This window comes from Aotus nancymaae, unplaced genomic scaffold, assembly GCF_030222135.1.
Source record: "Aotus nancymaae isolate 86718 unplaced genomic scaffold, 86718_ANA_hifiasm-v0.15.2.pri h1tg000046l, whole genome shotgun sequence".
NCBI classification, from domain to species: Eukaryota; Metazoa; Chordata; class Mammalia; order Primates; family Aotidae; genus Aotus; species Aotus nancymaae.
Window position 1 is genome coordinate 5,659,098 of NW_026988460.1, and position 144,179 is coordinate 5,803,276.

The 144,179-nt window shown below is 41.3% G+C and overlaps 3 protein-coding genes across 10 annotated transcripts; 1 reads left to right on the plus strand and 2 right to left on the minus strand.

The window, feature by feature from the left end:
• Window positions 1-6,106: 6,106 nt before the first annotated feature.
• Window positions 6,107-82,257, minus strand: EIF4E3 (eukaryotic translation initiation factor 4E family member 3). 6 transcript variants are annotated; one of them, XM_064361909.1, is made up of 8 exons: window positions 81,974-82,257; window positions 57,097-57,244; window positions 39,740-39,812; window positions 26,326-26,420; window positions 23,478-23,538; window positions 20,893-20,959; window positions 17,078-17,233; window positions 6,107-11,509 (listed from the first exon to the last, which is right to left on the minus strand). In XM_064361909.1, exons 4-8 carry the CDS (start codon window positions 26,349-26,351, stop codon window positions 11,463-11,465), a joined length of 357 nt encoding a protein of 118 aa, XP_064217979.1. In that variant the 5' UTR covers window positions 26,352-26,420; window positions 39,740-39,812; window positions 57,097-57,244; window positions 81,974-82,257; the 3' UTR covers window positions 6,107-11,462. The 6 variants fall into 6 exon arrangements, with proteins under 6 accessions (XP_064217979.1, XP_064217978.1, XP_064217976.1 ...); XM_064361908.1 differs by lacking the exon at window positions 81,974-82,257 and adding an exon at window positions 81,206-81,334; XM_064361906.1 differs by lacking the exon at window positions 81,974-82,257 and adding an exon at window positions 80,668-80,772.
• Window positions 81,607-84,254, plus strand: GPR27 (G protein-coupled receptor 27). Its single transcript, XM_021666768.2, has one exon. The coding sequence runs from the start codon at window positions 81,803-81,805 to the stop codon at window positions 82,937-82,939; it is 1,137 nt and encodes a 378-aa protein (XP_021522443.1). The 5' UTR covers window positions 81,607-81,802; the 3' UTR covers window positions 82,940-84,254.
• A 6,436-nt stretch (window positions 84,255-90,690) lies between these two features.
• On the minus strand, window positions 90,691-106,978 carry PROK2 (prokineticin 2). Of its 3 annotated transcripts, none has more exons than XM_021666771.2 (4): window positions 106,786-106,978; window positions 103,309-103,434; window positions 98,419-98,481; window positions 90,691-96,792 (listed from the first exon to the last, which is right to left on the minus strand). In XM_021666771.2, the coding sequence occupies exons 1-4, from the start codon at window positions 106,879-106,881 to the stop codon at window positions 96,688-96,690; spliced, it is 390 nt and encodes a 129-aa protein (XP_021522446.1). In that variant the 5' UTR covers window positions 106,882-106,978; the 3' UTR covers window positions 90,691-96,687. The 3 variants fall into 3 exon arrangements, with proteins under 3 accessions (XP_021522446.1, XP_064217981.1, XP_021522447.1); XM_064361911.1 differs by lacking the exon at window positions 106,786-106,978 and adding an exon at window positions 106,090-106,595; XM_021666772.2 differs by lacking the exon at window positions 98,419-98,481.
• Window positions 106,979-144,179: the final 37,201 nt, after the last annotated feature.

The following is a 144,179-nucleotide window of genomic DNA, read 5'->3' on the forward strand; positions in this document are numbered from 1 at the left end:
CTCTAGGTATATACATAAAGACACAGTGAATTATTGACCAGAAGTCAGGGGCTTGTTTGGGTTTCAAAGATGTTTAAAAAGTACCAACAAATTATAATCAGCCTCTGTGGTTACTGAATTCAGTGTCTAAGCTGTTATTATTATTAGAGAATTTGAAAACAATAATGGGATTTGTAAAAACACTCAGCTTTAGAAATCTAAGGGTTTTTTTTTTACTTTTAAAAAAAACACTGCTTATAACAACATTCAAACATTCCTTCATTCAAACATGCATTGTATTCAGACTTACATGCCACGTATATGCAACTCAAAAATGTCTAAGATACACTTCCTGCATTTCTTATGGTCTAGTAGTTCAGTTTTTTGTTTGTTTTGTTTTGTTTTAGACGGGTCTCACTGTCGCCCAGGCTGGAGTGCAGTGGAGCATTCTTGACTCACTGCAATCTCTGTCGCCCAGGTTCAAGTGATTCTCCTGCCTCAGCCTCCCGAGTAGCTGGGATTACAGGCACGTGCCACCACACCCAGCTATAGTACTTCAGTTTTAATGATATTTACCAATCCACTAAATTGTCAGCTCCATGAAACAGGAATGATTTCATGTCTTGTTTTTGTATCCCCAGTACCTAACACAGCATAGTTGTTCAAGAAATACTTGCTGAATGAGTCAATATTGTATATGGTCTATATCTCATCTATACTGAGGCCTATTAACTTTCCTTTAAGGTAGCCAGGATTAAAATAATATTACATAATTATATATAACATAATTATCATAACATAAAATAATATGCACATCATACAGGGAACTCTTGGGAGCTTCTCACAATTGGCCCCCCAGTGACAAGTTTGAGTGTCTGCAATCCACGGTGGACAACAGGAGACTTATGTTTCAATGGGAATTTGTTCGGCCTCTAAAATATTTTCATTAACTAAACTTTCCTTTATTTTTTTTGAGATAGGGCCTCACTGTGTCATCAGGCTGGAGTGCAGTGGTATAATCCCAGTTCAGTGCAGCCTCTACCTCCTAGGTTGAGTGATTCTTATGCCTCAGCCTTCTGAGTAGCTGGGATTACAGTCATGTACCACCATGCTCAGCTAATTTTTGTATTTTTAGTACTGATGGGGTTTCACCATGTTGGCTAGGCTGGTCTCGAACTCCTGGCCTCAGGTGATTCACCCACCTCAGCCTCCCAAAGTGCTGGGATTACAGGCATGAGCCACCACGCCTGACCCTGAACCTCCTTCTTATATTATGATGGCAATAATGCTCTTAGAAAATAATTGGCAAATTCATTCAGGTTATAAGTTGGTTTGTGGCAAATCAACTCAGAAGTCAGGTGCACAGAACTCAAGTAAATGGGGAAGATTTGTTTTTTCCCAATACGGTACCACGAGGTAGAAAGATAATAAACAAGCAGTTAGGAGACCAGTGGGTTTGGCCACAGTGTTGCCACCAAAGACTTGCAGGACCCCAAACAAGTTAAGCTCTACCAATACCTGAAGAGGAAAGTGGGAAAGTTTCCTTGGAGCAGTTCATCTTCTTCACTGTATGGATGAACTGATACAGCCAATCAATGGAAGTACCACTTACTAACTCTTTACCGCATGCAAACGGCTCAGCTGAGTGCTTCAGATGTTACTGGCTTTGAAGAAGCTCTACCTTGCCCTTATAAAAAGGAGGAAACTGGGGCTCAGATAAGTTGAGGAACTTGCTCAAGGCACAAGCTAATAGAATTTCAACCTAATAAAGCAAATTGCAAACTAAGCTCTTTGCATTACGTCGGTTTGCTTTCTTTCTGATTGTTCATATTCAAGGCTAAATTGGGCATCCCAGACAAGTTCAATCCAGAGAGAGTCCTGTGGTCTCCTTGTACTCTTAAGTGGCAAAACCACCAAAGCTTTTACCAGGACATCTAACATTCTAGTCAAGAAACCAAATTCCATCTTCTCTGCTCTTCTCCTTTCCAATCCCTGGTAGAAGCATTTGCAAACACAAATAGTTAAAGGTCACCAGTAAGAAGTAGAAGAGGGATTTTGCATGATCCATCTGTGCTGGGATAATCCGGAATTGGCCGTGAATATGTTGAAGGGCCTACACGCTACACCAGTAATTCTTTTTCACCTGCCATCCACACCAGTCAAATGTGTTATTCTTGTACATTCTTTGGAGAAGAGTGTTAGGCATGTGTGTCTGCAGATTGGGCACTCAATAAGTGAGACAAAAAAGCAAGCTTCAGATATAAATTTTTTAATTCCCAGTTAAAACCTTGAGAAAATAAGTGAGTAGATGGTATGTCCCAGCTGTAAACTGGTTTCGAGACAAATCTGCTTACATGGAGTTGGTGCAAAGATGTAGGTTAGAAAACATGCATTTTTTCCACATAAGGTATGTAATGAAGTAAAGATCATTAACAGCCAGAAGATTTGGGGATATGGCCACAACTTTGCCACCAACTGCTTGTATGACCTTGAACGAATTCTTTATACTTTCTGGGTCATTTCTTCATGTGTAAAATGAAAAGTCTGAACTAGGCCAGTGATATTTCCATCTTTTTCTTAAAGCCATAAAGCCTTTTCTTTATAAATGAACTCTCATAAGGAATCTCAAAATTCTTGCGCATCACATCTTCAACTTCCATCGAGACAGCCTCATCGTAGAACAGGCTGGGGCCACAGTACCTTAGATGAATCTTGGCTCTGCAACTGACTAATGGTGTGACCTTCAGCAAGTTATTTCACCTCTCTGAACGCCACGCGTATGTTTCCACATACATAAACTGGTGACAACAATGATAGCATCTACCTCGTACGGTGCTCAGGAGAACTAGTCTCTATGCTTAGATGGCATGAAACTCCATACATGCTATTGTTATTGTGGATATTATAGCTATGGACAGAGCCACACACTATGGCAAAAGCACAACAAAGTTTGCCTAATCACTAACTTACAGGGGTTTCAATCGCTTACAGTGTGTCATTTGGCACTTATCATTTAAAAGACTTACAAATAACTTTTCTGAACCAATGCTCATAGTTAGAGAAGATTTTCTATGTAAAATGATGTTTATCACCTGAGATGAAACCAGAGAGAAATGCAAGTAAGTGCCTCCTGTAGGTCAGGATAATGGTTATTTTAATGAAAAGGGAGGGGACACATGAAGGGGCCCCTGGGGTGACTGGCAAAGTTCTATTTCTTGGCCTGCTGTTATAGTGTTCTTCTTGTAACAATTCACAAAGTTACACATTTGTGTTGTGTGGTTTTCTGTACCTTTCTTTTATGTTACAATAAAAAGATTTTTATAAAACCTTTGTTTTCTTTCATAAAACAAAATCAATGAGTACATAAATTATGCTTACTGGCTTCCAAAATGTTAAAATTTGGCCATGTAATGCGTATCAGTGTGTGTTACTGCTTTATTACACTTTTAAAAATACTTCTTAAAACGTATTTTACAATGAAAACTTTGTTTGCCATATCCAAAAGTGTTTCTGTAGAACCAGCCTCCTAGGCAACACTCCTTGAAAGCTGATGGACATCTGTTAAATTGTGGATTCCATGATGTTTGTTTTTTTAAAAAAGATACATTCTGAAAAACAATCTTGTTCTTTATAACTTGACTGTTTTCATGAAACACTAATTATTTTTTGCCTTAAAAGGGGACATAGCTTCAGTGTTTAACCTTCACTTCCATCATTCTTTCCCATTAAGAGTGAATCACAAAACCCAAATATTTCCTAAGATCTGAAACCTTTCTCTAGGTCCATACTTTATAGAATCCTATATGTAAAAAAACAAATGATTTAAGTTTCCTGAGTTAAAGAGGGAATTGGGGAGTAAGAGCTTGTCCACCTCTTTGGTGCTTAGAGGAGCACACACATTTAGCCCTGCCATCTGTAAAAATGGTACCAGAGTTCAACATGCTTATGATTATAAAGAATTTATGATTTATGCTTGCTAGTTAAATATGCTTATGATTTAAACTTATTTTCTCTGGCAAGAAATAAGCTAGTCAGCACTATAGGCTAGCCAGATGATGGGAAATAGAGACATATTTTAATGATACATATTTTAACTTGCTGAGCCTTGTAAATGCTACTGTTTTTTCTTTTCTTCACATAACAAAAGACCCATCATCCTGTAGGATTCCAGAGATTTTTTTATACATTCATTAATGAAAAGCAGTTAAAAGTTCTTTACTAGCAGTTACTGCAGTAAAAGGATCGCTGAAGAAGAAAAGGCATGCATGGTCTTGGCTTCCAAAAAACTGTACATTAGGTGACAAGGCAGAGGAACCTATGCTAATAGAACAACTGAGAACACACTCTAAAAAGTGCATCAGTAACGACTAGATGATAAAGTACACATAGAATGCATAGTGGCAGTAATCAGATGCAAATATGAGAGGGGAATATTATGAAATTTTAAAGCCTTCATAGTATTATGCCCTGCCCCGCAAAGATTTCATTACACTCACTGTGTTAAAATTAATTAGGCATCACACACAAAATCTTGAATTGCTTGTTTCTGCAGGGAGAGATAGGAAAGTCTGCAGATGAATGGAAGAAGAGTTTTCTGGTACATTTTGTTTGTTTTTAAAGGAATATATTAGACAGCAAGAAAGGAGGAGTAAGTTCACTTTACTTGGTGAAATCGGACAACTGAATCTCATGGGCAAATTGCAGCACAAAAGAGCAGCAAGAGTAACTGACTTATTCTAAAACAAAATCATTCTTAGTAGAGAGTAAAGAAAAAGAATTAACATAAGCAAAATGTGTTTTCTAAGAGACCCAGATGAGCCCTGTTACAAATGTGTTCTACAGAGAAGTGTAAAAATAAAAAGTTACTTCCCATCAGAATACCAGATAACCTGCTAAGCGTCAGACTCCATGCTAGCAACATCAAACATATTAGAGCTGCTGGACAGAAACCTTTAAGATGTGTTGGAATAAACAGGGTTATGCTAATACACACACACACACACACACACACACACACGGAATCTAATAACAAGTGATGTGTTTGATTAAACCACATGAAATTCTTAAAACTGGAGGATGAAACTGACGTTTCTGTACTATAACAACCTCAATACATAATGAGAATTAGCAGCAACAAATTACAAAATATCTCAAAATACAGTTCTATAAATGAACACTTATACAAACCCTGTGAACTACTACCTTGAAAAATGAAGAAGCATTAATTCATAGCAATATAGTCCCAAATCAGAAAATTGCAAGAACAGTCTAAACATTTGCACTAAACACATAAATCACTACCTTTTCAAATAAGAAAAGTATAGTCTTACCTTATTGCTGCAAAAGGCTGGAATAAAAATTACCAACTTATAGAAGCAACTTTCACATGTATCTGAACATCAAACACAACACACAATATAAAATCAAAAATAACTAGAACAGAAAAGTTTTCAGTCTGACCTTAAAAATACTGAGCAAATCACTAGATGAAGCCAGATCAAAAGGAAGGGCATTACACCAGCTTGTAGCCAGATGTGAAAGGGTCCCCAACTGCACAGGGCACAGATGGTATAAAATAGGGGGTGGGGGCACAAGCAGATCCAAAACATAATCAAACAAACCTGGTTCAACTTACACAGGTAAGACTATTCTAAAGAATTAATAACGTTCAATGCAACTGATAAGATTTTAAATTTGAGACAAATGATGTTAGATGTCTCAAGCCAAAGTGTGCTCACTAGTTTAAAATTTAAAATTCTTTTGTGGAATCACTGAAATAAATTTTCCATGAGAATATATTCAAAGTCATGGTGACTTGTTTTACATGAATACTGAGAAGACAGCGTTAAAACTTAAACAAAAACAATGGCTATAAGCCACATTATCTGAGAACTTTGGGAAGAATTTAATGTATACCCACAAAATTAATACCTCTATTTGAAAACAGAAACGCTGTAAGTTTATTAAAATGCTCAGAGTCCTTTAATATTCCCCATTCATCATGTAATGCAAAGTGCTAAAATTAAAATTTTCACCTTAAGCCTTCATTAAAAGTTGCTTCTTCGTATGTTAAAAGATGGGAGGTAGCATAAATTTTCTATGGAAAACTCAGAAACACTCAATTTACTTCATGTTCAGTTGTATAATGCAAAGTTGACGCTTTAATAAATCCCAAATAAACATTTGTTCCAAAATAAAAGTTCAAGAAAAATTATCTGACTTCAATATTAGAAACTGAAATTTTCATAAAGAAATCTTGTGTTTCTTTAAATGAGTTGGTAACTTTCTTCAGGCAGCAACCAAAACCAAAACATTTAACACAGATTCCTTCAATCTCATGATTTCTAAAGGACACAAAACATAGAATATCCAAAGGCTCTTGTATTGGATATTCTAATAAGGTACACTCAACACACACGTATACAATGCGACTCTAAATTTCAGTAGCAATGATGAACAAAAAAATATTGACTTCACAATGACTTTTGCTTATCACTCACATAGTTTAGGGAATACTTATTTGATTTTTTTTGACATTTCTATGTATTAAAGGATCTCTCCAGTTTAGTAACAGCTTTGCTAAGCTATGTTTTGAAAGTGACAATTAATTTTAGTGGAAATTCATTCCCAGGCTGCTTTGATAGTCATTTGAACAGTTTTGCGTTATTTTACATGCAATTTTATAGCTCTATAACGTTCATTTAATCTTGTTCAATGATGCTGAACCCCAGATGCCATAAGACATTATAGAAAGTAGTTACTGCACATATGGAGTAACTACTTTTCTGAACATTAATTTCTTTTCTCTTAACAGGCTGAAATGGTATTTAGAAAAGAGAAAAGCCACCACTCTATATTAAAGGCTTTATATTACGGACTTCCAGAGATGTGTTTCCATGACTGCTGTGGTCCCAGCCATAAAGTTCTTATTTATGAGTATCATCTACTCAAATCTCAGTATGAATGGTTTTCTCCAGCCTTCCTTCATAAAATTGTTGGTATCATACATTAGAATCAGGTCACCTGACAGGGGTTAGGGTTGGGAGACTTTCCTCATTTGTCTTCTGTGGGAGTTGGATAAAATCAGGGGTTCTCCAAGAGCGATCTGAGCACCATCAGCATTGGAATCACTAGGGCACTTGTTAAAAATGCAGATATCCTCCCAGACTTCTAGGGCTGGGGTCAAGAAATGTGCATAGTAAGTATCCGAGTAATTTTTCTGCATGCTAAGGGGTGAGAAGCTCTGGTAGATGATCTCAAAGGTCCCTTCCACTCTAAAATTCTAAGAGTCTCTGAGCTTTCTTTTAAAAATGGATTCGTGTCAGCAACATGAAAGAATTTCTAAAACATGACTGTGACTTTTGGCCTCAGTGGGTCAACCTAAATAAATATTCTTAGATTTGGATGCATAAGTAAAAATAATAGAAAATAAAATCAGAACAGTATCATCCGACATGAAAGGAATCTATCTGGGATTTCTTCTTGGGAGTAGAGGAGCAACCCACTCTAATTGCTATACATGAGCACAGATTCAAAGGGACTTTTCACTGCACCTCAGTTCCTATTTTTTTCCACGTCACCCTCTGACTCCTCCCAGCTGTTGAGATCCAGGCTTTTTACAATCCTGAGTCATCAAACTCTTGAGTAATTTTAACTGATCTCAATATTTTCTTTTCAGAAGTAAACAATTCACAGGCAGTCCTCTACTTTCATTTGTAATGAGTGAAATCTTACAGAAACATACAATATAGGGAAGATGAAGGACAGACTTACATTTTTAAAGGGAAGTTCCATATTCAGAGCTAAAAAAATCAACTCCTAATTTTCTCTCTTTGGGCATAATAGTTGATGAAATATTTCCTATATGTGAGTTTATTCTTTTTCTTCCCAACCACTTAGCCCAATGAGAGCCTAGGATTTGAGATATTTTGAGCACATCTGGAGCGATCTAGCTTTGATACATTTTTATTAGGTGCATGAAAGCTAAATGTCTTATTGCCAAGTATCATTTTTACATTTCCTCATCAAATTTTTATAAAAGCATAGGAGCAAAATGCAGTAGGATCTTAAAAGAATTCCACAAACATAGCTGGATAAATTCTGCTGCAGAGCCAGAACTGTTGGCTGGAAGGCAGCGCCACCATGTGATCGTTCCAAAGGCTGTCAGTTTTGTCTAAGGACACAAGTTGGGATCCTCTAAGAGTCAGGCAACTAATAGCAAAAGCCCACATCCTGTCATAGGAAGGTTATTTTCAAACTCCAAACCCCAGTACCACTTCTGTCTCTGAGAGGGAGAAGGATGAGCTGTTTACAAAGAAGACATCTGATTATGGAGTCACATCAGCGGCCAGATTGGATCAGATATTTAGTGCTTGATTAGGGTAGCTAGTGGGGAGGTTAAGGTGGACAGATTCTGAGTACTCTCCATTTAAGGACGCCTGCACTGAGATGCAACTTGCAGACTTCAATGCCCAGCTCTGTGGCTGGTTAGCCCTATGTCTTTAACAGGGGACAAGTTCGGTCAAGGCTCAGTTGGTGGACCATATACTATGTCTATAGGACCCAATTACATCTAAAGCTTCTTAGCTGTAAAGTGTTGTGACTGTGTGCCTGGTGTAGATGTGGGCTAAATTCAAGAAGATGGGTGAGAGACAGTCAACTTAATCTTATTTAAAGTTTATTAGAGTTGTGTTTTCCTTTTCCTGTTTTTGCTTCATAAAGTGTACCATGAATCTAATAGCAATATTATATTAAACGTACATGTTTGCAGTGAATTATTCCCTCATTTAAGAAATGTGGAAAAGTTGGGGGGAAAGAGGAAATCTTAAAACTAAGTCAGCAGTGCAGAAAGTGCTTACAAAAAACAGTCGAAATAAAGACAAGTTACTTTAAATGAGTATTTTTTGTCCTTACTTTCCCAATGTAGGCAACTGCCTGTGATACAACAATCTAGGGAATAATGGGAGAAGAAAAAGCATATTAGTTTCAATCAGGTTTCCTGGCATGTATCACAGACCCTAAGGAATTACAAAGACGAAAAAGCGAGCTCTTTGGTTTCTACATGGTTCTTTGCAGAGTCCAAGGCTGCACCTGCAAGCACTTGGCTGAAAAGACCGGGATTCTGCTGGAAGTTTGTACTTTCCCCACATCGGCCAAGATGGGTAAACTGCCTTAACACAAAAGTCACATGCCCCACAAAATATTTCCTTCTATCTCAAAAGAGTATTAGCTTCTTTAATCTAAGAAGGTAATGAGAGGTTTTTAAACTGATTAAATCAGCTTAGTTCATACAAAGTCTATTATGACTAAATATTCAATTAAAACAATTTCCAAACCAAAATCTGACAAAATCCTCTCTGAAAGTAATTTAGATGATAGGTTTTTAACATTAGGCAAATTAAATCCTTCTCACAGTTGGTATTTTTGAAAGGGTCAGAAACAGTTGCAGAAGTTCACTGGGGCAAAAATCTACTTTGTGTGCTAGTCATGTTCCAAGATCATAAACAACAGAAACTGGAAATATTAACGTGAGCCTAACATTCCTATTTCATTTTATTTTTACTTCAAAGGCTACATACATGCAAAAGTTGAACATGTCATCACAAATGCTTTAAATAAAGTTCAAAAAATAAAAATACTTCGAAATCCATTTACTTATGGAAATATATATGACAATATAGTGAGGACAATTATATCCTTTTTTTCTAATCTATCAGAAAAATACTTATATTATAAAAAAGAATTTTAATTCATGTCCAGAATAATTTTTTAAAATCCTTGACTCATAATTTTAAAACAAGTTAACTGATAGTACAATGTTTGGAGAAACAAGTCCCAGGCTTTTGCTAATTGGATCTGATATTCTTATACTTCATTTTGAAATCACTAAGGAAACTCAAATTTAGAAAAAAAGCATTTTAAAAAACTATGATGATACGTATTATGGCTGAGGTGGTTACTAACCAAGTGAAGAGCACGACTTTTATAAACAGATAATGTTGAGTCCTTTAAAATGTTTGAATGGAGAATTTTATCTACAAACACATAGTGGAGGCTTAAAGTAGCCTCGACTCTCTCTGCTGGTCAACACTGCAAGAGGAATTAAAACTCCTGGGTACAGTGAAGATCTCATCAGTGCACAGCCCTTTTGAAAAATGTGAGAATGCACTAGCTCACTTGACTCCAAAATCAAGCCAACTGGGGAAGTGTCTTCGAATGGCCCTGCCCTTTATCAAGCAAAAACAGCTAGAGGCTTGGCAAAGTCAGGAGAGGGGAATCAGCGTATTCTGAGCAAGCCTCCATGGTCCAAAGGATGACCATTTCCTTCTAATAAAACCATTATTTCTTTGGTAGCATAATACAATACATATCAACAATCCCAATGATTAATATGAGCAGAACGCGCTCAAAGTTCGACTTTGTAAATGTTCACATTCATCGTGGCAATGAGATTTAACTTCCTGCACCTACAAGAAAAAGGGCGGGGACAGCTGCCCAGGCTGGAAGACTATCAATGATGAGAAATGACACACAATGTGAGCAGGCAAAGGGATCATTTAACAAAATGTGTTAGCGTTGACTGGGAAAGCCCTAAGTGGGCAAACACACCTGAATTTTGGAAGGAGCTTAATTCAAACAATTAAAATATCACCTTCTCTTTAAATCAGAAACATCAGGTTTTCTATTGGGAGAAATCCCTTGCTACCACTCTAAGCCTTTTGCTGAAAAGCACAAATTGAAATTCGGGTTAGAAATGTTTCCACAGAGGGTCCAAAGACTTAGAGCTTGATTTATATCCTGATACTGAATTGTGATTATAGTTTTCATGTTAGGCAATCCAACTATTATTTTCCTTTTATCGCTAAAAAAAAAAAAAGTTTTTAAAAGGAAAATTAAAGATGTGTGTGCTGTCAGTGCAAAATCAGATTAAGTATGGTTTTTCTTTTCCCTGGGACAGAAAAAAACAATGCCCAGCTCACAGTACGTAGGAATATGTCACAACAAATAATCAGAAGACAGGTTTCTCCAAGCTAGTATTCCTCCTTGTACAGTGTGGTATTCAAAAGCAGTCTTGTCACGATTATGCATATTCTCATTAACTAGGTACAGCAGAGCTACTTAAAGGGAAACCGATTTCTTGTGCCTCAATGAACGGGAAGTGTAGAAAACAATAATTAGGCTGAATAAGGAATTTTAAAGGGCAAAAAAAAAAAAAAAAATGCAGGGTGAAAAGAACAGAGAATTTAGAAAGCCAAAAAAAATGCTGTTTTTTTTTTAAAGCAAGTAATGTGATGGTAGAAACCCACACAATCTCCCCCCACCCCACCTGCCACTTTGAGTCCTAATTGCCCATCTGTAAGGACAGAAACCCACTCTAAATTGACCAGCATCGGCTTCGGCAAGTCTTCTCTTCACTCTCCCTCCTGTTAAGACCGTTTCCAAAACCAATCAGCAAAGGACAAAGAATTCTTTACAGAGTGCAATTAGTGTTTTCCACGTCCACCTTCAAAAGCATGATGCTCTTCATGGGCTAAAGGACAGAAAAAAAACAAAAAAGAAAAAAAGGAAAGAAAACTTTAAGCAAAGGATGGGCCAACCCTCCTCTAGGCAACTCATTCAGCTTCCCCAAATGTTGGCAAGAACTCAAATACCGTTGTTTTTTTTGTTTGTTTTTTTTCTTTGTTTTTTTTTGCCAGTAACTGCTAGCTAAGGCGTGCATTTCCTGAGAAATGTAATGATGAAAATTAAAACAAGGAATAAACAAGCAATGGGCATGCTGCCTGTTTCTTCTTGCTGTGCCTGGGAGGATGAGTCATCTTGACAAGCCGATGAAGAGAGTATGTTGGGCTGCAAGCAAATGCCACAGGGGAAAATGTGCCCCACAAAATGCATTGCAGGGGGATGGGGGGGCGCCTGACACAACCCAAGACAGAGCCACTCACAAGCCTATCTTTAAAAATAAACTAAAAATAAAACAAAACAAAGAACCACACCAGGGTGACAGCAATTATATCTAGGTGCTCCTGCTCCCTACCTGTCAACACTCTCCGTGGGAAATGAAGTTTCATAAAATTGCTAAGTCTTGTTTTTCCAAATCATGTACCCCACCCCCCTCCAATAGATTTTCAGCCCTATCATCTGGCTTGCAAAATTATTAATTTTAATTAGGAATTACAGAATTTTTTTTTTTTTTGAGATGGAGTTTTGGTCTGTCTCCCAGGCTGGAGTGCAGTGGCACAATCTCAGTTCAATGCAACCTCCTCTGCCTCCCAGGTTCAAGCAATTCTCCTTCCTCAGCCTCCAGAGCAGCTGGGATTATGGGCGCATGCCAGAATACTCAGTTAATTTTTGTATTTTTAGTAGAGACAGTGTCTCACCATGTTAGGCGGGCTGCTCTTGAACTGCTGACCTCAAGTGATCGACCCGCCTCGGCCTCCTAAAGTACTGGGATTAAAGGTATCAGCCACCATCCCCAGGCAGAACTCTGGAATTTATTTTATTTTTTGAGACTGAGTCTTGCTCTGTCACCCAGACTGGAGTGCAATGGTGTGATCTCAGATCACTACAACCTCTGCCTCCCAGATTCAAGCAATTACCCTGCCTCAGTCTCCCAAGTAGCTGGGACTACAGGCACAGGCCACCATGCCCAGCTAATTTTTTGTATTTTAGTAGAGAAGGGGTTTCACCATGTTGGCCAGGATGGTCTTGATCTCCTGACCTTGTGATCCACCACCTCGGCCTCCCAAAGTGCTGGGATTACAGGCGTGAACCACTGCACCTGGCCAGAACTCTAGAGTTAAAAAATATTATGTTACCAAAAATATTTTCAAAGACTTAACATTGTTTAAAGTAGAAGATGGCACTGGGAGACCCTACAAAATACATAACACTTTCTCTAAGGCAAAAAAACTGAGTGTGTGAATCTACCTCCTGGATCTGGTTAACCATAACCAGGAAGCCAGGTCTGGTAAAGCTGGGGTGATTCAGGACTCTGGGGGCTTTGTTCCCCAACATGATACCCATACTAGCAATGAATGGGGTTCTAGGGAGGCAGATGGGCTGGCCCATTTCACCTTTTAAGCCCCTTCCAATTCTATGTGGTTCGTTAGTTTGTTTTTGTTTTTGAGACAGGGTCTTGTTCTGTCACTCAGGCTGGAGTGTAGCAGCATGATCTTGGTTCACTGCAGCCTCGACTTCCTGGGCTCAAGCAATCCTCCCACCTCAGCCTCCTGAGCAGCTAGTATTACAGGTGTGTGCCACCATACCTGGCCAATTTTTGTCTTTTTGGTAGAGACAGGGTTTCGCCATGTTGCCCAGGCAGGTCTAGAACTCCTGAGCTCAAGTGATCCACCCACCTTGGTCTCCCAAAGTGCTGGGATTACAGGCGTGAACCACTGCACCTGGCCTCTGTGTTTTTCATATGGAATAAATTCTTCAGACTACTGCTGGGTGGGTTGGGCGGAACAGGTCTATTTTCCCTTTGACATCATCTTGGACGTTCACCCTAACCTGCTCTGCACTTGGATAAAATATTGGGAGAGATGCACTTTATACCTCCCAGGTCACCTCAGGTTGGCCACACTCCTAAGGGGGGCCTGAAATCTGAACTGATTTAGTAGAACATTTCTCACAGCTTTAACTTTACAAATATTTCACATTATATGTGTGTGTGTGTGTGTTTTCTTTTTAAGAAAGATATTTAGGGAAGACACCAAAGAAAACATGGTTTGATCTGCAAGGAAATTATACTATACTTCAGGGCCAAGTAGAGATATCACAGAACTACAGTGACCTGGTTTCCAAATAATAAATCCAGATACACAGACTATCCAAAGTTCAGTATTACTTCTAGGTGTGAGGGGCAGTCTGGCGTGCTCACAGTTGCATACTACAATGTTGATGGGTTAAAGAGACAGTAAAACAGAACATTCAGAACTGGGAGTGCCTAGTGAACAGAATTCTGTCAGCCTTAGGTTACTTTGGGTAGAAAGGGATTACAAAATTGCTCTAAACCTAGAGTTGGCAAACTTTTTCTGGAAAGGGAAGAGAATAAATATGTGTCTTTATGAACCATATGGTCTCTGTCCCAATTATTATTATTAACAATTGTTGTGTTGTTGTTTTTGAGATGGAGTTTCTCTCTTGTCGCCCAAGCTGGAGTGCAATGGCCTGATCTTGGCTCATCGCAACCTTCACCTCCTGGATTCAAACGATTCTCCTACCTAAGCCTCCTGAGTAGCTGGGGTTACACGTGCCTACCACCATGCCCAGCTAACTTTTTGTATTTTTCAGTAGAGATAGGGTTTTTCATCATGTTGGTCAGGGTGGTCTCGAATGCCTAACCTCAGGTGATCCGCCCGCCTCGGCCTCCCAAAGTGCTGAGATTACAGGCGTGAGCCACCATGCCCGGCCTCTGTCTCAATCATTAACTCTGCCATTGTAGCACTAAAGCAGCTATAGACAATATGGAAACAAATGGGTATTGCTCTATGCTAATACAACTATTTATGGACACTAAAATTTGATATTCATATAATTTTGATGTGTCACAAAATATACTTTTTCTTTTGATTTTTCCAACCATTGAAAAATGTGAAAACCATTGTCAGCTACACCTATATAGAAACAGGAGAGGGGAGGTGAAGAGAGAGGGCAGATTTGGGTTCCAGCTTCCTGCTCTAAATATTTCTCATGCCAGAAAAGACCTTTGTCACTCAGCTGTTCTCAGAACTTAGCAGAATTGGCCAGGGTGGGGATGGTCGGGGAGTGGAGACTGTGCATTGTGAGTTTCTAAGTCAAATAATCTGTATCCAAATCAAAGGTAAGTTATCGATGGCCCAATCCCCATCCACCTGCTAGAGGCCATGACTGAACATGCTTGGGTTCTTTCTACATGGAAAATCTACAGTCACCTAGCTTCTATAAACTTGGAATACTTAAACTAGGATCCTATTAACCAAACCAGAGTAAAAGCATGAATTGGCCATTTCTAACTTATGTCACCCTGCTGTGAAAAAGATTTCAGCTCAAACCTCATTTTTCCAAATCACTTCTGCAGCAAATGGTGTATGCCCTGCTGAGTAAAGGACTGCCTGCTTTGTTTACAATAAAGAGAACTGCTTGTTTTTTCAAATTTAAATTTTTATTTGAACAATCTTTGAGTTTTTAAATGTTAACTTATGGCCTTAAAATACGAATTTCTGCTGAGACCCTTACTCAGTTCTGTATTACATACTTTGCAATGGTCTCTACCTCTGGGGTATCTATTTGATTCAAAAACGGCAGAGCTGCAGTTTTTTCTTTCCCCTCGTTTGGCTTTTTTCTTCCCCAGAGCCATCATAACAGCTAAGCAGTGAATCATCCTGCCCTTTGTCAGTCTTACGTTATTACTGCCATGGCCCTAAAAACTAGCCTAACCACTCTGTGGCCTTATGATTTGATAAAACAGGTATCTTATCTGTGTTGAGCCTGCTGCTAACCAATGTGCTACCTGGAAACTTAATCATAGAATTTTGAAGTAGAAGGAACCTTGGAGATCATCTAAGACCAACCTCCTCGATATTCAGATGAGAAAGTAAAATGATGAAAAGTTGTCACTTGTTCAAGGTCACACTGGTGAAGTGAGACAACAATCCAAAGTGCTTGGCTTAACTACTCCAAATTGGTGTTCTCCTCTTTTGAGTCAAGTGTGGAGCTGGTTCAAAGGTAGGAAAAAATGTTTTAGCCCCATACATAAATGCCAATGAAACACACTTCCTTCTGTAGAGTTTCTGCTAGTCTTGTGAAATAAAAAAAGAAAACTGCTTGATGCCCTTTCAATTAATATCTGGGGTGAAAGTACAATTAAAGTATCACTAAAGAATAAAAATGGCATCAGCAAATTTACAACTTCTACACTGCACAGCCAATAAGCAACTTCTGTCCTGCCATTTGTGTGTCTCCTTTATTTAAACTTCCATTTAAAATTCAGAATATCTGCCATGCCAGATCAGTCCCACTGCTTAACATTGGAGTCATTTGGCCTGTAATTATATGGTTCCTTACAGGGAGGCCTTAGTGTTAATATCCTCTGTCATACTAGGATACTCACAAAACAAAATTTGCTTTTTTTATCCTTTTTGGCAAAGAGTTGGACAAAGTGAAGCAATGATGAAATGTATTTCAGCAATTCTAAGATGCACTCCTCACCACCACCACACACATATTTGAAGACCTCTGGTACCGATAATGTGTTACAGTTTAATTGGGAACCTTTTATTTTTCTTTTTTAGTAATACTAAAGTAATGGAGCATCTTATCTTCAAGAGCATCGTAGAGTCAATGAAATACGGTAGTTCAAAAAATGGGTTATTGGCTCTAAGAACAGTTTTGATATAGGAAATTTACCATACACGTGTAGGGCTGTCATCCTTTTCTCTAACTCATTGTTAAATGTGTAACACCAAACATTGGTTTAATAGCACTAAGATGTTTTCATTATGAAAAAGAAGACTTTTTCAAAAGAGCACACAAAAGCAATGAACATGAATCATGATGGAAACAATGAGTCCACACACCTATTCATACTGTTAACATTTCACCACTAGGCGTGAATTCTCTCTCAGTTCTGTGTCACAGTCATTCATAATGAGGAAGTATTAGCATTTCAGTAGAACATTCAATCATGCCTGGGCTCAGAATGTATTTCTTCTGCAAATACAGATGTTATACATTATAAATTCCTGTTTATGAAGGGATGATTGAATATCTACCTGCCAGTTTGTATAATGACATTTTTATTATTGTTGTTTCCAACACAATGTAATTTTTTTTTGAGAATCACAAATTTCAGTTCAGGTACAAATTTTTGAAATAACAAATACAATATTTGTTATTTCCTTTTCTGATCCACACAGGTAGGCAAGAATAAAATCTCATTTTAATTTCTGAGACTAAGGTTTTTTTTTTTTTAAAAACTTAAATGTAGTTTACTGAATTCTTTTCTGAATTATCAAATTTCAAATGAGTCTGCCTTCACCGCATTTGCAAAACGGTTTCTATCGTTAAAAGTATGATAGAGTAAGCTAGATAGAGTAATAACTGGAAATGAAGCACTTACGTTTATAAAATACTGCTTTAAAAGTTATGTGGGGCAGAAGTTCATAGATCTTTTCTAAAACAGTCGCTTCACCCACTAAAGAGGCATTTACATTCCAGACTTGGACGACGTCTTCTCGGTCTCGAACACTGACGCTAACTCCTATTACTTCGTCATCTGAGGGGAAGACAGGAAAAAAATAAATGAGTGATACGTTCAAGTCAGTCTGACTGTTTCTAAGAACCTAGTCAGTTTATCTGAAAGTTAACGATAAGATGGAAAAACGAAGGTGGCACAAGACAACTTGTAAGAAATAACTGTTTCTATGGGGAATCATTGGAAGAAAGCAAGTTAGCGCACAAAAGCTATAGCAGTCATATCACATTTATCCAGGGACTTATATAAAGTGTTCCAGCCAAATGCGTTTTCCAGATAAGTAATTTACCCTTTTTAACATTACCAAAGCTTTGTGACTATTTCTTACTCTGTTTTGATGAGACTTTTTCTAAAATGGGTTGCATAATTCCCTGCCCTCTGAAAGCCAAGTGAACTGAAATGAACTTTTCCTTGATGCCTTGCTGTCTCTGTTAAGGATAGCAAGAATTTCTCCTGACTTCCTGCCAAGCTTTCAGGGACCCTGGAGTGGTCAGCACTATATGCCCCGACATTAACTGGACCCAGATTGTGCATTCTCAACTGCTCATCTGCTTTCTGTGGTTTAGCTGTCTGCTCCTTTCCTATGAATTCTTCCTGCTCTCTCTGATGCCTCCCTCTGGAAATCCCTTTTCTGGTGTTGGGCATTATACTGTGGGCTAGAGACCCAATGACCATCTGTTAGCACTGTGTATAGAGTGAGAATAAAGTCTTCTCTGAGTACAGCTCTGCTATTCTAGGATCGTCCTTCAATGAATGAACGCTAAGACATTTATTTATCTACATTGATTAAGGTGGGCCTTTTTTTAAAAAACAAAATTCCAGATTAGGGCTGGCTTGTACATAGTTGAGAATGGCAGATGGATAGTAAGGTGTTATCCTCCCTTGCAGTCACTTTGTTAACACTAATTTGCAGCAAAATGAAAGGAACACAAACTTTTGATTCCTGGTTTTCCTTTTTCATGACATGGTAATGAAATACAGTCAACTCTATGGACTTTCATAAACAGCATCAATAAGTAATACGTGAGAGATAAGCATTATCAATATAAGAAAATTTTGCTTTAGTTAGTATACTCTGCCTAATTTGCTGGCCTCTATAAATCTAAATATTCATGCCATCAGTTTTTCTAGTTGTCTTCTGGAAGCTAAAACATTTCAGTATTAGGATATAATTTAAATAAAAACATATCCAATTTAGTGCAGTAATTTATCCATTGTTCCCTTCTCCTTCTCCTCCTCTGTCTTCTTTGCTTTTTTAAAATGAATTTGATCCTGGCTAAATATGTATGACTTGACACTAAATAAGTCCATTTATATAAATACTCAAAATCAGGTAAAATTAGCCTCTGATGTTAGAAGTTAGACTGGAGGCTACCTTTGAAGGAAGGAAAGACAACAGAGGAGGTTGCTGGGGGGCTGGTAATGTCCTGCTTGTACATCTAGATGCTAAAGTTATATGCTTACTTTGTGATTATTTATCAAACTATACACATACAACGTGTGTATTTTTCTGTGTATCTGCTACATTTAAACAAAAGAGTCAAAGATAGTACCTTATCATGGCTATTCACAGAAACTTTTTATCCCATCAAGAAAATACTTTTAGGTACAGATTCCTTACTTTGTAATTTACACTTTAAAAATAGTCTTGCCAGAGCTCAATGTTATATTTTATATGAAAATAAAAATCATCAAATAAGAAGGGAAGCTTTGCAGTTTACCACTTTCAAGAGTGGCCATGAAGTCACGAGATCACCCTTTTGGGGAAATGTTCGTGTTTCCAGTCTTTTGGTGTTACCTATTTCTACCCTATTGGTCAAAGCGTGATATAACTGATGGATGCTGAACATGCTTAACTGTCAATATTTCAGTTTGGTTTGGCTCTTGGTAACCAGGCATAGTTACTAGCACAGCACTTTCACAAATGGCTCAGTTAAAAAAAGGCTGCAACTCTTATCCAAAGGCAGATCTATCAGCAAATATGTAATATTCATAAGTAGAATCAACCAGCAAAACCTTGATTATTTTAGGGTACTGGCAACATAAGACATTAAAGCTGGGAGGAGCCACTGCTTAAAGATGAGGGGAGTGAGGCCCAGAGAGATTAGCTGACTTGCTTAAAGTGGCAGAGCTAGTTAATGGAAGAGCTAATGGTTAATAGCTAATGGTGCTCTCATGTCCCAAGTCAACCACAAAACAACTAGTCTTCTTTACTCAACACTGGCTATTCATTACTACCTTAGACTATTTTTCCCTGGTTCTGGAAACAGGAATAATTGATGCAGAAAACCTCCTCTCCCAGGGATTTATGTGTTTATAATTACACACGGGATACATTTTTGGCTGTATATTACCAAGTTGCTAAATACTCCCTATTAAAACAGAAGGAATCTGTACTTACAATTTTATCTTAATCCAGGTCTTTTTTTTTTTTAAACCAGGGTCTCGCTTTATCACCGAGGCTGCAGTGCAGTAGTGTGATCATAGTTCACTGCAGCCTCTACTTCCTGGGCTCAAGTGATCCTCCTACTACAGCCTTCCAAGTTGCTGGGGCTATGGGTGTATACCACTATGCCCAGCTAATTTTTGCACATTTTGTAGAGACAAGTGTCTCTCTCTGTTACTTAGGGTAGTTTTGAATTTCTGGCCTTAAGTGATCCTCCCATCTTGGCCTCCCAAAGTGCTGGGATTACAGTCATGAGCTACCAAGCCCAGCCCAGGTTTTATCTTAAGTGAATAAAAAGTGGTATAAGAAGTAAGCAAAACAAAAGTGGAATGATTGGAACTCCTTGTGAGATGAATCTGAACTGTGCCCCAGGACTGGCAAGACCTACAGGGCTCTCAAACACAGCCCCATCTATGACATCCGAGGAACAACTGATCATTGTCATTAGCTAAAAAAAAAAAACTTAACTGGAAGCTGGGGAGGAAAAATAGTATTGTAAATGTTACTTCAGGAGCATTCAGAAGGAACTACCCAAAAAGAAAAAAAAACTTTAAACAAGCAATTAAATTCTGCTCTTTGAGTGGGTTCATCATAAACACAAAACACTTAGAAATACCCTGGGTATTTGAAAATGGTCTCCATTTTCAAAAAAAAGCCCTGAAGAACTTCTGTCTTATCCTCCACCTTGAAATCATGCGTAATAATGGTGAGCAGTCCCCACCTACCACTCTAGTCCTCTTTGAGCAGGGGACAGAGAGAACAAGAGGAAGGGGCTGGGATTGAGAAGGACAGAGAGGATTGTGCTTGACCACCTACAAACTTCACTAGACACCGAAAGCATTTTCCCCTTCTGGAAGAACCGGAACAGATAAAGGGAATCTACTTTGTGTTAAGAGCCCAGCTAATGTCAGATTTTTCTTTTCTGCCTATTTATTTTGGACAGATGGCTACAGATACTATTAAGTTGAGCTAGGAGGGAAAAATATACATGAATATATACATACATGTATAAATATAATATGCACATATGTAAATATACATATGGACATAGGCATACGTATCTAACACTAAACACCACAATCACATGAAAAAAAATTGAGTAACTTTGTAGTTCCAAAATAAACAACTTCAAAACATGTAAAAAGTCAAACACATGACCACAAACTTATGCAAGAAACAAGCACAAGCCAGGAGCACACGAAGCAGGGCCGGCCAGAGCCGTGGGCTGCTTTACCTGCTGCGGCACAGTCTGTGAACTGTTCCCCGATGGTTGCCAACAGCAACTCTTTCCAAACTGTGGACTGATGTGGGAAAAGAATAAAAAACAAAACAAACAAAACACATATATTTTTAGATAATTATCCTCAGGAGCTAAACAAGTTATGTTTTCTTCAACTTCATATGTACTTTCTGTGCCCATATTTGGAGTCCACAGACACCTCCAAATCCTAGGTGCAAACATTTATTATAGTGGTATATTTTTCACTGGTTTACAAATAACTTCACACAGATATAAGTAACCCAAAGTCTGGCAAAAGCTAATCGCTAGTGAAACCCCTGTTGAAATTCAGAAGAATTTCTAGGGAAAATGTATTGCAATGACTTAAAAGTTTCCAATTTCTTTACCTCTCACTGATTCAAAACATAGAAGCTGATTATATGTGGATGCTATTAGTAAAATCTTTCTCTTGAAAATCCTTTTTTTTTTTTTTTTTTTTTTTTTTACAACTTATGAGGTACTTCAAAGGTTACACAAGTAAAGAACACTTAAGGATATTTCTTGTTTATTAAATACTAGAGTCTTGGGAAATTCCATTCACTTGAGGCAGACTGTTTATGGGAGGCAATAGAACTGTATGTAAGAATGTATGTAATTTCCCTGGAAGGTTCAGTGCACGCTCTGGTCTGCCTCCTACCAATGAGAAACACTGGAGTTTCTTTCTCCTCGTGATCTGCTAGTGCCATCCAACAGACACCCACATTATTTCCACTCACATTATTTCCTTTGAAAAGTTCTTGGTCCCATTTATCCTCCCTGTGGTTCACAGGCTCCAAATTGCCCCCAAACTGGGTTTGAATCCAGAGAGGCTGCTTGCTATCTGAAAACCAGGTGGGTTAACGACCTCTCTGATCATTAGTTTCTTTAGGTGAACAGGAAAATAATAACAGGGCTGACCTTCCAGGGCTGCTCTGGGTATGAAATTAGTCAACAAGTGTGCTCAAAGGGCTTAGTACAATGACTGCAATAAAAGGCCTTAACATTTAAGATCCATGCAATAAACAGCTTCGTGTTTGCTATATTCCAAGTGCTCAATACATATTAACTATAATAATGGTGTTTATTATTATGTCCTGACAAGCTTAAAGTCTTGCTGAATGTTTAACCAAGGCCATGGCAGTTAGCAAGAGAACTGAAAGTGACCTTTCATCCTTTTCTTTTCTCTTTCCTAGCCCGCCCCTCCTGGTCTGCTAGTCTCCCACCTAGGAATCATTGCTTCCGTTTTCTATCTGTCCAGCTACAGTCCTTCAAGCTGTTAATGATGAAATTGAGAGTTGGGAGAGGCCATTAGGGGAGGGGAGACTTCACCTTTCTGCTTTGAATTCAGACAAGTTTGGCCCACAAGACTCCCACTGGTTGATGATGAAAAGTAGGCTAAACTGCCTGGCATGAGGGCATTTGCACAGATATGAAAGCATTATTATTTGCGACCCAGTGCAGCCAAGTGAGCTAACAAGGAGAGAGAGGACAAAACTGCCTCTCAGATACTTTTCAAGGAATGCTGATGTCATGATTACTTCTGCTAGAGTTCAAAGTCCAGTGTGAATAAATAAAGAACATGGAAAGGCAAAAAGTGTTCATAATGAAAATTTAAGAACACCTTATATTCTCTCATTCTCTTATATTCTCTGCTCCCTTGATATTTTTTTTAATGTAGGCCAAATAACAGTAAAATCTTGGAGCTTCACATCTTGACTAATAGTTGGCACCTTTGACAAATAAATCTGGTCATATCTTTAGGTATGTGCTTATAGGAAAATGACTCCAGCTCAAGCATATGGGTCCCTGGAGACATTACAGTTCTTTGAGGTTATCCACATGAAAGAAACCATGAAAAGGTGAAACTGGGCAGCATTTCCCCTTTGTCCATTTTCAAAGAAGCTTTTTGGTTTTCCAGGGCTTAAGGTAACTGATTTTAGTGTTCACATTCATTTCCAGTCAATATGACGAATTAGAGCTCACTCTGGGACATATGGGTTTCTGAGACTTGACCACTGCAAACCAGCATCCCACCAGGTCATCACACCCTCCAGGTTCTCATCAGCCCCAGAGGGAGATGAAGCAGAGTCTCTCATGAAACCCCAAAGGATGGTGAAATGACAAGCCTCCCCATTCTCTGTGCCATGGTCATTCTCAGAACTGCTTTTGCTCCTCCCGTAGAGGAGGGATGAGCCTTTGGAAGGAAAGATCCTCCTTCAGATTTCGTAAAACCAATTTCCCTGTGTTAGTCATGGCTGTCAAGGGAATGCCCACCATGAAGACATTCACCCAGCTTTTCTGTGAAGTTCACAGGCACTTACTCCTGCAGACTGCATCATACAGTCACATATTACACCACGTCTATGGAGAAACACAATTATATACTTTCAAGGTGACAGTGTAAGGCAGAAAGTCATGGAGGTCAGAACAGAATTTCTCACCCCCAGCCTGTTTGGGGACTACCAAGTAAACAGGCTGTCTGCAAAGCACAGAATGCTGATGACAGGCAGTCAACAACCCCAAGCCTCGCTGGTTCTAGACGAGGATCAGAAGGAACCTACCGTGCTGTCCTTGGGGACTTTCATCTTCCATACGCCGCCCTTTGCATTACTCTCCTCTTCCCTGGGCCAAAGACCAACGTTTAAAGTTAGACTCAGGACTAAGTGATTCTACATACATAAATATCTCTACATACGTTTAGTTTAACAACAGATGACCTTAAAACAAAAATAATTGGGCATTTTTCTTCTTTTTAATTTTTATTTTTTATTGTGGATATATAATAGCTGTACATATTTATGGGGTATATCCGAACTTTTTTTTAAAAGACTAGGTCTTATTCTGTCACCCAAGCTGGAGTGGAGCAGCATGATCATAGCTCCCTGTAGCCTTGAACTCCTGGGCTCAAGCAATCCTCCCACCTCAGCCTCCCAAGTAGCTGAGATTATAGGCACGTGCCATCACACCTGGCTAATTAAAAAAACTTTTTTTAGAGATGAGGTCTCTCTCACTTTGCTGCTCAGACTTGTCTTGAACGCCTGACCTCAAGCAATCCTCCCACCTTGACCTCCCAAAATGCTGGGATTACAGGCCTGAGCCACATCTGGCCTACATGGGATATTCTCATACATGCATACAATGTGTAATGACTGAATCAGGGTATTTATCTAACCATCACCTCAATCCTTTACCATTTCTGTACGTTAGGAACAGTCCAATTCCACTCTTTCAGTTATTTTGAAACCTATAACGAATTATTATTAAGTATACTTACCCTAACTATGCTCCAAGACCTTATTCATTCTAACTGTATTTTTATACCCATTAATCATCCCCTCTTTATCACACCCCAACACCTGCAACTTCCAGGCCTCTGGTAATTATCATTCTACTATCTTTCTCTATCAATTAAGGTTTTTTTTTTGTTTTTTTTTTTAGCTCCTACATCTGAATGAGAACATGAGATATTTGTCTTTTCATGTCTGGTTTCTCTCACTAAATATAATGTTCTCCAATTCCATCATGTTGTTGCAAACGGCAGAATTTCATTTTTTTGATGGCTGAATACTATTCCATTGTATACATGTACCACATAGTCTTTATTCATTCATCTGCTGATGGACACTTAGGTTGATTCCATATCTTGGCTCTTGTGAATGGTACTGCAATAGACATGGAAGTGTAGATATCTCTTCGACATACTGATTTCCTTTCTTCTGGGTACATACCCGGCAGTGGGACTGCTGGGTCATGTGACAGTTCTACTTTTAGTCTTCTGAGGAACCTTCATACTGCTCCCCATAGTTGGCTGTGCTAATTTACATTTCCACCAACAGTGTATGAGGCCTCCCCTTTCTCCACACCCTCACCAGCATTCACTATTACCAGTCTTTTGGATAAAAGCCATTTTAACTGGGGTAAGATTGGACATTTTTAAATAAACTCTCCCCCAGTCCTTTTGTTGGAAACAGAAGCAGATGAAAGAAAAGGAAGGAGCTAGGGATGGAGAGGGCAGAAAGTGGCATTCGGTGTCTACGTGGGCAGGGAGGGCAATGGGACTTGAGATCCTCATCCTCAAAGGGTTGGTGCAGAGAGGCTCCCTCGACTTTGGGATTGACAATGAATGCGGCTGCTTCATACATGGGAAGGCCCTTACACGTCAACGTCACAGTCACAACACTGTCTCATGTGATTCTCCTATCAACCATGTATCAAGGCCTCGTGGGTGTCCCTATAGGGGATATCTACTCCCTTTCTGGTAAGAGCATCCCAGTTTCCCTCTAAAGAGCCACCTGCCCCCTACTCTTCTGTGAGATCCACTCAGGCAGGGTTGATTCCACATCCTGGCTTCAAAGATGGGCTTGTGACACAGGCTAGCCCATGAGACTACTGCCTCTTCCTAGTCCTTGTGAATGGCCAGAAATGGAAAAGAGACCCAAGATGGGACACTGAGAGTCAGCCCTGGTATTTTATCCCAGCTGCTGAGAGCTGACATTGGTAAAATTGCAGGACATAAGACTGGAGCATATGAAGGCCACTTTGCCACCTCAGATGGTAGATAATTAAACCAAAAATTAAATCAATGTAGGATAAAGCAAAATAATTCTGGTGGGGAGCATCAGATTCCTGATAAAACTAGAGCTGGATCTGCCAGAAACTGGCCCTACCAGTGAACTTCCCAGTCGCAAGTTAAAAACATATTCCTTTTTTTTTTTTTTTTTTTTTGCTCAAATTAGGTTTCTGGTGGCTGGGTGTGGTGGCTCATGCCTGTAATCCCAGTACTTTGGGAGGCTGAGGCAGGCAGATCACTTGAGCCCAGGAGTTCAAGACAAACCTAGGCAACAGGGTGAAACCCCATCTTTACTAAAAATAAAAAATTAGCTGGGTGTGGTGGCACACACATATAGTCTCAGCTTCTTGGGAGGCTGAGGTGGGAGGTTCACCTCAGCCTAGGAGGTCAAGGCTGTGGTGAGCTGTGATGGTGCCACTGCACTCCAGCCTGGGTGATAGAGTGAGACCCTGCCTTGAAACAAAGAAAAAATAAAGTAAACCAATCAACCAAACAAACAAAAAAAAACAAATTAGGTTTCTGTCATTTGCTACTAATCAAGATAAGACACATTTCCATTTTATTAATGAGTAAATAATTCAGAAAGACTGAATGACATAAGGATTTATCACTAATTGGAACTCTAGACTGGGCAAACTAACTTACTGTCCATCTTCATCACTACATCAAGCTATCAAAGAAGGAGGACACTTACCCCCCAACCCTGGGCCACGATCAGTATCACATACTTTTTATGTGGTCCATGTGGTGAGACACACGTCTCAGGTGATACGATCTTTTATGAGGTTCACAAACATTTCCTTCCCACCTTGACCTTAAATTACACATTAGACACTTACCAGAGTGGTCGCCTCTCTCCTCTCATTAAATGATAACTACATCTCAAAGGCAGGCTAGTCACAGGAGGGATATTATTGTATACACTCCAGAATATCTTTAAAAGAAAAACAAATACTTTGTTTATATACCCAGTATTGATTTATTATGCTGCTAGATTATAAAATTAATGCATTAAAGAAACATTTTTATTCTCATCGTTTTATCCATTCAAAACAGATTTTTCTCAGTATCCCTTCTAATTCTCTGTTAGAAAATATATACGACATTAAAGAATGCTGGACTTGGTGGCTCAAGCCTGTAATCCCAGCACTTTGGGAGGCTGAGGCAGGCGGATCACTTGAGCCCAGGAGTTCAAGACCAGCCCGGGCAATGTGGCGAGATCCCATCTCTATAAAAAATACAAAAAATTAGCTGGGCATGGTGGCACATGCCTGTAGTCCCAGCCACCAGAAGGTTGAGGTAGGAGCATAGCTTGAGCCTGAGAAGTCGAGGCTGCAGGTGTGCCAAGATCTCACCACTGCATTCCAACCTGGATAACAAGAGTGAGACCCTGCCTCAAAAACAAACAAACACAACAACAACAAGTAAAGATGTTCCTTGCTGATGCTGTGCCAAGTTCTATGTTTCAGGAAGCTATGGTCATTAAGCAAACATTCCTATGCAACATGTCCACACATAAAACCGGAAAGGACTTTGCTAACGATTTTTGACAGCTAGATAGTATCTACTAAAACCTTTAGTACTGAATATATGTACTGAACATATTTATTTAGTACTGAATATATGTACTGAACATATTTATAACTATTTCATTATAATAGACCCTGTCTCCTCTGTAAGCCTTGAAGGAGTCAGTGATGCTGTGACTTGGGGGTTGAGGGGTAAAGGAAATGGCAGAGAGAAACCACCTTAGACACTGTTTCCCCCTTATCTCTCCACTGCTAAAAGAACAGGAAACAGCTTAGGCGTCGAAGCAACAAGCTGTGCAAGATACACAATGTGATAGACGGCATGTCTGTATCTTACCCAAATTCATATGCTGAAACCCTAATTACCAATAGGATGGGATTAGCAGGTGGGGCCTCTGGGAGGTAATCAGGTCATGAGGGTAAGCGCCACCATGACGGGCTTGGTGTTCTTATGAGAAGATGAAGAGAGCCAGCCCTCCCTCTGCCGTGTGAAGATACAAGGAGAGGGTGACTATGTACAAACCAGAAGAGGCCCTCACCTGGATGTGCCCATACTCACACCCTGATCTCAGACTTCCAGACTCCAGAACTGTGAGAAGCAAGGGTTTGCTGCATAAACTGCCCAGTCTATGGTATTTGGTTATAGTAGCCTGAACAAAGACACAGGGCAACTGGTAAACAGAAATAGATTACACAAAAATAATAAAGTAAAAGTAATAAAACAGGAAGAGTCTCAGCAAAGACAAGTGGTCTGGAGCTGTCCTCCGTACCAGGCTTTGTTCTATAAACATTTCCACGTTTATGCAACTTATCCTAATGACAGTCTTAGGAGGAGGTGTGATTGTTATCCTTGTTTTAAAGATAAGGACACCAGGCAAAGACGAACCTGCCCAAGAGTCACTGTTTGGTATGACCATTAGGATTAGGATGAGAATTGAGGCTAAGAAGAAGAAAATGCTTCCCCATTAGTTTGGAGTGGGTCATAGAATTACTATGCTATGAATGCTATGCACAGAATTACTGTGCAAACAAGAAATGCTTTTCGTGTGGTGAGGTAAGCATAGGGTGATCATCTGTGTCTCCCAGTGGGTCTGAGGAAATCAGTATGAGTAAAAGAGTAATTAGAAAAATCAATCCTGGGGCTCAGGAATTGAGTCACATGGGTGGGATGGAATTTTATCTATGCTGAACGATAATCCTGCTGGGTTGTTCAAGCCTGTTTTGCGTTAAAAAAATAATAAAGCTGAATTAACTGCAAAGGTGGCAATGATGAACTATAAGATCAAACTGAAGGCAAAAAAAAAAACTATAGGATGATAGATGTATTAATTGAGAATCCACCTTGGCGCCCTCCTACTAAAATGGTGCTAGCGTCGGGAGGAGCTGAACGCTACTGTAAAAACAGTAGCTCCTCAAACACGCATCTGCCTTTATGGAGGTACCTATCCTACAAATGCTTTGCTATCTGTGCCAATAATATTATTCCAATATTTCAGTTTCTGTCTATGGTGTGTGGGTGGGTAGGCAGGGCTGGAATCTGAACACAGGCAATTTGATTCCCAAACCCCTGTTTCTAACCACTCAGCTATTTTCTTTGAAGATATTACTATATGTTTTTGGCACATCCTTCTCCAATCTTAGCAGCCAGGAATCAGATCACGAGGCCACAGAAAGAGGGACACCTGTCGAAGAAGCTTTCCCACCAGTAAGATGCACGTAATTCCTAAGAGGCTGGTGGTTGTCAATTCCAGCCTGAGAACCCGGTTATGATGTGGCAATGACCTCTGTAGAATTTACGCACAGAAATGAAGTTAAGATGAAAACTCCTGCCAGAGGTAAAACTAAGAGGACTTCGGTGCTGGCAAACTTCAAGTCTCCTTAAAGGCATCACAAACCAAAATTCCTGCCATCATATCCCTGTCAAAGTTGTTAAATCTTGACTTTTTTTTTTTTTTTTTTTTGAGATAGATTCTCACTCTGTCGCCCGGGCTGGAGTGCAGTGGTGCGATCTCGGCTGACTGCAACCTCCACCTCTCGGGTTCAAGCGATTCTCCTGCCTCAGCCTCCTGAGTAGCTGGGATTATAGGCGTGTGCCACCACGCAGGCTAATTTTTGTATTTTTAGTAGAAACGGGGTTTCACCATGTTGGTCAGGCTGGTCTCGAATTCCTGACCTTGTGATCTGCCTGCCTCGACCTCCCAAAGTGCCGAGATTACAGGCATGAGCCACCGGGCTCAGCCAAATCTTGACTTTTTAACCTAGTATTTGAAGCGCATTGAAAAAAATATAACAAAACACTTCTTCCATTTCAAAGATCAGAAAAACACTCTAAGGATCATGCTAAGGACTGGAGCTTTAGAAACTTCTCTTGAAAACAAAAACAGACAACTGATTGATTCTGTTTGGCTTGGCAAATTTGACAGGAAGAGATTACAGCCCAAGAAGATCAGGGATAGACTTAACATATTCATTAAAGCAAATATTTGTACATTTGTGCTGAAAACAAAATAGGAGTGAAATATCCAGTCACACAATTTTTAAAAAGCCCTATTTAAAAAGCACGTGCCATTAAACTGGTCTGTTTCCCTGTTGCAAACCTCATCCAATGTGTAGAATATTTGTGAAGTATGTCTGCTGGTGAAATACCTACAGGAAGGAATCTAGCATTACTCAGCTTCTAAAAGCCTCTTCCGCCCTTGCAAAAGTGAAAGGTCTGTTACAGTGGAAGCCTGGTGATTCAAGATTATACTCTCTGGAACACATCTTGAAAATTGAAACACTTAAATTTTACTATATATAAAACCTTACAAATAGATTTCAAAAGCCATTAGGCTTATAATTAATTCTGTTAGGCCTGCAAATAGAAGATTGCAGTAAAACTAAGCACAATGTTTATTAGTGATGGTTAAATACTTCTTAAAAAAAAGCCTTAATAATCACCCTAGGACTAGAAAAGGTATAAAAGTTGAGCATCATTCATTCAGTCAACATCTGTGACCGTCAGTTGTGAACAGGGCACTGTGATGAGTCCTTGGGGAACTGAGCTGAATGCGGGAGAATCAGCTTTGGACCACAGCAATGCACTCCTTGGTGGGTATGTTCTGGAGCACCAATCTGACACCTCTCCTTGAGAAACTGAGGCAGTTTCTGCCTGTCCAGTGGAGACTAATAGCTGGATTTAAGACCTAGGTTCTCAGGATAACCTTCACAGGCCATGAAGCCCTTGAAACCCAAGTTGCCTCCTCTGTATAAGGATACAGCTATTTCAATGGAAAATGTAATGATGAAATAAATGCAAAGTGAAAGCACTTGCTAGGCCTAAGGAAGGAAGCAAAGTATGGTTAGACCCATTAATATGCTGACCACTTGACAAATTCCCAATCTATTAGTACTGATTGGAGCAATTATGCCCCACCTGACAGTCTTCTGCCAAATAGACAATCATTCATCACCAGGAAAGCTGGCAAATTTCCTACTGGAATGTTCTGAAGAAAAAGAATGCACTTGGAAATTCTTCAGAAGAAAAGATGCCATGTGCTGACAGACAACAAAGTGATATGTCTGTTTTATAAAACAAATAAAAAACAAAACCACTCAGCAAATACACCTCAAAAAAAAAAAATCCAAGATGTATTCCAAGGTTGTGGCATGTGTAGCAGGAGAGTATTTTCAAAAAATAAAACAAATATTTTTGCTCATTAGGTTACTGGTTGCCTGGGGCTTCCCACCAACTGAATCAGTGGTATTTATGTGCAGGGCCAATAGACATCTGAACTGAGTAGGCTACTGAAGAGATTAATGGACGTTTTTAACTCACAGCAGACACAAAAGCTGAAAATGAAGTCCTTCTGATTTACAAGAGCTAGATACTTGAGAGAGAAATGGGTTTTCCTTTGAATTCCAAAAAGGGCTTGACTTAAAGAGAGAGCCCAACTGTGGAGTTGTGATCATAGAGTAGACAGATGTGACAGGATGTGAGGGTAATTTCTCACCACATAGAAAGTCAGCTAGGAAAAAACCAACTCTGAGTTTGGGGGTTAAAAGCCTGGAGTGAGAGGAGAATGGGGTTAAAACCCTGAGGATGGGAGAGAGCCCCACCCAAAGTTTGGGGAGCCCCAGAGCAATGCAGTGTGGAACCTGCTTCCTGGTGCAGCCCATGAGGCTCCAAGACTCCCAGAGAAGACCCCCATTCCTACAGTGTTGGGCAATATGGCGGCCAGGTCTGAGAACAGCTGTGAAGGCAGGAGCGTTATTCTTGCCGGGTGAGTCTGCCACAACCTTATAAAGTTTCCCTCCTTCTGGTGGGGTAGGGGGAAGGCAGCCAACATTTTCTAAATTCCCAATCTGAAGCTTAAAATTGCTAGAAAGCCTATGGACAGTAGGGCCTGGGGTCTGGATATGGGTGTGCACAGTAGGGGGTCTTCATGACATGAGGTTACAAGAGGACCAAAGGTGGTGGGCATGGCCCAAGGTCTGGAGGGGCCAGTGTATTTCTGCATATGCCTGCTCATGTGGAGAAGGAAAACAGGGTGGTCATTTTCCCCAAAAGAGACTAAAATTGGAAGAGACCCAGTTTCACAGATGAAGTGACTTAATTACCTTTATTTAACAAGGTCAAATCTCGCCCCCACCCCAACACACACACTCAATGGCCCTCCACTGAGAATGTGAAGGAACACAAATAATTTAACTTCAGTTACATTTCTGTATAACTGGGTTGTAGCTATAGATGTTGATCCTACTATGCATATAATGAATAAACTAAATGATAGATAAAGAATCCTGTTATACTTGATGTGAAGTCTGTGCTAGACAGAACTATGAGGTGGACCTGGCTGCAGGTCTTTCTCTTTCTCTTGCTTTTCAGTGTTGGGTTTCTTCCTCTTTCCTCTCAGGCCCGTCCCTTCACCCAAGTGGTTCACTCCAGGTCACTCTATTACAGGACACCACCCACCATGGGCTGTCCTGTTGTGTCCTGGGCAGCAAGTACTTGGAATCAATCTTTCCATCATCCTCTAGGATCAATACTGACCTATAAAACCTCTTCTTCTGAAGGAAGAGCCCTCATTTCCCAAGGGTGTGGAAAGCAATCTGCTGCCCTAACTTAAGGATCCATAACTGCACAACCACAGTCAGGCAGCTTGACCTGCTGATATGAATTGAAGTCTTGGTATCATTGACAGTACACAGGATAAGTTTGGCATATGCAGGGGTAACATTTTCTTAATTTTAATGGGTTATATATATTCTTTGTGAAGACTTTTTGTTTATGATAAACGTTGAATTTCCACTTACAGAGGAAATATGAAGTTTGTTTTATGCAAATTTAAATAAAAAGTCAATTTATAAGAAATAATGAGTAGAATGTAGTACAAGTGAGACAAGTGTGGCAAAATCTTGAAGGTGATACATCAAATAACAGATTTGAGACAGAGTGCTGTACAGGAATGAGTTTTCAGGGGTGGAATTTTTAGTCTTGTAGCAGGTAAGATGGAAAGAAACTATGGTCAAAGGAGAGTTCTCTTGCAAATCACATCTGACAGGTAGCTCTTTAATCTTTAACAGGTAAAATCGGGCTGGTTCAAAAGCTGTGTTCTGGTTCTTTTCCCCTCCTAGAGATGTGGGTCTTGCCATGCTGCCCAGGCTGAACTCGAACTCCTGGGCTCATGTAATCCTCCCACCTCAGCTTCCCGAGTAGCTGGGATCACAGGCATGAGCCAATGCTCCCAGCTAAAAGTCATCTTCTATCCTGCACTGCAACTGCTGAGGATGCAAAACCACAAGAGAAATGTGGAAAATTTGGACAGGTTCACAAAAGAGTAAAAGAATAAATAAGTACCTGGAAAACACACCTAGAGGTAAAATATAATTTTCCAAGAAAGGCAGGAAAGTAGAAATGAATTTAACTCTAGGCAGAGAGAATTACTGTTGGGTGTGATGAAAGTATCTACATCAAATGTTCCCAGGTCCAGAGAAGGCTGAGCCTCCTCCACACCTCAATTAGGGGGAGTAAAAGAAAGAGAATTGGACTGGAAGTGGAGGGAGTTCCAGTCCTAGAGACAAGGCATGATTTAGCCACTTACCTCCAGCCTCAGTCTTCTCAGCTAATAGATGGGGTAACAATTTCTCTCCCAAACCCATCTACTTTGATTTGCAAAAGGGCCTCAAAGTATAAAAAGACATATATGTCTTTATATAAGGCAATCATTAATATCACATGATTTTTAGTTTTCATCCAAACATATATGGGAGGAAAACATAAACATGATTGGAGAAGCAGTTTTTTTTTAGAGCTAATGGAGTGAGAGTAAATGAATCCATGTACAGGCCAAAGTGGTTCATGCCTATAATCCCAGCACTTTGGGAGGTCAAGCTGGGAATACAGCCTGAGGCCAGAAATTCTAGACTAGCCTGAGCAACACAGCAAGACCCCATCTCTACAAAAAATAAAATAGTTTAGCTGGTTGTGGTGGCACATGGCTGTAGTCCTAGATACTTGGGAAGAAGCTGGGGTGCAAGGATCTCTTGAGAACAGGAGTTTGAGGCTGCAGTGAGCTATGACTGCACCACTGCACTCCTGCCTGGGTGACAGAGTGAGACCTTGTTTCTGAAGAAAAAAAAATCAATATACAATCCTAGAATAAAATAAAAAGACAGCGGGACAAAAACATATCCTCAAATTACTTGCAAGACAGTATCCTGGCCAGTTCTTAAATACTAAGGACAATTTATCAGATGTTAAGGATACTCACAGGCTGAAATCTCAAAAGTCACTGATATGTTAAATATCTTTACATACAAAGAGGTGTTAGCGGTGGTGTAATCCAGAGTACAATCACTTGACATAAATAATCCAGAAGCAGTGGTATATAGTTTTCTAATATAAAATATGGCTGAAGAAAGCATGAAAAGATGTCTCAAGAGAAGTAGACAAATGACAGCAGATGACCTTACCATTATTATTGGGTACTTACTGTGGCTCTTTACTTCATTGTACCATTTCATTCTCACAACAGCATGATAAAATCACCATCACAGTGATTCCCATCTTATATATGAGTAAACTGAGATTCAGACAGGTTAAGTAACTTGCCCATGCTAGTAAGTGTCAGCTATGGGACATGAACCAAGGCAGTGTGACGACCCTAGCCCACACCCTAGCCAGATAACTGATGGAGCTGAGGGGTAGAATTCACTAACACTTAAGTAAAAGCTGGCCACATCTGCTAAGAACTATATACCAGCTTATCTAACTTCCGCTCAACCTTAGGGAGCAGGCACTATTATGACCTCAGTTTTACAGATGAGAAACTGAGGGAGCAGAGACAGCTGAGACAGAAAGGAACTTCCTGATCCTTAGAGTAGTGTTTATCAGTCATTTTTTCACTGTTGCCCCCTTAGCCCCTAAAAGAACCCTTTTTCCTAATTACCCATGATGAAATTTTAATACCACAGAGACACCATATATATTTATGGACTGTGTGGACATCTATGCTTTGTACATAGCAAGAATGAGATTTGTTCAATGATCCATTCCCTATGCAAAAATCACCCTTTGATCCCACTGAGAATGTGCGGCCTACAGAATCCTTACAGGAGCAGTCTGTTATGACTCAGGAATGTGGTTATTTATAGAGTCTTGCTCTGTCGCCAGGCTGGAAGTGCAGTGGTGCGATATCCGCTCACTGCAATCTCCACCTCCCAGGCTCAAGCAATTCTTCTGCCTCAGCCTCCTGAGTAGCTGGGATTACAGGCATGTGCCACTGTATCCAGCTAATTTTTATATTTTTAGTAGAGACTGGGCTTCACCATGTTGGCCAGTATGGTCTTAATCTCCTGACCTCGTGATCCACATGTCTTGGCCTCCCAAAGTGCTGGGATTACAGGCATGAGCCACTGCGCCCAGCCCCAAGAGGTTCATTTATTAACTTCTCATTCATTCTTGTTTTTTTGCGAGTGCGTGTGTGTGTGTGTGTGTGTGTGTGTGTGTGTGTGTGTCAGAGTCTTGCTCTGTCACCCAGGCTGGAGTTAAGTAGCGTAATCTCAGCTCACTGTAACCTCCACTTCCTGGGTTAAAGTGATTCTCCTGCCTCAGCCTCCCTAGTAGCTGGGACTACGGGTGCGTGTCACCACTCTAATACAGCTAATTTTTGTATTTTTAGTAGAGACTGGGTTTTACCATGTTGCTCAGGCTGGTCTTGAACTCCTGACCTCAAATAATCCTCCCAAAGTGCTGGGATTACAGGCATATGCCACCATGCTCGGCCTCATTCATTCATTCAATCCTTCAATAAGTCATTGAGTGCAAGGGACCAGACACAATAATATAGTACTGTATGATTCCATTAATATAAAGTTCAGTAACAGAATGAATGTATGGTGGTAGAAATGAGAACAGTGGTTGCTTTGGGGGATGGGGGTTGAAGGGGCATGAAGAGACTTTTTGGTGTACGGAGAAGTTCTTCATCTTGATATGAGTGATGGTTGTGTGTGCATACCCTCGTCAAAAGTTATACTTAAGAAATCCGCATTTACTGCATATAAATTATATCCCAATAAAGTACAGCTTCAAAGAAAGTATTTCCTGATATTTGCCTGCCTGGGTGCTTTAAATTGCTCCCTGATGACCCTAAAATGCTGTAATTCAGAGGCTCTACCAAATGCCCTGGGTTATGGGGTCAGAAAAACCAAGCCAATCCCCTCATCTGACTAGTGTCAGCCCTGGAACCGCTTGCATAGCCCTGATGGTCCAATGTCATGTGGGTTGGGAAAAGTCTAATGTGACTCTGAGAGCCTCTACATGAGGACAGGCCTTCAAATCAAGAGCTCTGAGGGTTACAAAATGGCTGCTGGAAAGAGGTAACAGAAGTCCCTGATTCCACAAGAGGAGATACGCAGGGAGGCAACCCAGACTCTAAGCGCGTTGGTTTCTCTGGACGGTGGCCCTCGTGCTGCCTTGCGGTGCTGCCTGTACTTGGCACTACATGGTTATTCACAGTGGCACTGCTGCTCTGCTTCCCACATGCTTATGTCATTTCCCCAGCTACACCAGAAATGGCCCACAGTCAGGACTGTGTCTTCACAGCCGGCTCACTGCCCTTGGTAGCCACACACAGCACCTTACAATCAGATTCCTGGGACTTTGTAACTATGCATGCCAAAATTTTGAACCAGATACTGGGACAACAGCCTGAAAAAAAAAAATGGATCTCTGTGCTACTTCTGCATATAAGAGGCTGCCTAAGAGACACAATCTAGATGCTGATCTATTGAAATTTCTAAGACATTAAAAGATTTAGGGATACAACAGGAAAGTTATTTAAAACCCATCCCTTCTAGAAAATTCATGGACATATGGTCAATGCAACTCTGAAGCAGCCTCAAAAGCCTTATTCTATCTGCAGCAGCACGTTAAACTAGAAGACAGGAGAAAATGGATAGAATCTGCTTTTGAAGAAAAGAGAAATGAGATCAACTCAATCTATCAGGTTTTTTCTTTTTTGAGCCAGTGTCTTGCTCTGTTGTCTAGGCTGGAATGCAGTGGTGTGAATACAGCTCACTTCAGCATTGAACTCCTAGGCTCAAGTGATTGCCATGCCTCAGCCTCCCAAGTAGCTGGGACCATAACAGGTGTATGCCACCAGGCTCAGTTAATTTTTAAAGAAATTGTTTGTAGAGATGGGGGTCTATGTTGCCCAGGCTGTTCTAGAAATCCTAGGCTCAAGCAATCCTCCCACTTCAGCCTCCCAAAGTGCCAGGATTTCAGGCATAAGCCACCGGCCAGTTGTGTTTTTTCAATGTTCACCCTCAGAGTTGGATAGAGAAAGAGCTAATAAAACTAAGAGCTTGCATTCATTGAGAATCTGCTATGTATTAGGTATTCCACTAAGCATGGTATAAACATAACCTTATTCAATCCTTACAGTAACCCATGAAGGTAGGTGCTGCCATTATACTAATTGTACAGAAATGAAAGGGGTTTCATGCCTAATTTAGAATGATGGAATTGGGAGGTAAAGTAGGAAACCAAGCAGAGACTCTCCACCTTCATGCTCCACACTATCCTGCTCTCCCTATGTGACCTCTGAATCTTTAATAACCCTGCAGGGAAGGCACCATTGCCTCTCACTGAGGGGGAACAGAGGCACAGAGAGGCAGTGGCAGAGCTGGAGTTTGAACAGGGACACAGATAAAGTTCTTAAAAACCTTTGCTCAGGGGGAGAGAGATCCAAGATGGCTGATGATTAGCAGCTCGGGCACGTACCTCCCAGTGAAAGCGCAAAGAACGAGAGGACGCCACACTTTCAGACGAATATTAGTTGCTCACGGACCAGGAGATTCCCAGTGGAGGAGCTCCACGGGTCGCCAGGGCGACTCTTGTGGCCGGCGTGGCGGTTTTGCTGGTGCCTTAGCACGCCAGTTCTTGGTGCAGAGTCTGGAGATTCCCGGGCAGAAAAGCACCATCAATCTTAACACCGCTGTTTTGGCCGGCTCAGTGGATTGCTCAGATTTCGGCGCAGGGAATCAACAAGTTGGACGTCAGAGACCCAGTTAGAAAGTCGGTAATTATAAAGACGACAGACGGACAAATATATAATGAAGGGAAGAAACCAGCGTAAGAAGGTAGAGAATACTCAAAATCAGAATGCCTCTCCCTCTACAGGGGATTGCAATTCCTCATCGGTAACGGAACAAAGCTTAATAGATTACACGTGTGTTCCAATAACAGCAGCAGGTTTCAAAACGTGGGTGATAAGAAACTTCTGTGAATTAAAAGAACTTGTTCTAACCCAATGCAAAGAAACTAAGAACCTTGAAAAAAGGTTTGACGAAATGTTAACGAGAATGGACAATTTAGAGAGGAATATAAGTGAATTGATGGAGCTGAAAAACACAACACGAGAACTTCGCGAAGCATGCACAAGTTTAAACAGTCGAATTGATCAAGCAGAAGGAAGGATATCAGAAGTCGAGGACCAGCTCAGTGAAATGAAACGAGAAGACAAGAATGCAGAAAAAAGGATGAAAAGGAATGAGCAAAGTCTCCAGGAAATATGGGACTATGTGAAAAGACCTAATTTACGTTTGATAGGTGTACCTGAATGTGATGAAGAGAATGAATCCAAGTTGGAAAATACTCTTCAGGATATCATTCAGGAAAATTTTCCCAACCTGGCAAGGCAGGGTAATATTCAACTCCAGGTAATACAGAGAACACCACAAAGATATTCTTCAAGAAGACCAACCCCAAGGCACATAATCGCCAGATTTATTAGGGTTGAAATGAAGGAGAAAATACTAAGGGCAGCCAGAGAGAAAGGTCAGGTTACCCATAAAGGGAAACCTATCAGACTTACAGCAGATCTCTCAGCAGAAACCCTACAAGCCAGAAAAGAGTGGGGACCAATATTTAACATCCTTAAAGAAAAGAACTTTCAACCCAGAATTTCCTATCCAGACAAACTAAGCTTTATGAGCGAAGGAAAAATTAAATCTTTTGCGAACAAACAATTACTTAGAGAGTTCACCACCACCAGGCCTGCTTTACAAGAGCTTCTGAAAGAAGCACTATACATATAAAGGAATAACCAATATCAGCCTTTCCAAAAATATATCAAAAAGCAAAGAACTTTAACACAATAAAAAATTTACATCAACTAATGGGCAAAACAGCCAGCTAGCATCAAACGCCGGTATTAAACTTATATATATTTTAATTGGATAAAAAGCCAAAACCCATCGGTATGCTGCATCCAGACCCATCTCACATGCAACGATACACAAAGACTCAAAACAAAGAGAAGGAGGAAGATTTACCAATCAAACAGAGAGTAAAAATAAACTAATAAACAAAAAGCAGGAGATGCAATTCTCGCCTCTGATAAAGCAGACTTTAAAGCAACAAAGATCAAAAGAGGCGAGGAATGACATTACATAATGGCAAAAGGATCAATGCAACAAGAAGAGCTAACGATTCTATAGATCAACGAGATAGAAAATTAACAAGGATATTCAGAACTTGAACTCAGACCCGGAACAAGTAAACTTAAACATTTATAGAACTCTCCACTTCAAATACACAAAACATACATTACCACCTCACACCTATTCCAAAGGTGACTATATAATTGGAAGTAAATCACTCCTCAGTAATCGCATAGCATTTCATAGGTTTAAATTAAATATTGGTTGGCTGTTTGTTATCTTCTTCCCTTATTCCTTCCTGACTACATCATTAAGCATAATTATCAGTATAAAAGAGGTTTTCAATACCCATTACTAAATTGCATTCTAGCCTGGGCAAGAAAGCAATACTCCCATTCTCTCTCCCTCTTTCTTTTCCTTCTCCCTCCTCCCCATTCTCTCTCTCTCTTTCTCTTCCTTTTTCCTCCTTCTCATTCTCTCTCTTTCTTTCTCTTTAAAAAAAAAAAAAAAACCTTTGCTCAACCACACGGCAGTCTGCCTTTCGTGTGGATCTATGAAAGGTTTAGGCAGTAAATAAAGGTTCAACAGGTTGCCAAGAGAAAAGCAGAGGCCACCTGAGTGTGTGCTCAGCTGGCCCTGGGGTGGACTTGGTCAAGGGCAGTTGTGCCAACCTGGACTCGAAAGCCAACTCCAGAGCAGAACCCTGGACAGTGGCTGCCAGCACCACAGATTTCAAGGTGGGTGATTAGGTGTCCGACGTGTGCCATGTTAATCCAGTTCATCCCTCTCTTGATCTTACCTGTACTGTCTGTACTGTGTAGATTTTCTTCAGATTGGATGCGCACTCAGCTGCCGTGGCACCGGGGAGGGATCTAGGCAAGGAGGAGTGGGACAGAAACAAAACAGTCAGTGCTCACGAAACAGCCCACGGTAGAATCTTTCAGGTCTTCCTAAAAATCAGGTCTCAAAGCACAGGACTGGACATTTTGGGGATGCTCGTTAGAATTTAAAATGTGGAATTCCTACTTTGTGAAGTCATGTGTTTGTGTCTCCTAAAAATCAGCACATTTATTCTTGGAAATTTAATAGAAAAAAAAAAAACAGGAAGTATGGATTAATAAGAAAGGGAATGGACACCTTAAGATCACATTTTAAAACATACCAAAATAACCCAGTGCTAACCAAGCATTTTCTCTAGGACTTTAGATGAGAAACTGCCTATTGTACAGATGACAATAAAAATGCAGTGTCCTGACCTAGTGACATGTTTGAAAAGTTGTTGGCAATGTAGTGGTGAATATTCAAGCACTCTTGAGAAACAAAGTGACCATTTGCCTACTTTAAGAAAAGTCAACTCTGGTTTCATATGAATTTGCATGTTACCAAAATACTTGCATTTAGAAAATACTTGCAGTTCTTTTCTCCGGCTGATTTAATCAGCTCAGCTGAACTTTGTGGTCAGACTGCATTAATCTTTAGTTTGCTATATGTACCACTAGATGGCAACATACTACAGGTTTAGTCACCAGACGCACTATGCAATTCAACTGGCCTTACCAAGCACCATTGCCTGGGATGGTAAAATGACCTGGTCCCATCAAACCTTAGGAGTTCAAGACTCTCAATTCCTGCCACCTTTTCTTTCTCCCTATATTGAATTAGCAGTTCACGCTCAAAAATGTTGGGGTACAATTATATCAGCCTAAGATTACATATCACCCCCAAAATAATGCTTGAAAGCCCACATCTGGTTCTTGGTGAGAAATAAGCAGCTTGCTGAGAGGAGAAAGTACCTTAATCACAGCTGACCCACGAGGATCTGGAATCTATAAAAGCAATGCTCTTTACCAGACACTGACCCCTGAGACATTGTCCCCAAGGACCCTCAGTATGTTGTACTTCCTGGATAGTTGCTAAACCGCTGCAGACTGGAGCCCACAAAACTCACAGGAGCCCAGAGGTGGAGGCGATGCCAAAGGCCCATGCCCGGGTTGGGGAAAGCTCAGCAAGGACTACAGTCCTTGAACTATGAACCAGTGAATGCTCCCTAGGAGTCGAACCTGAATATCAAAAATGCATTTCTGGCCAGCCATGGTGGCTCATGCCTATAATCCCAGTACTTTGGGAGGTTGAGGCAGGTGGATTACTTGAGGACAGGAGTTTGAGACCAGCTTGGCCAACACAATGAAACCACACCTCTACTAAAAATATTAATACAAAAATGAGCCAGAAGCAGCGGTGCTTGCCTGTAGTCCCTGCTACTCGGGAGGCTCAACGCAAGGTTGGGCCATTGCACTCCACTCCAGCCTGGGTGACAGAGCGAGGCTCTGTCTGGAAAAAACAAAAAAATGCATTTCTGAATACAGCTTCCTTATCAGAAGGTCACTGAGGAAGCACAATCACAGACTAGTTTGAGGGAAAACAAGGGACTTCCACTGCGAAGGTGCAGCGCAATAAAGAAATCCACCGTAAAGCACTGAATTTACAACTAAATTTGCTAGACACTGTTTTTAGAAAAGCAAATCCACATTAACCACCATGTGCATTTTGTTGTTGTCAGACTTTAAGCCTAAAAAAACTATGTTGAAGAGTGTGGCAAAGAATGAAGTACTCAATCAATACCTTCCTGACAGTTCATGCCTGGGCCCCTGATGAAATACATCAGTTCATGTGGATTGACTGGGCTGTAGTTACTGAAGTATCAAATTGGATAGATATTAATTTGGCTATTTAATGTAGGTGTGTATGTCTTCTTCAACTTTATTTTTTAAATGAGGGAGACAACTTTAAAAATCTTAAACTAGGAAAGTAAACACAGGGCTTCTTCCGTGTGTGTGTGGTGGGATTCTAGGGCCCAAAAAAGGAAATATACTTTGCATTTTTCTCATTCAAAAAACTGTATATTTAAAAAATTTTTTTAACTAATCTTTACAGTTTACTTCAATTTAAAATGGCTTAGAATGAGTATAATTTGAATGTTTGCTTCATACAGTATTGTATCAATTTTAAGCAAATACAATGTGAGGATAATACCATTTAACCTAGACAAAAAAATCACTGATGAGCATTTGTTATATATGGTTCTTTTTAAATGCCTGTGTCTCCACAGTCTGGTTTTTTAATCGTATTTCAGTGCAGGAGGTAATCATACAAAGTTATGTAGGTCCCTTCAGTTTCATTATCCAGGTTTTTTGAAGAAATCACGTTTCTAGAGGCCCTAAAAAGACTCTAGAATCAAATAATAACCAGGAAGTGCTTATTAGTGTAACACAACAGTGTCAACAACTAACATGTAGTTACTGTGCCGAATTCTTGCTAGCGTGCTGAGCCTCTGACCTCTGTTGCAGTACTGAATCCCTGCAACTCTGTTTATGCAGCTGTCAATATTATTTATCATCACTTTACAGGTGAGTAGGCTGGTGCCTAGAGAGGTCTGGGAACTTGCCCATGGCCACAGATATGTGATTCGAATACAGGTGACCCATCTGTGATTTCCTGCTTTTCACGCCTCACTGCTCAGCTGCCCATCCAAACCACACGTATACTTGCATTTTTAAATGGAGTTTTACAGTTGACTCTCTCAGTATGTTCTCAGCAAGGCCACCATTTTTGCTGAATCCCATATTTTTTGGGGGGGACAAGGTCTCACTCTTGTTGCCCAGGCTGGAGTGCAGTGGCACAACCATAGCTCAATGTATTCTCGATCTCTTGGGCTCAGGCAAACCTTCTGCCTCAGCCTCCCAGCTGAGACTACAGGTGCGTGCCACCACAGCCAGCTAATTATTGTATTTTTTTTGTAGAGGCAGGGTCTCACTATGTTGCCCAGGCTGGTCTCAGACTCTTGGCCTCAAGTGATCCCACTGTCTTAGCCCCCGCAAAGTGCTGAGATTACAGGAGTGAGCCACAACCTCTGGGCCTGAACACCATTTTCAATACAAGACTGTATCTATATAATATTCTGAGAAGAAACAATATTAAAATAGTTTTTCCAATGGAGCAGGGTAGGGAAGATCTTCACAAAAACCAAAAGGATCACACTCGACAATAGCTCTATTTTAACAGACTAACACCTGATGATACTGATGTATTGGGATTTGAAAGGAGATATGGGCCGGGTGTGGTGGCTCATGACTGTTAATCCCTGTACTTTGGGAGGCCGAGGCAGGTGGATTACCTGAGGTCAGGAGTTTGAGACCAGCCTGGCCACCATGATGAAACCCCGTCTCTACTAAAAATGCAAAAAATTAGCTGGGCATGGTGGTGTGCACCTGTAATCCCAGCTACTCAGGAGACTGAGGTAGGAGAATCGCTTGAACCTGGGAGGCGGAGGTTAGAGTGAGCCAAGATCGCATCACTGCACTTCAGCCTGGGCAACAAGAGCAAAGCTCCATCTCAAAAAAAAAGACAAAAATAAAAATAAAAAAGAAAGAAAGAAAGAAAGAAAGGATGTCAGGCTCCATGGAAACTCAGTTTCCTAATTTCTTCATGGAGGAGGGTGATTCTATGCTCTTAAAGATTCCAGCTGCTGGGCACCTTTCTGAATATTCAGGGTTCAAAGTAGCAAAATAGGGTTGTCGGAAGTACTAATGGTAGTAAGTAGTTGGCTTGGCTGGCCAGCAGAAGGCATGGCGTCCTTTTGTGAGCCAAATCTGATTCCAACAGTCACTGAAAAACACCAATGTGCCTAAACCTCATACCTGAACTTCATACTTGCTTAACAAGCAAAATTGGGCCATATCCACAGAATCAATTTCAAAAGAGCAAATAACCCAAGATTTTTAAACGATCTGCCCTGTAAACAGGTTCAGTCTGTTCTGAACTTGCTGATTCAAAATTGAACCGCAGCTGTATCATCTACAGTTACTGTTTCTTAAAGTAGCAGTGCAAGCTGTTCGTGGCAATGCGGCAGCCTTTGCAGCCAGCAGCCATACCCCTCTTCTCTGTCACCCCAGTAGACACTTGTAGCAACTGAAGGTAAATGTTTGTAATGCATGTCAAGGAAGGAAACATTCACTGGTATCGCATATACAGTATATTCTCATAGCTTTAAAAATCTTTATCTTTCATTCATGTTACAAACCTTCTCTTCCCAGCAGAACCCTAGTCCCAACCCTGTCTCTGCGGACCAGAAGTGCTCATCTGACTGAAGGTGATGTTGCTCCCCAAAAGAGATTTGGCAATATCTGAAGACATTTTTGGTTGTCACAACTGAGAATGTGCTGCTGGCATGTGGTGGGTAGAAGCCAGCGGTGCTGCTGAACATCCCACAGTGCCCGGGACAGTCCTCACAACAGAGAATAATCGCCACGGCCAGGATGCCCACAGTGCCCACCCACCCTGCTGGCAACATGTGACAAAGAGTCTCAGGGGATTTAAAATGTATTCAATCAACAAAAATGTTTTATACACCTCTTATGGCTGCTGAAGATACAATGGTGATCATTCTAGAAAAAGACATTTTCCCATAGAGTTTATGTTTTAGAACCAACATCCCTCCTCTTGGAAATTCCCCAGGCTCCCAAAGGCAAAGAAACAATGTTCATATGGTCTTTTTATTCTCCTGGGACATAGAAGATGGGGAAGAAAGCTGAGAGAGGAACATACATGCTAATAATGATCATTCCTAGTAGAAGATGAAGCCAGAGCTATGGAAAATCACAGAACCCAGGAATCAGGACCCTGGTTCGGAATTTTCTGAATCATACATCGCCCTCCCACAGTATACAACTAGAGTTGAGAAGACAGCAATGAAACAATAAATGCTCCCCTTGATGGATGAGGTTAATGAATTTGTATTGTTCCACCAGGAGTTTCCTCTTTAATAATATTAATGTAATAATTGCTTCCTTTTATTAAGCATGTATTATATGAAAGGGTTTTGCTGATATTATCTCTAATTCTTACAGCAAACCCGTCAGGTTGGTTTCATTATTCCCACTTCACAGACTAGGAAACTGAGGCTCAGTGAACTTGTTTTTAAGTAGCAGGTCTGGGTTCTTCTCCTGGTCTATCTGGCATTAAGGCCCATGACCTTCCCTTTAAACTAAGCTGACTCCTAGTAATAACTGAGCAGTCATTGTCAGCATAGGTATCCCATAGCACATCTTGTGTCAAATCCCTCCTTGGGCCCACCTACTGTTCCTGCCTGCCATTCCTGCTTCCCCACCATACATCTAGCAATACTGCTGGCAAGGCACAGAAGTAGAGATGCAGGAGAAGGCTAGGTGCCACTAGAATCCGTGGCAATAAAGACATCCCAAAATGTAATACAAATAACACGATTCAGGAAGAATTGAAGTGCTTGAAAGCATTTTATCCTGTTTCTTATTCTAGAAATGCTGAGACCCCAATAATTGAAAGACCACATATCATGTTGTACATGCATACATGATCTCCTTTTATCTTCATTAAAACACTTCAGGTAAATAATAGTTGCAACCTCACCTTAAAAATAGGCAAACTAAGTCTGAAGGTGATAAGGTAACTTTCCCAAATATACACCATCAGTTAGTGGGAGATCTGGGACTTGAACCAAAGGCTACCTGACAACCATGCCCTTAGTCTTTAGCTTAAACAGCTCCTGCACGACCAATATTTGGCCTGGCACCATCATAAACACACTCTGCACCAAACGTGGCCCCAGCCGTCCTGCAGCTTACAATCTTCCATTCAGAGTTTCCAAATATGCCTTCCCCATTAAACCCCACTTTTTAAGATGTAATTGCTACAGCCTAAGCTCATTAAGAAAGTTCATGAGGACAGAGGCCTCTGTAAATACCTAAGGAAATTATCTTAACCAGTACCTGGCTATCTTTTATCAGGCCATAGCACCACTTAAGATTCATATGTATGCCTAGAGATGCTTCTTACAAAGCAAAGAAGCTGAAAAGGTTTCTTCAAATCCTGCCTGCATCTTTGACACTCAAAGTGCAACCAGGCAATGGGTAGCATCATCTGGGAGCTTGTTAGAGCGGCTGTCTCCAGGTCCCCATGAGACCCGCTAAACCCTAGGTGATTTGTATGTACATTAAAATTTGAGACATGCTGGCCTATGTCATCTAAATCAAGTCGCCATAAGAAATGCTAGCTTGGAAAGTAAACTCTAATAAACTACAGCATCACAAGACAAATGTAAAAATCACCATTGGCACAAATGCATTTGTCAACACCCAAAGACACGAAGAAGAGGTTATCCTTAAATGGGAAGGGTAGTTCTGTAAAAGCACTTAAATATGGGTCTTCAGGCAAGGGCTCTCTTTTTTCCTCTGCAAATTCTGAAGCAGGGAGTCCTTGGCTTAATCATCTCCCATGAAACTGGCTCTTGGTTTCCTTATTTGTAAAATTAAGTGGTAGACCCAGATAACCTCTTAAGTCCTGTCCGGCTCTGATATTTTAGAATATGAGATATGAGAGAATTGTGTCCCATCCATGTTCATGTTCACAGGAAAGCAGTGTGCGGTGGGGTCAGTGACACCAAGGCCTGGAGTCATACAATCCTAATTCAAATCCCGTTTCTGTTCTATATTGCTGTGTGACCTCCGGCAAGTTACTTCTCTGGGCCTTAATTTTCTCATCTGTAAAATGTTGCTGATATAGCCTAATCAAATACTGTGAGAATATTGTGGATAATTATGTGCAGTATCCAGTCCAGTGCTTAACACAAAGGAGTAAATTGCAAGTTCATATTAACAAGTTAAAGTGGGAAAAGATGTCTGAAACATTATACGGTACAGTATATCCAATTACTGGATACAAATGCACAATACACAGGCACACAATAAATGTTTCCTGAAAAAACCAACGATGACAATATTCCATCTTATGTGAGAGACGATTTTGTTTCAGACAAGAAAACCCACTTTAAAGAGGAAGACTTAAAAGGCAGGGCGACATCTCCAAAACGCCGGTGTTCCTGTTGGATTTACAACATTGGGCTCAGCTGTCAGAGGGAAAATCCGCACAGCCCAGTTACATGATTAAGTATGCCCCTTGTATGCCATTCACTCCATTAAAGATGATTTCATTTTAATCACTTTTAGATAGATCTGTGGCTTGCGGCTACAGCAGCTTCCTGCCTGATCAAGAGTCGCATACAAAAATGGTCCAGGCCCTATTACTGACAGTTAATAATGCATCTACTGAAAATATCTACACCATTTAAAGGTTTTATTTCTGCACGTTTATTTGATTTTGATTTCTTCCTGCTTTCCTATGGTCACTCCTAGTCTATCTTACAGCTCTTTGACAGTAGCAAGTGGGGCTCCTTTCATCTTGAGATATATTAATCCTTTAGTATATGTAGGATGAGTAGAGAAGTACAGCAGTGTTACAGTTGACAAGGAAATTAAGAAAGACCAAGTTTTGAACTATCCGCATGCCAGATCACTGAACAGCTGCCATGTTCCCTGGGTTTGGAAGTAAGTAAATGGTCTCTGTAATATTAAAAGCAGAAATGTTTTTGAGCAGCTAGTACCAGGTAAGGACCAGAAAAATTTCTGAGTGAGGATGTTTAAGGCCCTCATACCTTTCTGCAAGAAGCAACCAGTGACCTGAGGTGGAAGGATGGAAGTACCCTATGTCAGGGCCTTGCCCTGCCAGATGTTCTCAGAGGACCTTTACCCCTTACGAAAAATAAAATCCTGGGCCATTTAGAGTTTTTGGATTCAGGAGGGCAAGAGTGGGAAAAAAGACAAGGAAATTTCAGATGCCAGCCACTCTCTCCCAGCCAGTCATGGCCCTTCCATACAGTCTCCACCCCAATCTAGTCCCAGTAGGCACTCTATGAATAAGGATAATTTTGGGGTCCCTTTTGTCAAGCTCAGCCCTACCTTCCCATATCAGATTTGTTATTAGGGACCACACCAATGGAATGTATTTTGAAGTACTGCACCCTTTGTGTGGGTCCCTCTAGAACTCAACATCTCTCAGAATTCTTCATCGATACTACTGAAACATTCAGCATGTGTGATATCCCTCCTGCGAGGGCAAGACCCAAGGTGTAGTCATTTTTGCAATCTTATAACCTGGAAAGGTGACTAGTAAATAATATGCTCAATTGATATGATCAATACATAGAGCAGTAACTCTCAAATCTAGATATCTACAGCATGTGTTACAAATCTACCTTCTATCTCAGAGGTCTGAATGAGTAGGTATGGGAGAGGGTGGGGAGCCTGTATTGTAACAAGCACAGCCAGGTGATTCTGATGGGTGGATGAGGGAATACACTTTGGGAAACACAGGCTTGGTGGAGCTAAACCATGATTGGTTGGGGTTGGTGACAGATGTATATGATGGCTCATCTTTCTGATCAAAAACAAAAGTCTTCAAATACTTGTTCAGCACCTATTTTGTACCAGGCGCTGTAATGTGCATTCCCTGGAGTCACAGATGTGAAGCAGTTAGATCTATCCAAGGACAAGGCCAGTAGTCTGATGTGACCAGGAAGAGTGGACAGACTGAGTGGTGTTGTGGAGTTGGGGAGTGGCAGGTGATAAGGTTAAAGAAGAGGTGGGTTTTGGCTGGGCACCTCTAATCCCAGCACTTTGGGAGGCTGAGGTGGGAGAACCCCTGGAGCCCAGGTGTTCAAGACCAGCCTGGGCAACATAATGAGACACTGTTTCTACAAAAAATACAAAAATTAGCTCGCTGTGGTGGCACATGCCTGTTGTCCCAGCTACTTGGGAGGCTGAGGTGGAAAAACTGCTTGAGCCTGGGAGGAAGAAACTGGAGTGAGCCACGATTGCGCCATTGTACTCCAGCCTGAGCAACAGAGAGAGTCTTCTCAAAAAAAAAAAAAAAAAAAAAATATATATATATATACACACACACACACACACACACACACACACACACACATACACACACACACATATACATTTATATATATATTCATATCTTATATTTTAAGAGGTAGGTTCCAATTTAAAAAAGCAATACATGAATGTATACCATAATCTGTAAGTCCATAGTTATCCTTTAAAAAAAAGGTAGAGAATCTTTTATTGAAACTAAAGGGGTCCTTTTATATACATACATATATATGTATGTATTTGTAGAGACTGGGTCTCACTCTGTCAACTAGGCTGGAGTGTAGTGGTGCGATCATAGCTCACTGCATCCTCAAATTCAGGCTCAAGGAAACTCCTAGGCTCTAGGGATCCTCCAGCCTCAGCCTCCCAAGTAGCTGGGACTATAGGCTCTTGCCACCATGCCTGGCTAATTTTTTTTTTTTTAAATAGAGACAAGGTACTGCTATGTTGCCTAGGCTCAAACTCCTGACCTCAAGAGATCCTCCCTCCTTAGCCTCCTAAAGCGCTGGAATTGCAGGCATGAACCATCATACCCAGCCTAAAGGGGTCCATTTCTAAAAGCAAACCACCCTACCACCACCTCTCAAAGCTGCTCTGGTGGAAGCAGTGGTGGAGATCCAGAATCCCCACTGTCTGGATCATACAACCTTACAACAGAGACCCTCTTAGGTGGTAAGAGACACAAAGTAAAAATCCGCTGCTATGGCAAGGGAGCAGGGCGAAGGAGTTTTGGAATGACAAGATAAGCTTTACATTTGGAAGGCTAACCATGCCAGTTCAGGTCGGGGATGCCTGGAGAGGAGCAGAGCTTGGGAGCAGGCAGGAAGCTAAGAGCAGGCTACAGGATAACTGGAACTAGACATAATCAGAACCTGCAGAGAAAGGTCACAGAGAGAAGAAAATGGCTTAGACTTGGATCAAGTTTTCCTACGGCAGTTAACAGAATGAAGCACAGAACTGGATGGAGTAGGGTGCTTGAGAGAAAGAAGATTCAAGAATCAAATGGAAATTCCAATTCTGAAAAACTGGAAGTATGGTGGGATGGTTAACCAACACGTGGTCAGCAGAAAAGAAAGAGAAAGGAGAGAAATCAGCTCAGTTACTGAAGAATCAGTACTGCATTTGAAGTGCTGTGGACTTCCCCAGCTTTCAGACGTGTGTCCAGAACTCAGAGGAGAGCTAAAGGCTGGAGATGGAGATTTGCAAATGATAAGCAGAGTAATGGAGTCACCACAGGAGAAGGTAAAGTCACTGCAGGTGGAGTTCAACAACACCCTGGCATTCAGTGCAGGCTGGCTTGTGCTAGGTTCCAACCCAGGAGCGAAGGACAAGGCATCCAGGATGAGAACTCTACCATCATGAAGTTTACATCCTACTGGGAGAAGACCAGTCAGTGGTGGTAATGATATGGGGAAAATAAAACAGGGTCAGGGGCCCGGGGTGTGTGTGTCAGGATGCTTGTGCCATTTCATAAGAGTGAACACAATATGGTTTTGCTGTGTCTCCACCCAAAATCTCATCTTGAATTATAATCTCCATAATCCCATATATGTCAAGGGCAGGACCAGGTGGAGGTAACTGGATTATGGGGATGGCTTCCCCATGCCGTTCTCATGACAGTGAGTGAGTCTCATGAGCATCTGGCATTTTCCCTGCTTGCACTCACTTGGTCCTGCTGCCCTGCGAAGAAGATGCCTGCTTCTCCTTTGCCTTCTATGACGATTCTAAGTTTCCTGAGGCTTCCACAGCAATGTAGAATTGTGAATTAATTAAACTTCTTTCTTTTGTTAAGTTACCCAGTCTTGGGTATTTCTTTGTAGCAGTGTGAGAATGGACTAATACGGAAGGTCTGAGAAGCTGACATGTGAGCAGAAGCCTGAAGGCCAGGCAAGAGGAGGACAAGCACTGATAGAGGCGTGAACACTCCAGGCAGTAGGGAGCATCAGTGGCTAAGGTCCCGGCTTGGGATAATGGAGAAAGAGTAAGGGGACTGATGAGCAGAAGGGCATCGCAGGAGGAAGAGTGACAAGGAAGAATAGGGTCATGGGTGGGCAGGAAGGGCTGCAAAGCTTTATGGGTTACTGTAAGCCCTTTGGCTTTTGCTCTGGGGGCAGGGGTGGGAGGTGGTTACTCCTAGATTTTTAGGCTGGGCAACTGGAAGGATAGACTTGCTCTTCACTGCTCTTATCTGAGATACAGATGGAAGAAGGCAAGTTTGGGAAGGCAGTTGAGGAGGTGGTTCAGCACACACTGAGTCTGATTGTATATTACATTAGATATGCATGGAGACAAAGGGGAAGAAGCACTGGATATATGAATGTAAGGTTTTGGGAGTCATTAGAATTCAGGTGGACCTAAAAGCACTGTGACTGGATAAGATCCCTGGTGTAAATGGCACTGGGAAGTGAGGCCTGAGTCTTGTGCAAAAAAACTCAAAGGGAAGAGGGTCACCATGAGATCAAATGAAGCAGAGTGGCTTCCAAGAATCAAGACAGGATAGTTTTAAATGTCCAGAAAAGGGGAGAGAAACTCTTCATCCCATACCCCCAATCTAAGATTACCTTCCTCAAATGCTGAAATCCTTAGCCATACAGTCTAATTTTTTAACCAAATAAGGACTTACTGGAGTTGACTATTAAAAATACTAATAACTTTACTGAGAGTATTGCAATTCATCCAGTGTGGGGAATGAATTTAGGTTTCTGGCTTCCTAACACGGAATTCAGACAAGCTGCTCCAGAGACTGTTCCTGGGGAGTGTGGGTGTGGGGAGGGGTTGGCAGCTGGGGAACATGGTAATGACAATGTTAGTAGTTTACACTTAGGAAGCTCCTTATGACAGGTGGCACCTGTTAGGTGTTGCACATCATGGCTCTCGTTTAATCCTCAGAACAGCCCTGTGAGAGATATCCTAGGACTATCCCATTTTACAAGAAAGTGAAGCTTGGGGCAGCTAGGTGGCTCGCTCATCAGCACACAGCAGGCTGGAAGGTAGGACAGGCCAGGAGGTAGGTCACCAAAGGGGAGTTTTAAGTAGCAAGAGGTCTTTAGGTGCTATGGAACTCAAAAACTGATGTCATCTTGGCGGGGAGACATTGGCTATGCTGCAGGGAAGGCTGCCTTGGAGGGCTCTCCTGAGAACCTAATCAGTCTCTAGAATGTTTACCTGAGGGGAAAGTTACTAATGAACATCTAGAACTCAAGGTCTTCAGAACCCCAAGGGGGAAGGGGGTGTCCTATATAAAGGTAATGGATTCCCAGAGAAGTAGAAAAAGTTCAATAAAAATTATGACATGATTGATCAGGCAAAATGAATTCATATGCACAATATTGGAACTCATTATAATTTCTAAATTAATACAGCCATTTCTGTTAAAGATCTGGACACTGTGGCAATAATGTATTTCATTTGATGATTGACCTTCAGAGAACAAATATGTGCAAATCAATAGTAAGATATAGTTCGTGTTTTCACTAAAGTTACTGTAATCTTAAACTACTGGTCTTAAAAGATTGTGTTATTTGTAGTATTGACATATTAAACCAATGTAAACTAATTTTAGACCTGTTTAAAAAAAAACTCTCTTGATACTGTTTCCACCAGTCAGCAGTACTCACAATTTAGAACACAGGTCCAGGTTTAACACCTTAAAAACTGATACCAGGTAACAATAGCACAGTCACAGCCACCTATGCAAACAGACACATGATTTCATTCTGCTAAGGTCTGCCAAAACCACTCTCGTTATGACAGTATAATGCTCTTTGCATCCCATAATGAAAGTGAAAATGTTTTGAAAGGAGACTCACTCCATCTCCCCCACCACCAACATTTTTTGGTCTCTGGCAAAGAAAATGGCAGCAAATGACAATTTTTATAGACGAGTACTATAAGAATCCAAAAAGAATGAGCTTGTCTTCACCAAAAAAGATGAATACCACTTTTTAAAACAATCTTGCAGTCATTTTATGCAAGGCCTTTTAAAACCAGGTTTGTGTGTACCAAGCAAACTTTTCAGAACACTGTCACACATTTCCTCCTATCACTTAGCCAGAGGAGACACGGTTTCATCAAAATTTCCAAATGCTCTTGGGACAACCTTGAGGTGTCATCATTGGGCACCCACTGCTGGGACAGATACTAAGACGGGGCTTTGCATTCATCCATCTATTCATTTGTCAACGACTTCTGGTGTTCTTACTAGGGGCCAGGCACAGTTCTAGGTCCAAAATGTCCAAAAACAAAAAGCCACTGCTCTTTTATCCTTAACTGAGGGGAGGTGTTCAGGAGCTGGGGAGACAGATAGAAAGTAAACAAATTCATATGTAATAGAATCCGGCTGCATTAAGCATTAGGAAGAAAAAGAAGGCAGGGCAGGAGAATACAAAACGATGGAGCAAGGTTTCTATTTTAGATACGGTAGTCAGGGGGCCTTTCTAGGAACAGGACACCTGGGTTGTCCCCTGAGAAAGCCATAATTCTCCCCCTTCCTGACAAGGTGAGCTACTGCTCACTATTGAATCTCCAGCGCATAGCAGGTGTGTGGCTCCACTGTAGGTGTTCGGGAAATACCTGCCCAACGGACAAGGAAGAACTGGAAGAGGAGTCCACGGCAGCAGCGGCCGGGCATGGGGTGTGGGCACCCGCCGAGCAGTAATTATTGCACCACCGCACACCTCCCAAGGGATGGGCAACTTTTCCGAGCGCTGTCACAGCTGAGGTCGTGTCCTGAGCTCCCAGGCGCCCCGCGGGGTAAGCAGGACAGTGCTCTCCCTGCAGCGGGGACGCGGCCACCCCCGGCTCGCCCACCCTCTCCTACCGCCCGGTCGGCACGCAGCGCTCCGCTCGGAAGGGAACCAGGGGGAGAAAGTGTTGCCGAAACTTTTGGGGCTGCGCTGTCCGCTCCCGGCCCGGAGGCGAGGCCGCCGAACAGCCGCCCGGCGCGGCCCGAAGCTGGCTTCCGACCCGGCGGGGGGAGTCCCGGGGCGCGCGGGCGGACGCGCGGGGAGCCAGGGTCTGCGCCGCGGCGGAGCGGGGCCGGGGCGAGGGGCTGCGCCGAGACAAAGCGGCGGTGGCGGTGGCGGCGGCGGTGGCGGCGGGGCCGGGGCCCCCTCACCTGTCGAGCCAGAAGGTCCAGGGCGAGTGCAGCGGGACCCCGCCCGGCTCGGGCCGCAGAGCCGACAGCTGCTGCAGGCCGAGCGGCGGCTCCGGCACGGCGGCGGCGGCGGCGGCGGCGGCGCGGGACCCCGGCGGCTCCCGGGCCCCGGCGGGGGGCGCGGCGGCCGGGGGCAGCGCCATTTTCTCCGCCCCGCCTGCGAGGCCGGCGGACGCGCGGACCGCGGGGCGAGCGCGGCTGAGTCACCCCCGGCCCCCGCCCCGCCCAGCCCCGTGGGCCCCGCCCCACCCCGGGCCCGCCGCCCGCCGCCCGCCGCCCTCAGGGCCTGGGAGCCGCGCAGAGGGGCCGTGGGAGGCACTGCCGGGCCGGGGCCGCCGAACAAAGACAGGCCCACGGAGGCGGTGGGGGGCCGATCCCGCACAGGCGTGAGCCCGGTGTTGGGGACCGACGGCCCGGCCTGGAGTGGCGGCCAGGGACGGACTAGAGGGCCCACAGGGGTGAGAGGGACCGGGGAACTGTCTGCGGGCTGGCTCTGCAGCCAGGCAAAAGGGCAGCGGGCTGGAGCGGCAGGCTAGGGACAGATGGAGGGATGGATGGGCCAGGGGATGGAGCCCCTGACCCACGTGGTTCGAGGGAAGGAGGGATGGACAGACATACCAGCAGTCAGAAGGATGGAGGGAAGGCTGGCAGATGGCTGGAGGAGGGAAGGAGAGATGGAGGGCAGATGGAAGCACAGTTGGATGTGACAGATAGATGGAGAGGGGAACCGATGGCCAAATGGATAAAGAGGCTCCAGTGCCCGCGAGTACAGAACAAAGGGCGAGACAGAAGAATGAACAGGAGAACCATGACTGGGGCATGAGGTTGGAGCAGATGGGCTTTGCATTCCTCTTGTTGAGGACATACTTCCTAACTCCACTGATTTGAAGGGGCCGGAGCCCCCAGCCCATCCTCTGGAGCCACCCTGTGACCACAGTGAGGGCCTCAAACCTGGCTTAAAGTGGGGCCAACTTCAGAGGACGTTTCCCCAAATCAGCCAAAGTTCTCCAGATCTGCCCCAAAGCAGCCGCGAGTGGGGAGGAGGAAAGCCGGCAGCTGTGAACACAGAGCGCTCTGCTTCCTGTACCCCTGAGCACCCAGGAAGTCTCTTAGGCTGTGAGATTCCTGAGCCTAAAGTAGGAGGGACCCTCCTAACACAGCCCCTCCCCAGGTCTCTGTCACTTTCTTTTTCAAAAGAAAAGCAAAGGCCTCAGGCATGTGAACACACATGCATGCCACAACTGGCATGGACATCGTCTTTACTCTTGCATTTCTAGATAGTTCCTCTATGGCCTAACGTGTTCTGTTCATGACTTGAGCATTCGCTGGGATGGAAGAACTGCAAAACAAGATGAGTTCAGGGGCTTCACCGTATCATAATAGGTTGTCATGAATCCAGAGTAGATGCCCTCCCTGAAAGGTAATCAAGGTCACATAAAATGACAATAATAAACAAGCCTGCTGTTTTGTAACCCCTGGTTTAAAGTTAGCTTCTACACAACATACAATGCTGGAAGGAATGGCAGATGTTATGAAAGCCGTCCAACACTAAAATACAGGGGTGCTTTTGGTTAGATGCATTTATCTTGTTGCTTAATATCTCCTTTTATTTTTCCAAGAAACATTGTATATGGCATTGTTTAAACTGTTCTGAGCACGTTACCCTTAGTAACTCATTTAATTCTTAAACCAATGAGGAAGATACGATTAATCCATTTTACAGATGAGGAACAGAGATAAGATTAAGAAAACCGCAAGGTCACAGAGCTAGTAAGTGGGAGAGCTGGGATTTGAACATAGGTATTCAGACTCCAGACTCTAGACTTTTAACTGCCAGACTCGCCTGCCTCTCTACATGGAACACTAACAAGTCCACATGGTAAAAACAAGCTGTGAATAATAGGTCTCCCTCCCAAGACGATCAATCTTCATTCCCAGAGGAAACCACTAGCAACAGTTTTCTTCCAGAAAAATGCAAATATGCACATACAAGCATATATCTAGATTTATAAGTTATAAATCTATATCTTTTTTTATAATCGAAATAGAAGCATTTAATACCAATACTGCACCTTCTTATTCCACTTAATATTATATCCTTAAAGATTTTTCTACTTCAAAACATATAGATATACTCTATCTTAAGGGCTGCAACGTAATTCATTGTAAAGAAGTAATATAATTTAATTCACTAGCCTCCAACATTTATGTGGTTTCTAGACATTTTCTTATCTAAATAATGCTACCATAAGTATTTTTATATTTATGTCTTTCTTCATCTGCACAAGCTAATCTCAGAATAAGTTTGGAGAAGAATTGTTGGCTGCATTTAAAAATCTGATACATATTGCCAAATTGCTCTGCAAAGTGGTTACATGAGTTTATATATAGCTGATTTATAAATAATGGTTGATTCTGAAAATTCATATTTACTAAGTGACACATATCTGTATAAAATTCCAAGGCATGGGTAGAGAGGAAGTTTTGCTTTCTAATGATTAAAACTAGTCAAACTGTCAAGTTTAGCTCCTTCCTTATGTCCTTTAACAATATCTGCAGCAAAAAAGGGCTATTCAAGAATTTTTATCTGCAGTTTCTATAAAAGGGAATGTGTACCACATGAAAAAATTCCCTCCAGAATTTAGAACTAGGAACAGTTTGGCAGTTTTTCTTTATTGAATAGCAATTATATACCTTTCTCTCTTTTTGCTTTGGCTTCCAGGCCGCTCATAATTACATTTGGTGTACAATCACCACACCAATATTAGCCAATGAAGAAGCATTATTATTTTTACATTTATTCCTATTTCTATTTTAATGACCTAATAGCATATATGCACCTTACACTGTGAATCCCTTAAGTTTATTTTGGAAGTAGGCGGTATATATGAATAGATAAAATTTAAATGACCTTATGATTAATAAAAGAGATAAGACAAAATAGCTAAGGAGGGAACAATGGGCACAACTTTCATTCCCTTCCTGTTTGAAATGTGTAAGAGACTTAATTATTTTTATTCCTCTTAAAATCATTCTTAGACAATAATAAATTAGGAAAATTTCCCTCATCTGGGATCTGGATGGCAGGAATTAGAATTTCAAGGTAGAAAGGGGACTTAGGGATTATCTAAGCAAACCCATCACTTTACAAATGAGGAAACTGAGGCCCAGAGAGGTGAGGTGACTTACCCGAGGCCACAGCTCTAGGAAATGACAGAGGCGGGACTAGAACGTGGGTAGCTTGAGGTCCGGACCAACGTGCTCTCCCACTGCATAACACGCAACACAGACGACTTGGGGTGGCAGAAGACAGGAAGAGAAGGTGACCCCACAGCCCCTAGCAATGAAAACAACAAGAGGACTTGAGGCACTCATAAATAATTAAGCAATTAGCTGCAGCAGCTACTCCCCTCCCCTCCAGCATCCAGTCACCAAGGCAACTTGGGCAGGGTGCCTGCTGGTTGCCTAGTAACAGTGTGGTCTGCTCCCCTGACATGCTCCCTAGGCATCAAAGGATTTGAGAGCTGGGAAGAACCTTAGACAGGGATCACTATTCCAACACCTTCATTTTTCAAATGAGAAAAGAGAGGCTCAGAGAAGCTGGGTAACCTGCCCAAGGTCACACAGCTAATCAGAGACACAGCCAGGTTCCATTCCCAGTTGCTTTCTATTGCACCAGAGCTGCCTCAGGGGGGCTGCAGATGGAGGAGAGGGGGAAATCTCTCTGCAGTTCCAAGAATGAGAAAGTCAGAGCAAGCAAGCAGGCAAGAAAGAGACAGAGACCTGAGCGCTCATATGCAATTAGCAGGAGCTGGTAATCCCATCAGCCCAACTTTCATCATCACCATGGCAACATGGGTGAGGTGGGTGCTGGTTGCCTAGCAACAAGTGGTCCTCTCTCTTCTACTCACATCCGCTCCCTGAGAGTCACAGGAACAGTAGAATGATGACGTTGAAAGGGAAGGCAGGGGTCCTAACCCAGTCTCCTCCTTTGCCAACAAGGAACCTGAGGTTCAGGGACACTGGAAGTCACACAGCCACAGAGTTATCTAGTGGCATTCCCTTCATTGATGGCCTCTGTCTCAACACTTTGGGAAGGTAGCCTTTCACTCCATAAAGGCAGAACATGGGAGGCAAGTGGCCAGTGCTTTTCTCAAAAGAGGATACTTCTACCACTTGTCTAAATTGTGGGGATGCCACAAACTAAACTTGGCATATAGTGGATGTGCATAGGAGGCGCTATGCTCAGTGGTTACACACGATCTCTAATGTCAGAAAACCTGGGTCAAAGCCAGTTCTCCCTAAACCTGGCAAGCTTCCTATCCTCTCTGTGCCTCAGTCTCCACATCTGAGGACTGGACGGTCTAATGATCTCTACCTCTTGAGTTATCGGTAGGATTAAATGAGAAAATGTGCATGCCAAGTGCCTGGGATATAGTAAAGATACTGTAATTATCAGGCATTCATTCATTCCACATTCAATAAATATTTGTTGCATGTCTGATATGCAAATGCCACTGTTCTAAGGTTTGCAGGTTCATTAGCAATACCGACAAAAGAAATTTTTGTCTCAGGGAGCCTACATCCCGAGAGAGAGAGAGAGAGAGAGAGAGTGTGTGTATTTAAATGTTTGTTGAATGGGTGGGGGAACTCACTGGCAATATGCTGTTTATGTTGCTGGGCTCCTTCTCTAAGACTGAGAAGTTTCCTGTTTACAGGGTGTGATTCTATAAATATGCAGGCCTGTCTTTTATGTGGGAACTCCGTTTTCCTTTCTTTTAACAGGAAAAGAAAAAAGGAAGGCAATGGCCACTAGATGGCAGTCTTCAGTCCCTGTAGGTACAGGGCACAGGCTCTGACTGAAGCTTCCAGCAAAGGTAAGTGTTGGCAGCTCGTCAGTCCTAGAGCAATGGCTTGGAGAGGTAGGGGAGACTTGAAACTATTCTGGGATACTTGCGTGTCAGGGAAGGCTGCAGTGTGGTTCAAGAGTGATTGCTTCGGAGTGAGACTTATCCCCGCTCTAACCAAGATCCTGCCATGGGTAAACCCTGTGACCTTGCTGAGCTCCAGATTCCGCATATGGGATACAGAGGTGATAACAAGAGTGCCCTCAAAGGGCTGCTTTGAGCCGTATTATAAGAAAACATCGTCTAATGCACCTTGCAAGTTGCACATAGGAAAAGCTCAACCAGTGTTATTTATCTAGATTCCAAAAGACCTCTGAAGGTCTTTGAGGGGCCAGGCCAGGCCTCTCTTGTTCACAGCTGCTAATGGAAGAGAAAGGGGTAAAGGAAATGGTATGCTTTAAGCATTTGCAGTGAGAACACTGAAATCCATGTGGTCACTGAGCCTGGAAAACGTGGCCTTGAGGTTTGTTGTCCAACTCTCTACATCCATCCACCTGCAGACACTGAGTTCTTGTCCTGATCTGCCTGCACTCTGTGTGTTGGTCTTCTTTCTTTCTTTTTATTATTATCATTATTTATTTATTTAGAGACAGAGTCTTGCTCTATCACCCAGGCTGGAGTAGAGTGGCACAATTTTGGCTCACTGCAGCATCAACCTCCCAGGCTCAAGCAATCATCCCATCTCAGCCTTTCGAGTAGCTACAGGCACATGCCACCATGCCCTGCTATTTTTTTTTTTTTTTAGACGGAGTCTTGCTTTGTCGCCCATGCTGGAGTGCAGTGGTGCAATCTTGGCTCACTGCAACCTCTGCCTCCCAGGTTCAAGCAATTCCCTGCCTCAGCCTCCCAAATAGCTGGGATTACAGGTGCCTACCACCACGCCCAGTTAATTTTTGCATTCTTAGTAGAGACGGGGTTTCACCATCTTGGCCAGGCTGGTCTTGAACTCCTGATCTTATGATCCACCCACCTCAGCCTCCCAAAGTGCTGGGATTTACAGGCGTGAGCCACCACACCCAGCCAGCCCTGCTAATTTTAAAGTTTTTTTTGTAGAGGCAGGGTTTCACCATGTTGCTCAGGCTGGTCTTAAACTCCTGGCCTCAAGTGATCCTCCCACATCAGCCTCCCAAAGTGCTGGAATTACAGGCATGAGCCACCATGCGTGGCCCGTTCTTCTTTATTTTCACTGATGCCATCTGCACCCAGTCCTCACTCCTGAGTCAGCCAAGCATTGCCTGGAGGACTACAAAAGCCTCCCTGCTTCTAACACCTGACCCTCTAATCTGCTACCAGACAGCAGCCTGAACAATACTTCTCAAACACTGGTTTGCTTCCACCTGCTCTCAGAAAAAAATCCAGACTCTTACTGGTGGCCAACAGTACTTGGCACCTTCTGGATCCTTCCTGTCTTTCCAAATGCATGGCTGAACTCTCCCCTGCCTGAAAGCTTCTCTGTGGCCACAGGGCATCTGCACCTGCTGTTCTTTCTCCAGAACTGCTAGTCCCTCTGCCTGGCATGGCTGACTCCTTCTCCTGCCTTAGGCCTCCATTCCAAAGCAGGTCTTCTCCCCTTCCTCATTATTTTTTTTCAGGGCATATGTCAGCTGCATACATCTACTGCCCATCTTCCGAACCAGAATATCCAGTCCAAGCGGGGAGGGCCAGGCCTCTCTTGTCCACCTTTGTAATGCTCAGTGCCTAGTGCAGGCCTTGTCCACAGCAGGCACGCCAGCAATATTTATTAAGGAAACAAACTGGGTATACAGCAGATATTGGTTGAAAGGGAGAGTGTGTGACTTTGTCTCCAAATTTCTTGTCTTTCTCCTCTGCCAGTGTATCCTTTTTATGGATGGCATGTTGGTCTTCCTAAAAAGCACTTTTGTCCTATTACTACTTTGCTCAGAAGGCCTAAAGGGCTGCCGGTTTCTCACAGGCTGAGGTCTGAAATCTGAAATCTAGCCTCTAAAATCGTCTACACAACCCACCTTTCCAAATGCATTTGCAAGTATATTTCCAAATATATTTAGAGAGATATAATTATACACCTATATTTACACATACTTGGAATATATATGTTAAATCTATATATTTGGAGATACAGCTATATATGGAAATATATATATTCCAAACAGATTTGCCCCTATTTCTTGGTGCGTTTTCAGCTCTGCCACAACATGAGCTCCTGAAGACAGGACTGGGGCCACCTCCCCCACCACTGTCTTCCCAGTTCACAGCATGGTGTCTGGCACATGGGAGATTCGGCTTTACTGAATCAATGATGGGCTTACCCCCCACTTGGTAAACATATCTTATGTACTCATATCTCCACACTTTTGCCTGAGAACTTTCTTCTCTCCTCTGACCATCCAAATTGTCTAACCATCCTTCAAGGGTGAGGCCAAGTTCCCTCACAGGAAATCAATCACCAAACACACCCCAGATTGGGACAGGAGATTCACAGAGTCCCAGAGACACAGCTGGGCAGTGCCCAAACTACTTTCCCAGGAGGAAATCCCTTATCCTGGCAAAAGGAGCACTGGCAAGTAACGAAGCTCTTCCCTGATTTTAAAAAAAGTCCCAGTGATTTCAGATACATAGGTTTTGTGGCCAGTCTAAGAACTCTGAATAAAGGACCTTTGTTGTGGCCACACAGAATTCCACTGATTGGAGGAGTAATGATTTATATAACCAACTCCTCCTGTTGGGCACTTAGATTCTTACCAATGATTGTGGCTATCATGTGCAACCCTGTAATAAACACTCTGTCAATCACTGACTTCTTATCAAAGAGTAGTTCTGAACATTCCTGACCAGCCAATCAATCAGAGATACAGAGATGGTTCACATCAGAAACTGGACTGAAGGGGAGAGCCGGCAGGCCTCAAATTGGTCTTCAGCAATTTTTAAAAGAGAGGAAACAATGAGCAGTAGGGAGGCAATGTGATCAGAGGGAAGTCCAAAAACATGTGCTTTGGGACAAATCGGTGAACCTCTTTGAGTCTTCTTTTTTTCCCAATTAAAAAATGAGTAAGCCAATAACATCTGCTTTGCATTGCTGCCTGAAGGATCATCAAATCAGGAACATTTGGTGAGGCTTTCCATAAGCCAAAACAAAGTTACGCAAGTGTTAACTCTTGTTTCCTTATCACGGTTCTTGGAGGGGATAACCCTACATCTTCTCTGCTCTTTGAACATGAGTGTCCTCCTTTGTATGCTCTTTGGGGATCTAGAGACAGGTGGAATGAACAACTGTCCCAATTTGCCTAGGACTGTTCCAATTTGAGGACTGAAAGTCCCAAGCCCTGGAAAACCCTTTGGTCCTGGGAAAACTTGAATGGTGGATAGGCAAGGAGCAGGTCCTGGAGCACTACCTGTTCCAGGGGATTTCCAGCAACCATCCAGGAGGCCTCTAATCCCCACTATGAGCTGATAACTGCTCACCCAGTGGGATAAATCAGCGGCAAGCAAGTCACTTCTTTACATCTAAGAAGCTGCTTTGGATAAGACTTTGGGGCTTTCAGTTATGGTTCATAGATCATTTAGGGGAACATTTTGTAAGCCAGTTCTCTAAGGAAGTGTATTGCCCTTTCCAAAGCTTTACTTTTAAGCAGAAGTAATCATGCTTATGACATAAGAAATCCTGATACCAAAAATATAAGCTGACTTGGCAAATATTAGGAGGTGAAGAGTCAGGCTGCAAAAGGATCACCTGCACCATCTTTCCCTGTACCATATTTAGCCCAAGCTTCCTGAGGGGTGGGGAGCTCACCTCTGAGGTCCTCTGAGACTATTATAAAGTACAGTTCGTGTGCTGGAAACTCAATACATATCTGAATAATGAATCCTTCTGTGATTAAAAAATATTCATTGAAGTGTAGATTGAAATATTTTATAAGTCATTGACTTCTTAAGAACTGAGCATCCTAAAGTTTTGGAAGCCATTATCAATTGATGAGTAATTTAGTAAAGAAAAATAAAGCAATTTTGGAAATGAAGCTGTATTATTTGTTTTCTAAAAAAAAAAATCATAATTACATGACATTTTTAGAACTGTAACTACTGTGCAAAACGCTCCATTAGGAAACATGAGGACACTTGCAGAGTTTAGGCCAATGAGACCCCTTTAGTTACTCAGTCTCTTTTCTTTTACCATCAGCAGGAATTGTATACTAAGAATACAGAAAGATCCTGTTAATCTTTTACTCTTTTCCTGTTCATTCTTATTTGTTACATATTATTCACATAATGGCAGGTTGCACCTTATGGTATTTGCTTCAAATTTTCTTACTGTTTGTGGTAAGATAGTATCTTAGTCCCAGGCTAAAAATATGCACATATTGATCACACTAGGTCATCATTACAAAAGATGAGCTCTCATGGAGGCTATGATGAACATGGTACCCCCCAGATGGCTTTATACAAATATTTGATGTCACAAATATATATACTGCGGTTGACAATGATCTTGGAGACAGCTGAGTCACTTTTGTCCCTTCAAAACCTACCAGGTCACTCAGAAATACACTGTGAATTATCCTAAATTTGGGATGAGTCCCTATCATTCCTAAAATGCCTAAGGGTCATGTCCGCTTGCCTTATTGGACTAAAATATTTTACAACACATGAAACATAAATTTGTCAATTAAATGCAGTATTGTATTTTTCATAGTTTGCAGAAGCACAGTTAATGATGCAAATAATTTCCTATTTTTCATTCTGAGGGAAAATCATTAATAAAACCATACTCCTTATAAGAATTGAAATTCAGCAGTAAGAGGGCACAAACCACACATAAAGGCAAGCTATAAATTAGCAGTGAAAAAAACAAGCCCACTGATTATAATGTCCAGATGGAAATAAACAACTGAATCATTCTTTGTCAAATCAAATAGCATCTTAATCAGTTGTTGCATCATCTCTGTTGATTCAATTTTACTGGAAGATATCTGAAAATGAGTATGACCTGCACAAGTATCTTCATTTCCCATGCTCATTAGTATTTGGCCTATGAGTCCTCTCCTTTCACCTCTCAAACAGTTTTTAGGTTTCTAATCCTCAACATCATCCCATGTTAAAAGAAAACTGGCCCCAAGCTGGAATGAAATTATTGGAATAAAAAAACTGGGGCCTCAGTGTTGGGTCAAATCTTTTATCAAAGAAAGAATTCAAGCACTTCTTTTACCAGGCAAGCTGGTAAGTACAAGTTGTCATGGAAACAGGATGTATTCAAATTATATGAGGAATGACGTTCCTCATCTATCTAGGTGTTCATCTTGTCTAAATGGGGAGAAATTGGTGTAGCTGAAATCCATTATATTTCTTTCAAATCTGCATTAAAAACAATCATTTCCTTTATTTTATATAGGAGTACACAGGCACAGAGCCTGACTCTCATAAAACGAAGAATTAAAATTACTTGCAAAAGAATTGGGGCATAAACAAAAAGACATAAAATGAAAATGAATCCCGTGATATAAATCTATTGATGCATAGTGAAGGGTGGGAGAATGGAAATCAGATAATATAATACCTCCATCTATCATGGGACATATTTTTCTTCAATAGCATTAGTAACTAGTTTTTCTTTATATATATGTATAATTATTATAGTTTAAGTTCTGCGGTACATATGCAGATCTTGCAGGATAGAATGGCAATCATTAAAAAATCTGGAGACAACAGATGCTGGAGAGGATGTGGAGAAACAGGTTTTATGCTGTTGGTGGGAGTGTAAATTAGTTCAACTATTGTGGAAGACAGTGTGGCAATTCCTCAAGGATCTAGAAATAGAAATACCATTTGACCCAGCAATCCCATTACTGGGTATATACCCAAAGGATTATAAATCATTCTATTATAAAGACACACATACACATATGTTCATTGTGGCACTGTTTACAATAGCAAAGACCTGGAACCAACCCAAATGCCCATCAATGATAGACTGGATAAAGAAAATGTGGCACATATACACCATGGAATACTATGCAGCCATAAAAAAGGATGAGTTCATGTCCTTTGCAGGGATATGGATGAATTTGGAAACTATCATTCTCAGCAAACTGACGCAAGAACAGAAAACCAAACACTGCATGTTTTCACTTATAGGTGGGTGCTGAACAATGAGTAATTAGTTTTTCTATAGAATGATCCAGGCCAGAGCAGTTCTCTGGAAGCTGAGGAGACTTGCTAATAGGTGTAATGTCACCACCCTGATAACAGCAGAGCAACTTGTGAATCCACAGATTCCTAATGAAGAAAGGCAATACTGTGCTAAGCAGGTAATTCCCGCTCCTTAGTAAGGCAATTGTTGAAAAACACATGGCACAAACTAATATTGTGGGGAGGGTGTTATAGCATGGAGGGCCCATGAAGTCATAGCTCTACTTAAGAGGCAGCCTGAAGTTCTTCCTGGATCAAAGTAATCTAGGAGAACATCTTTTCGTTTTTTTTTCCAAGTGAAAATAATTTCTTTACCTCCCTTCAAAAAATGAGAAGAAAACATTTTCATGTTTTGCTGGTTAAAATACTGAGGCCTCCATAAAACTCTTGTCCAAGCACTTAAGATAATAACAATTCAAATAAAAATACCTATAGCTCCAAGATCTACAAAGAAATCTTTAAACTCAACAATAAGAAAATGAACACTGTATTTCAAAATTAGACAAAAGACCTGAGCAAATATCTTCCTGATGATATACAGATGGCAAATCAGTGCCATGAAAAGATGCTTAATATCATATGTCACTGGGGACTGCAAATTAAAACAACAATGAGATACCACTATACACCTATTAGAATGTCTAAATCCCAAAACGTTGGCAACACCAAATGCTGGTGAGGATGTGGAGCAACAGGAACTCTCACTCATTGCTAGTGGGAATGCAAAATGGTACAGCCACTTTGAAAGACAGTCTGGCAGTTTATTACAGAACTAAATATACTCTTACCATACGATCTAGCAATTATACTCCTTGGTATTTACCCAAATGAGTTGAAAACTTATGTCCACACAAAAACCCACACAAAGATGTTTATGGCAGCTACATTCATAAGTGTCATAACTTGAAAGGAGACAAGATACCCTATAGTAGTGAGTAGATGAGTAAACTATGGTACATTCAGACAATGGAATAATATTATTCACTGCTAAAAAGCAATGAGCTATTATGCCCTGAAAAGGGATGGGGGAAAATTTAATGCATATTATTAAATGAAAGAAGCCAATCTGAAAAGCTACATACTGTATGATTCCAACTAATACAACATTGTAGAAAAGGCAAAATCGGTAGAGACAGTTAAAGGATCAGTGGTTGTCAAGGGTTCAGGTGCAGAAGAGGAAGGAATGAATAGGCAGAGCACAGATTTTTATGAAAATAAAACTATTCTGAATGATACTATAAACAATTTAGAACCTGAAAAATATCAGAGTTCAACTACAAATTAACACCAGTGTAATTTTTACCATAAGGTTGGTTGAGTCACCTGCTTTTGGAGAGTGACTGTTTAAGAGGAATCAACCCTTGGATTCAAGAATCTCAATGAACTCCAATCACAAAAAAAATGAAAATCACACCAAGGCAGGATATAATAAAATTGCTACAGTGCAGAAAAAAAGACACATTATATACAGAAGAGCAAAATAAGAATTAGGCTGAGTTTGGTGGCTCACATCTGTAAACCCAGCACTTTGGGAAGCTAAGGCAAGGGGATTGCTTGAGGCCAGGAGTTCAAGACCAGCCTGGGTAGCAGAGCAAGAACTCCCATCTCTACAAAAACAAAAACAAACACAGTTAGAAAAGATTTTATTTTCCATAGGAAACAATACAAGCAAGAACAATCTCTTTACTGAAAGAAGAAAACCTGTCAACCTAGAATTCTATACTCAGTGAAATATCTATTCAGAAATGACAGAGAAAATTCTCTGCCAGAAAGATAGAATAGATATGCTCTCTCAATTCCTCCCAAGTACAGTGAAAAACCCTGAACATTATATAAAACAAACACAAGAAGATTCTGAAAGAGGCCAAAAGGTGGCATACCAGTTAGGGACCTCAGCAGTTAAGGAACAACACAGCAGTAAGTTCCCTGGGTTTTCTTTTTGCCTCATATATCTCAGAGTCAGAGCTGGAGAAGCTGGCAACCTGAAAATGCAAATGAGCACAGACAAGAAAAGTCTGATTTCTCTAGCCAAAGGAGCAGCCTTGCAAGACAGAAAACTCTCAGACATAAATATGCCAGCCAAATGCAAGAGAAAAAACTGGGATTCTCCCCGTACCTAAGCCAGCAAGGCCAAGTGAGAAGCCTAATTAGACTTTTATCTTCACCAGGTAGAATGGATTAAACAACAAGCAAATAAACAACAGCAAAAAACCATGATGCAATGAAATACTATCTATAAAAAACTCACTTCAAACATAACCGTGTGGGTAGGTTGAAAGCGAAAAAAATGAAAAAGACATATCTTGTAACAATACCCAACAAAGAGTAGCTATATTAGTATCAAATAAAGGAGATTTTAGAGCAAAATTAACCAGAGACAGAGGAGATTACATAATTATAAAATAAGCCACCAGAAAGACATAATGATCCTACATATGTGTGTACCAAACAACAAAGTCTCAAAATACGTGAAGCAAAACTTGATAGACCTATACATATATATGTATATATGTATGTATATATATGTACATACGTGTGTGTGTGTGTGTGTGTGTGTGTGTATATATTTAAGGAACAACACAGTGGTAAGTTCCCTGGGTTTTCTTTTTGCCTCATATATCTCAAACTCAGAACTGGAGAAGCTGGCAACCTGAAGATGCTAATGAGCACAGACAAGAAAAGTCTGGTTTTCTGTGTATGTACATATGTATGTACATATATGTACGTGTGTGTGTGTGTGTGTGTGTGTGTGTGTATATGGGTTAAAAAGGAAGTCTCAAAGAAAATTCAAAGATATATAGACCCAAACGAAAATGAAAATACAACATATTAAACATATCAGATGCAGCTAAAGCACTACTGAGAGGGAAATTTACAGCACTAAATGCTTACATTAGAAAAGAAGAAAGGTCTCAAATCAACAACCTAAATTCCTACATTAAGGAACTAGGAAAAGAAGAGCAAAGTAAGGCCAAAGCAAGCATAAGGAAGAGAAAAATAAAGAGCAGAAATTAATAAAATTGGAGCAGAAAAATAATAGAGAATATCAAAAAAAGAGAAATAGAGGTGTTTTCAGATATTCAAGAGCTAAAAGTATCCACTACAAGCAAATCAACACTACAAGAAATGTCAGAGGCTGGGCATAGTGGCTCATGCCTGTAATCCCAGTACTTTGGGAGGCCAAGGCAAGAGGATCACCTGAGGCCATGAGCCCCAGACCAGCCTGGGCAACATAGTGAAACCCTGTCTCTACCAAAAAATTTAAAACTTAGCCAGGTGTGGTGGCACATGGCTGCAGTCCCAGCTACTCAAGAGGCTGAGGTGAAAGAATCACCTGAGCCTGGGAGGTTGAGGCTGCAGTGAGCCATGATTGCACCACCACACTCTAGCCTGGGTGACAGAATGAGACCCTGTCTCAAAAAAGAAAAAAAAAAGAAAAGAAAAAAGAAATGTCATGGAAAGTCCTTCAAGAAGAAGGAATATGATACCAGAAGAGAATGCAGATTTACAGAAAGAAATAAAGGGCACTGGAAATGATAACCACATGGGTAAAATATAAGAGAATTTTATTATTTTTGAAATCCCTTTAAAAAATAATGGACTGTGTAAATGAAAATATTAACAATGTATTATGAGCTTTATAATATGAATACAAGAAAAATCTATGATGATAATAGCACAAAAGTTGGGAGAAAGAAATGAGAATATGCCATTGTAAATTGTTACACTATATGTGAAGAGGTATAATATCACTTGAACATAGACTGTGGTAAGTTAAAAATGTACACTACAAATCCTAAATAAAGAGCTAAAATAACAAAACAAAGAATTATAGCTAATAATCCAACAAAAGAGATTAAAAGAAATCATAAGTAATATTTAATTGATTTTTTTTAAAAGCATAAAAATAGGAAAAAGGAAACAGCAGGTAAGACAAATGGAAAACAAAGAGCAAGATGACAGATTTAAATCTTACCATATTAATATTCACCTTAAATGTATGGTTTAAATATTCCCAATTGAATTTCAGCCATTATTTGGTTAAATATATAAGCAAGAACCAACAATAATGCTGCCTACAAGAAATGCACTTTAAATATAAATGCAACAACAGATTAAAAGTAAAGGACAGGGTGTCTGTTTTTCTTTCTGTGTGTAGTAGACACAAACATTCCATTTAACAAATATTGGCTGGGTGTGGTGTCTCCTGCATGTAATCCCAGCATTTTGGGAGAGCGAGGCAGGCAGATTGCTTGAGCCCAGGAGTTTGCGGCCAGCCTGGGCAAGATGGCAAAACGCCATCTCCACAAAAAATACAAAAATCATCCAGGCATGGTAGTGCGCACCTGTATTCCCAGCTACTTGGGAGGCTGAGGTAGGAGGATTACCTAAGTCCAGAAGGCAGAGGTTACAATGAGCTGAGATGGTGCCACTGCACTCCAGCCTGGGCAACATAGCGAGACCCTGTCCCAAAAAACAACAAAATAATAAAAAACAGAAAAATATTTACTGAGCACCTACTATTGGCCAGGAATATATGAGAAAACCTGTTAAAGGAACAAAAGAATTGTAGGAATTCATTAAATTCATGCACACACACACACACAATCCTGGACTCCCAGGCATAGATTGTAAGCAGAATTAGAAGTTACATTGATCCTTAGCTTGATGTTATGAGCATAGTCTACAATAACATAATTTTTAAAGTAAAAAAAGACACATTGTGTTAATTCTAATCAAAAGAAAGCTGGAGAGGTTATATTAATATCACACTAAGTAAATTCCAGAGAAAAGAACATTACTTGGAAGAAAGAAGGTCAATTAGTAATATAAATGAATCAATTCATCAAGAGGACATAATAATTCTAAACATTTTTTGCTCCTAATAACAGAGGCCCAAGATACATGAAACAAAAACTATTAGAAGGGCAAGGAGAAATACAATCCAGATTTATAGTCAGAGATTTCAAAACTCATCTCTCAATTGTTGCTAGAATAAGTAGACAGAAAATTATTAAGAATATAAAAGATGTTAACAACACTATCAACCATCTTGACCCAACTGACATTTATAAAACATTCCACCCAACAACCATATAGAACACATTCTTTCAAGGGTACACAGAATGTTTACCAAAATAGACCATATTCTGGGTCACAAAAGTCTCAATAAACTTAACACAATTAAAGTCATACAAGTATGTTCTCTGATACAGTGGAATTAAATTAGAAATTAATAATAGCAAGATATTTGGGAATCCCCCCAATACTTATAAACTAAATAACACACTTATCTATATCTCATGGATCAAAAAAGAAATCAAAAGGAACATCAGGAAGTATTCTGAAATGAATGAATATTTAAAAAAACCTATAAAATTCATGGAATTCTACCAAAACAATTCTTAGGGGAAAATTTATAACATGAATGCCTGAATAAAGATCTCAAATAGATGAATTCAGTTTCTATGCTAAGAAACTATAAATAAAAGCAAATAGGACACACATAGAACAAAGGAGATAATAAATATTGGAGCAGAAACCAATGAACAGAAAAACAGTAGAGAACATCAATGAAAACAAAAATCTGGTTCTTTGAGACTGAAAAAAGTGACAAACTTCTAGCAGGACCGTTCAGGGGAAAATGTACCAATATCAGAAATGACAAAGAAGATATCAATACCAATTTTATATTATAGCTATGTAGAAGGTAACAAGGGAATGTTAGTAACAACTTATGCCAATGAATTGGTAACACAGATGAGATGAACAAATTCCTTAAGAGACATAAACTACCAAAATGTACTTGGTAAAATACATAACTTGAATAGCCATATACATATATATAAAATAAATGAAATATATAGTTAAAAACCTTTCCCCAAAGAAAACTCCATGCTCAAATAGTTTTACTAGTGAATTCTACCAAACGCTGAAGAAAAAAATTCTACATAAACTTTTAAAAAGCAATTGAAAAGGAGAGAATACATTCCAAGTCATTCTATTAGATCAGTTTCATCCTGAAGCAAAAACTAGATAAAGTCAGTACAAGAAAAAAAGAAAAGCAGCTGAAGATCAATAACCCTCATGAATATAGATGTAAAAATTAAATATATTTTCACAAGTATAATACAAGAATATACAAAAAGGATTGTAGTTCATGAATGAGTCATATTTAAAGAATGCAAGGTTGGCTTAATATGTGAAAGTCAATCAATATAATTCACCACTTAACAAACTAAAAATGTAAATCAGTGTGGTTATCGCAATAGATGCACGGAAAGCATTTGTCAAAATCCAACATTCATTGCTGATTTTAAAACAAGCAAACTAACAAACACCTCTCAACAGAGTAGGAATCGAAGGGAACTTCTAATCTATAAGTACCTGTAAAAATACACAGCTAACATCACACTTAATGGTGAAAGACTGAATGCTTTCCTTTTAATATAAGAGAAGAGACCAATAAGGTCAGCTCTTGTGACTTCTATTTAACACTGTCTTAAAGGTTCTAGCCAGTGCAACAAGGCAAGAAAAAAATAAATAAATAAAAAAGCATCCAGACTGAAAAAAGTAACATTATCTATTCCAGACAAGATACTATGTAGAAAACCTGATGGAAATTACCTCCCAAAACTGAAATAGTGAGTTTAGCAAAATTTCAAAATATGAGGTCGATATACAAAAATCAATTATATTATTTGTGGTAGAAATGAACAATTAAAAATACCATTTATAAAAGTATCAAAAATATAAAATGTTGGTAGATAATTCTGACACCAGATATACAAGAGCTATACAATGGGAAGTATAAAAGACTGCTGAGAGAAATGAAAGAAGAGCTAAAAATGAAGAGATAAACCTTGTTTGTACCTCTTGCATGTAGGAAGATGCTGTACTATTAAGATGTCACTTCTCCCCAGATTGATCTAGACATAACCCCAGTTAATATCCCAGTAGGCTTCATTGTAGAATTAGATAACTTGACTCTAAAACACATAAGTAAATGCTAATGACTGAGAACAGCAAAAACAACTAGAAAAAGAACAATCTGGAGGAATAACATTCCCTGATTTTAAGGCTTATTATAAAGCCATAATACTGAATACAATGTGGTACCAAGATAGACAAATATATAAATTCAACAGAAAAAAGAGTCCAGGAAGAGACCCATACATATATGAACAATTTGATTTTGACAAAGGTGCAATAAGTTTTTCAACAAGGGGTGCTGGAGCTGTTGAATATCTATATGTTAAAAAAGTTAATTTCAATCTATTGGAATTCAATCCACCTCACACTATTTACAATATCAACTAAATATGGAACATAAAACTAACTGAAAACCTAAAACCATAAAAATTCTAGAAGAAAACATAGGAGAAAATTTTCATGACCATGGTGTAGGCAAGGATTTCTCAGATATGACCGAAAAAGCTTTATTCATAAAATAATTCAAATTGATGAACTGGACTTCATCAAAATTGAAATCTCTGCTCTTTCAAAGATACTATTAAAAGAATAAAAAGACAAGCCACAAACCAGGGGAAAATAGGATTTCTAAATCTTATATCTGAAAAAAAAAAACTTTTTTTCCAGGATGCATAAGGAATTCCAAAAAGTCAGTAATAAGAAAATAAATGACTTATTAAAAAAATATGGGCAAAAGTTAGAACAGATTCATCAACAAAGAAGATAGGTGGATGGCAAACAAGCACATGAAAAAACACATTCAATATCATTTATCATAATTGCCAACCGAGTAGAATTCTATTCCCAGCCAAACTATCAAGTATGAAGAAGGTAAAGTAAGAACATTTTCAGATATGTAAAAAATCTTAAAATATTTACCTCCAAATCAACGTTCTCATGAAGCTATTAATGTATTACACCACCTGAAAATAAAAGAATAAAACAAGAAAGAGAAAGATGTGGTTTGCTCCCGGAAATAGGAAGTCTCACAGTGGAAGAGAAGAGCATGCTTTGGAACGCAGTGCCAGGGCCACAGCTGTGCAGGGAACTGTCCAGACCAGACAAAGTAAGAGAATGAAGGAAGAGGGGAGCAGGAGTTTTTCTGAAAAAATGCAGCTGTTTATCCAAAATGTTTGAGATATGGAAATCAGATCACTGTGAGTTCACATGGAAGTCTAAGGAGAAACAAACCCAAGTTGTACTTTTTATGTGATTTATCATAAAAATCTGTCTGCCTTATCTCTAAGGTTTATTTTTATAGATGCTCTCTTCAACAACTGTCATAATTCTGCAAATGAAAGAATCGCTACCTCATTTATATCAAAACCCAATGCAAAGCTTAGTGCTGGGGGGTGGATAACAAGAATTTACATGTCTGGGAGGTGGGAGGTGTATGTATTTAGAGGGTAGGCATTTAAAGGAGCTAAACTTTCATATTTTATTACAAGGAAGTCGTTGCATAATAGGTAAACTACCAATTCAAGAAACAGTAGGTACATCCTTAAAGATGTGTCTTACAGGCCTCTGCTGCATAGTTCAGAACATTTTATATGCATGTACCCCCAACATCTGCACCTTAGAAAGTATATTTACTGTAATTATCTAGAGTAGAAAGTATCAATAATCAATGCACGATTTAATTTTCAATGAAATAAGAGAGAAAAGAGACGAAAGCAAGGATTATAGCAATAGTAGCCTTGATATACAATATTTATACCATTACTCCATCCACATGAAAAGAATGCTTAAGGAATAGGTTTGATACTGTAATATTCGGCACTCCCAGTAGCACCCTAGACCTGGTGGCTACATTGAGTCTTTCAATGCAAAATTTAGGATCACAACATGACTTAACCACTAGAGGGAGTTTAAACAGCTAGTAAATATCATGGAAAATACAGGGGCCACATTTTTTTAAAAGACCCTTTTTCTCTCTTGGAGTGGTCGCTATAACTTGCTTAAAAAACCCTTATAGAAATATTAATAATGGTATTTTAAATAGTGATAACATGTTAGTGTAGACTCCTTGTCTGTTTCTTTTCGATATTGAAAGTGTTTATTTTCAGGTGGTTAAAATACTGCCACCTATGCCATTAGCATAATGGTTTTTCTTGATTCTGTACTAGCAGATACAACCCCAGTTTAATACTTATATCATCCTGGTAGGTTTTCCTGCAATTACATATTAGTCAACAAAGCCCTCTGTACATATTAAGAATTCAGGCTTTTGGTCCAGACAGACTGGAATTTTACCTTGCTCTTGTACTTTCTGCTGTGCAACCATAGACTATGGTTAACTGCTTTATAACTCAAGGCTCATCATCTGTAAAGCTGGGGTATGGGGTTTTGTAGGAATAAATCAGATCATGTATGCAAAATAGCTTAGTGCATTTTTGAATCTAAAAAATTATAGCTTTTCTAGTGGCTATGCTGCTAGATATATAAAGCTATTGATTGAATAAAATTTTCTCAATCTCTCTTCCCAGATTTACCTCAACATCAAAGCCCCAAAGCAGGCAAATGCTAAGGCCCACCAAAGGGGCAATCCTTGTGCACCTGATCATATGGCAAGGCATGACTTATTTCTATGGCCAGCCTCAGGGAAGAGCGCAAGAAATCACATCTTAAGAATCTGCATTTACTCAGAAAGTGGTAACCAGGAGTCCACGTTACTTGCCAGGCTCTTACCCACCTTTAAGGACATCTCCAAAGGCCACAGAAGTCACCTCACTTCCATAAGAATTTTTTTAATAATTCTGTTTTCTTAGGACATCTACAGAGTTGTGGAACTATCACTATTACCCAATTTTAGAACATTTTCATCACCCCCTGACCCCCAAAAAACGCTGGACCCATTAGCAGTCACTCTCCAATCCTTGCCCAGCTCCCAGCAACTACTAATCAACTTTCTATCACTATGGATTTGCCAGTCCTTGGCATTTCATATACATGGATTTGTGCAATACATGGTCTTTGTGTTTGGCTTCTTTCATTAAGCACGGTGTTTTCAAGGTTCATTCATGTTGGAGCATCATGTACCAATACTTGTTTTTATGAATGAATAATATTCCACTGCAGGGATATATGACATTTCATTTATCCATCCATTCATTCATGGACCCTTGTGTTGCTCTCTCCTTTTGGTTATTAGGAATGATGCTGTTAGGAACATTTGTATATGGGTTTTCATGTCTCTCAGGTAAATGTCTAGGAATGAAATGGCTAGGCCATAGTTAACTCTATATTTAACTTTTTGAGGAGCTGCCAAACGATTTTTCCAAAGGAGCTGTATCATTTTCCATCCCCACCAGCATCATTTGAGGGTTCCAACTCCTCTATGTCATCACCAACATCTGTTATCGTCTACATTTTTGATAATAGCCACCATAGTAGATGTGCAGTGGTATCTCAGATGGTTTGAAACAAATTGTCCTACTGATTAATGATGCAAAGTATCTTTCCATGTACTTATTGACAATTTACCTATCTTTTTAGAGAAATGCCTATATAAACCCTTTGCCCATTTTTAAAATTGGGTTGTCTTTTTTGAGTTATGAGTTCTTTATATATTCTGGATACAAGTCCCCCATTAGACACATTGCCTGAAAACATTTTCTCCCATTCAGTAAGTGGGCCTTTCATTTTCTTGACCGTGTCCACTGAAGCACAAATTTAAAATTTTAATGAAATCTAATCTATATATTTTTTATTTTGTCACCTTCCTTTTGGGAACATATTCAAGAAATCACTTCCTAACGTCATGAAAATTTACTCCTATATTTTCTTCAAAGAGTTGTTACAGTTTTAGCACTTACTTTTAGGTCTATCAACCATTTCTAATTTTTAAAAAGATATGGTGTTAGGTCAGGGCACAACTTCATTCTCTTGCATATGGAGAAAGAAAACTAACTGTTAAAGAGTTTTCACTAAACATATTTTGCTTAAATGAAGTGTGACAATATGTTACACATATACACATAAAGATATTCAGTTATTCATTCAAGAAATACAGACAGCAAGTACAATATTTTGAGATATGCAGTGATAATTTTTCTTCCTCTATTTTTCCCTTTCCTTCCCAACATTTAAGTGGACAGCAGACTCTGGGCTTCCTTGCCTAGGAGATGTTTATGTCAAGGTGGCTTCCTGGCTTTTATTTTTTCCAAACACCTGAATTTGGGGACCACAGCTTCCCAGGGAAATTGATTCCAGTTGACCCTTGAACAACATGGGTTTGAACAGCATGAGTTGGTTTATATGTGAATTTTTTTTCAATGAAAATAGGATGGAAAGTATAGTATTTGAGAGATGTGAAACCTGCATATATGAAGAGCTGACTTTTCATATATGTGGCTTCTACAGGGCTGACTATGAGACTTGAGTATGGTGGATTCAGGTGCACAGGGAGGCCCTGCACGAGTTCCCTGTTTATACTGAGGGATGACTGTAATTACATTGTCCAGAAGAACAAAGAAGAACTGGGTTTTCACCCTCTTCCAGAGCAGATAGGGAATCCCTGGAGATGAAGGTAGGAGGAAGAGAAGAGAAGAAGAGGGTACTGAAAGAGAGGGGAGCTGCACCCAGTTTCTCAGACATACTGCTGAGAAAAATGGCTGTTTTTAGATTAAATTAGATATTAAATGCATCTAATATCAAATGCATCCTCAGCCTAGATTCTCTCACCACAAGTCTGGCACAAGGCAGCCTTTAAGAGTCACGAAACCACAATGGCTTGAAACAAGAGGAACAATATGGCAACAACTGATGAAACATCAGAAGGGATACCCCACACACACATGCACACACTAACCGGAAGGACCATATACGAGGCAATTTAGGCACTTTGCCTGAAATTACAGTGTATCCCGAGAAAGCAAGGACCCATGATGAAACCCAAGATGCACTAAGGCTACCTTTTTTCCCTCACCAGCAAGACAAAATGGTAACACAGAGTCAGAAATGAGGTTTCTAGGAAGCAGCTGCACTTCTTGTACTCTTGATTATATGGACTGACACTCATACTTGCCACACACTATTGAGAACCTACCGTGTACAGGGCATCCTGCTAGGTTACGATGAGGTGGGAAATATAAAAGTCAATTAAACCATGGTTAGCTGAGACATTTTATATAGTCAGGTAAGAGCAAATACGCATAAGTGTAGTTACCATTTATTGCACACTACCTGTGTGCACATCTTGTGCTACACTCTTTGTAAATGAATCTCATTTAATTGAATCTTCCCCACAATGAGTTTTTGATACACGGATGTTCAGAGTAGGCAAGAGACTTGCCCAATGAGCCAAAGTCTAGGCTTTTTGCAGTTAGGTACACTCTGGTTCATGTATAACTACCATCAATGCACAGCTAGTCATTGGTGGAACATGTACACGAACCAGAGTGGACCTCACTGCAAAGCCCATTTTCATTGTCAAAGTTATGACTTTATCCCGTGGAGAGATCAACCTGAGGGCTGCCCTTTGATAGCCCAACATTCACTGGGCCTAGACTTTGGCTCATTTTTTCTAAGAGTTGGGATGGAGTTAATTCAAACCAACTTTCTCTAACTTGATGTTTAATGTACCTATTGGCAGGTGACTAGAAACCTGAGGTTAAACTGGAGACATTGGCCAGACTGGGCCTCATGATGAGGGAAACCATGACCTTGACTCTATCTGCCAAAGGGTGCCAACCAGTTCCTCTGAACAGTGAGGATTTTTAGTACCATTCACACCATCTATATGTACATCAAAGAAGTGACATAACTGATTTGGGGAGTGGGGGATGAAAAATACCCACATTTTTCTTCTATGTGCAGAAGGAAGAATTTGGTTACATAAGCATAATGAAAATTTTTCTTACAGGAAAAAATCTCACAGAGCTCTTTTGCTTTGAGATGAAGGTATGCAATTTGGTGCCTAAGAAAATATTTAAAATTGTTGCCTGCAGCTTCCTAGAAACAGTAAAATACGTTGATCCTGGCCAATGAAATGTTAATAGTTTTTCCTTAAGTATTAATCTACTGAACAAATGTTGATAATGAAAGAAGTAGGCATATCAATGCTGTGAGAGAGCCATGATTTATATATTTTCTGCTGCTGCTTCTGCTATTTGAGCCTGGGAAAATGACTAAAGCAAATCTCAAGTCCCAAAGAGCAGCATTTTCAGCCGTAGACAGAAACAGAAAACACAGAAAAATTTAAATTATAAAGAACTAATAATGTCTCTGCTTTCATGTCCTTTTCTGAAGAATAAATCTCTCTCCATTTGGGAGACATAATCACTTAACTTCCATTTCCTCATATCTAAACTCATTCAGAGCCCAGGACCCTCAGAAATCATTTGGTCCAATGTCCCATTTCATAAACGGACACATTTGAGATTCCAAGAGGTTAAATGACTTGTCCAACATCATGTGCTCATTAGAACAAAAATATGAAGACTTTAACTAAGTGGAGGTAGTAACCACGGAGTGAGTGAGAGGACCTAGATTCTCCCTCCCACTCAGCTATTCATGAGCTTCTCTGTTTGTAAAATTCAAGTGTTAGGATTAGATGGTTTTGAAAAATCCTTTCCCTCTTGGAAGGGGTTACAATTCTGTGCACAGGAGCATCAGTAGTTTGTGTACGTTAGTTTACTGCTTTTATAAACACAAAAGCTTTCTTCACAGTTATAATGAAGAGGCAGTGTTTGTGGAGATCATGAGGATGGGCTCTAAACACACTTCCTCAGCTGGGCTTGGTGGCTCATGCCTGTACTCCCAGCACTTTGGGAGGCTAAGGTGGAAGGATCGCTTGAGCCCAGGAGTTCTAGACCAGTCTGGGCAACATAAGGAGACCCCATCTCTACATATAATTTTTTAAAAATTAGCTGGGCGTGTTGGTATAAGCCTGTGGTTCCAGCTACTGAGGAGGCTAAGGTAGGAGGATTGCCTGAGCCTGGGAGGTTGAGGCTGCAGTAAGCCATGATGTCGCCACTGACTCCAGCCTAGGTGACAGAGTGAGACCCTGTCTCTAAATAAATAAAGTCAGACTTCCAGCTCTTACACTTACTTGGAAGTAAGTGTAAAGTAAGTGTAAGTGGTGAAAGCCTGAATAAATTAACCCTCTGTGCTTCCTCTGCAAAATGAAGATAGTAAGGGTACGATCCACATCTGGCCATTACAATGATTACCTTAAATAACACGTCAAGAATTTAGCACAATGTTTGGCACATAGCAAGTGCTCGGTAAAAGGTGGCTGCCATTAGTATTACCACAAAGTAACCAGAGTTGGTGAATTTGTTTGGGTTATTAAGAAGCCATTCCCTCTTCTGGGCAGAGGCAGCCCAAGTGCTAAGGTCCCCAGCAAAGCCAGATCAAATTCTCTACTGCTGTGGGTCTAACTTTAAACAAAGAAATAAAGAAACCATTTCCTACCCTTCCTTATTCAAGTGCTCACTCTCAAGTGATAGCCAATGATATGTTTAAGTGTTTGGTTATAATATAGGGTTTCTAGAAAGCTCTTCTTTGGAGGGGGCCTACTTAGGTGGTCGGAATATTTCTGCTCTTTCCCTTTTCTTCTTTCTGCCTGAAATGAAGAAGCAATGATTGGGGTGTTGGCAGCCTACTGTGATCATGAGGGAAGGGCTAAAAGGCTTTCAGAGATTCAGTCCTTGAGTCAATAAATCAATGTCAGCAACCACTGACCTCCAGACTTCTTTTTTCATGAGGAAAATAAACCCATGTACACGTTTTTGCTACTAAATCAATCTGCAATTCCTAACCCATACACCCTCCAAAATCTATTTTCTATCAACATACATTTGCAGATGTGCCTGGTCAGCCACTTGCTGCTGGCCGCTTAAGAGTCCCAAGTCGGGTGCTCAATAGCTGATTTTCTTGAAAAATCACTTAGATTAAAAAATATATACATCCAAACTGTCCCCAAGGGCCTTGCTATTCAACGTAAGGTCAGCAGACCAACAGCATTAGTCTCACCCAGGAGCTTGTTAGAAATGCAGACACTCTGGCCCCATTCCAGATTTACTGAATCAGAATCCTCATTTTAACAGGGTCGCCAGTGATTTCTGCACATAGTAAAGTTTGAGGCTCTGGACTAGGTTTCCCAGCTCTGCTCTGTCATCCCTCCTAAATACTGCTGCCAGAATAATGTTCCTGGAACCCACCTAGTCATATCACCGCCCTTCTCAAAAGCTTTCAAGGGTTCCCAACTGCCTGTAGACTAAAGTTTAGACTCCTTAGCCTGATCATCAAGGTCCTCTATGATCTTGCACTATCCCGAAAATGCCCATCAAGGTGCCTGTCTTGCATTTAATCAATCAGTAGGCAATAACTAATTATCTGCACAGAAGAAAAAAAATATGAGTGTGCGTGAGAAACAATGCATTGTTTAATTCTGACTTTACCATGCTAGGCACTGGGGATACAGTGGTACCAAAAACCAGGCATGATCCCCTGCCTTCAAAGAGCTTAGCGACTAACTAGAAGAGCAAGATTTTAAAAATGAAATGAAAATATATAATGACAAATTATAAGTGCTAAGAAGGAAATGAATAGAGGGCAGGGATGTAGAGTAAGACAGACTGGTCAGAAGGAGGCCCTGAGGAGAGGGAGCTTGTTGCGGGGCTGGTCCAGGCAGAGGGACCAGCAAGTGCAAAGTCCTGCTAGACAAACGCGGTGTGTTGAAGAATCAGAACAGGGGCTGTCCTTTCAGGCTTACCCAGAAAATAGATATCCTGGGAGGAAGGTAGCATAGGGTTCACCTTCCAAGTCGCTTAAAGATGAAATGCTGAATTTCTCTTTTCCCTGATATAGGTCCTTCACTGGGATCACTGATGAGTTAGCGAGCAGGGGATGCCGCAGAGTCGCTGTGAGTCCAGCCCTGGAAATCAGACCAAGCGAAATTCGAATCCCAGATCCGCCACTTCCCGGCTGTCAACTCCCTTGACCTCCAAGCCTCTGCTTCCTGAGGTATAAAGTGGGGCTAAGGATGGAGTCAACTTCATGATTACTGTTGAGGGAGATAATGCTTGCACCCCCAGCACACTGCTACCCACATCAGTGCGCACCTGGGTATCACCGGTTTTGGGATTATGATGACTATTACCATCGTAAATTACTCCTAGCTTTCAGGCAGAAGGCTCATTACAGATATTCCTGTCCCCTCTGAGGCCTCCCGACCCTGCCAGCCCAGGCTACCTCCCCCGCGCACGGCCACCGTGACCCCAGCGCAGGCGCCGCCGCCGGACCCCCGTTACCTGGGGCCAAACGCGACTTGCCGCCACCTTGCGTCCTGTGCCCTGCCTCCCTCCCGGCTGCCTCCCGACCCCGCGGCTGCCGCGGCGGCGCCCCTAGCCCAGCCGGGCCCGTGCGGTGCGGGATGCCTCGGCGGGGCTGGCGGCGGCGGCGGCCGCGCTGCGCGCTCCGGCAGAGGGGAGGGGGCTCCGCGGCGGCGGCGGCGGCGGCGGCAGCAGCGGCTGCGGCGGCAGCGGCGGGCCCGGCGGGGGGCAGAGCCAAGAGGCGCGGCGGCGGCGGCAGCGGAGGAGGAGGAGGAGACGGAGGAGGATGCGGGGGGCTGCGGGCGGCGGCGCGGCCCTGTCCGCAGTGAAGCCCGCGGCGCCCAGGGCGCAGGGAGTGGCCGCCTCCTCCTGCGCGCACCATTCCTGAGATGGCGGCAGCGGCTCAGCGGCGGCTCGGGGAGCCCAGGAGGGGCCGGACGGGCGCGGGCTGAGCCCCGCAGGACCGGGAGCTCGCCCAGGGCCGGCGCAGCGGCGGAGCGCGGGGCCGGGCGGCCTGCGGGAGCGGCGAGGCCGGGGACGGCCCCGGGGCGGAGCGCACGGCCTGGGGAGGCCGCGATGGCGAACTCGAGCGAGCCGAGCAGCGGCGGCGGCAGCGACGGCGAGGCGGCCGCCCTGGGCCTCAAGCTGGCCACGCTCAGCCTGCTGCTGTGCGTGAGCCTGGCGGGCAACGTGCTTTTCGCGCTGCTGATCGTGCGGGAGCGCAGCCTGCACCGCGCCCCGTACTACCTGCTGCTCGACCTGTGCCTGGCCGACGGGCTGCGCGCGCTCGCTTGCCTCCCGGCCGTCATGCTGGCGGCGCGGCGTGCAGCGGCCGCGGCGGGGGCGCCGCCGGGCGCGCTGGGCTGCAAGCTCCTCGCCTTCCTGGCCGCGCTCTTCTGCTTCCACGCCGCCTTCCTGCTGCTGGGCGTGGGCGTCACCCGCTACCTGGCCATCGCGCACCACCGCTTCTACGCCGAGCGCCTGGCCGGCTGGCCGTGCGCCGCCATGCTGGTGTGCGCCGCCTGGGCGCTGGCGCTGGCTGCGGCCTTCCCGCCGGTGCTGGATGGCGGCGGAGGCGACGACGAGGACGCACCGTGCGCCCTGGAGCAGCGGCCCGACGGCGCCCCCGGCGCGCTGGGCTTCCTGCTGCTGCTGGCCGTGGTGGTGGGCGCCACGCACCTCGTCTACCTCCGCCTGCTCTTTTTCATCCACGACCGCCGCAAGATGCGGCCCGCGCGCCTGGTGCCCGCCGTCAGCCACGACTGGACCTTCCACGGCCCAGGCGCCACCGGCCAGGCGGCCGCCAACTGGACGGCGGGCTTCGGCCGCGGGCCCACGCCACCCGCGCTTGTGGGCATCCGGCCCGCGGGGCCGGGCCGCGGCGCGCGCCGCCTCCTCGTGCTGGAAGAATTCAAGACGGAGAAGAGGCTGTGCAAGATGTTCTACGCTGTCACGCTGCTCTTCCTGCTCCTCTGGGGCCCCTACGTCGTGGCCAGCTACCTGCGGGTCCTGGTGCGGCCCGGCGCCGTCCCCCAGGCCTACCTGACGGCCTCCGTGTGGCTGACCTTCGCGCAGGCCGGCATCAACCCTGTCGTGTGCTTCCTATTCAACAGGGAGCTGAGGGACTGCTTCAGGGCCCAGTTCCCCTGCTGCCAGAGCCCCCGGACCACCCAGGCGACCCATCCCTGCGACCTGAAAGGCATTGGTTTATGAGGGAGGCCCCGCCACATAGACCCCCAACCCAGCCTTCCTCTTTGGCTTGGACGGTGACGTCGTTTCTTTCCCTTCTGGCCCCTGTTTAATTTTCTAAGCTGCCTTCAAAATGACTCGAAGTGGACAGACACTCGGATTGTACTGACTCCTTTGGGGTGGGGTGGGTGAGGAGTAGGATGCTCAGCCCGCTCCAGCTGCGCACATTCGTCCTTCTAACTCGACTTTCTTCCTGACAGTAGGCCCTGCAGTCTTTTTGTACCAGTACTGACGTCTTTTATTCCATGCGTGGTTACTTTTTTTCTTTTTCTATAAAGGCTATACTAATTTTCTTCATGCAACGTTTCCTAAAGACCATGGCCAGTTTTCTACAGAAGCTATTTTTGACAACCTCAAATGGCATTACATTTTGCAGTGAAGTAGAAGGAACCTAGGGGGACTTCTTCACAAGTTAGATTTCTTGAGGATCTTCTGTTGGAAGCAGGAGAAAGTAGGGGGAAAGTTGTCTGAAATGCCCTCTGAATTGCCGGCTGCGGGGTCCTTGTGCTGCGCCGGTTGTTTGAAAGTGTCAGCATTGATATTGAACTTAAAGAGCAGAGATGGAGGTCAGTAGCAAGGCAGTCATTTTTTTTAAAGCAGTAAGTAACAAGTAAGATTTGGTTCTGGTTTACTTTCTACTGCTAAAAACCACGTCAGTGACAACTGCTCTCTGTAATATACCAATCTTGAATGGAAACATTTCTGTCAAGTTGTAAGTTTTAAAAGAGTAAAGTGTTTTGGTTAGTAATGGTGTGGAGAAAAATACAGTATTGCATGTGTTTGTATGTACAGATTGTGATTCGAGGATTGGGAGGGCTCTGAGAAGCCGAGTGCTACATCAAAATTGTTTAAGTATTTTTTGCCAATAAAAAATTAATTTTATGGAAATGGCTTGTGCTTTGAGAAGCCCAGTTTTATTCTGTCTTATGAAACTAATTTCCACTTTGAAAATTATTCTTCTGTCGTTCATGGTATAAACGAATGGAATATAATGAAACCCTCCTTCTAGGAAACAAAGCATTTCCTTAAACTGTTTGCTAGGTTAAGCTGTGCTGTTCTACTGATGGTTGCTTTAAATTAATAATGAGAACTATAATTTAAGTAATATTTCTTTGTTAGACATTATAATGTTAAACTGAAAGACTAAATTCTGCAAGTACTATATAATATTTTTTGCTTATAATGCTACATTTTTATTAATGTACTTTCCGTTTTGAGGATTTATATCTGTATTTCTCTTTGCATTATACAAATATACCAGTATTTTCATTCTGGAGTAGTTGTTTTGTTGTGGAGGTGGTGTTTGAGGCTGGACTGATACATGCGTCTTAAGTCTGTTACATGCCTCTAAGTATGTTATCTAAGGATAACATGTTCTGTGATACTTTTAGCACATGCTCTTTAGTTACAGGTTTCATAGTTTGACCCTCAGCATATCCAAGACATGTGGAGGCTTAATTTAAAATGCAAGATAAAAATCTGCAAGTCTTTCTTTAAAGGGAAGAAGCAGTAGACATATACTGCTTTAAAACTGTTTTATTTATTTGGATGACGGAACATTTTAATGACTTCATTAAATAACATAAAAAAGCTTTTAAATAAACATTTCAAACTCGAGTACAACAATCATTTTTGATAAAAGTACTAGGTAAAAAGGGAGGTGGTAGGTATTTTGAAACTTAGTTGAGTGTAATATAAACTATTAAATGTTCAGTCCAGTGGGGATAAGTTATGAAAAGAGAGTGTGGCCAATTTAATTGATCTCTGGTAAATAGGCTGCATGACTTGATTTTGTTGTGGAAATTAATCAGTCTGTGAAGACAGTCTCATATGAGACAGTTACCCTATTTCTCCCCACATTATGAGTCCAGGTTGGCTTCAATCATCCAAAGGCCACTGATCAGAAACCTCAGCCAACCCAAAGACAGAGGAGCCTAGGAAATACATCTCTCCTCATGTAACCTTCCATCTACCCAGGTGATCTCAGTTAAAAAAACAGAGGTTGGACCAGACCATGATGGATCAAGTCTAAACTTTGGGAGGCCGGGGAAGGAGGATTGCTTGAAGCCAAGAGTTTGAGGCCAGCCTGAGCAACCTAGCCAGACCTTATCTCTACAGAAAATTAGCTGAGTATGGTAACGTGCACCTGTGGTCCCAGCTATTGGGGAGGCTGAGGTTGAGGCTGCAGTGACTCATGACTGCACTCTAGCCTGGATAACAGAGTTCTTGAGGCCCTGTCTCAAGCCCCCCAAACAGAGATCACCAAGTTTCTGTGATTTTCACACCTGGCATGGCACAGGCACCAGACCATCACGTCTGACTCCTGAGCCACTCTAACTTTGGGCAGCAGCTCAGCTACACCAGAGATGACTCATTGGCTTGACATAGCCTTGAATTCAAGGGATATTTTTTCATATGAGAATGCATAAGCTAGAGGTTCTCAAATTCTAACATTCATACAAAGTACCTTAAGTGTTTGCATGATCCAGAGTCTTAGGAGGATGTGTTGAGTCCTGGGGAAAAGCATTTCAACAGGTTCCTCAGGTGGTTGGAGACAGACCTCCAGGACTTCATTCAGACATGATTTACTTCAGACATGGTGCATTCAAACTTGGCTACCTGGGTTTTCTGTTTTTATGTTTTAAAGTTCTGATTAGATGGGGGGAAAGCACAATTTCTAGTGAGAGTCCAGGTCACAGTAGCAAGAATTAACAGCCAACTGTAAAGAAAACAAGAACCAAAACAGAGAAACAAGCTATCTAGGAGAAGGTGAAGAGGTGCAAAAGGCCACCCCAAATAGCTTTTAGGATCGGTGAATCTATTAACGTGTGCTTTGATTGTTAATTACATTAATAAAAAATTATCCAAAAAAAGGTTAGTCGTGTCCAGAGTACTCCACGTATTGTACCAGCACAGGTACCAAGTATTTAGGGAAGATTAAAATTGCTCATTTTACTTATTTAGGAAATTAATTTAGTACAGCTTCCCCACCTGCCCACGCAGTTGTCACTATACTTGAAGCAATAGAAAGCAGGCTTCTTGTACATACATCTTTGTATGTTCTAGCATGGAATTATTGGGTCAAAACAAGCATTTTTAGGACTTTTGATATCAAATAGTTTTGCAGAAGGACAATATGTCTATATATTTGTTTAAATGTACACCTGACATATTCTTTTTTTTTTGAGACAGTCTTGCTCTGTCACCCAGGCTGGAGGGCAGTGGCATGATCTCAGCTCACTGCAACCTCTCTTCATGTTCAAGTAGGATTACAGCTCAGCCTCCCAAGTAGCTGGGATTACAGGCACCTGCCACCATGCCCAACTAATTTTTGTATTTTTAGCAGAGACAGGGTTTTGCCATGTTGGCCAGGCTGGTCTCCAACTCTTGGCCTCAGGTGGTTCATCTGCCTTGGCCTCCCAAAGTTCTGGGATTACAGGTGTGACATAATCATTTTTTAAATGAAATATCTTAAGCAAAGTGGGGAAGCATGTAATAAATCAGTAACAATGATGATAATCTCTGTGTCCACTATTCAGCCTTACCAAATGTCATATTGGTTTCTACTGTTGCGTTTCTCTTTTCCCTTCCTTCCTTCTCTCCTTCTTATTTCTTAAGAAATAAAATGGCACAATTATTTCTCCTAAATCTTTGGTCTCACCATTAGCCCTCTACATTCTCAAATGCCTTGCTCCTTAACAGGTGAAAGGGCCCCAGGTCCTGCGGCTGACTCATAAGCCAGTTTCTGTGTTGAGCAGTATAGAAGGACACAGGGATAAGGAAGGGGCAGCATTCTTACTAAAGAGGTAGTAGGCGTGGTGGCTCATGCCTGTAATCCCAACACTTCGGGAGGTCAAGGCAGGCAGATCGCCTGAGGCCAGAAGTTTGAGACTAACCTGGCCAACATGGCAAAGCCCCATCTCTACTAGAAATACAAAAATTAGCCGGGCATGGTGACGCGTGCCTGTAGTCCCAGCGACTCAGGAGGCTGACGTGGGAGGATCAGTTAAGCCCAGGAGGTGGAGGTTGCAGTAAGCTAAGATCATGCCACTGTACTCTGGCCTGGGGGACAGCTCGAGACTCCATCTCAAAAAATGAAAAAGTTAGCAGGCTAATTGGGAAAACTTGGCAAATGTACCCAAACCCACAAAGCAAGGCAGAACATGGGGTAGATAAGAGCTCGGGAATACTGAAGAGATCAGGCATCATCATCGATTGTCTGGAAAGGAGGGAAAAAGAAACCCTGAAGACTGAAACAGAAATTATCCAGGTTCCATCTCTCTCTCCTCCTGGGTTCTTACATTTCTTTCTGACTCCTGCACTCTCTGCACTCTGGAATCCATTTTCCAAAATACATTTCTCTAAGCAAAATAAAACCACATAATTCCCTCTTCAAAGGTTTTTCTTCCAATTCTATCCAAATAGTCAAGTGCTGGTAAGGAATGTAGTCATTTTAGTGGAGGAAGTTTTTTACATAAAACCATGCTGTGAAGAAAGCCAGCAAATACGCCATTGACCAGAAATGTCAGAACTGAATAGAAATCAAACAGGTAGCCCTGAAAAGCACCACTTCAACGCCCTCTGAAAGGAGGGGAAGGGGAAATGGCAGGTATACACCACAGAGAAGGGTATTTCGTGCTTTCATTTAGGAAAAAAGAGGGCAGGGAAAAGGCTCAGTAGGTACCCTACCAACTCTGTATTCTAGTTGAAGCATTTAAGATAAATAAACAGTTCGAACTTTATATCTGAAAGCCTGAAGTTTTGAAATCCTTTTAAATTACACAGAGAAATCATGCAAAAACATTTTAAGCTGCAACGTCAAGGCATAAATGCAATATTTGTATTTCTCAGTTACATTTAGGAGACAGATAAATTAAAGCTATCACTACTTGGCTTCTAGGAGAAATAATTTAGTCGTTTATAAATTAAGTTTTAAGTGGCCAGCCCAATCTAGGTGGAAAGCATGTAAACTGTTGGAAAAGTGTACATTTAAACATTTCCCTGATAAATGTATATTATCTGAACTATGCCAATCTGCATAGCTTTCTGGGATGGAAATCTTATTTTCTGCCAGAAAATGATATCCGAGAAGCATATATTCTTTTTTCTTTCTTTTTTTTTTTTTTTTGAGATGGAATGTCACTCTGCTGCCCAGGCTAGAGTGCAATGGTGTGATCTCAGCTCACTGCAACCTCCACCTCCCAGGTTCAAGCAATTCTCCTGCCTTAGCCTCCCGAGTAGCTAGGACTACAGGTGTATGCCACCATGCCCAGCTAATTTTTGTATTTTTAATAGAGATGGGGTTTCACCATGTAGGCCAGGATGGTCTTGATCTCTCGACCTCGTGATCCACCTGCCTCAGCCTCCCAAAGTGCTGGGATTACAGGCATGAACCACTGCGCCAGGCCACATACATTGTTTTTTGGTTTGAACCTGGAGGGAACAGTAAATGGTTTCATTTTCTTGAAGATATAGATGTGCTGTGATTTTGAAAGGCTTTGAAAAAGTATTTACATTTCAATGCCATGTAACATATGTCCTATTAAAAAATTCTATAGGAATCATTAAGCTTAAAATGCATGAGATGAAACTTTTTCTTTTCATTTAACAGATTTATTTTTCCCTTTTATTCCTTATAAATTCCTCATATATTTCCAGAATATTGACCAATGTGCATGGCAAAGTGCTACATAGAAGAGAAACACAGAGAAGAGATAGGAAAAAGCCTGTCACAGGAACTCATTCTGCAAAGTGACAAAAGGAGTGTAAATGTACAGTGTGTAATTCTTTTAACCCACAGTCACAATCAGTTTAATTTGCATATCTGTCTTGAGGAATTATGGGATACCCAGAGCTATTTCTAGAACTTAATTTGCATAATTGTTCTAATCCTTTATGAGTATAGTGACATATGGTCTCACAAAGGATTTTTTTTTAATTTGTAAGTTACTTCATAAGTTTTATAAATATATTAGAATTTAATACTTTTGGATATACATTTAATGACTTGCTTCTATTGAAAGAAACACAATTACATAAAGACATGATTAGTTTTCTGTTAATTGTATATTACTTTGCTTTTGCTAGTTTGAAAAGCAGCTTTGTTCCCTCTTGTTTGTCATTTAAAGTTTGGTCTTTTTTTTTTCTGGTATCTTTCGGCCAGATTAAAATTCATTTCAACAACATAAGAAAATTCACAGTTGTAATGGGCCTCAGTGACTTTCCTTGTCTCTAAAATGTCTTAATCCATGGGCAGGTGACAGCTTTCAGAGTTTAAAATACTGGCTGCAAGAAGATGGATTTACATATTTTCTTAGGGTTTGGAATATGGAGCTCTCGTGACCAAAATTTTTAAATAAGTTTAACCATTTGAAAATTCTTTCTTTATCTGATTAGCAGGTTCTCATTAAGATATCAGGACTATAGTTAAGAGTAAAACTCAGTTTTGACATTTGACACTGACAGCTCTCAAACCCCATCATTCTCTTTCTCTTTCTCTCATTTTATCTTTGCTCTACACCTGAGCTAGCCAACCCTGGTAAGAACTCTCAGCCTGGCTATGCTTCTTGGTCACAATAAAACTGAAAATCAACCTCAGTGCCTTGTCATTGCCACCTGGGACAACCTGTGCTTGCTCTCACCAGAACATTCCATTATGTGAGTAATAAGTGTTGTCACATCCTCTTGTCATCAGTCCCAACATCCAAAGCAGTTTTGGGTGGGTGGGTGTGGTGACTGATCCCACTCTCTGCATGGCAACCACTGAACAAGAACACAAAAACAATGTTTAAAACACAATGAAATGAAGTATAAATTACAACACCATGATGCACTTTTGAAGAGAATGATTTCACTTATTGGTTAGGGTAGAGGTGGGAGTGCTTCAACAAAGCCACACAGTGGCATGATGGTTCCTCCCTGATATGGGGTGACTGGTTCTGGAGGTTATACATGGACCCACATTGGTGGGTAAGCTCTACCATTTTTCCCAATTGCCTTCACTCTCTGCAAAGCAGACAGATTCATTATTGCATCTCCTCATTAGAGAGGAAGTGGAATTTTCTTTTAAGTAAGAGAGGCAGATCACTTCTGTTCACATTTCATCCCTAAGAATTTATGTCACATGGCCACACCTGGGCAGCTGGTAAATGTAGTCTCCAGTCTCTAGATGTCTAGATGGATGGTCATGTACCCTGTTAAAACAGAGAGAGAGAACATGAGAAGTGAAGAATAAATGTGAGAATGAATGAACTGTGGAAGACAATTAAGAGTCTACCAATCTTATTAATATTTTCCATGTAGAAATTTTTTCTCTTCTAACCACATTCAAAAAAATTAATATAGAATACTCACATTTGCTGTCCAAAGGACTAATAATTTCAGACACCATTTCACTCCTATAAACCAATCACAGCACCACAACTAGACACATACTTTTCTCTAAGTCTCTTACATTTTGAGCCACAAAATATTTTCTTTTAAATTTCTATATAGGAGCAAACGTTCACCCACATACACATTTTGAGCCTGAAATGTTTTGCTCCTCCATTTCAAACTCCTACTTTGGATTTCAAAAATATATCTCAAGAGCAAATATTTAGGAGTATAGGTTGAACAGTGAAATTACCTTAGAGCCACGCTGTCTTTTCCAAATGAAATAGTGACCAGTGGACCTTGTCAAGAAAGAACAAAATAGATTTGCTTCAACAAAAAGGGATGGAGGTAGGTGGGGAGGTAGAGGTAGAAGAAGCTTGGCATCTACATGATAAATGCTGATGAGACACTGGATGATGGACATACGAGACTTCTTTACACTTCCTTTCCTTTATGTTTAAAATTTTTAATAATACAAAGTTTTTGTTGAATTGCTTGTTTTTAAGAATGAACCAAATGCACTCCTGCCAGCCTCAATCTTGTTTGGAGGGAAACTCTGTTTGAGAACTTATCAGCAGTTAGTCAACTGTTTAACTTAATAAAGCACAATTTTCCCCAATTTTGCTTGTAAAGCTTTTACATTTGTAAAAAAAAAACATTTTTCATAAGTTATATCACATTTTAATCAAGATTACTAAAATTTAAACAATGTGGAAATGTGTTAGAAGTGTACTCTAAAGACGTGAAGTTGGCTGGGTGTGGTGGTTCACACCTGTAATCCCAGCACTTTGGGATGCCAAGGTAGGAGGATCACTTGAGCTTCAGGAGTTCAAGACCAACCTGGGTGACAGTGAGACCCATTTCCTAAAAAAAAAAAAAAAAAGAAAGAAAAGAAAAGAAAAGAAAAAGATGCAGTACCATTCATCTAATTTGTCTATGATGGAATTTATCTGAGCCCTTCATCTTAAACTTTATTTTTAAGAGTGACTATAAAAATTTCTTCCTTGAAACACAACAAACTATAGAGCTGACAGATAACTTTTTTTATTGAATATGTAAACTATATCCAATATTTGCCATTCCACTACTATTTTTTCTTTTTTTTTTTTTGAGACAGAGTCTTGCTCTGTCACCCAAGCTGGAGTGCAGTGTCTTGATCTTGGCTCAAGGCAACCTCCACCTCTGAGTTCAAGCAATTCTTGTGCCTAAGCCTTTTGAGTAGCTGGGATTACAGGCATGCGCCAGCTACCTATTTTATCACGTTGGCCAAGCTGTTCTTGAACTCCTGGCCTCAAGTGATCAGTCTCCCAAAGTGCTGAGATTACAGGTATGAGCCACCAGTATCCCCGGCCCCATTCCACTATTTTGAAAACAAAAATATTTTGTTTGTTTTTTTAGGATTCGATTTTGCAATGTCACATTTGGAGGTTTAACTTTTTAAATACCATCTTTTCAACTTTCTATACTGAAATAAAAACATATTATTATTAAATGAAGCCAAGAAGACACAAAATAGCTTTACACTAAAGCAGCAGTTTTCAAAGGGGCATAATTTATCCCCACCTGCAACCTGCAGAGGACACTTGGAAATGTCTAGAGACATTTTCGGTTGTCAAAACCTTGGGGGTGTTACTGGGAACTAGTAGCCAGGGATGCTGCTAAACATCGTGCAATGCACAGCAGAGTCCTCCACAACAATAAATTATGTGGCCCAGGGCCAGGAGCAGCGGCTGACACCTGTAATTCCAGCACTTTGAGAGGCTGAGGTGGGCAGATCCCTTGAGGCCAGGAGTTCAAGACCAGCCATGGCCAATATGGTGAAACACTATCTCTACTAAAACACAAAAATTAGCCAGGCATGGTTGTGTACTTCTGTAATCCCAGCTACTCAGGAGGCTGAGGCAAGAGAACTGCTTGAACTTGGGAGGCAGAGGTTGTAGTGAGCAGAGATCATGCCACTTCCCTCCAGCCCGGGTGACAGAGCAAGACTGTCTCAAAAAAAAAAAAAAAAATTGTGGCCCAGAAAGTCATTAGTGCACTAGTGTTGAGATTGAGAAACGGGTCTGGAGTAACATGAGAGTGCCTGGAACTATTCACCATGTTTGTCACTTCATGGAGAAGTCCATTGTTTTACCCAGCTGGCACAACTGCATGAGTCGGTGTTCCAGGCTTTATGATGAGGGAATCCCTACCGGGGCATAAGAATGCATACTCAGTATGCACGTAATATGCATTAGCCTTTGCATTTTGTTGCCAGCAATCACGGTGCCTATACCACAATTTTCTACTTTTTTGCTTTTAATCTTTTGTGACAAATATGTATTTTATTGAAATGCTTACCGGTCTGATTTATTCAGTGCGGTACAATATTGGGCTTTGTAAAGCACTTAGATGATTTATGGACCCAGTAAAACAGAATGAGATCCTGAGACGTATGGGGAAGGGCCTGGGAGAGGGGAGTGCCTGTTGGGGAGTTCAGAAGCTGGGTCACCCAGGAGGGTACACTAGAGGATATGAGAGCTCATGAAACCCAGGGAGCTGTGAGGCCAGCCAGGTTGGACTGGGGTCTGCTTCCCTAATCTAATTCTAGGGAATTTCACATGAATTCTTCAAATTGGCTAGGTAACTGCTGCTGGGAATTCTCCAGCGGGACCCCTTTGTGTGTTTCCCTCTAGAATGAAAGGGAACTAATGCTGAGGACCACAGGAACTTTTGAGGGTGACTATAAAATTTGTCTATGATGAAATTTAAGCCCTTCATCTTAAACTTTAAGAGTGACTATAAAAATTTCTTCCTTGAAAATCAAAGCAAGAAAATCAAAGACTCTCAGCTACTATTCTCATTTCTAATTCACCTAGAAAGGTATCTCATCAAATAGTGTCACTGGGTACCAGTAACATTTCTATAGGAGTACAGTCCTCTATTGATTCTCAGTGGCTCTCAACTATGGATGCACCTTATAATTAAATCAGGGACCTTAAAAAAATCCCAACACTTAGGCCTCATCGTATAAAAATGAAATCAGAATTTTTGAGAGTGGTGGGTGATGGAAAAAATGGGAACCGTGCTTGAAGAAGAACAGAATCACAATTGCACCTCTAATTTTGGGAAATGTGTACTCTGAAAGTGCCCTAAAAATATATGCATATATATATATGTGTGTGTGTGTGTGTGTATATATATATATATATATATGCGATAATAAAGTTTATTTAAAGATCATGTTGTTAAAAACCATCATCTTTGAAATAAAAAATTTAAAAATCCTGGAATGAAGATCCATCATACAACACAGTGACTATAGTTAATACTGTATACTTGAAAATCACTAAGAGAGATGTTAACTGTTCTCATCATAAAAAATGATGTGTGAGGTAGTCCATACATTAATTAGCTCAATTTAGCATTCTACAACGTATCCATATTTCAGAACATCATGTTGTATACCATAAATACAGTTTTTGTCAATTAAAATTTGTGAAAATGCTGGAAGAAACAGTTCTCTTTAACACAAAAGGGAGTACTAAGAATTAACAACTTTGGGGAAGACATCAGAGGATGAAATATTAATTTTGAGGATGTTATCAGAACGACATGGAAACATGAAGATGGAAACACCATAAAAGGCTGCCAGTGAATTTCACAGGGACCCTTAGAGAATACCAAAAATGTCCAGTTTTTAAAATTAAAATGGCCCCCAGCTTTAACCTTCTAAAAACGAAGCTAGAAAAGGGTGGGATGAGATTTCTAATATTGAAACCAATGAAGAGGAAAATTGGGTTATGTGTTTGATCTATCACTGGACTGACTTTGTAAAAGGCTCTAACAGAAGAACTACATTGAAATACTGAGAAGAATGAAGGTCCTCAGTGAGCTAGGAGGGTTTATAGGAAATCATTTTGGCATAAACTTTTTTATGGTTTAAAAAAATGTTGCTTTTGATAAAAGGCAAAACAGTCAGAAATGATAGTTTTCATGAAAGTCAATCTTTGCAAAGAAATCCGAAGGTTCAGTAGAGTTTGGACATTATCTTCTGGCGTAAGATTTCTTTCTACCTTAGAATGAAGGGAATTCATTCATGGTATTTTCAAAGTAGACCACGGACTTAGTTTTTTTGACGTAAATTTTCATCTTGCCTTACCTTGTGGAAATTCTGGTATATGAAGTCCCAGCATGTGTGTGAGATGATCCTAGGAACTGGAAAAAATATCATAGCTTTTTTCTTTTTTTTGATACAGGGTCTTGCTCTGTCACCCAGGCTGGAGTGCAGTAATACAATATCACAGCTCACTGCAGCCTTGACCTCCTAGTCTTTGGTGATCCTCCTACCTCAGCCTCCTGGGTAGCTGGGACTAACGGTGCATGCCACTGTGCCCAGCTAATTTTTCTTTTCTTTTAGAAATGAGGTTTCTCCATGTTGCCCAGGCTGGTCTCAAACTCCTGAGCTCAAATGATCCTCCCGCCTTGGCCTCCCAAAGTGCTGGGATTACAGGTGTGAGCCACTGCACTTCGTCAACATAGCCTTTAAAGTCATGGACATTATATGAAAACAGACAACAAAATCGCCAAAGTGCCTGTTTCTTTACTCATAATTCCACTTGTTGAAGTTGAATTTTCTCCAGCAAACTCGCAGAGGAATGTTTCTTGAACACGAACTAAACAACCAAAAATAATATTTTTCTGAGCAAGCTTGGTAATTAACACAGCAAACTCCCATACACTTATGGGACACACTAGCCCAAGGGGTAAAATTACAATGTGCAATCGTAAGCCCAAGTTGAGTCAATGACTACAAAATGGACAGTTTCTGTGTTTGGAAATGGTTAGTGGGTTGGCATGGGCAAGTTTAGTCAGTTAAACACATTTCTTAAGTTGTTTATTTGCGACATTGAAACCATTTACAATACTTGGTGGGTTTTCAAGGCCAGCCTACGTTGGCATCACTGTGTGGTAGCACCTAGCACCCTGCCTAACCACCTGGGACACACTCCCATCACTATCTGCCAAGTCAATACACTTCCGTCCCATGAGTCCATTCCTGATTACAATCAGTTTTGCATGGCAACATTTTCCTTCATCCTCCAAGATCTCGCTGATTTACGCATTATTTAAAATCCATGCAACAGATTTTATTATTTAACAGATTACATACAGAACTCTGCTGTATGTAACATGAAAATGCACATCATCTTTGGGGCTATTTTACCAACTTTGGGGTCTTTATCCATGTTGAAACGTAGCCTATTTAGAAATCTGCTGATAATAAAAACTGACAACAATCGTGACAAAAATAAGGATATAATATTAAAATAAATCAAATGATATACAGTACTGTCATTATTCTGATACAGAATTTTTACACAGCAATATTGATACAGGTACAAACGGCAATCCATTACAATCGACCTTTCAGTTACAAACAAGGTTTAAATTACAACTTAATACCAATTTAAAAATGGTAATTAGTGTTATGCCAGATTAAAATAAATACTTCCTCTTCAAGTGACATTTTCTAGAATATCTCTAAGTAGGAGACTAAAAAAAAAAAAAATTTATAAAAAGAAAAAGAAGTTAATGTAATCTTTTATTTTTAGAAAAACCCAAATCTAGAAATCTGGACTAAATTAATTTGGCTTTCCATTCCTTCTGTCTACACACTAGCCCAGCAACCGAGGTGAAGTCCTCTTGGAGTGACAGGTTTAGGAAGGTTCCGGCAGCACTCCCAGCGTCTGCTGCATGAGAGGAGTTTGGAGTGTCAAGTTCAAATATACACTCTTTTCACTATTTAAATAGCAGGCAAAAAGCTGGATTCCCATCAGTGTTTCTGCCATCAAACTCAAGGAGATAAACCCTCCACTTTAAAATGCAAGAGGAGGGAAGAGAAATGGAGAAAAATAAAGTAAGGACCTTGAAATTCTTTGCAGTGGAAGAGGCAAGAGACCAAGGGTTGTATGTGTATATGTGTGGTGGGGCACAAATGGCGCTTGGAGTGCTGAGAAAACAAAGTTTCTTTAACAAAATATCAAATTCTTATTTTCCTCATTTTTGTGAAAATAAGTACATTTTTGACATTAAAAAAAAAAAGTCAAAGCCAACCAAAACACAAACAGGGAAATGAGAACCAGTTCCATAATGCCTTACACTTTATATTTCTATCCAAAATTAAAATTCCCTTTGGATTAAAAGAAATCATTCAAAAATAAAAGATAAAAATGTTACTTGGAAAGTTGAGGAAGCAAGAGCATTTCTTTCTGGCACATTCTTTGTTTGGCACAATCACAAATAAGACTTTACAGATAAGATGTGACTATTCACATTTGGTTTCTACTCTAGAGTGATTACTTTCGGGCTAAACAAATAAATCGGTTAAATGAAGTCCGTAAACAGGCCAAGCCTGGCAGACATGGGCAAGTGTGATGCATCCTCCGCCCCAAAAATGGAACCTAAATAAAAAAGAAAATGGAGTCAGAGCTGGAAATGTTTCAAAAACAAACCCAACCATTCTTGAGATAGCTCTTTAAATAACAATAACTAGTGTTTACTGAGTGTTAGCTTTCATTAGGCAATATACTCAGTACTTTTTACTTACTTATTACCTCTTATGTATTTTTGAGGTAGAGTCTCAAAAATGCCTGCTCTGTCACCCAGGTTGGAGTGCAATGGTGCAATCTTGGCTCACCGCAACCTCCGCCTCCCATGTTCAAGCGATTCTCCTGCCTCAGGTTCCCGTGTAGCTGGGATTACAGGTGTGCACCACCACACCCAGATAATTTTTGTAGTTTTAGTAGACATGGAGTTTCACCATGTTGGCCAGATGGGTCTCAAACTCCCAACCTCAAGTGATTGGCCTGCCTCGGCCTCTCCAACTGCTGGGATTACAGGCATGAGTTACCACACCCGTCCTGCTCAGTACTTTTTATATGCTATCCTTTCCCATTCTGACAATCACCTTGTAAAGACGGCAAGCACTTTAATTATGCCCATTTTACAGATGAGAGGATGAGGCAGAGACTAGTATACTGCCCAAGGTCACTTATCTAAAACTTGAAGCTTGGCTAGCAGCGGACCTGAGAAACCAAGCTTTTAGTCCTCAAGCTGTACTGCCTTTTACTTTTTATCATTTATTTCTTTTTATAGTATCCTACCATTGGAGCTCCTTAAGCTTGAACCTGGAATCATGGGCATGACTATGTCTATGCAATGAACAAATATAAACTCACCATCACTGAGTAATATTTAAATTCATACATTTGCACACTGATGCCAGGAGTCAAAATGCTCAGAAAAAGACTTTAAAAGAACAGAGGAAAATCAGGAAGGAGGCAAGCTCAGTCTGCATAAATGGAACAAACCAGGCAGCAATGAAAGGTCCGCTTCACTGGAGAGTCACTCTAAGAGCCCAGCCCATGTCACCAGCCAAGCTGGGTTGAGGAGGGTCAACCAACAGCAAGCGTGGTGGTTCTCTGTGCAAGTGGCAAATAGCGTACACTCCAAATACATATGCTTTCTAGAATAAAGACAGCAAATGTTATTTTCCCTCCCCTAAGGCATAGCACATTCCTGAGAATCTGCCTGTGTTACAGGTAATATGGAGAAAGTTTAACCCTAGGCCTGGAGCATCTGTGAAACTGGATGGCAAGCGACTCTGATTCGGGTTAAAGTGAGAGAGATGAGTGACTACAGACTCATGTCTCAGAGATATTTCCATAGCTTAAACATGGCAGAGGATGTGTTCTTCTTGCTCCCAAACTCAGATGCTTTACTCAACATCATTCTAGTGTATTTCTTATTCTGTTCCACCAAAAGAGGCCATCCCACATCAATGATCTGTCCTTATGAGAAAATCTGAAATGCATCTTTTAGATGCCTTCCAGATAGATTTCTTTGTAGGTATTATGTAGATATCGATACAGATGACCAAAGCTGGCTACAGACAGTGACAGAACCATTCTAACCTTATTTTGGGGCTGAACTGATAGGACACACCCAACTCTATGGTAGTTCAACAATGTAAAGGCTAATTCTTCTGGGCATGTCTTTCGGTGGTACCACACTCACATTCTTCTTACCTCCTTTTTCCTTTTTCTTCTCTTCCTCTTTCTTCTTTCCTGCCTTCCATTTTCAAAATTGTTCTGGAAGGGCCAGGGAGATTATTGAGATCGATAAATACAAAGGGAAGAAAAAGAGGCAATGGGAGGGCAGGGTGCGTTATGTAGTGAACTGGCAGAGCAAGATCTAGCCAAGACATCCCAGTTCCTCTGCCCTTTTGCTATGTCATTACTTCCCAGGTTCTAATGACAGCATCTACATGCAGGCATGTTGACCACTGGATTAACATAGACTTGTGCTCAGAATGGTTCTGTCACTGTGTGAGTCAAAGGGAACTCTGAGGGCCAGCTCTTTTGCCGCCACCAAGAACATATCAGAGGAGGTGAGTACAGCTGGACTGGCTCAGACATTTATAAGTGGATAGCATGAGAAGTGATAATCAATGATCTTTATAACCTATTCTGACCCTGAGACCTTAAGTTTCCTTTTTGCCAAGCCTAAAGTTGCTACATGAGCCAGTGATTCTCAAATAGGGATGACTGTGTTCTGAGGGGACATTTAGCAATGTCTGCAAATGTTTTTTGTTTGTCACAACTAAGGGCAGGAAGCAGGGTGCTATAGGCATCTAGTGAGTTGAGGCCAGGGATGCTGCTCAACATTTTACAACGCACAGGACAATCCCTATGACAAAGAATTATCTGGCCCAAGACATCAATAGTGCTGAGGTTGAGAAAAATAGACACAGAGAGCAACATCCAAGTAAAAGGAGCCCGAAGCGTGTAAGTGAAATACACCTATAATGAGCATGTCAAACTCCTATAAACGGAGACCACCAAGTATGTTTCTTTCATTCAGTCATTCAACAGATACTGAGTGCCGCCTACATACCAGGCCCTATCTTCAGTGCTGAGCATACAGCAATGAACAAGACAGGCGAGGCTGCGCATCACCATGGAGCTTCCCTCTTAATGATACAAGACAGACCACCAGTAAAACTGTTTCAGCTGCTTACTGGTCAGTGCCCTCGTGCTGCTCACAGCCTTGTGCTTTCTGCATCATGACCTTATGATCACTCTCTGGTCTGTCACATGGAGTGGGCAGTGGCCCAGTAGAAAAGAAAAATCACATGGATTGTGTGCCTCAAGTCAGCACTCAGAAGGCATCATGTATGGATGCTGTCCCAAACCTCAGCACCAGATCTTTTCTTTGTCTGAGACAGAGATAAGTGGCTTCCTTCTGAGGTGAAGCAGAGGCCCTGGACTGAGGTTACTCAGCTAGAAGGGGAAAGTGCTCACAGTCAAACATGATCCCGCTTTCTTCCAGATTTTGCTCTCTTCTCAAACACCTCCAAGTCTAGACTCTAGACTCTCTAAAGAGGGGACCATATCCATTTTACTTGTGAGCATATAGCTCTTAGCTTGGTACACAGAAAACACTCAGCAAATATTTGCTGTGTGCCAATCATATGTCCCAAAATGTCCCACAGAGTCTCGGAATTCCTCGAAGGGCAGCAGTGGGATGACCACCTCAAATCCCGAGGCTCCCCTCACCCTGCCCTGCTCAGCTCTGAGCAGGCCCAACATAACTCACACCACCAAACTCAGAGATGCACTCACCACGAAGCCCAAGAGGCCGAAGCCCATTTCATGCATAGGTTCCTAGTCCAGAACCTAGGAGGGACCCTGGTAGTGTGTTCACAAGTTCATCCGCTTCTGTAGAACTTTCAAAAATATCTTTATACTCTTTCTTTAAATCAAGGCCATCAAGACTGTATGAACATCAATCTGGATCTGCCTCGACTGACCCTAACATCATGATTACACTGAACTGCACGGCCCATAATACCTAGGTGCTTTTATCTCATTCAAACTCAGTTCACTCAGATCTGTGAGCTTCTAATGACAAAAACCATGATTTCTTTTTTTTTTCTTTTCTCTCTTCTCTTTTCTTTTGAGACAGTCTTGCTCTGTCACCCAGGCTGGAGTGCAGTGGCATGGTCTTGGCTCACTGCAGCCTCTGCCTCCCAGGTTCAAGTGATTCTCTCACCTCAGCTTCCCTAGTAGCTGGGAGTACAGGTACATGCCACGATGCCTGGCTAATTTTTGTATTTTCAGTTGAGACAGGGTTTTACCATGTTGCCCAGGCTGGTCTTGAACTCCTGGTGATCTGCCCACCTTTGCCTCCCAGTGTTGGGATTACAGGCGTGAGCTGCTGTGCCTAGCCAAAAATCATAATTTCTGATATTATACACTTAGTAGATGCTTATTAATTTCTTGACTGGCCCACTCACTTCTATATCTATGGACACCATGTGACAAAGCTAACAGGTGTTTCATAATCATAAATGCATGAGAAAGTGCTTACAGAAGATGCACACTGGAATCACTTAGTCCAAGTCCATGGTTTACTTTAGAATCAAGCAACACTCAATCCTAAGTTTCCAATAGCCTAGAATTCCAAACAGCAAATTCTAGAAGTTACCGAGGCAGAACATCTATCACTTTGAGAAAGCATGATTCTTACTCTTTTGTAGCACTTTTAAAGAGAAATTAGCACTTATAAAAGGGCAACATGAGGACCCTTATCGTAATGGAAATGTTCTGTGCCTTAACTGTATCAGTGTCAATATCATGCTTGTAATATTGTACTATAGTTCTGCAAGATGTCACCATTGGGAGAAACTGGGCAAAGCATATGTAACATCAAGGTTGAGAAAACCTGTATTACACTAAAGCATATTTCTGTCTTCTGAGTCTTTTTGTTGAATTGAATCTGTAACCAGAGCTATGATGCTATCCCAACATAGACAGTGGCTCTCAACACTGTGATAGAAAGATGAGAAAATTAGCATAGTATGCTTTCTTCCCCATCTTTTGCTAAATTTTTAGTTATATTTGTTATATTTTATCAGTATTTAAAAAAAAATTTTATTTTAAAATTATTAAAATTTTAATAACTTCATATTCTGAAATTATAATTATGTTTACATGGTTTTATCGTAGGTTGGTTCTAAAAAGAAAACACTAAAAATTTTAAAAATATTAATTAAAAAAAAGTCCCAGGTTTTTATTTGAATTTGTTTTCCTTCAGAAAAGAAAAATATATTAGTCAACTTTCTTTTTTTTTTGAGATGAAGTTTCACTCTTGTAACCCAGGCTGGAGTGCAGTGGCACAATTTTAGCTCACTGCAACCTCTGCCTCCAGGGTTCAAGCAATTCTCTTGCCTCAGCCTCCCGAATAGCTGGGATTACAGGTGCCCGTCACCACGTCCGGCTAATTTTTGTATTTGTATTAGAGCCTGCCTCAGACTCCCAAATTGCTGGGATTACAGTGTGAGCCACTATGCTCAGCCAAAAACAACGTAATTCTTAAAGGAGAAAGTAAAGAGTAAATGTTTCAGAGACAATGACTTAAGTGTACCAAAGACAACTCATAATTCAACAAGGGTATTGAATATGACGAGATCAATGCTAAAGGCAGCTGGGCCAGTGGCCCCTCTTCTTGGGAAGTTTGGCATCGAGACACACAACTAACAGTTTAAACCTCTTCTGTCCAAGAATAAACAATGTATGTCATGTTTTTAAATGACAGTGCAGTCTTGCATGGTAAAACCACGGGAGGGATGGTTTAAATGTAACAGGAAGCATTTCACAAGGCAACCACAGGAAAGGCAAAAGCAAATTCAGTCTTTAGATACGCCCAAACAACTGGAATCCACGTTACAGCTTGCACAGCTAAACCTGGGCCAAGGGGCCACTATTTATTTCATTCTGTGCACCCTGAGGAGGTGAAAACATTAACTGTTCTCTGGGACTGTGGAGTATAGGAAAGATATTTGGCTCTATTATATTTTTAAACCCTAAATGGCATGTGAAAAAATAAGACAAAAAATGAAATTTGCTTTGCTTTGAAAACATTCTACTTGTTTTTAAAAGAAAGTATACAATGTGTAGAAAGAACGAACACTCTAGAGAGACTGAGCTCTGCCTCCCGCAGGCCACCTGGCCTAGGACTTGTTGCAGTGCCTCTAGGGGCACTTTACTGATGGGAAAAATGCGGAGGTGTGACCAGAAGAAGGCAATGCAAGCTGGCATTCCTGGGGGGCTCTGTTGAGACCACACTGTGTTTCAAAAGTCTTCAATCAGAAGGCCAAGAACTCTCCAGCTCCACACACCTTCTGCCTCCCAACCACCCGCTTCCTCATATAATGTAAACCTTCCTGACCCTGCAGACAGGTGGGTCTGCAACCCTTGGGGACACAACCTCTCAAGCCCTGTCCAATCCTGCCATCCTATGATCATGCCACTACTGTTAAAAACTTTCCAAAAGTGTTGTTTAGGTCACTATGATATTGAGCTTCCAGATAACACAGCAAATTGGAAAACTGAATATCAATCAATCTCTAAAACTGTGAACACTGTACCTCGTAGGTAGAGTCAAAATACAGAATGTTTAAACTAATATACAAGAGTAATAGTATAATCAATTTTCTTAAAAAACCCAAAACGCAGAGCTTATTTACTTCTGCCTTATTAGTAAATCTAATATTAAAAGCAATCTTTTCAATAACTTCTGTACTTTTATTTCTGCAAAGGTGCATACTAGGGTATAATATATGTTTTTGTTCTAAATAACTTTTAAGCAAATTCATGTATTGGAAAATATATTGGTAATATGCTTCTAACACCATGAGAGCAATAACATGAAAATTATCACTGGAATAAGAAAGGTAGAGGATACAATTCTTTGAGATGAAAGGGGAGAGGAGAGGGGTATTTTCCACTGTTATCCTCACTAATGTCCAATATTCATTTTGTTTGTCAAGTACATTACTTGGTCCTTCATGTCAAACAGACCTTGCTTGGAGTTATCACAACAGAACCACCATGAATACAAATATATATACTAACTTTACGAGTCAGTGGATGGCAGCTGTCTCCCAGTTTGCCCATAGGTGTGCAAATCCTTATGCTCTTAACCCAGATACTGACAGCACAGCACATGCCTCCACCACACTGGGAGTCCTTGTCACAAGCCTGAAATGTAATAAACAAACAGATAAATATAGATAACGGGAAAGACTCAGGCTAAGGAAATCTAAAATTAGCAGTGAAAATGCGCTTTAAATATCCAAACACTTCGTCTTTAATAATCAGATATATTTTTAAAAAAATGATAACCTTCATTTGCTTGTGTATATCTACGATAAAATCTGATCAGAATAGATATGTCTCATTTTTTGAAATTAGATTAAATTCTAGCCTCTGGATTATGAAAATCTTAAATAAACAGGATTAAAAAAATGAAATCAGCTCTCCTTTTCCAGCATTTTATGGCTGAATTGGCTTTGAACTTGAAGAACAAGACCATATTAGTCTTACACTACACATGGCCATTAGGAACTACATAAATTGAATCACAAGATTTTATGACTATTAACTGCAGAATACATTGGGCCCAATTCTAAAAAGAGATTTAAATAGTCTCTAAATCTGGCAAGACACACTCCAGACCCATAAAGGCACTGATGTAAATTTTAGAAGTGCTCATTTTCCCTTGCAAATATTTGCATTTTGGTTCATGAGACTTGTTGTTTCTCACACCACTAACTTGCTTTTTCACCATTTTCTCTTTAAAGAAATCTCATAGGTTGAGAATGGACAGACCAAGATGCTTGCGTTATATTACTCTTCCTTCAGGTGAATAAGCTGCAAAGAGCAAATGACTGGCTTCGGATAAACATACATATACATTACAAAATCAGCTGAAGGAGCCTGGAAGATCCATCAGATTAAGAAATGCAAGCGACAGGTGCAATTGTCAACAGTAATTACTCAAGGCACCTGCTTTCAATGTAGAAAGTTGTAAATACAAAGAATCAACTATGCAGGAATTTCCATACTCTACTAAATAGAAATAAATTATGTAGTCCAAATTTATTTGCATGAAAATGGATCCAAAGAACTGTTATTATTTCCTAGAACCAACAAAAAATAGAATGCTTTTGTTTCAACCATGGGCAGTAATCTGTTTTGCTAGTGATAAGATAAAAACATCCTGTACTATATACGTAAGAAACTAAAACCGCTATAATTCAGGAACAAATTTAAATGTAAAGTGGAAACAACTAAAACTGTCTTTCAAAGTTCTCAGTTTTGAGGACAGTCAGAACTTCTCAGGACATAAAAATCTGGGCACATTCTTGACTTTATTTCTCATTAAAAGTAACCAACTACTTTCCTTTAAAGTTCATTTACTTCCCTCATTAGAATTTCTCTGTCTATTTAAAACAAGTATCTGGATAAAAGCTAAAAATTTCACCTTGAGGCATTTGGATTTTATAGGACAATATATTAATGTTTCCATTTTCCAATTTTTATCTGCATGCCAGAAAACATGCATATGTAGCCATTACATTCCATAAATAAGACGTCTAGTCAATGACCTTTTACAATATAGTTTTAACAAATCTATATGGCCATATAAATCAATTTCAAAATACCTACATACATTACCCAAAAAACTGTAGATGTAAGGCAGAAGTTTTAGCCAGTATTTTATTTCAACAAATGCTCAATACCCCAGATTTTGAGGCCCCATGAGCTTTTTTTTTTATGAGACAATCAAAAATCCAGTCAAAAACTTTAAAAATTCAATCACCTGGATGTTTAGCAGGCTATACACAATATAGCTTGATAAGTTACTGAGTTTTTCATTTGAATCCAGATGGTTCCTGTCATGAAGACATAACTACATTTTATTGCCCTATTGCTTTAGAGACAGTTAAAAAATTCTCTTTTTGTAACACTGAGTTAAAATAACAACAACAAAAACAGCACACAAAACTATATAGTAAGTCCAGTCTAAGCCTCTCTAACGGATAGACAGCCAATGTGATAAAATTTTATACTGTAACAAAAGCTTCAGTTCTTGGAAAATTTACAAAGAGTTGCATAGGTTTATATATTTTTAATTAGACAGCTGTTTCCTAATGCCCTTCATCCTTAACCCATTGCAAATCTATTCAGATACTGTTGTCCTGTGAATGGAACAAAAAGATACTTATATTGCAAGGGGATCTTGGGCTCAGAGGATTAGGAGAAACTTTAAATGAGCCAGCAGGGGAAGAGGGAGAAAAAAAATCCAATCATGTTTCCATTCTCATGTATTAGAAAGACCTGTAAAAACTTTTTTTCAACCACATGGACTGGCAAAGCTATGCAAGTAATTTTTTTAAAAAGAATCTCTTTTCTAATAAATACCACAGAGCTTACAGTTAAATATCTGTTGGATATATACAAATGCTGTCATATCATAAGGATTTGCAAAATGCTATAAACCTAATAACTAATAGAAAATAGAGCTTTATTTTCTCAAGACAATGACATTTCCGTTGAAGTTAAATGTTATTTTATTATCTATGTATGAAGATTTCAAACACAGACGTTTTATTTAAATCCTACTATGTGCACTTAAATATTTGAAGTAATGTAATGAAGGTGTGAAATAATTCCTCACATAAAAAACAGTAAAGCTGCCTGCGTGCCTGCAGGCAGCAGTAAAGCAGGACATGATAGCAATTTTGTCTTGGTAACGTAAACTAGACATTTCAGTACTGTACTGCAAACCCATTCTTCAGAAACACACAAAACTGTTAGGAGTGGGAGAGAACTGAACTAGTTCCTACTTACAAAAAAGATGAAGACGTCTTCGCTAAGTTTAAACATCTACACAGCAACGTACTCCACCGTTATACCAGAGCACTGGAGGCGCTTTGCCAGGAATTAGAAATTTAAAATTTTTATAAGGAGACCTCAAGACACTGGTGGGAAAAAGTCCTGGAACCCAGAAGGAAGCGCTCACAATTGCTTTTCAAAGTGCTCACATGGCCCTAGACCAAGCGATTTCAAAGGGTTTCTGAGGAGGACGCAAAGGGGAGCAAACTTTGAATGTAGGATTAAGACTCCGAGTACTTGGGGATTCGTCTTGCTCCTTTGCATTTAAGGAAGGGGCCGTCAAATTTTCAGGTTTGAGGCTGGAGCGCCTCCAAAAGTACTTGAGAAGACTCGGAGAGAAACTTCTTTCAGTTTAACAGAAGGAAAACGCGAGGAGTGAGGCTGTGGGTGATAAGGAAGAAGTAAGGGGCAGAAAATGATGATAAAGGTGGTGGGCGACACCCTTGTCACTTTTCTTCCAGGACGAGCCCAGTGTCCCCAGCCGTCTGCTGCTTTTGGATATGGGCACTGTCCCAAGTGTGCCAAAGGTCAACTAAGGCAGGTGTCCCCGCCCAGGACGACCCTCCCTTTACCTCTAGCCTGCCCTTCAGGGCTCTGTCCCAAACTCCCAGGCGCGCATCAGGGGCGGACAGGTGCGCCCGGGCCGCTTACCCCGGTGATCACGGCGGCGTCCCCAGCGCGGGGGGTGAGCAGCAGCGGTGGCAGCAGCAACAGGAGCAGGAGTGGGGCGCAGCGTGGGCTCCTCATGGTGCCCTCGGGACTGGACGGCCGCCGGAGGCAGTTAGGGGCGCGGGGGCCGGGGCGCGCTGGGTGGAGCGCGGAGCGGCGGACGGGCAGGCGCGGCGGCTCCCGCGAGCCTCCAGGCTGTTATAAAGGCGAGCGCCGCCGTGACTCACGCCGGCGCCCGCCCGGCAGCACACGCGGGGGGTACGGCGCGGCACACACCCCACGCCCCACGCGCACACGCGCGCCCGCCCTGGCCCGGCCGGCTCCCAGACGAGCACGTGCTGTGCGCGGCCCCCCCGCGCCCCCGCCCCGGGCGCCACGCAGGCAGCTCTCCCCGCGGGGCGCCCCGCTCCGCGCAGTTCCCTCCGCCGTCGCCTCGCCGCCGCCTTTCGCACGCGCCGGAATCGCTTTTGTGGTCTCCGAGACACTCATTTGCTGTCCTGGTTTCCAAAGCTCCACGTGCTCAGCGCCGAAAACTTGCACATCATTTGCTCTACAGATGTTTACGGAGCGCCTACTACGTGCTGGGCTCTGTGGACACATAGCAGGCAGGGGGTGGGTGAGGGGGTGGCAGCAGCCCCTGAATCCGTTCGTTTGCTCAGCAGGTCTATACCTGGCGCCCGCTGCGTGCCAGGTACTGCCACCGGCTGTGTCCTCATGGTGGAATAACTTAATAGAGAAGACAGACATCAATCAAATGCCCTGGAAACGTGGAAGGCAGGGGGAAAGAACAAAGGGAGAGCAAAATCGTCCCAATCCCACACCCTCGACAAAGTGGAAGGATTTGTCCTTCCAGCTGCGGGAGTCCTGTTTGTTTCTTTCATGTCAGATGCCTTCTCTTTATGCCTACATCTGTTCCCGACCCTCTCCTCTGACTTTCCTCACATGTATTTCCTCCCCTCTCCAGCCCCGCGCCAGCTCCAGGCCCAGTCGTTCAGGGTGATGCCAAAGGGAAGTGAAAACGCCTGCTTTCGAGTGCCAGCCTGAGGCCCCTTAAGCCCTAGGTACGCAGCTCTCTCTTTCTACTTTAACTTTGCAGCCCAGGAAGATCACCCTTTGGTCTTACACATGTAATAGGGCGTTACTGTGATTCGTTCATTCATGTAAACATGAAATGAGTTTAGTGGGTTCCAGGCACACCAGGAAAGGACAAATGACAGATTTGCCCTCCATCTCTGACCCCGGGCTGGCTCCAAGAATTCTAGCCTGTTTCCCTCAACAAAAATTATATCAACAATACCTAGATGTGACTACACCAAACTTGCTTGCCCGTTTTGGGAAACCCAATTTTCTTCCTGAATAATCAGAACCTCTGGCTTTCCTGGTCTCGTAAGAACCACAAACTGTCGAAAAGCAGATGCATCTTTCAGCCTCTTTATTAAATGCAGTAAGGAGAGTTGAAACAGTTACTTTCAGACTGTGGGGCTCCCCCATGCCAAAGCATTCAGACGAAATGTGGGGGGGGGGGGGGCGAAGGCAAGCAATTATCTGAATGTTAAACATCTGAATATGTGGAAACCCCAATCTTTGGCTGCTTTTTGAAAACCTTTTTCACACATGTTCCCATGTTTAAGAAACACCCTGAAACAGAAAACACAAAAGGAGACAAACCCTTTTTTCAACTTAAAAAAAAAATGTTAAAATTGGACTCAGAGTGGAATAAGTAGAAACAGTAGCAAGTGACAGACTTGTGGAAAGTTTCCTTTTCCAGTATCCATGCCAACGCTAGCTTGGGAACGCTGCCGGCTAAATGTAAAAACCAGTCAACATGGATTTTAACATTCCTATGACTTTTTTTTTTAATGGTCTATTTCATATTCGCTACTATTGAATGCCAGCTTGGGTATTCCCTGCTTCTTCAAGCATAGAAAATATGATATGTCTACATAGGAAAAATCAGATTTCAAGTGGCTGGCTTCTTACGCAGCTGTTTGGGAAACAGTCCTCATAAAGCTGTTTTGAAACAAGGCTGAAAAAAAAAGAAACAAGTTTGGAAACACTTAAAAATAGGGTTGGTTTAGTTTCATGTTGTTTCTTTTGGAAATTTTAATTGTTTTAATGTTTTAGAGAAGAAATGAAGGCTCTTGATATGTCATCTTTGTATCTGAGGCCAAGTTGAACATTGAAGTCTGGCTTCAATTGTTACAAAGGGAAAAATGAGAAAAATGAGTTTGGATTAGTCCATTAAAAAAGGTAGGAGGTGCAATTTAGCAACGATGAATAGAAATGGAAGAGTAGTTTATTGATTCTGTTCTGTTGTGACCTGTTGATGTTGCCACATGATCAATTCCGCCCAGGCATAACTGTATCAGGTGAAATGAGCCTTGTGTGTAAAGTGTAGCCTACCATATTCCAGCAGACTATCAAGGCTCAGCTTAAATGAAAACGCAATCTAGGAGGGTCTATAGAACCCCATGTTTGTGAGACAGGCTGTCCTGGATTGGAATCCTGTGTGACCACTGGGCAAGTTACATAAGCTTTTGAAGCCTCTGTTTCCTCTCCTACAAAATGGTTATAAAATACCAACCTCATGGGCTACAACCCCTGTGGAATTTAATAATACCTGCAAAATGCTTATCGCAGTGTCTAGAACAGACTGGGAGCTCTGTCAGGGTTACCTCTAATTAAGCCTTATTATTTGGTCTCCCCTGACAATTTCAGCCAATGCTGATATAGATCTTTTCTGTCTGGCCCACTATATTAGATTGTATACTTTTTGTAATTAGGATCCTTGTTTCTAATTTTGTATGCATTCCTCTTGGCTCATAGCATAATAGGCATATGGCAGGCATTCAGTAAGTAGTGACCAGCAACAGGAACATATCCCAGGAAGGACAGTCCAGAGATAGTTACAAGAAGATGATATACAGTACAGACTCATGTCATTCATATGAATCCATTAAAGGTAGTCACCAAAAAGCAAGAGAGATGGAAGCTTTACCTGGTGCAGGTGATTCAGCCTACCCCTCTACTTGGGGGCCATGCGACTGGAATGAGGTGAGCTTGGAGACACAGATCTATCTCCTGGCAGTCAGTCTGGGACTCGGGCTGACTAATAAGGCTCCATTTCAACGTGTGCTTCATGATTGCCAGTGTAGTGACCTATATCGTGTGTCCCCTAGAAAGCTGTTTTCAAGGCCTAAGTCCTGGTACCTGTAAATGTGACCTTATTTGAAAATAGGGTCTTTGCAGATGTAATCAACTTAAGATAAGGTCATGCTTTATTAGGGTGGGTTCTGAATTCAGTGACTGGTATCTTCATAAGGGAAAAGAGAGGGACAGTTGGATACAGAGACACAGAAGAGACTACCCCACAACACACAGAACGCCAAGTGAAGGTAGGGGCAGAGATTGGATTGATGCTTCTACAAGGCAAGAAACACCAAGGATTGCCAGCAGCCATCAGGATCTGAAAGAGCAAGGAAGGATTCTTCCCCAGATTCTTCACAGGGACCACTGCCTCGTCGACTCGTTGATTTTGGACTTCTAGCCTCCAGAACCATGAGAGAATCAATTTCTATTGTTTTAAGCCACCCAGTTGTGGTAATTTATTATGGCAGCCACAGGAAACTAACATAGTTGGGTGCAGCCAGAGGGCTGTACACCAGCTTTCTCTTCCTGGAATTGATGCCTATCACTTTTGCTCACTTTTTAGTGACCAAAACAAGCCACATGACAGTCTTCCTTCAAGGAGACAGACAGTGCAACTCTTGTCACTGGTTTTGGAAGACAACAAGGTATCAGGTGAGCAGTGCTATATTCTACAGGAAATGAATCATTCATGGCTTGGACTCCTTAATGAGCATAATGAACTTTGAATGATATTAGTAATTGCTATTATAAATAATAATGCATAATTTCCTTTGTATTTTTTTCTAGTTCAGTATTCTTTATACCAGAATTATACAGAGACTCTGAATGTGAGTAAATGTGTAAGCTAATACTTTCTTTTAGGTGGGTAGTAAACCACAATTTATTCATTCAACAGGTATTAACTAAGACTTACTATATCCCAGATGTTGTGTGCAGCATAACGGGTACAAGGGAGAGCATATGAGGAAACCTGAAGCTTTCCTTAAAGTACTGGAATCTGAGATTAGAGCTGAAGCTTATGCCGAATTTAACTGAGATGAAGAATGAAATAGGACTGGGTGCAGTGGCTCATACCGGTAATCCCAACACTTTGGAAGGCCCAGAGAGGAGGATCGTTTGAGCCCAGGAGTTCTAGACCAGCCAGGACAAAACAGGAAGACCCCCATCTCTACAAAATATTTTTTAAAATTAGCTGGGAGTGGTGATGGGCAACTATAATCCCAGCTACCTGAAGAATCAAGGTGGGAGGATCGCTTGAGCCCAGGAGGTCAACGCTGCAGTGAGCTGTTATTGTACCACTACACTCTAGCCTGGGTGACAGCGAGACTCTGTCTCAAAAAATATATAAAAATAAAAAAACCGCAGACTTGGAGGATGGCTGGGCATTCCAGGCAGTGCAAACAAAAGAGTAGCCAATGTGGCCCAAGGAATGAGCCTAAAGGGAAGTCTGGAACAAATACGGAGCCAGAGGGATGGCAGGGACTCTTTGCAGGGTCTTAGGTAGGCCACACAAACGATCTTGGTCTGTATGGTTGGTTGGTAAAGAGAAAAATCATAAGAATGGGGCAAATGTGACATAAGCAGCTTTCCTAAGGAAGACCTCACTGCAGTGTGACTCAGCCGGTCCACATCCCAACAGCTTCCGGCACCCTCCAAACCCCTTTGGTTGAAGGCAACTCTGTCCTTCCAAAGATGGCCTTGGAATCATCTTTAACCCTTCTCTTTTTCTCACGCCTAAGGCCCATCTGTCTGGAAATCTTGTTGCCTTTTGAAGGCAAACCTACTTTGCCTTCAATATGATATTGTAGATCATCATATTAGTGATAATATAATATTTTATATTATAATAAAACATAAATACAAAATAAAATAGAATATATTCTAATAAAATATATCCAGCCACTTTGCCCTCTGTCATGCTACCCTTCTTGTTCTGAGTCCGTCACCTCCAGCCTGGATTACTGTCGCTGTCATTACCACAAGACTGGCCTCCCAGGTTCATCCTTGCCCTCTATATTCTACTATCAATGCAGCTGCCACAACTTTTTTTTTTCAAAGTAAGTCAGAGTCTTTGCCCCAAACCCTGTGGTGATTTCTCATTTCTCTCACAGAGACCTTCTGATCTTTGACTTCATTTATTATTCCTACCCCTTGTCTTCCTGCCAGCTCTGGTCCTGCCACACAGGCCCCCTGGAGGTTTCCAGAACACACCGGGTATGCTCCCACTTTGGGATCTTTGTTCTAGATCTTCTCCTTGTCAGGTTGCTCTTTCCCTAAATAGACAGGCACATGGCTGACTCCCTTGTCCCTTTTGAATGTTTGCTCAAATCTCACCTTTGCAAGGAGGCCTATCCTAACCATCCTTATTTACATTTGCAACTGCCCCAGCGCTCCAGATGCCCTTTACTCCTTTTATATTTCACTTTTCCCTAGCCCTAAGGCCTTCTAGCATATTCTATTATATATTATGTTTTCTGTTTGTTGCCTTACTGCCCCTACCTCCCTACACATATACCAGAATCTAAGTTCCACAGGATAAGGGATATTCAAAAACTTTGTTCTGTTCCCTAATTTATCTCCAGTACCTAGAAAGATGCCTGACACATAGTAGGCACTCAATAAATATTTGTTGAATAAATGGCAAAAAATATAAAGAGATTGGAGAGTGGCTGAGAGCAGGCCTGATGGGAGGCTATAGCAGCAGTCCAGGTGGCTTCTGCTACCAGTGTTGGCAGCAAAGAGGGAGAGAAGTGAACTGATTCACTCAAAAAGTAGAACACGTACAGAGCCGGACATGGTGGATTACGCCTGTAATCCCAGAACTTTGGGAGGCCAAGGTGGGCAAATCAGTTGAGGTCAGGAGTTCGAGACCAGCCTGGCCAAAATGGTGAAACCCCAGCTGTAATAAAAATACAAAACTTAGCCTGGCACAGTGGCTCATGCCTGTAATCCCATCTACTCAGGAAGCTAAGGCAGGAGAATCACTTGAACCTGGGAGGTTGCAGTGAGCTAAGATAGAGCCACTGCATTCCAGCCTGGGTGACAGAGCAAGATTGCATCTCAAAAAAAAAAAAAAAGTAGACGAAGTAGAGTTTACCATTGGTTAAGATAAAGGCTGGACAAGGAAATATCAAGATTCACCTTGTATAACTGATTGACAGTGCAGATGGATGCTGGGGTGTTGGCAACCTCTGGGTATGGGGAAAGGCAGTCAGACAGACCTGGGGTACAGAGAAGATGGTAGCTAGAGCTAAAACTCTGGCAATTTTCCCCTTAAAGTTTTTAGATTCTATATAATGTAGGCATAGTGGTAAAAATTTAAGTCAGGGGCTGAGAAACTTAGATCTACTGCCTGTTCCTGTAAAGAGTTTGAGTGGGACACCGCCGGGTGTGGTGGCTACACTTACCAATGTTTTGTCTAAAGCTGCCTTCACACCGCAAGGGCTGAGTGGAGTATTTGGAAGAGAGACTATATGACCTGCAAAGTTGAAAATATTTACTCTCTGGCTCTTTACAGAAAGTTTGCTGACTCATAGTGTTAAATCATAAAGAGCCTGGAGTTTCATTATTGCCCCTCCAGTAAATTGTTTCCCACCTCTTTTTCTTGGGTTTGTTCTAGGCTGTCCTTTTGAGGCTCTCTCTGTTTACTGGTGGAATTCATCTGCTTTCTGAATTGTGGGAATTTGCCCAAAGTTCTGGCTCACTGGTGGACTCCTTGCATGTTCCCCTTGGTATATGTACTTTCATCTCAATTTCCAGTTGTATAGTAGGTGTTCAATAAGTAGTTGTTGGTGGAATTGGGGAGAGGCAGCAAATGTGTGTTCCATCTGCCATCTTGCAGTGAAAGCCTGACACAGTCTCAACTATATAAAGGAAGAGAACTTCTGCTACTCTTTTACATAAAGCTATAGTTTTATTTTTAAATTTTTTTAAAAAAATTATTTATTTTGAGACAAGGTCTTTCTCTGTCACCCACGCTGGAGTGCAGTGGCATGACCACAGCTCACCGCAGCTTCTTCCTCCCAGGTTTAAGCAATCCGCCCACCTCAGCATCCCAAGTAGCTGGGACTACGGGTACGCACCACCATGTCTGGCAAATTTTTAAACATTGTTTTATAGAGATGGGTCTGTTACCCAGGCTGGTCTCAAACTCCTGGGTTCAAGCAATTTTCCCACCTTGGCCTCCCAAAGTGCTGGGATTACAGGTGTGAGCCACTGTGCCTGGCCAGTTCTGGTTTTAAAAGTGACTCCAGCTTGTTTGAGGGCTTACTTTGTATGTGTCTTCTTCGTATGACTTCTAATTATTTTCACATAATAGGTGGGCTTGGTAATTTCCTAGCTAGGCCCCATTTGTCTTTGTGTAAATGATTTTTCATTTAGAAGGGTTCCAAAAAAGTAAAATATTCTCCTTATTTTTTTCACTCTTCATCTTTTATCACGGTACTATTACACAGTGGCTTTTCTTGTTAACAAACCCATAATATCAGTCTGAAATATCTTTAAAAATAATAACTGTGCTTTAAATGTGACATGAAAAATGAATTGCTTTTATAATTCTAAATAAGACATCTATTTTAATCTTTTCAATGCTGATGATTTCTCTTTATATTTAAAAATAAATCACCAAGATTCAATTTGAAAGCCAATTGTCTATGGAGGCACTAAAAATTATTTGGTCTATTCAAGTGATAATGTATAATAAAGTTTACCTATTTTTAAATAGTTGAAATATTAATTCAAGAGAAAGACATTTTTTAAAAAAATAATTAGTACAAAATGCATTTGAAATAATATGAGGGATCAGGATGAACATTTGGTACTAAAAGATTTTGGTTTTATTCATTACAATGCTGACTGTATTTAGTATTTATTTTTAGCATTGAAGATGAGCCTTAAGGCTAAGGCTTATGTATCATGTACTTCATTAAAAGAAAGATATTGTTATGCAAATCTGTAGCATATTTGTTAACTTTCCAGAGAGAAGGTCTCATATAGAAAATAATTTTCTGGCTGGGTGCGGTGGCTCACGCCTGTAATCCCAGCACTTTGGGAGGCCAAGGTGGGTGGATCACCTGAGATCAGGAGTTCGGTCCCTACTAAAGCTTGGTCTCTACTAAAAATACAAAAAAAAAAAGAAAAAAGAAAAAGAGAAAAAACTAGGTGGGTGTGGTTGCAGGTGCCTGTAATCCCAGCTACTTGGGAGGCTGAGGCAGGAGAATCGCTTGAACCCAGGAGGCGGAGGTTGCAGTGAGCCAAGATCATGACACTGCACTCCAGCCTGGGAGACAGTGTGAGACTCCGTCTCAAAAAAAAAAAAAAAAAGAAAGAAAGAAAAAGAAAATAATTTACTTAAGAGGAAAAACCAGGGCTAGGTAATTACTTCTTTGTTATTTTAGGTCAACATTTATTAGCTAGCCCACACAAATTTTATTTAGTGATTTTTTTCTACCCTAAATTTGAGCTCTGTGTGAGTGTATGTGTGTGTGTGTATATACATATGTATGTATATCTATCTATATAATCTATATATCTATATATATTTTTTTCCGGAGGGAAAGGGCTTGGAAGAAATAATAAGACATCTGGGTATAGGAATTTATAGGCACAAACCAATTACAAAAATCTCCATTTCTAAATGTAAAGGCTGCCTCTTTCTATGCATTGCATATGGTAAGTACTCAATAAATCTCAACACATCTCATATAATACCTCCAGTTACCCTATGGGGTGGCTACTATCACAGTTCCTAGTTTACAAAAAAGGGAAGTAAGATTTGCAGAGATTAACTGGGTTATACAGAATCACAGTAACTTCTAAATAGTGGAGCTGAGTTTCGACCGAGGTTGGTTTTATGCCAAATACTTGACTATTACAGCTTCTCTTTGAATTTATATGCTTTATTTAAATATTGCCATAAAAAATTTAGATGACCAATAACCAAAAGGAAGAAACAATGACTATGATGTGAATTTTTCTCAAACTTATCTTAAAACCTGCCTCTCTCTCACCTCTCTCTCTCTGTTGCTCTCTCTTTTTCTTTGTTCTCGCTCTCTTTACAACTCAGAGATCAAGACTTAAAAACAAAATGGCAGAGAACAGGTACAATTCTACACATGTGACTTTTTGTTTGGAGGTATGTTTTCCCCCAGAGGAATCTCCTGAAGAACAAGTTCAGAAGAGATGCTATTTTTGTGAGTGGTGAGAAAGTGGGCCATCCTTGTTTCTGCTCTGCAGGATCATTTGTCAGAGTTCTAAGTGGGGACTGGGTGCCTTTGCTCTCACAAGGTGAGTCATCTATCAATCAAAGGCATCCTGCCTGCTTTTTTAGGTGGCAGGATCAACAGAGTGAGCCTAACACTGGAGGTTGAGGGCTTCAGTACAGCATCTGCCAGGGAGTGTTTCCTCTTAGAAAAATAGTGATTTTTATGATCAGATAGAGACCTCTTACAAACTATAATTTGTATTAACACATTAAAGACCTCAAAAGGTTCTGCAAAAGGAAACCAGTTGTACCAACTTGGTACAACTCAGCATTTCCAAAATATTTGGTTACAGAGTACTTTTTGCATGTGTCAGGGATAAAATGATAGGTAAATCTCAATCCCTCATCTTGACCACATCCAAGCCTTAACAAACCAACCCACTAAATTTAGAGGAATTGGCTATATTTTGAATATGTAGCAAATAGGGAATGAACTCATCAACCAAATACAGAAAATGTTGGGATAATGTAATTCATTTAACTTGCTTTACAGATGAGGAAACTGAGAATCCAAAAGATTTAATCTCATAGAAACCAGAAGACAGAGCAGGGAAGAGGCCACTGGTCTCCTGCCTCAAAGTTCTAGTTTTTTTCCAACCATACTAGCGTCTCTTTGAGATGTGGGGACTCCTCTACAAAACAGTTATAAACACACTTTCCAAAACACAGGAGACTACCTTTAGGAAGGTCTCTGCCATATATATGAAGTCATTGTGATCCCTTATTCCACTGTTCTCACCGTTAGAAATGACCATGGAGTTGTGTGGTTGTTAAAGCATCTCTATCACTGAAGCCATTTTTTTTTTTTTCACGCAGTTTGGCAGTTTGAGTTTGCTAAATGTATACATAAGTATTATCAACCTTTGGCTCACAAATTAGCAAAAAGGATAGTATAAGTTTGAGTGGGGGGGGTTAGAAAATTACTTTTGGTGGGATAAACTTTCACTCGGAGAATCCTAAGTGGCAGATTGCTAACTCTTTTCATTCGTTTACTTCCAAAATGTTTTCAAGCTGATGGATGCAATTCGCCATAATGAAAGTATTTCTAAGCCCTAGCCAATGATCCATAGTAATTGCGCTTTTATGATCTTATTACAGCATTCTCCTTTCCATTTTCTTGTGTGTTTGTTTAATAGGCCCCCATCATAATAGCTGGAGGTGGAGGAGTAGAGAGAGAGAGAGAGTGGTCAGGAGATGAGTTTACTGGGGTGCTTCAATAGAACTGTTTTCCTTGCTGAGAGAATAAGGCTCCAAAACTCAGCATTGACTGTAGGGTGCAGTCTTCCTAAAGGCTAATGTAAACCCCTCAAATCCTATCTCCACCTCAACTGATTCTAGTTAATCAGTTATTTTAAGATGAATCAATTGCTAGTCTGATTTGTAATTGATCTCTTTTACATCTAGTTTGTGTGAGCCAATAGATTTCAAACTTTTTATTTTTGTGGTTGAACATCCAAGGTTTGATAAGAGTCCTGTCCAATAAAACACTCCCTGACCAGGTACAGTGGCTCACCTCTGTAATCCCAACACTTTGGGAGGTTGAGGCAGGCAGATCACCTGAGGCCAGTAGTGTGAGACCAGCCTGGCCAACATGGTGAAACCTCATCTCTACAAAAAAAAAAAAAGTTAGCCAGGCATAGTGGTGGGTACCTGTAATCCCAGCTACTTCGGGGGCTGAGGCAGGAGAATCACTTGAACCTGAGAAGTGTAGGTTGCAGTGAGCCGAGATTGTGCCACTGCACTCCAGCCTGGGTGACAGAGCAAGACTCTGTCTCAAAACCAAACCAAAACAAAGCAACTTTTCCTGATTTCCTTTCATTTGTGATTCTTTCACATGTAGGAAGGAGAGGAGGAGCTGTGAAGGAAGAACACGTGCAATTTAATTCACCAGAGATGTACCGCCTATTGCTGCTACGTGCCTGCAGGCACGGTGCAGTCGGTGCGGTGAGAATAGTGCAAGAGCTGCACTGTACCCCGCAAGTTGCTACCAGATGGTTCTTTTTAGAGCAACAATTTCACCATTACCACGTTCAAAGTCTAAACCTGATTTCCTAAATTGGCAGCTCAGCTCATTAAGTCCACACCCCACTGAAGAGTATTCATGGTTCTGTGTGACTGTTGATTATTGAAAGATTACTCTAATTATAATAAGCCGTGACAGCAAGTGAGCTCTTGAAGCATAAAATGTACGACCACCCTGTAGTACACTTTTCATTTTGAGCACTATTTTTATCTTTCTCAAGCATTAAGATAAATTTACTAAGCATTGGAGCAAATTTTTGCTTTAGCAAAGCATCATCAGAATTTGCGGGTTATAGCCCACTATTCCCCCTTCCCCTTCCCAGGGAAAGTGCAGGTTTAACACACACTGAATCAACCTGGAGACATAGGATACAAATGCGAACAGGCAGAAAAGCATTTTGGCCTGGTGTTCGAGGCCTGCTTGTTAAAGTCTTTCACATCCATTCATATTTAGAGAGTGCTACTCTGGAGTCAGATCTGGTACAGTCCAGTCCCAGCTCTGCCATTTATGGTCTGTCTAGCCTTAGGAAAGTTATTTAATTTCTCAGAGCTTCAGCCTTCTTCTCAATAAAATGGAGTGAATAATAATAATACCTACAGTGTAGGATTGTTGTGAGAATGAAACAAAAATAATATGTCTGACACGGGCCAGGCGCGGTGGCTCACGCCTGTAATCCCAGCACTTTGGGAGGCCGAGGTGGGTGGATCACGAGGTCAAGAGATCGAGACCATCCTGGTCAACATGGTGAAACCCCGTCTCTACTAAAAATGCAAAAAAAAAATTAGCTGGGCATGGTGGCGCATGCCTGTAATCCCAGCTACTCAGGAGGCTGAGGCAGGAGAATTGCCTGAACCCAGGAGGCGGAGGTTGCGGTGAGCCGAGATTGCGCCATTGCACTCCAGCTTGGGTAACAAGAGCGAAACTCCATCTCAAAAAACAAACAAACAAAAAAATATGTCTGACACATAAAATATGTGAAGACCCATTAACACATTTGTCATTATCAAAGGAAAAGGGTATGGTACCAATGCCAATGTTGTGGTTTTGACAACACACTCTAGTTATGTAAGATGCTATTGTGATGGAAACTGGGAGAAAAGTACTGAGGGATTCTTGGTATTATTTTTGCAATGTCCTGTGAGTCTAAAATTATTTTAAAATTGAAAAAGGGGTGTAAGGAAGAAAGAAAGAAGGGAAGTCCCAGGAGTACAGCTTGGCAATGCTGACCACCATCAGCCCAGCTGAGCTCTAGCCCAGGATGTGCCTGTCTGGCTCCAGGGACCGTTAGGTCCCTCTTGATGCTGGGGAATAGCACATTCAAAATACGCAAACCACTATGGCCTGGCTGCGACTCACTGCAGCCCTTTGATTATACAAGGACTTCTGGTGACCTTGCCAGTGGGGAGAGGTCACAGGAGCCAGCAGTCTGAATGCCAGTCCTTGGGCAGTGATAGTAGTAAGGGCTTTCATGGTAAATCAACAGATTGACATTCTGATTCATGATCCAAATGGAGGAGGCCTCTGGAGGTGCTGACATATCAGACTCTGAGTCTGCAAGGCTGAGAGAGACCCTGGATTATTGTCACTGGGTCAAGGCGAAGCCACCTTGTGAGGCCTCTTGGGAGACAGCCAGGAAGCCTTGCCCAGATATGCATCTCCTCTCCAACCCCCAACATGAAGGACTCTGTGCTTTTCTGGTTCTGGTTTTAATTGCTCCCCAGTATAGCACAATGCAGCCCAATAGAACTTTCCATAGTGACGGAAATACTCTGTATCCATGCAGTCCATAACAGTATGGCTAGTCATGAGTGGCTCTGGAGCACTTGCAATGTGGCTAGTGTGACTATGAATGAAAATTTTGTTTTAATTAATTTAAATTTAAATAGGTCCATGTCGCTAGTGACTGTTATGCTGTACTATACAGATATAAATCAAAATTCTGCTGTACTACTGTGAAGATTATTGAAATGTAAGGCTGGTTAACAGCCTGAATGGTAGAAGGAAAAAGTTTAACCCACAAAAAAATGTTATGAATGGCCTGCTTTTATGGAAGATATGTTGGCCAGGAAACACATTAACCAGTTCTGATAAAACCTTAATATTAATAGCAAACATTAAAATAAGCATTTCATGGATGATAGAAATTGGGCTAAGTATTTAATATCCATTATCTTATGTAATCTTCCCAACATCCCCAAACAGTTATGATTATAATAACATCAAGCGTCTATGGAGCACTTGCCCTGGCAAGTGTCTGGCATGGTTTGGCATCCTGGCATGCTTTGCCTCATTTAATCTTTACAACCTGGTGAAATGAATACTAACACTGCCTCGTTTATAAGTGCTGTGATTTTGTGCAAGTTTCTTAACCTCAGAGATATTGAAATATATAATGTTAGCATTAAAATAGAGGGGAACACTATACACTGGGGTCTGTTGCGGGGCAGTGGGGGGGACAGCGGGGGGTGGGGAGTTGGAGAGGGATAGCATGGGGAGAAATGCCAGATATAGGTGAAGGGGAGGAAGGCAGCAAATCACACTGCCACGTGTGCACCTATGCAACAACCTTGCATGTTTTTCACATGTACCCCAAAACCTAAAATGCAATAAAAAAATTAAAAAAATAAAAAATAAATAAAAACAAAACAAAAAATATATATAAGATGCATATGTACATAAAAAAATAACAATAGGCTTGGTGTGGTAGCTCGTGCCTATAATCTTACAGATTTAGGAGGCTAAGGTGGGAGGACCACTTGAGGCCAGGAGTTTGAGACAAGCCTGGGCAACATACTGAGACTTATCTCTACAAAAATAAAAGACATTAGCCAGGTATGGTGGTACACACTTGTAGTCCTAGATACTAGGAAGGCTAAAATGGGAGGATCACTTGAGCCCAGGAGTTTGACGTTACAGCAAGTTAATTGTGCCTCTGCACTCCAGCCTGAGAAACTGAGTGACACCCTGCCTCTAAAAATAATAATAATAATAAAATAAGTGCCTGTGGCCAATACCCAGCTTTGGCATTTGAACACTGCCAGGGCTTTGGAAGCCCCTGTGTGCCCCTCCCCAAATATGCATCTTTCCTTCACCCCAGAGCTAAGCACTTTTCTGAGGGCTTTTGTGTGTTAACCATTTTCTAATTTGTTCCTCATAGTTTTGTCAGCTATGTACAGATCCCTGAAAAAACACATGGGGTTTTCCTTACTTTATTGCACAAACATCTCTGGGCTATTAACACTTCTCTAGGTTCTTGCAGAACTTGACTTTTTTGACTTCCTCAGGAATCTTTCAATTGCAAGTAATGAAACCCAGCTCAAACTGGCTTAAGCAAAGGGAAAGTATTTACATCCTTTAGCATCCCAAAGGTCCAGGGGTAGGTCCAAACTGGTCTTCCTCGTGGTTTGTGTTGGCTTGGGTTGGTCTCTGTTTCATCCTCCTGTGACGTAGTCCTTAGAGCTCAGGCTGACACCCTTGCTGTTTCTTATTTATTGGAAGGAGGGCTCTAACTCCTCTCCCCTTCTCCAATCAGTTCAGCAGAAATCCCAGGTTTGAGTCTCTGTGGACCATTTTGAATTAGGTGTTCATTCTGGAATGAATCACTCTGTCCACAGGGTGATTCAGCAGCATCCAACATGTTGACTGGATGGTCTTGCAATGTGGAGGTGTCTGCTGATGCTATACATATGGGGGTAGCTCCTCTCTGACCACCTGAATTGAGGGTAAGTGGGGTGGTTTTCCTAAGGAAAATAAAGGTTAACAAAGGAAGAGGGGTGGACGCTGCAGAGGCAAAGGCAAGAGCCGTGTGTTCCATTTCTGAGCAAAGCAGAGTTACTCTATAGCACCTAACAGCTACCAATACACCCTTTACATCTCTCCAGGACTCAAGAAGCAACATAACTCCACATAAGAGGGGCTTCTCAACCTCTTAGGAAAACACATAGTGTCTTAAACATGAACTATTCTCTTTCCCAAGGAAAATATTACTGAGGACTTTATCTGTGGGTTTTCATTTTTTATACCATCCTCTTTGACTCTATAAATGTACTTTATATGCTGAAACTGGATAGTTATGTATCTAACTTCCTACTTGATGACTACATATATTCTCTGTGTACCAGAATGAGATAAAAAAGAAATTAGTAGGTGCTATTTCAGAGACGTGTGGCACAGAGATCAGCAGAAAAAAAGCCAGAAACAAACAAAAAGCAACCCATGATTACTCATCATAAAGATCACCACTGAACAATGAGATTTTATGGGACTAAAATTATGAAATATTTATAGAACAGTTTATTTTGTTTGCCACGGCAAACTAGTTTTTATTTTTCACATTTCTCTCTATGCTTCTATTAGAAGCCATGGAAACAATTCTCTCTGTTTTTTCCTATGCAAATTGATTCACCTCAGCATTTACTGACCTTTTCTTGGCATATTCTCTTTGACTACGGCCATGTCAGTTGCAAAAGAATGCAAAGAAGCTGATAATGAATGCTTTTGGAAGATAACAATGTAAAAACCTGACCCTGAATCAATGATAGCACAATTATTTTGCAGGATTTTTTAATCAGTGATGATTTTCCTACCGTAAAACAATTATATTCTTCAACAGAACCTCTGGAAGAAAAACCATAGTATGCCTTATTCTTTTTTTTTTTTTTTTTAATGGAGTCTCACTCTGTTGCCCAGGCTGGAGTGCAGTGGCATGATCTCGGCTCACTGCAGTCTCCACCACCCGGGTTCAAGAGATTCTCTTACCTCAGCCTCCCAAGTAGCTGGGACTACAGGTGCACACCCACCATATCCTGCTAAAGTTTTTGTATTATTAGTAGAGACGGGGTTTCACCATGTTGGTCAGGCTGGTCTTGAACTTTTGATCTCAAATAATCCATCCGCCTCAACCTCTTGAAGTGCTGGGATTACAGCCATGAGCCACCGCGCCTGGCCAGTTATGCCTCTTTCTGTAGACCTATTTCCCCCCATTTGCATGTAAGTCAGATTTTTGTAAATGGAATCATAATTTAAGGTCCAGCATAATGCAAAGTTCTACAGTGAATCATGGAATAATTTTAAAGGAGAAAGAAACTTCTGAGCTCTCTTGCATAAACGTCTCCATTTATAGATGTGGAAACTATGGATGTACAGTGGGAAATGACTTAGCTAAGGTGCACTTATAGTGAACTTGTTCTGTGATTGATATCACCGTACATTTTTTCTAGCTGCCGATTTTTGTTTTCAATGTTTGATTAAATGAAGGTGGTAGAACTGTAGAACCAAAAGATGATCTTTTTTTTCAGCTTCCTTACAGTTTAATTTGTCAATAATTATAAGTTTGTAGATAATTAAAATAACACTTGTGTTTTTTCCTTGGTTGCTTAATAGAATGTGTTTTTAAAAATTGAGCTAAACTACAAATACAGGGGTAGTATAGTTTGCTGTCAATTTTATGTCAATTAATAATTATTTATTAAATTGGCAAGTAAAAAGTATATATATCATATTCAGCATGTTGTTTTGAAATATATATACACTGTGGAATGGCTAAACTGAGTGAATTACCATATGCATTACCTCGCATATTTTTGTTTGTTTTTATGTTTTTTGAGACAGTCTTGTTCTGTCACCCAGGCTAGAGTGGAGTGGCCCAATCTCAGCTCACCACACCCTCCACCTCTTGGGTTCAAGCAATTCTCCCTCAGCCTCCCGAGTAGCTGGGATCACGGGCATGCATCACCAGGCCCAGCCAAAAAAAAATTTTTTTTTTAATAGAGACAGGGTTTCCCTATGTTGGCCAGGCTAGTGTTGAGCTAATTCCTGAGCTCAGGTGATCCACCCACTTTGGCCTCCCAGAGTGCTGGGATTACAGGTGTTAGCCATGGCACCTGGCCATTGTTATTAACTATAGTCACCATGTTGTACAATAAATCTCTTGAACTTATTTTTCCTGTCTAACCGAAATTTTCTATCCTTTAACCAATATCTCCCTCACTCCCTCATTCCTTCCCCCAACCAAAAAAACAACAGAAAAACAAAAAAACCGTTCTAGGTTTTAAATATCTTTTTGAGAGAAAAAGTTCACAGATTAAATCAGTGGTTTGCAACTGGGGGCGATGTTGTCCCCAAGGGGACATCTGGCAATGTCTGGAGACATTTTTGTTTATCATACTTGGGGGGAGGTTCTACTGTGGGTAGAGGTCAGGATGCTGCTAAACACCCCACACTACACAGGACAGCCCCCTACAGCAAAGGATTAGCCATCCCAAACATCCGTAGTGTCGAGGTTGAGAAGCCCTGGGCTAAATGAACTCGCTTTCTGCAGGTGAAGACTCCCACAGAGATCATAAACCACGCCCTTTCACTTACTGGGTTGAGTGCTCCTTTATTAAAGTGTCATAATTATCTCTACCTCTATTAAAAAGCTAGTGTGAGAAGCTTCTTCCCTATTTTTACATTTACCCTCTGCTGCTTCTTCCTGTGAAATTGAACAAGTGTTCTCACTTCTCTAAGGCCAACCCTTCCTCCAAGGCTAGGAGGCCAGTTAGGATTAAGTTCAGCTGCATGAAACAGAAAAATCTAACGTCCTCTGACTTTTTACCACGGGTTTTGTTTTCCTCACATAAAAGCAGTCTGGAGGCAGCTGTCCAGGGCTGGTGCCCTGGCTCCATGATTCCATCAGAGGCAGGGGCTTCTTCCACCTTCCCACCCAGCCATCCTTGGAATGTTCATGCTCAAACATAGCCCCTTGTGGGGGCATGGTGGCTGCTCCATCACCAGCACCGGCCTATGTCTAGCTGGGGAGTCAGGGGAAGGGCAAAGGTCAAAGAGTGCTTGCAGGTTGAGAATGTCTGCCTCTTCCCAAATAGGTACTTACAAAATCGCACTTTATTTCCTATGCTGCATTTATTGCATTTGATAATGGCGGATACGATGGTTAATTTTATGTGTCAACCTGACTGGCAGGAGGGATGCCCAGATAACTGGTAAAACATTAATATTTCTTAAAGGCAGAGTCTCCCTCTGTCACTCAGGTTGGAGTGCAGTGACACGATCTCAGCTCACTGCAACCTCCGCCTCCCAGGTTCAAGACATTCTCATGCCTCAGCCTCCCAGGTAGCTGGGATTACAGGCATCTGCCACCATGCCCAGCTAATTTTTTTGTATTTTTAGTAGAGATGGAGTTTCACCATGGTGGCCAGGCTGGTCTCGAATTCCTGACCTCAAGTGATCCACCCACCTCTACCTCCCAAAGTGCTGAGATTACAGGCATGAGCGTCTGGCCCCTGACTATTGCCATCTTTTAGGGACCTTGTAGCAGCCACTGCTGATGCTCATCTCAGAAGCCCTCACATCCCTTTACCACTTCCGTGCTCTCCTCCTTTGGCTGCTGTGTTCTTTTGCTGTTATCAGTGGGACCTGCAACAGAACTGCTCTCAGGCTCCTGGAGGGGATCTGCTCTGCTTGTGCAGAGGGCCAGAAAAACCTGAGTGCTTTTATCCCTTTAGGGTAGCCTGTAGCCAATGACTGGCTAACACAACAGAATAAAAGCCCAGCTCCCTCATCCTGAGTCAGGAAAATCCCTGAGATGCAGTTAACCCTCCGGAACTCCCTGCAGGATCAGGTGAAGTCGGCCTTTGGTTTGAGATCACCATTCTGGTAGGCTTCTTCCTCTTGCTTCGCCCTGTTCCCCTACTCTTCCTTTGCCCAGTGTTCCCTGGGGACTCTGCCTTCATAAGTCATTTTCACAGAAATCTTTATCTCGGAGTGTTTCCAGGGACCAGACTATTCCTTTTTAATTCACCCAATGCCTAGCATAGCGCCTGACACATAGTGGGTGCTTGAAAACTTTTTCAAGACTGGTTGAAAAATATGTAATATTAAACTCAATTAAACAAACAGTCCTATTGAAAAGACACTTTTGAAGTCAGTCAAATTCATATGATTCAGTAACAATTAGTAACATAGGTTTGATTCTTTTTTTTTTTTGAAATGGAGTCTCACTCTGTTGCCAGGCTGGAGTGCAGTGGTGCTATCTCAGCTCACTGCAACCTCTAACTCCCTGGTTCAATGATTCGTCTGTCTCAGCCTCCCAAGTAGCTGGGATTACAGGCACACACAACCACACCCAGCTAATTTTTGTATTTTTAGTAGAGACAGGGTTTCACTATGTTGGCCAGGATGGTCTCGATCTCCTGACCTCGTGATTCATTCACCTGGGCCTCCCAAAGTGCTGGGACTACAGGCTTGAGCCACCGAATCCTGCCAAACCCTTCTTTTTGGTAAGGAGCTTTCGCACACTGGTTTCCCAGAAGCAAAGCAACAGGTAACATTAACTTCAATTACTGCAAATGATAGCTGGAGGTCTGGGGAGAGGGACTGATCATATTGGGCACCTACATCTCCTGTGGAAATCTCTCCCGGGGGCTCAGTGCTTGTGCAGTTTGCTGTATATACCTCTGGTTTGAGTGGACCCTCCCTAGCTTGCAGGCTGCTCTTCGTCACCCTGGGTGCTCTCAAGCAGTGATTCCACTGCGGGGCATGGTGCCTGACCCTTGGAGCAATGCTTCCCCGGGACCCAGAGAGCTCTCCCCTGAAAAGTCAAAGCTTGAAAGAAGAGAGCCTGCAATTGGTTGAGAACTGGGACTGAATTTCAGTTAGCTTCTTACCTCAGATGTCTATTACTTCCGTAGAGCCAAGTGAATATTTTACTGTAGTAACCCAGTGGAGGGTTTGGATCTTTGTCATCTCATGTTGAATTGTAATCCCCAGTGCTGGAGGTGGGCCTGTGGGAGGTGATTGGATCACGTGGGTAGGTTTCTCATGAATGGTTTAGTACATTGGTACGGCATAGTGAGTGAGTTCTCACAAGATCTGGTTGTTTAAAACTGTGTGGTGCCTCCCCCATCCCTCGCTTCCTCCTGATGTGGCCATGTAAGAAACATACCTGCTTCCCCTTCACATGCTGCCATGACTGTATGTTTCCTGAGGCCACTCCAAAAGCAGAAGCCACTATGTTTCCTGTAAAGCCTGAGGAATCATGAGCCAATTAAACCTCTTTTCTTTAAAAATCACCCAGTCTCAGGTATTTCTTTATAGTAGTGCAAGAACAGACTAATACACCTACTCTTGGCTTTGGAGTTAGATTAGGCTTCTCAAGTTCAAATTTTGACTCTGCCACATTCAAGCTGTGTAACCTTGGGCAACTCACTCAGTCCCTCTCAGCCACAGTCTCCTATTTCTCAAATGTACTTTCCATGAGGGGAGGGGGTCTTGGTCTTTTCCTGCTGTTGCTATATTCCCAGTGATAAGACAGTGCCTGCAGTATGGTAGGGGCTTAATAAGTATTTTCTGATGAAATAAATGAGGGTATTTGTGAAGGCTGAAGGAAATAATGAACAGAAAGGACTTAGCATAGTATCTGGCACAAAGCAGTCACTCAATAAATGCTAGCTATAAATATATAAAATATACATATGAAGATGTTACATCTGGTAACATAGTTTCTAACCACGATGCAATGTGTTAGAATTCATCCTCTCTCACTCCTGTAATCCCAGGACTTCGTGAGGCTGAGGCAGAAGGACTGTTTGACCCAGAAGCTGGAGGCTGCAGTAAGCTATCATCATGCCATGGCACTCTTGCCTGGACAACTGCGAGAGACCCTTTTTCTCAAAACAAACAAAACAAACAATTATTTCAAAAAATTTAAAACTTAAAAAAAATTAAAAATTGAGACTTTTTTAAAACATGAAAAAAGAGGCATCTCCTTATTTTCTGACAGCAATAGTACATGTGGTGAACACTACTGATTGCCTGGTCTCCATTCACTTGTGTCTTTCTCCCTAACAGAACTCAGATTCTAAGTATTAGTTGTCCTTCGACTTAGAGGAAAGTGACCCAAGACTCTAGCAGTGAATCTTAAGGAGACTATCAGCATGTACTATTCCCCTCTCACTTGTCTCCATGACTCATTGGTTCTGTGACTAGGACTGGTTAATCAGAATGAAGGAAAGTTATATTACACACTTGGATGTGTGTTTTTTTTCATTTTTCACCAGGTAGCTGAGAACAAAGAAACATGTAGCTCCAGTTGCCACTGACAACCATGAGGCACTTGGAAATGAGGCATACACCATCGTGAGAAAGATGAAGTGGAGAGATGGAGAAAGCTAGCCATCTGATGACATCTTTCAGCTACTGATGGTGTCACTCCTTCCAGCTAGGTAAGATAATGCATTTCCTTACTGGCTTATTTTTTATTTTTGAGACAAGGCCTTGCTCTGTCACTCAGGTTGGAGTGCAGTGGTGTGATCTGGGCTCACTACAGCCTTGTCCTCCCAGGATCAAGTGATCCTTTCACCTTAGCCTTCTGAGTAGCTGGGACTACAGATGTGTGCTACCACATCTGGCTAATTTTTAAAGTTTTTTTGTAGAGATGGGGTTTCACCATGTTGCCCATGCTGATCTCGAACTCCTGGCCTCAAGCGACCTTCCCTCCTTGGCCTCCCAAAGTGCTGGGATTACAGGTATGAGCCACTGAGCCTGGCCACTTCATTTTTATTATTATTATTGAGACAGGGTCTTGCTTTGTTTCCTAGGCTAGACCGCAGTGGCACTAACAGGGCTCACTGCAGCCTCAACCTCCAAGGCTCAAACGATCCTCCTGCCTCAGCCCCCCACGTAGCTGGGACTACAGGCATGTGCCACCACACCTGGCTAATTTTTGTACTTTTCTTTACAGATGATATTTCACTATGTTGCCCAGGCTGGTCTCCAACTCCTGAATTTAAGCCACCCACCAGCTTCGGCCTCCCCAAGTGCTGGGATTATAGGCATGAGCCACCATGCCTGGCTTACTTATTGTTTATGTTATTTAGGATGAGATTTTCCAAACCTTATAGCCAGAAATATCCTACCTAGTGGACTGCAAAATTATTTAGGAGGTAAAACTGAAAGTGTCCTCTTCGAATAATAATAGTAATGGTAGCCAATGCCTTCTTCATCACCGTGTCAATACATGTGCCAAGCCCTTCAGCTATATTACCTACTTACTCTCTCAACAATCCTATGAGGTGGAGACCATTATTTACTTCATTTTTCACATGAAGAAACCAGGTATATGTCAAGTTACACACATACACCCACACTAAACCCAAAATGGGGTCAGTGCTGGAATTTGAACATCAAAGTCTAGTTTTGGAACTGGACTTAGACCTACCCATTAAGCCTAAACATGTCCATCAACAGATGAATGGATAAAGAAAAGGTGGTATGTATACAAAATGGAATACTACTCAGACACAAAAAAGAATAAAGTCGTATCTTCTGCAGCAACATGGATGGAACTGGAGGTCATCAGATTAAGTGAAACAACTCAGACATAGAAAAATAAATGCCACATGTTTTCACTTATAAGTGGGAACTACATAATGTGTACACATGGGCACAGAGTGTGGAAAGACATTGGAGACTTGGAAGGATAGGGGTGGAAAGGAGTGGATGATGACAAATTTCTTAATGAGCATAATTTAAGTTGATGGATACCCTAGAAGCCCCAACTTCACCAGTATGAAATCTATGCAAGTAAAAAAATTACAATTGTACCCCATAAATTTTTACAAACAACAAAACCCTACCCATTAAAATGTACTTTACATTCTTTACTTCTATGCAGATTTATAGTGAGAAAGAAAAAAAAAACAATATAATATGCTTCAGTTTTTGTTAAAGTATACTAAAGCTTTCATAGGCAATCATTGAACACTTGCTTAGTTTTCTTGCTTGTGTACTTTTTCCAGGGAATTTGTTTCCTTTGGAAAACATACATTCATTTATCCAATCATCCATCAAATATTTATTGGGCCCTACGTGTCAGGCATTGAAGCAGGTTCCAGAATGTATAGTGAATAACTTCCTGCCTGGTGAAGAAGACAAACAAGGAAACAAGAGGGATAAGCTCTTTCCCAGGAAAGCACTGTGTGCCATAGGGTACCTAAATGTGGTTCCTTTCCCAGGAAAGCACTGTGTGCCGTGGGTACCTAAATGTGGTACCTGAACCAGTTTGATGCAACAGTCCTGTAAAACAAAAGCTTTTCAGATAAGACCTAAGATTTCCCCAGGAGAGAAGTGAGAGATCAGGTGCAAAGGCCTAGAAGAGGAAAGAGAGAACATGGCACATCCATGGCCCTGCAGAGGGTGGTAGCCGGGAAAGGATTCAGTACATGAAAAGAGATGAAGTCAGTGATCTAGGCAGTGGCCGAGAAGTTCATCCCTTGTCTAAGCCCAGGTCCTCCGGAAAGTGGAGCCTAAGTCAGAAACTAAAGTGCTGACAATTTGGGAGGTGCAAGTCCAAAGTTTAAAAGGTAAGTTAAGAAGGGAAGTATGGCAAATAAAAAGCCAAGCATAGTGAGGAATCTGTCACACATCACTGTGGGCCCGCCAGCTTACATGGAGCCGAAAAGAGGCATAGCAGGTGGCTCAACAGGTGAGTCTGCCTGGGATGTGAGACTGCTCTGGAAAGGCTGTGGGAAGAAACCCCATCGTGTAGTAAGTCATGAAAATAGAGAGAAGGAGGAGTCAACCTGCCCAGCTACATTCTACGTCCTGTTTTCCCTTATTCGGGGAGCATCCATGGTGAGTTAATTTCCCCACACTTCTGGGTTGCAGCATCTGGTGCTTGGAGGCTGCCCAAGAAGCCAGATGTCATGCACCATCATGCAACATTTCATCCCATTCTGAAAGTGGAGGGATGACTCGAAGCAGAGGTTGGTGTGTAGACGTGATAGGCCCACGGCCTCAACTTGGTCTCCATCCAGTGTGGGGTGTTCATCCATGTCCAAGCCGAGCTTCCTCAGAAAGGAAGAAATTGAAAGAACCTGCAATGGTCAATGTCTGATAGTCTTTTTCCCTGAGAGAAGCTATAAAGAGCTTCAAGCCTAGGACAGCCCCAATCAGGTGAAGAGCTCAGACGATTCATCCTGGCTGCAGGGTAGGGGGTGGATTGAAATGAGAAAATGTGAGAGTGTGTCTGTCACACTGTGGCCTGGTCTAAGGGACTAAGAATGAGAATGAAGCCAGGTGGATGGATCTGAGCAGTATTAAGGAAGTCAGTTTCACTGTATTTTGTCATTAAGAAGATGAGAAGGGTGAGGGAGAAGATGACACCTGCTTTCTGGCTTAGGCAGCTGAGGAGTAGATAGTGGTGCCACTTTCTGTGATGGGGAATGGTTGGGTGGGGTGTGTGGGGACAAAGTGGGATGCTGAGCTCAGTGTTGAATCTATTGAATGTCAGAAGCCCAAGAGACATCCAAGGAGAAGTGGTCTGGAGTTTAGGAGCAATGCTTCAGCTGGAGACATGAATTTTTGAGTCATTGGAGTATAGGTCGGGTAATGAAGCAGGTATGGGGGTGCATAAAATACTTGAAGGTGAATATTTTTAAACAAGGAGAAAAAGGGTGAAGGACCCGGCCCTCCCAGGCTCCTCAATGTGAATGCATAATGAGTACACTACCAGATGAAGGGAAGATTCCAGAGGATGCAGAGAAAACACGGCCAGAGGTGACCCCAGGGCAGGAGCAATTTTCTAGGGAGTGAGCAACAGTGAGAGATGCACAAAGGAGTCAACTTAGGGAAAGTGTGAGAGATGTTCAATGAACTTAGAGACAAGGAGGTCTTTGGTTTCCTCAGGAAGGGCAGCATCAGTGGCGTGCTGGAATTTGGGGTGGGTGGAAGCAAAATGTACATAAACCATTAATGTTTGGGGATTACTTATAATTCAAAGCAGTTACTGTAATTCGGAATGATGTAAAGGTAAATAAATTACAGAGCAAATAAGCATTCCAGTAGGTTTTGGCCCCTTATCCTACTTGACATTTCTGCATAGCATATTGACAACATGAAGTGATTGTATCTGTGCCACTGGTTGCTGTCTGTCTCCCCGACGGAAGGAAGAACCACGATGGCTGCAGCTTTGTCTTGTTCACTCCTGCAGCCGCACGCAGTGCTTGGCCCAAAGCGGCCATTCGATAAACGTTGCTTGAATAAATGATAGAGAGAATCTGACGAAAATACATAAATTTAAAAAAATCATAATTTGAACTATATACATATATGTACAGGCTAGTTACAAAAATAATTATAGATAAATGTTCAGGTAAAAAAGAGGAAGCTGAGAAGATGACTATAGGACATCTCTTGTTGTCAGCCTCCCAGACTTTCTGGTAATTTAAGTGGAAATTGATAACATTAAAAGATTGTGATGAATTTCAAAAAGGCTTTTCTAATCTACAACCCCCCTGTAGACTTTTATAAAGAGATTTTTGTTGTCAATTAGATGCTAGACTGGAAAGTAATCAACTTAGGGAAAAGTATATAAATATAAGTATGTGCGTTATTTCTTTTTTCATGATTCTAATCAACTAAGAGAAAGAAGTAGACTTTTTACATTAATTTTGAAGGTTGCATATTTAGAATCTTGCATTTTATTAAAGGCAATATAGTAATACTTAACATTTATGCCAGAGACCTGCTTGGTTATATTATATGAGGAGAGGCATGCTTTTTACGGAATCATTTTTAGGGGAAGTGGACATTGAAATGACAATCCCAAGAAAAATGCTTTCCTTTGCCTAATTTGTTTTTACCCCTTTTTTACAGCTTCTTTATGTTACCATGCTTTAGCAGAAATCAATTAATCATATATGTTTAAATAAAATGTTTCACAATTTACCAAGACTAATTCTGTCAGTAGCACAGTATCTAGATGTGTATTTAATTTAGATGATTGTGAATCCTGATCTCTAAACCTTATGGCTTCAGTGATAAGGATGGAATGTACAAACATGGAACAAGAATATTATTATTATTATTTTTTGAGATGGAGTCTTGCTCTGTCACCCAGGCTGGAGTGCAGTGGCATGATCTCGGCTCACTGCAACCTCTACCTCCAGGATTCACATGATTCTCCTGTCTCAGCCTCCTGAGTAGTTGGGACTACAGGTGCACACCACCATGCCTGGCTAATTTTTGTACTTTTTTTTTTCTTTTTGAGACGGAGTTTCACTCTTGTTACCCAGGCTGGAGTGGAATGGCGCGATCTCGGCTCACCGCAACCTCCGCCTCCTGGGTTCAGGCAATTCTCCTGCCTCAGCCTCCTGAGTAGCTGGGATTACAGGCATCTGCCACCATGCCGAGCTAATTTTTTGTATTAGTAGAGACGGGGTTTCACCATGTTGACCAGGATGGTCTCGATCTCTTGACCTCGTGATCCACCTGCCTCGGCCTCCCAAAGTGCTGGGATTAGAGACTTGAGCCACCGCGCCCAGCCTAATTTTTGCACTTTTTTGTAGAGACAGGGTTTCACCGTATTGGTCAGGCTGGTCTTGAACTCCTGACCTTAGGTGATGCACCTGCCTTGGCCTCCCAAAGTGCTGGGATTACGAGCATGAGCCACCGCGCCCAGTGGAATATCTTTTTAAAAAGTTAAGGAGCAGTCTTCTTCATGATTTCAGTGGAAGTTAAGAAGGAAAGGGTACCACTTAAAGTATCTTAACAGTGGAAGGAGAAAAGCAAAATCTACAGAATCAGAAACATTCAGGGAAACTCATTTGTCCTTGAATAGGTTTCACAAATGTAGATGCGAAATGGTTAAGTAGCAACATTCCAGTTTTGGGTAAGTTAGGCTGCAGAAACAAATATAACCCCAAGTCTTAATGGCTTTTAACTATAAAAGTTTATTTTTAGTTCTTGTTATATGCCTGAACTGGCTTTAAAATTTCACTTCAGTATGACAGAGCGGATTTCTAAGAGCCTGGCCTGTTAGCAGGCAACAGCTCTGAACTCCAAACAAAATACTCTGGAGAGTAAGCAGAACCAGGCAGATTTTGGCAAGGAGTCGAAACACGGAAGAGGGATCATCAGAGGGTGAGTTTCCCATTTTCATGACTTCAGTCTGAGATTGGGCTGCAGACAGCATGGATGGGCAAAACTGACTAGAAAATCTGCTCTCTCTGGCCTAAAGAACCAAAGTTTCTGGGGCAACTGCTGCTGCTGGAAAGTGATAAGAGAATCTGAGAAATGAGAGCCAGGGCAGAGGAGCCTCAAAAGCCTTCTGTGTGTAATTTCTGCCCCAGTTCCTAACTCCTTAATGATCTGTGCATGGGGCAGACTCAAAGCAGCTTGTAGATCAGGCTTAGAGAACAGAATTGAGATCTGAGCTGCAGTCTTCCATACACAAGACAGAATGCCTAGTTTGAGTCTGTCTAAGTTAATTGCCTGCTAAAATAAAACCATCAACATTCTTTGTAAGAATATAACAGAATCAAGAATTTCTACAACATAACGACAAAGAAGGCAGGGGAGGAAAAACAGAGGAACGAAAGATGGAGGGATGGAGGGGCAGGGACAGAAAAAATACCAAATAATGTCACTAACCGAAATCGTGGATATTCACCTTAAATATTAATATTACTTCTATCACGGCAGAGGGAGAGGAGCTGCAAGGAAAGAGATAATGACCCTTAAGGCCTCTGCTGATAAGTAACAACAATTGTTTTCACTAGCATTTCCTCAAGTCCCACATCTGGGCCTGACTTGCAGTCATGAGGCAGGAAATGGTCACTGCTTCACAGGATAGGGGCAGCAAATATTTTTGAATAAATAATACAATCTACCAGATGATGGCAGTTTCACTATTAGGAAAGAGTAAGTACTCATAGAGTCAATGACTTCCGCATAATGAGAACATTTTTAGAGAGTATGTACTCTCCTGACAAAATGTAACCACAGCAAGCTTAGTAGCCAATTGCCTGCCTGATTCATCCCCCTTCTCAGAGATTCTGTCTCTTGCTAAGTGGATGGCGCAAACCACTTCTGTGGCCACAGCTAATTGGACCACGGGCCGTGGATGCCTGACCCATGTTGGGCCACTTAGATTTTCAAATCTCATCAATCCCATCGGGTACCTGCACTGAGAGTCCAAGCAAAGCCAGGGTTGAGATGAAGGTATCTGGTCTTATAAAGGTGAAGAGAGAAAGCCAACTGCAGAGAAAACCTCCTGTGTTCTTGAGATAACCCTATAAGCTTTTGTTAATTTAATAGGTGAAATTAATTTCAGAGGATTTGCAGCACTCCAAAGGGCACCATTCACATGACAGTCTATAAAAGTGACACTCGGAATTCACTTAAACTACAATGTGAATATTGCCTCTAGAGTTGTGCAATGCTGTGATGCGGTTTTCTGTCCCTAGAACAGAAGTCTTCCCTTCTGCTATTTCAGATAGAGAGCTCATGGAAGATTCAGAGGAGAAAGAGACAGAAACATAATTCTTTCGATAATAGGCAATGGCAGTAGTAATTTTGCTGAGCACACTGAAAGAGAATAAACTTCCAAATTGCTTCTTGGATCTGTATAACACCAAATTTGGAACAGGAATAGCTAGAATTATGGAAATACCAGAGACAGAGAGAAAACAAATTGTGAACTTTGACTAATCACAGACAGCACTTGTTTGCAACAGATATAAACATCCCTTGCTATAAGAGTTGATTCTGATGTAGCAATATACCATTTATAGTTATTTGAAATTGCCTTTCTACTTTCAAACACGAGAGTATAATCCATTACATATTTTATGTATACGTGGACTTTTCATTGACTAATTTGTCTTCATGTCTTATTCCTGGATGGAAATTCCACATCAAATAGCTTTACTTCTTTGATTTACCTTCCAAAATTATACAAACACATCCCTTTTATTAATTTCATTTTACAAACTTGTCTCTTTCTATAGTGAAATATCTAAATATAAGTTTTACAGCCCCATACATTTTCAGAGTTGCTGCCTTCCATTGTCACATAATGTTAAAATATGCCATACAATCCTAACACATACAATTCAAAACAGTAATACAAAATATATAGACAAATGCTTTCCTGCTGTTTTAAACACCATTTAGCAAGTTTTATAGTTGAAGCATTTGCCAACATAACTATTACTTTCTTATTATGGTGAGTATATGAATTTTTTTAATAGAAAGATGCTTCTATAGCCTGGCACAGCATGGACTATTCAAAAGCCAAAGCCAAGTCCTTTGCTTGCTCTTAACGCCTTTGCAGTATTTTTTTGAAGCACTGTATTTAATAGTACAGCAAACTTTCAATTTCCTAGACTTGGAGAAAGATATAAAGAGCAAAGAAAATTCTCCAGTCATTTTCCACTCATTGGTTTTCACATTTATACTCAGAATGTGCATGTGAATTAAATTTTTTTCTACAATATTAAGTGTTCTCTACACATTTATTGTCAAGTAGATATTTTGTGTCTGTGATGACTAAATCTCAGATAACAAAAGTATCTTTAGATCATGTCATCGTCACCCAGATTCAGCTTAGGAAAAAAAGACATTGACAGCACTTCTTAGCCTGTCTTTCTTCATAATATTTTAGCTTGTTGTCTTAGACTACCAGTTGAAAATTATAGCATGATACAACAAAGCAGATCAGTTGATAAATGAACTTGACCATTCTTTGCAAAGTTAAAAGTTCCATACCAATTTAAAGTGTTGTTATTGCCGATAATTAAAGAGACAAATATCACCAGTTGAGGCTAAATTCAATCTGTTACCCAGTGGCACAGATTGTAAAAATATCCCCTCAAAGCTCTTTTGAACTCTTATTTTTGAAACAGCTTTGCACATAAAAGGAAAGTGTGAATGCTATTTGGGTTTGCCCAGTGGTTCTAGGACTGGTTTAAATGTGCTTGGCAAACCCTCAGATAAGCTTCATTCAATAGTCACAGTTATTTACTGGAAGAAGCCTGATTGGATTTGCTAATTCCATAATATGCACAGTGATAGGAAGGAGACATCTTGAAAGTCCATTTGTAAACAGCTACTTCTCCCAACTAACTCAAAAGAGATTTATTTTCCTCAAAAACCACAACTGGTTATGATACCTTGGCTAATTTCACTCTAAGATGTTAAAATTGCCCCCTTCTGCCATGTAGCCCTTGTAGCAGAAGACTGGGTGGTCTCCATGTTCTTTGCTGTCTACTTAGCTTCCGTCTGATGTATTGCAAATAGCTTTGCTGAAGCAGTTCCACGGTTCAGCCCAGGCAAGAATTACAATTAGAAGTGGTCAGCTGGGTGTGGTAGCTCACACCTATAATCCCTGTACTTTGGAAGGCCGAGGTGGGAGAATCGCTTGAGCCTTGGAGTTAGAGATCAGCCTGGGCAATATAGTGAGACATGAGTGTCTACTTAAAAGAAACAAACTGCCAGGCGTGGTTCCATGCCTGTAGTCCTAGCTAATCAGGAGGCTGAGGCACAGGATGTTGAGGCTGCAGTGAGCTATGATCATGCCGCTGCACTCCTGCCTGGGTGAGAGGGCGAGAGACTATTTCAAAAAAAAAAAAAAAAGAAAGAAAGAAGAAAAAAAAGGAGGCAAAATTTGTTTGGCACTTAGTATCTCTCAGTAGCCTGAAAACATTTTTAAAATAGCCACATAAATATTTCTACATCACCTGGCATTGTGGGCATACTGAAGACAGATCACTCCACTCAAAACCTTTGAATACTAAATTAAACAAGGACATCATTTACTTGGATGGGAAAAGTGAGGGAGGCACTTGAGGCTGAATGACCTGGGGCAAAGAAGTCACTGGCTTTTCTTAGGCTCTGTTTCTTCTTTGTACGATGGTGGTAATAGGGATTTTCTGAAGAATAAGCAAGATCTCATTTGAAGTGTTAAACAGTAGGTAGAACGGGCTCAATAAACAATAGCTGCCATTATCTCACAGTGTATTAGTGAGGTTCTCCAGGGAAATGGAACCAGTAGGATGTGTATACGTATATACCCATATGTGAGTGTGTGTGTTCACGTAACATAGATATATTACTCTGTATCAATAAGTAACTCTTAGCTCCTCTTATGGATGAATACAGAGTTACATATCTCTCTTATGTGAGTATACACACATCTATACATACATAGATGTGTGTGACAGAGAGAAATAAAAAGGTGAGAGAGATGGAGACTTTAAATAATTGGCTCATGCAATAGTAGAGGCTGGTAAATCCAAAATCTGCAGGGTGGCCCAGAAGGCTGGAGACCTTAGGGAGGAGTTGGAACTGCAGGTCAACTTTGAAGACAATCTGCTGGCAGAATCCCCTCCTCCATAGGGGAGGTCAGTTCTTTCTCTCTCAAGGCCTTCAACTTATTGGGTGAGACCCACTCACGTGATTGAGGGTAATCTACTTGACTCAGTCTACTGACTTAAATGTGAATCTCGTTTAAAAACACCTTCACAGAAATACCTAGGATAAGGCTGGAGCAAATAACTGGGTGCCGTGGCCTAGTGAAGATGACACATGACATCAACCATCACACAAAGCGATGAGAATCTAGCGCTTTGTTCACCTCCTTTGACAATGAAAAACAAAAACAACAACAAAAAAGAGAATATAGTGCTCTGTGGATGGGAGGCACTGTGCAAGTCACGTTCTATATATTAATTCTCCATCTCCATCACCACAACCGTTTGAGGTAGGTGCTATTATGCCCATTTTTTTTTTTTTTTTGAGACAAAGTCTTGCTCTTTTGCCCAGGCTGAAGTGCAATGGTGCAGTCTTGGCTCACTGCAACCTCTGCCTCCTGGGTTCAAGTGATTCTCCTGCCTCAGCCTTCCGAGTAGCTGGGATTACAGGCACCCGATACCACGCCCGGCTAATTTTTGTGTTTTTAGTAAAGATGGGGTTTCACCATGTTAGGCAGCTTGTCTCCAACTCCTGACCTCCTGATCCACCTGCCTTGGCCTTCCAAAGTGCTGGGATTACAGGTTTGAGCCACCATGACCGGCCGCTATTATGCCCATTGTAAAAATGAGAAAACTTAAGCAACTTAACAACTTACTGAGAAATGAATTGTCTTGCCCCATTGACACCATGTATTTAATGAGATAATGAAGCTCAGCAGAAGAGCGCAGTGAGAATTAAATAAGATAATATGGGTGGCACTTGTTGTTATTACAAGAAATGCATTATTGTAGAGTTGTTAAAGAGCACAGACTCCAGAGGCTAACGCCTGGGTACGAATCCCAGCTTCACCAAGTACTAGCTGTCTATTAAATTAGGTTGTTGTGTGGATTAAATGAATTAAAAACAATAAGCAAGTAACACTCTTACAACACCTGGCATGTAATAAGCATTATATAAATGTTATTGGGTGCACCACAAGCACCCAGAAATGTTAACTGTTCTTTTTTTCTTTTTTTTTTTTGAGACAGAGTCTTGCTTTGTTGCCAAGTGCCAGGCTGGAGTGCAGTGGCACGATCTCAGCTCACTGCAACCTTTGCCTCCCAGGTTCAAGTAATTCTCCTGCCTCAGCCTCCTGAGTAGCTGGGACTACAGGAGTGTGCCACAATGCCCGATTAATTTTTGTATTTTTTTTTTTTTTTTTGAGACAGAGTTTCGCTCTTGTTACCCAGGCTGGAGTGCAATGGCGCAATCTCGGCTCACTGCAACCTCCACCTCCTGGGTTCAGGCAATTCTCCTGCCTCAGCCTCCTGAGTAGCTGGGATTACAGGCATGCACCACCATGCCCAGCTAATTTTTTGTATTTTTAGTAGAGACGGGGTTTCACCGTGTTGACCAGGATGATTTCGATCTCTTGACCTCGTGATCTGCCCGCCTCAGACTCCCAAAGTGCTGGGATTACAGGCGTGAGCCACTGCGCCTGGCCGTTAACTGTTATTAAATGTAATGACATATACTGAGGTCGTTTGACCTCCATCCTTTTTGCTTTGTTCACCCCCAATGCTATACAAAAAAAATGTTCAGAACGATGACTCTGAAGTACTGCCACAGAATTCCACTCATTTGGGTACCAGTCACAATTTTTGCAACAGCTGAGTACCACCTGTACTATCATTATTTGTCTTTAAATCAAGTTGGGCTTAACACCAAGATCTATTTCATATTTTTGAGGGCAGTGATATTGATGAAATCATGTGTTTGATGTGCTAGTAACATTTATTTTCCTAAAAATATATGGGAATAAACATATAACCATTAAAACATTTCCCAAAGGAAATCCTCCATTATACAATCCTTAAGTTGTGAATGTTTCAATTATATTTATGCTACTTAATGAGATAGAAGGATATAATAACACATGTTTTATATTTAACCAGGTTTCCTTCAGGACTCTCTAGTTCCCTAGAAGTTGAACAAATTGGCATTCTAATGGTTTAATTTTTAATACTTGATCATTATTGTATTTTGGATGAAAAGAATTTCAGTTTATTTTTCCTCACTGGGCTATTTCATAATAATTAGATTTCATTTAAATAAATAGGGCCTATATAAAAAGTTTGATCATTGTTATCATAGGGGGACTACTAGTGTCAAGTTAAATTATATCAAATTAACCAGCTTCCCTATACATACATATGAGAGACAGATTAGAGAAAAAGCTAACCTAAGTCTAGAATGCCAAAATAGAAATTCTACCATATTTGAATTAAGCTGATTCCTATCAAAAGTGTGCAATTTCTACCTTGAAGCAGACTGTAAATAATGTTCCAAGCAATTCTGAGCTAAAGTGAATCAGGTTTTTTTTTAAGAGACAGGGTCTCACTCTGTCACCCAGGCTGCAGTGCAGTGGTGAGGTCATAGCTAAATGTAACCTTGAACACTTAGGCTCAAGCCTCATGAACAGCTGGGGCTATAGGCAAGTGCCACCAGGCCAGGCTATTTTTTAAAGACAATTGTTAATTAGTTCAGCCACTGTGAAAAGTAGTTTGGAGATTTCTCAAAGAACAAAAAAAGAGAACTACCATTCAACCCAGCAATCCCATTACTGGGTATATACCCAAAGGAAAACAAACTGTTCTACCAAAAAGACATCTGCACTTGTATGTTTGATGCAGCGGTATTCACAATAGCAAATACATGGAATGAACCTAGCTGTCCATCAATGGTGGATTGAATTTTTAAAATGTGGTACATATACACCAAAGGAGTACCATAAAGTCTTAGAAAAGAACAAAATCACATCCTTTGCAGCAACATGGATGCAGCTGGAGGTCATTATCCTAAGTGAATTAATGCAGGAACAGAAAATCAAATATTGCATCTTCTCAGCTATAAGTGGGGCTAATCCTTGGGTACGTATTGACATAAAAATGGGAACAGTGAATGCTGGGGACTCCAAAAGGAGGGAGGGAGTAGGGAGTGAGGGGGCAAGGACTGAAAAACTTCCTACTGGGTACTATGCTGGATGATGGGACCAACTGAAGCCCAAATCTCAGCATCATGCAATATATCCTTGTAACAAACCTGCACATGTACCGTCTAATGTAAAACAAAAAATATTTTTTTTTGGTAAAGATAAGGTCTTACTATTTTGCCCAGGCTACTGTGAAGCTCCTGGCCTCAAGCAATCCTCCCACCTCAGCCTCCCAAAATGCTGGGATTACAAGCATGAGTCACCATGCCCAGCCTGAATCAGAGCTTTTTATCTTTCCATTGTTTGCCTTCATTCTTGACTCTGGCCATAGACCTGTTGGCTACTGACTCTTCTCATCTAAATTGGAATCCCAAACAGATTTCTTTTGAATATGTTCAACCAATATGCTAACACACTGAAAGCTATTAGCTAATCAGATGCTTTTGGTTTAAAACAAGAAAGGTATCTCCAGGAAGATGATATAAATGATTGAACAAACTTAAGTCATTTATACTAGTACTCAACCCTATCGTCTTTATTGCAGATGCCGAAGTCACTATCTCTGTAACTATTAGGGGAAAAAAATCATCTGAGCCAGAGCCATTCCTTTACTCGGTCTTGCTCCAAACCTATGTAACAAGATAGATCGTGATCTCATTTTAGAAAACATGGAATGAAATGGAGCATTCTTGGAATGAGACACATAAACACAGTTCAGGGTTTCTCAGTCTCAGTACTATCGACATTTTGGCTGAGTAATTCTTTGTTGTGGGTGTCTGTCCTGTGCATTGCAGGATGTTTAGCAGCATCCCTGGCCTCTACCCATTAGATGCAGGTAGCACTGTCCTTCCCTCTCCCCCTACCTGTGACAACCAAAAATGTCTCCAGGCACTGCCAAAATCCTCCTCACCCTCATTGAGAACCACTAACACAAATCAAGAAGAAAGCTTTGCCATTGTATTTTCTGAATGCCACTACAAAGTTTGGGGTGGGGGGAAGTTGATTTCTTTATGGGAGTTCTTTTGTGTGCAGCTGTTTTACAAAATCCAAACTATAAATAACAGATATGAGAAAAGATTGAATGTTTATTACCCAAGGCCATATAAATTCAATAATAAATAATGGCTTTCTCTAAAAATATGAGAAGTCTTTTCAAAGTCATTAGTTCTAATCATAAATGAATTTAGCAGCATTTCTTTAAATTTTACCCTTTTGTAATGAACTCTGATACATTCATGGAACTGGTTGTTAAATAAAGAGACAGAAAGGTCTAATTTGCTGGTTCATTAAGCTAGCTTATTTCAAGACACCACGCATATTGCTCTGAATTTCGTATTTTTGAGCAGTGGAGACAATAGTAGTATCTATCTCTAATGTAGTGTGGCAGACAATTAGGAGCTCAAACGTATTAAATCTCATTTCATCAGAGATATACACAGTGAGTATTATTTTATTGCCAAATACTGTCAGCATCACATTTCTTCAACAGCTATTATGATACCTGAGTCACATGCTTAAATTTGCATTAAACACTGTGCTAACAACAGTAATAATTTGGGCTGTGTTTTCTTATGTGACATTATTCTGTTCTTTTCTGTGTGTGTTCACCCAATGCTAGTTTCAAGGGTGCAAAATTTTACACACACTTGATACAGGAGAGGCAGCTATAGCACTGAGGAAAGGCCATGATTTTGGGGTCAAAAACAAGCACTCCAGTCCTAACCTTGCCTCTTTCAATTAAGGTAATCTTGGGAGGGTCACTTAACTTAAAATAGAACTAGAAGAAAGAATCTTCTTTTATTGTTTTGCATATTCTTTGTCAGATTCTTAAAATTGCAAAAAAGTTGCTTTTTAAAACAAATGAAATTATACAACAAAAAGGCTATTCACTCTTCCATCTCTCTTGACTATCCCTATAGTCTGTTTCTCTTCAAATAAGTAATATTAGTGATTTAGTATATATCTATCTTTCACTAACCTTCCATGAACCCCTACAAGTAATTTAACCTAAATAAAACGTGTCCTTTCCTTTCTTTTTCGATCTCAGCTCACTGTAACCTCCGACTCCCTGGTTCAAGCGATTCTCCTGCCTCAGCCTCCCCAGTAGCTGGGATTACAGGCACGCACAATCACGCCCAGCTAATTTTTGTATTTTTAGTAGATACGGGGTTTCACCATGTTGGCCAGGATGGTCTCAATCTCCTGACCTGATGATTCACCCACCTCAACCTCCCAAAGTGCTGGGATTACAGGTGTGAGCCACCATGTCTGGCCTCACACCCTTTTGATTGAAAATGATAGAAACTCAATTCAACTTAGCCTAATCAAAAAGAAAAGGTACTGGCTCATGTCAACTGAAAGTGTAGCTGTGGCTGGATCCAGGGCTTTCACAGAATCCTCTGGATTCTCTCTCTCCATTTACGTCTCATCTCCACTTCTCTCTGTGTGTTGGACTGATTCTATGTAGACAGGCTCTCTAAGTGGGACCGTTGCGGGGTTGGGAATAGGGAGGTGGGAAATGACTGCTAACATTACAAGAACTAACTGCTTACAATTTATTGAGAGAGAAAGAAAGGAGAGAGAGAAAGACTGAGAGTCCTGGTAAGCCACACTTTTACCCTAGTTTGGAAAATTCTTAGAAAAGATACCAGGATGCCAACTGGAACTGGAACAGCCACAGGGATGATGTGTGGTCCAACCCAGCGATGGTACAGTCCAGC

What these genes read in the sequence shown, in the direction of transcription:
- PROK2 (XM_021666771.2), bottom strand. Translation starts at nt 106,881, where the DNA reads ATGAGGAGCCCACGCTGCGCCCCACTCCTGCTCCTGTTGCTGCTGCCA. An exon ending in ACGCCGCCGTGATCACCGGG is followed by an intron (nt 103,435 to 106,785) that starts GTAAGCGGCCCG and finishes ATTACATTTCAG; the next exon opens with GCTTGTGACAAGGACTCCCA. An exon ending in GAAGAAAAAGGAAAAAGGAG is followed by an intron (nt 96,793 to 98,418) that starts GTAAGAAGAATG and finishes TTTTTTATTTAG; the next exon opens with GTTCCATTTTTGGGGCGGAG.
- GPR27 (XM_021666768.2), top strand. Translation starts at nt 81,803, where the DNA reads ATGGCGAACTCGAGCGAGCCGAGCAGCGGCGGCGGCAGCGACGGCGAG.
- EIF4E3 (XM_064361905.1), bottom strand. Translation starts at nt 54,050, where the DNA reads ATGGCGCTGCCCCCGGCCGCCGCGCCCCCCGCCGGGGCCCGGGAGCCG. An exon ending in CACAGACTGTGCCGCAGCAG is followed by an intron (nt 17,234 to 20,892) that starts GTAAAGCAGCCC and finishes TCTTCCCCTCAG; the next exon opens with ATGACGAAGTAATAGGAGTT. An exon ending in TAAAGCAGTATTTTATAAAC is followed by an intron (nt 11,510 to 17,077) that starts GTAAGTGCTTCA and finishes TCTGTCCTTTAG; the next exon opens with CCCATGAAGAGCATCATGCT.